Source organism: Brassica napus, chromosome A7 (genome assembly GCF_020379485.1).
Source record: "Brassica napus cultivar Da-Ae chromosome A7, Da-Ae, whole genome shotgun sequence".
Lineage (NCBI taxonomy): Eukaryota > Viridiplantae > Streptophyta > Magnoliopsida > Brassicales > Brassicaceae > Brassica > Brassica napus.
Window position 1 is genome coordinate 15,277,942 of NC_063440.1, and position 130,915 is coordinate 15,408,856.

General features: G+C 33.0%; 16 protein-coding genes, 2 non-coding genes and 1 pseudogene across 18 annotated transcripts in view; 7 read left to right on the forward strand and 12 right to left on the reverse strand.

Annotated features, from left to right (window-relative positions):
* Positions 1 to 9,216: 9,216 nt before the first annotated feature.
* LOC125576858 lies at positions 9,217 to 9,323 on the reverse strand. Its single transcript, XR_007315281.1, has one exon. It is a non-coding gene; the product is annotated as a small nucleolar RNA R71 (small nucleolar RNA).
* Positions 9,324 to 22,342: 13,019 nt separating this feature from the next.
* On the forward strand, positions 22,343 to 25,377 carry LOC106357468 (agamous-like MADS-box protein AGL62). The gene is made up of 2 exons (XM_013797131.3): positions 22,343 to 23,907; positions 24,797 to 25,377. Exons 1-2 carry the CDS (start codon positions 23,602 to 23,604, stop codon positions 25,205 to 25,207), a joined length of 717 nt encoding a protein of 238 aa, XP_013652585.2. The 5' UTR covers positions 22,343 to 23,601; the 3' UTR covers positions 25,208 to 25,377.
* Positions 25,378 to 25,603: 226 nt separating this feature from the next.
* On the reverse strand, positions 25,604 to 30,686 carry LOC106355436 (protein NRT1/ PTR FAMILY 4.2-like). Its single transcript, XM_013795384.3, has 4 exons — positions 30,361 to 30,686; positions 30,065 to 30,282; positions 29,446 to 29,954; positions 25,604 to 29,371 (listed from the first exon to the last, which is right to left on the reverse strand). Exons 1-4 carry the CDS (start codon positions 30,455 to 30,457, stop codon positions 28,639 to 28,641), a joined length of 1,557 nt encoding a protein of 518 aa, XP_013650838.2. The 5' UTR covers positions 30,458 to 30,686; the 3' UTR covers positions 25,604 to 28,638.
* LOC106355435 lies at positions 25,806 to 26,494 on the reverse strand. The gene is made up of 2 exons (XM_013795383.1): positions 26,445 to 26,494; positions 25,806 to 26,349 (listed from the first exon to the last, which is right to left on the reverse strand). Exons 1-2 carry the CDS (start codon positions 26,492 to 26,494, stop codon positions 25,806 to 25,808), a joined length of 594 nt encoding a protein of 197 aa, XP_013650837.1.
* A 1,416-nt stretch (positions 30,687 to 32,102) lies between the features above and the next one.
* LOC125576144 lies at positions 32,103 to 36,193 on the reverse strand. The gene is made up of 5 exons (XM_048735533.1): positions 36,086 to 36,193; positions 35,617 to 36,030; positions 33,503 to 34,810; positions 32,250 to 32,842; positions 32,103 to 32,127 (listed from the first exon to the last, which is right to left on the reverse strand). Exons 1-5 carry the CDS (start codon positions 36,191 to 36,193, stop codon positions 32,103 to 32,105), a joined length of 2,448 nt encoding a protein of 815 aa, XP_048591490.1.
* A 7,053-nt stretch (positions 36,194 to 43,246) lies between these two features.
* On the reverse strand, positions 43,247 to 45,324 carry LOC106352610 (3-ketoacyl-CoA synthase 12-like). The gene has a single exon (XM_048736881.1). The coding sequence runs from the start codon at positions 45,132 to 45,134 to the stop codon at positions 43,686 to 43,688; it is 1,449 nt and encodes a 482-aa protein (XP_048592838.1). The 5' UTR covers positions 45,135 to 45,324; the 3' UTR covers positions 43,247 to 43,685.
* A 6,341-nt stretch (positions 45,325 to 51,665) lies between these two features.
* Positions 51,666 to 53,626, reverse strand: LOC106352611 (exocyst complex component EXO70H1). Its single transcript, XM_013792232.3, has one exon. It carries the CDS (start codon positions 53,563 to 53,565, stop codon positions 51,817 to 51,819), a length of 1,749 nt encoding a protein of 582 aa, XP_013647686.2. The 5' UTR covers positions 53,566 to 53,626; the 3' UTR covers positions 51,666 to 51,816.
* A 14,107-nt stretch (positions 53,627 to 67,733) lies between these two features.
* Positions 67,734 to 68,518, forward strand: LOC125576145 (annotated as a pseudogene).
* Positions 68,519 to 68,946: 428 nt separating this feature from the next.
* On the reverse strand, positions 68,947 to 70,836 carry LOC106356631 (dirigent protein 10). The gene has a single exon (XM_013796361.3). It carries the CDS (start codon positions 70,325 to 70,327, stop codon positions 69,110 to 69,112), a length of 1,218 nt encoding a protein of 405 aa, XP_013651815.1. The 5' UTR covers positions 70,328 to 70,836; the 3' UTR covers positions 68,947 to 69,109.
* A 350-nt stretch (positions 70,837 to 71,186) lies between these two features.
* On the reverse strand, positions 71,187 to 72,720 carry LOC106356632 (glutelin type-D 1). The gene is made up of 3 exons (XM_013796362.3): positions 72,443 to 72,720; positions 71,580 to 72,300; positions 71,187 to 71,490 (listed from the first exon to the last, which is right to left on the reverse strand). Exons 1-3 carry the CDS (start codon positions 72,636 to 72,638, stop codon positions 71,337 to 71,339), a joined length of 1,071 nt encoding a protein of 356 aa, XP_013651816.2. The 5' UTR covers positions 72,639 to 72,720; the 3' UTR covers positions 71,187 to 71,336.
* A 4,515-nt stretch (positions 72,721 to 77,235) lies between these two features.
* LOC106356633 lies at positions 77,236 to 79,235 on the reverse strand. Its single transcript, XM_013796364.3, has 2 exons — positions 78,811 to 79,235; positions 77,236 to 78,092 (listed from the first exon to the last, which is right to left on the reverse strand). The coding sequence occupies exons 1-2, from the start codon at positions 78,844 to 78,846 to the stop codon at positions 77,415 to 77,417; spliced, it is 714 nt and encodes a 237-aa protein (XP_013651818.2). The 5' UTR covers positions 78,847 to 79,235; the 3' UTR covers positions 77,236 to 77,414.
* A 21,006-nt stretch (positions 79,236 to 100,241) lies between these two features.
* LOC106356634 (zinc finger protein ZAT12) lies at positions 100,242 to 101,010 on the forward strand. Its single transcript, XM_013796365.2, has one exon. The coding sequence runs from the start codon at positions 100,392 to 100,394 to the stop codon at positions 100,842 to 100,844; it is 453 nt and encodes a 150-aa protein (XP_013651819.2). The 5' UTR covers positions 100,242 to 100,391; the 3' UTR covers positions 100,845 to 101,010.
* A 7,652-nt stretch (positions 101,011 to 108,662) lies between these two features.
* On the forward strand, positions 108,663 to 109,697 carry LOC106352612 (histone H2B.3). Its single transcript, XM_013792234.3, has one exon. The coding sequence runs from the start codon at positions 109,091 to 109,093 to the stop codon at positions 109,538 to 109,540; it is 450 nt and encodes a 149-aa protein (XP_013647688.1). The 5' UTR covers positions 108,663 to 109,090; the 3' UTR covers positions 109,541 to 109,697.
* A 773-nt stretch (positions 109,698 to 110,470) lies between these two features.
* TRNAC-GCA lies at positions 110,471 to 110,542 on the forward strand. The gene has a single exon. It is a non-coding gene; the product is annotated as a tRNA-Cys (tRNA).
* Positions 110,543 to 112,487: 1,945 nt separating this feature from the next.
* On the reverse strand, positions 112,488 to 113,067 carry LOC106352613 (histone H4). The gene has a single exon (XM_013792235.3). The coding sequence runs from the start codon at positions 112,948 to 112,950 to the stop codon at positions 112,639 to 112,641; it is 312 nt and encodes a 103-aa protein (XP_013647689.1). The 5' UTR covers positions 112,951 to 113,067; the 3' UTR covers positions 112,488 to 112,638.
* An 856-nt stretch (positions 113,068 to 113,923) lies between these two features.
* Positions 113,924 to 116,304, reverse strand: LOC106356635 (UDP-glucuronic acid decarboxylase 6-like). Its single transcript, XM_048736882.1, has 10 exons — positions 116,148 to 116,304; positions 115,983 to 116,056; positions 115,593 to 115,767; positions 115,417 to 115,508; positions 115,155 to 115,308; positions 115,003 to 115,080; positions 114,829 to 114,922; positions 114,662 to 114,728; positions 114,483 to 114,587; positions 113,924 to 114,403 (listed from the first exon to the last, which is right to left on the reverse strand). The coding sequence occupies exons 2-10, from the start codon at positions 116,052 to 116,054 to the stop codon at positions 114,221 to 114,223; spliced, it is 1,020 nt and encodes a 339-aa protein (XP_048592839.1). The 5' UTR covers positions 116,055 to 116,056; positions 116,148 to 116,304; the 3' UTR covers positions 113,924 to 114,220.
* Positions 116,305 to 117,828: 1,524 nt separating this feature from the next.
* Positions 117,829 to 121,684, reverse strand: LOC106352614. Its single transcript, XM_022688905.2, has 3 exons — positions 120,822 to 121,684; positions 119,806 to 119,973; positions 117,829 to 119,706 (listed from the first exon to the last, which is right to left on the reverse strand). The coding sequence occupies exons 1-3, from the start codon at positions 121,356 to 121,358 to the stop codon at positions 118,009 to 118,011; spliced, it is 2,403 nt and encodes an 800-aa protein (XP_022544626.2). The 5' UTR covers positions 121,359 to 121,684; the 3' UTR covers positions 117,829 to 118,008.
* Positions 121,685 to 127,193: 5,509 nt separating this feature from the next.
* Positions 127,194 to 130,742, forward strand: LOC125576551. The gene is made up of 3 exons (XM_048736884.1): positions 127,194 to 129,841; positions 129,923 to 130,202; positions 130,289 to 130,742. The coding sequence occupies exons 1-3, from the start codon at positions 129,653 to 129,655 to the stop codon at positions 130,423 to 130,425; spliced, it is 606 nt and encodes a 201-aa protein (XP_048592841.1). The 5' UTR covers positions 127,194 to 129,652; the 3' UTR covers positions 130,426 to 130,742.
* LOC106428686 overlaps positions 130,735 to 130,915 on the forward strand; it is a 1,716-nt gene continuing 1,535 nt past the window's right edge. The window contains exon 1 of the mRNA XM_048736883.1: positions 130,735 to 130,840. The gene's annotated coding sequence lies outside the window, so the exon portion shown is untranslated. The remainder of the gene's footprint in view (positions 130,841 to 130,915) is intronic.

The window sequence follows — 130,915 nt, forward strand, 5'->3', positions numbered from 1 at the left end:
TTTACAAGCAAGTGTACAATATTTACATATATTATATAATAAAAATAAACACCTTGATATGTTAGAAAATAAATTTAATTAAAGGGTTGAGTGTTCAAAATATTCAAATACGTTATTTATCATATTTAATATCAGAAAATTGTGAAATATATATGTATACACTTTAAATTCATAAACCAATACTTTAACCAACAAAATATTGAATGTCATAATTGAGTGTTTATTTATTGGGGTGCTAATATTTAACTTTCATGAGATTTTAGATTTTCTTGATCCTGCTTTGGATATTTTATTTTGATTTTTAAAGCTTTTATACTATTAGAGAGATATTATCTGATGTTGCCCGCTGTTTTCATTTGAAAGTATGATATTGAAATTCATATATATATATATATATATATATATCAATACTATTAAAAGAGAATGAGTTTTAATAAATCTACTTAAAAAAATTGTTTGGACCCTTTCATTAATTAATAATATTTTGGTCTTACTTTAAATTTCAACTAACAATCAGTTACCTTATATTTCTCTAACAATCATTCAGTCAATATTTTTATGTATTAGACCCTTATCTTTTTTGTTCACTATTTGATTATACCACATATATACTTTATTTATTAGACCGCATCATTTGGTACATGAAAATATTATACCACATGATACACTTCATTTTATTAAAACACACTTCTTATCAATACATCACTTATTAATCCCAACCACGGACTGTAGCAATATTAAAGGTTTAACGTTCAAATATGGGTAATTCATTACAACATTAAATGAAACTAACATGTATTGTAAGTCAATTTCTATAATTTTATTAAAAGAGAAACTGGTTTTTGCTCATTAACAATAGTATAGGCATTGGAAACAATAGAAAATATATTGTAAATGTTTCATTCAAATAAATACTGAAATTTTGGTTGTTAAAATCAATGCTGATATTGCCTAGATTGTAACAATCAATTTGAAAAACAAAAGAGAATATATTATCGATATGCTAATTATATTCATTTACTTGATTAACACTTTTATTGATTTCGAATTCATTTTAAAGAAAGTCGATTGTTAGAATATATTTTCAGAATATATTGTATTTTATTGAGAATATATTATATATACATTTTGTAAATAAATTACTGAAATGATTCTTTTTTTATTTAGAATTTTAACCCACATAGTATTGGTTTTAAAGATATAGAATCTGTTTGCCTATTTATGAAATTTATTTTAATGTTGGTTTCGTTTTTTCAGTTTGGTATGATTTATTTTCCAATAAATGTTATCAGATCAATGCTTTATCTTATTTAGAAATTCATTAAAATTTTATTTAATTTCAAAAAAAAATCCGCGCTTTTAAGCGCGGGTCAAAATCTAGTATATTATTTAAATACTAGGAGTTTCGATGTGTTCTAGATTTTTTTTCATACGCAATGTCTTACAAAATTAAGGCATGATACTTATAGTGTATAATAAATGTTAAGTACCTTGAAATACCAAAATAAAATTTAATTTTAAGAGAGTTGAGTCTATAAAACACCATTTCAAAGTCGTAATCCCAATATTTCTACTAATACAAAATTTTTGAATGTATCTTTACATATCATTAACTGAATATTTGCCATTTCTTTTATTTTATGTAATATGGCATTATTCAGATTTCGCCAAAACGTCTACGAAGTTCTAAGAGTGTCTCCTTTTGCAGAGCTCTGTCCCTACCTGAAAGCATGTGACGTATAAGATTTATGCCACAAATTTAAATTACATTTGAAGGCCACATTTTCTTATGCTTTCTTATTAACAGCGTTGTGTAATGTTTTGATCTCTTAATCTTAAACTTGATTGTCATAATTTTATCTTTAAAAATCTCTTATTTTTGGTAATTCCTAAATGACTTTGTATTTTGTTATGGTGAATCTAGTACAATTTTTTTAATTCATATATTTTGTGGTGTAAAAGCATTTTAAGATGTTTATAGTTTATATGATTGAAAAATTTATTTTTTTTGGCTTTAGGCCACCAAAATTACCGGCACTGCTCCTTTGCTTCATGATTTCTTATGGAATCAAAATTCAAATACTAAGCATAAATCCGAATGAACAAGTATCCCAACGTATGGTGTTAACGCCCAGTAAAATCAAACTCTACTAATAAGAGTTTGGCAAGAAAATTTATATTAGTAAGAGACTACGTTCTTGTCTCTAAAACCAAAACAACCGTGCCGCCATGCGGATTACATATTTGATTGAGTACATTTTCTTGAAAGCTTTAACTGTTTCTTTTAGTTTTAGTCAACCGTGAATACAACTAGCATGTAACTTTTATCTTAAACTCTTTCTATAAGAAAATTGATTTGAATCAGATTAGATATATCTTCTGATGAACCCCCAGCGAACAAGAAAATACTATATCACCTACCATTGACATATTGCCACATAGCAAGGTTGAAGAAGATATCTGACTATCCGACCAGTCGATCGGAATCGAGAAACCAAGGCACATGTTAATAAGATAAATCTACACATGAGATTGTGAGCTCTGTCTTGGACGGGATTGTCCTTTCACATGAAGGTGGGTCAGTGATCTAACGGCTGGGGTAGGTTCAGATCTATTATATAATATTTTAATAACGCTAATCTAAAGAAGAGTAAGAACTGGTTTGATTTCGAATTTACCCCTCCTGCATGTGATTCACGATTTAACTTGATATTTTGTTCAAAAGAAATGATAGTGACCTTAAAACTCAATTCCACGAAACTCTTTATCAAACGACGCTGAGATGCTTTCCCTGCCAAAAAAATGATCTTATAAACCGTAAAATTTGGTAAAACTTTAGAATTTGGTGAAACTTTAGAATTAAGTAAAATTGTAAAATTTGGTAAAATTTCACATCGATTATTTAGATCTAAAAGTTTGAAATTTGAAATTTAATTTGGAGAGGGGAAGGGGTAAAAAAAGGTGAAATTGGAGTTCTATTATTTCATTAAGAATACGAGAGTATGTAGATTCATTAAAATATGAAAGATTATTTTTTCTCCGCTAAGAGTATATGAGACTTTTGTTGAATCAAATGCTGAAATGCTCTCCCTTCCAAAAAAGTGATCTTATATATTTTTGTTCTTTTTTATATGTTTTTATTTATTTTTAATCCGAAAATCTATCTAAAATACCAAAACACCCTAATACATCTATCTATTTTCAAACAATATCATTCATACTTCAAAACCTAGTTTCTTTCCCTTTCTCGCAAATCTAAACTTACACTTCTCTTTTCTCTTCTCTATTATTTCTTTTTTTTCTCAAATCTATTCTTCTTCTACAAAATTTCTTATGTTTTTAATATGAATTATTCATTTTTTTATTCCTCCTCCTCTTCCTCCTCCTTTGTACTACAATCCAGAGACAAAGTTTTACTAAATTGTACAATCGTTCAAATACAACTTCGTAAAACTGTAGAATTTAGTACAACGTTGTACCACTGTCGAGGTACAACTTGGTAAATTTTTGTACATAATTTTACCAAGTTGTACAATTGTTTAAGTACAATTTGGTAAAAATGCAGAACTTGTAAACCATAAAACTTTGTAAAACTGTAAAATTTGATAAAACTTTAGAACTTGGTAAAACTTTAGAATTTGATAAAACTGTAAAAATTAGTAAAACTTTACATTGATCAGTGAAATCTAAAAACATAAAATTTGAATTTTGATATGGGGTTGGGGGGGGGGGACAAAAAGGGTAAAATTAAAATTATGTTATTTTATTGAGAGTATGTAGATTTATTAAGAGAACGAAATATTAATTTTTCTCCATTAAAAATACATGCGACTTTTGTCCATCACAACGTAGATGTTTTCCTTTGACAATTTGCTGTAGAAAGAAAAGACATGATATTTTTATATGGTTGATTTGTTAAACCTCTACTAATGAATTTGTTACTTTGATTATTGTCTCATAATTTTGGCCTTTGTAAGTTATTTCTACTAATGAATTTGTTACTTTGATTATTATCTCTGGTATTTGTGAATTAGATTCATAATTGCTGGGATAATTAATCCACAAAATTATTCCTCCTACTTATAGTAGGACGTTGACTTTCTTCTTTTGTTTAGACGATTTTTAGATCTCAAATCAGGTTTTTCTCAACTATAATAAGGAGAAATCTTCCATATTTAAGGATATTTAAGGATTTAACTTAGATTTCGACTACAAAAACCTATAAATAGAGTTCCTAAACTTTAGCACAAGGGATCGACTATTCAATTATTCATTACTTTGACTATAGAGACAACCGACTAAAACTAGGGTTACTAAACCTATATGTTTTAATTCCTGCTCTAAAAGATCAATAAACACTATATTTGATCTTTGTTCCTTGTTCAATATTCTTTACTTTTTGTGTTATGTAGTATCATGAGAGCCGCCATGCTTTATTTTACTCTAACGGTTTGGTGCTAAAATGAAATGGATAACCAGGATTACGTGACAATGACTGGAAGTGAGCATGATCAACTTTTGGTCACTTCGGCGGAAACCGACTTACGAGCCAGATTCTAAACCATGCAGAGCCAAATTTATTTATTTTAAGTTTTCTTTTATTTTATTTAAAATTATATATTTAAATTATTATTTTTAATTTTAGCTTTAATTTTTTTTTAAAAATAATCACTATTCTATATACATTTTGTTAATTGAAATATATAAAAAATAGTTGAAAATAATTTTTGAGAAATGTCATTTTTAACCTTTATTACATACTTATAAGTTTAGTTTTTTAGTGCAAAAATTTTGAAATAAATAAAAGTGTTAATTTAAGATTTTAATATATCCATATGTTAATTTATGAGGGGAATGTTTACTACAGATTGCAAAAAATATAAATTTATAATTGTTATATTAACAACCGTACTATAACGCAATATCATAATATTTTACAAATATGGTAAATTTAATGTATGCTCTGTTAATTTACATATTTTGTTTGATGAAATAAGATATGTTCATATAACAGTTTATTTGTGTTTTTAATATTAAAGAATCAATTAAAATAAATATATATATATCTATATATATATATAATAGAATAATAGAATATTAAAATATAATCAATTTATTTGCTGTGTCTTGCATTTATTTTAGTTTCTTTTAATAAATTAAAATGAAAACATATTAAATTTAACATGTCTCATTGGTAAATGTTGTTAAAACCATATCATATTTGATTTAACATGTCTCATATTTTAAAATATTTTTTTATCAAATATATATATCTAGCTTTTATTTTATAAAATTTAAAAGATTTTTTATTAATTATAATTATTTATTTATTATTTAATTTTATAAAAAAATTTATAAATTAAATTATATTTTAATTTTTTTAATTTTTTTGTTATGTATGTTTATATATATACTTTAATATACTTAATAATTTAAAAATTAATTAATAGAGTACATTTATTATCCAATTTAATATTTGATAAGGCTATAATATAATATAAATTTATATTCTGTAAGTAAGTCATAATTAAATTAATATTAATGTATTGTAATTATTTAATATTAATTACGAAATTATGTATTATTTAGATATTTATAAAGTTTAATATTTTAAAAAACTGTATATTTATATTTTAAAATGATATTGTAAGATTTTATTAGATTGTAATGTTTAAAAATCTGTATGAATATCTTTTTACTTATTTAAATTTATAATTATTTTAATATTTAGTTGAATAAGTTAAATAATTAGGTTGTTATAAGATATATTAAGATGGATAATTGATATAATGATTCAAATTTGGTAATATCATATGGTCTATCTAAATTGTGTTTTTGTTTTAATAGTATTGATAGACTGTTTAATTGACTGATGTTTTAATAGTATTGATAGAATATTAAAGTTATAAAATGTATGTTAGACAAAAAAAAAGGAGTATGTTAGAGAAAATACATAAACTTTGGACAAGGAGAACACAGTGGCAATACTAGCAAATGGCAATGATATAGCTTAACGTAAGATTCGCACACTCGTTTGTCTGCGCAGACCCAATCGTATGGAAGTATCTGATACATAAATCACATATAGAAATAGTAAATTTACAACAAATTATAAAAATATGAACTTATAGAACTATATAAATAAATCCTCTTCCATAAGTTTTTCATAACTTATTAATAGTATTCGTGTTGGAGGGATAGTCGTGTCTAATTTGCTCATGCTAGTTGTTCGAATCATGTGGAATCATTATATAAGAGACATCTTAAAAGCAGGCAATGTAGACACCTTGCCGACAAGAAAAAAATGCAAGTGGGTAAATAAATGTTCCTTTTTATTTGAACATAATAAATTTGGAGAAGAATATAGTGAATTTTTTTTGGTTGGATACTATGGTTGAAAATAATATTTATGGGGATGTGATTGTGAAAACATATGTTTATGGGTTGTGATTGTGATTTCCATCGCAAACTTTGGTTTTTGGAAGCCGGGGTCATTTTTCGCCATCGTTCACCATTAGATGTTTTGGTTTTGTTCTGTTCTTGTTTATTTTGTCGATTGATTTGTTTAGTTCGATCTAATCTGTTTTGGTTTACCTCTGGATAGTTTTGATTTTTTCTTCAATCATTTCCACTATCATAATTTTTGTTTCTTCGTCGGATCTAAAAAGAATCATACTCCAAAATGATGCGTATATCTCTGTTTTTCTAAACGAACTATTTGATTTTTCTTTTGCATGTGTAAATAAATATATATCTAAACTATTAAAACAGAAGTACAAATTTGAATTGATCCAAGATTTTCCTAAATATTTACAGTCAAATACTACTGATAATTTTCTACATTTTTTATAATTATTAAGGTATCTCTAATTCCACTCTATTTTTCACTCTAAAATAGAGTTTAAAGTAAAAATACTCTAATAATACTCTATTTTCCATCTATAATAGAGTAAAAATAGGTTTATTCTATATATAAAGTAAATTGTTTTATTTGTTCATCGCTCTATTTTTCATTTTAAAATAGAGTACTATTAAAGTATGATATCTTGCATATTTGCATTGTTTTATCCATTCATCCATGAGCATTTTCATCATATAGATTAGGTTTCAGACATGTTTAGGTTGCATTTTGCATACATGAGTCTCTATTAGGTACTGGAATACCACATGAGGCTATTTGGAGCTCAAAAGAGGTGAAAAGGTGACCATTGAACGAACCGAGCATGGGAGCGACCTCCCGGAGCGACATCACGAAGTCGCTGTGTCCCACTTCTCAGAGCGACCTACCAAGGTCGCTCCCGATCCAGAGCGACCCGTTGGAGTGACTGCACAAAGTCGCTCGCGTTTTCACGTCCGGAGACACACAACTCGCTCTCGGAGCGACCTCTCGCAGCGACCCAGCGAGGTCGCTCCCGAAGCTTGGAGCGACCTGTCCAGAGCGACAGGGAGAAGTCGCTCGCCATCTTGGTTCCCGGAGATAAGAAATCGCTCTCGGAGCGACCTCTCGCAGCGACCCAGCGAGGTCGCTCCCGAAGCCTGGAGCGACTTGTCGGAGCGACGAGCCGAGGTCGCTCCGTGTTTTGTTTCTGCTCGAACTTGTGATTTTTCAAGGGCATTTTGGTCATTTCATTATGCACGTTTTTATTTTCTAAACCTATGTTTTATTACTCTGTAAGCCACCAGGAGGCAGATCATCTTTGTTCTTAGAAAAACCACCAAAAACCTTTGGAAAGGGATCTCTTTGAATGAATTGATCAGTTTATTATTGAGAATTCTGTGTTCTTATCTATTTCCTGTGTTTCTCTACATGATTAATCTGAAATCCAATATGGGTTTAAGAGGAATCATGGAGATTAGTGAGTAATCACCTTTTGAATTCATGGGTTAGGGAGATTAAGGGTGATTAGGTTAGTTCTAGGATGTTTTAGTGTAGATCATTCTTGTTCCTTGCTAGTAGAGTATTCATAATGCATCTTCTGAGTTGGCCACTCAAAAGTTGATCAATAGACATTTCCCACCCAAAAGGTGTTCGATGAAATGCCTGAGACAACTCTCCTAGGCTTTTAGTATACTTTGCCAAAGACATTTGTTGTTAAAGGTACTAAGATAGCTAATAGACTTGTTAGTAATGATTGTTTTCATATTATTCAACCAAAGACATTTGATGTTTGAGATATGTTAGCAAATGAGCATTCATCTAGACATAGAGCTTGCTTAGAATTGTGTCTAAGCTTAAGGTTGATAGTTTGATTGATCATTTGCCATCCTTAGTTCGATACTTGATCACCCAAGGTCTAATCCCTATGCCCATGAGTTCTCTTTTCCCTTAGTCAAGAAAGTATCATTCTGTTATTGCTTTTTAGTTTTAGTCATAGCTTAAAACCCATCTAAATCATTGGTTGCACTTAGATTAAGTGAGTACTTGCATTCTCAGTGCTTTGATATCCCTCAGAACTGGTTCGACAATCTTCTATACTACAACATTTGTCTTAGGAGCCTTGAAAACTCCTAACATCAAATTGGCGCCGTTGCCAAATTCTGAGTAGATTTGAACATTGAGATTTAGTCACTTGCTTGAGACTAAGTCATTTTTATTTTCTTTTGTTACTGACTCTTCTTCACCTCCCTTTAATCTACAGGTGTATGAACTTGAGGAGCAGGGGTCCATCAAACCTAGTTCCAAGAGCAGCAGACATCAGGGCTTTAGAGAGAGAGTGTGCTAGAAAGAGAAGAGAAGAAGAACATCAGGCTCAATTGCAGAGACTGAACACTGACATGGGAGACGTCCATCAAGAAGATGCAGGCGTCAATGGCGCTAACAACAATGGCCCACCTAACCAACAGCGAGCAGCTTTCCCCATTGGCACTTACGACCGTCCCAACATTCATGGTCATAGATTGGGAATCCGAGCACCCGCCGTGGCAGCCAACAACTTCGAGATCAAGTCGGGACTCCTCAACGTGATTGAGAACAACAAGTATCATGGCTTGGCTCTAGAGGATCCATTTGATCATTTGGACAGGTTCGACAGCTACTGTGGGTTGTCAAAAACCAATGGTGTGTCCGAAGATGCCTTAAAGCTCAAGCTATTCCCTTTCTCTTTGGGGGATAAGGCACGTCAGTGGGAGAAGTCTCTACCCAGCGACTCCATTACCACTTGGGATGACTGCAAGAAAGCATTCTTGGAGAAGTTCTTCTCTACTTCAAGAACTGCTAAGCTGAGAAACGAGATCTCGAGCTTTCAACAGAAGGGCTTGGAAGGTTTCAGTGAAGCCTGGGAGAGATTCAAGGGCTATCAAGCTCAATGCCCACACCATGGTTTCTCTAAGGAGAGCTTACTGAGCACATTCTACCGTGGTGCTCTCCCTAAGTACAGAGCCAGACTGGATACAGCTAGTAATGGGTTCTTCTTGGGGAGAACTGAGGAGGATGCAGAGGAGCTGGTTGACAACATGGTTAAGAGTGATGCAGTCTACAGTGGAGACCACGACAGAAGCAGTAGAACTGAGGATAAGCAAACGAGGAAGGAGTTGAAAGCTCTACAGGATAAGATAGACATCCTCCTTGCTGATAAAGCTACCCAAGAGCAGCTGCACTTTGTCGGCAACCCAAGCCAAGAGACACCAGCTGTTGTCCATGAAGTTGAGGGGTTGGAAGGTCAGGAAGAGCTGTGTTTCATCAACAACAATGGTAGCTGGTACAAGAAAGAACCCAACTTTCAGTACAACAACTACCAACAGAAGTCCTATTCCAACAACCAGCAGAGTGGCTATCCGCCAAGAAACAACCAGCAAGGCAGCTATCAGCCTCAGCAAAACCCCTCGTCTGGTTCCTCTGCTCCTCAAGAGAGCAGCACTGATACCTTACTGAAGCAAATCTTGGAGTCTCAGACTAGAAGTGAGAAGCAAGTTGGTTATGAGTTGAAGAACCTTCATTCCAAGATTGATGGGAGCTACAATGAGCTCAACAACAAATTCTCACACCTTGCTTCTACAGTCAGGAATTTAGAGAATCAATTTGCTTCCATGAACACTCACCAGAATCGCCAGCAAGGATCTCTACCTGGAAAGTCTGACCAAAATCCCAAGGAGGCCAAAGCTATCACCCTTAGGAGCGGTAAGCAGTTACCTCCTAGAACCCTCACCAAGGATGCTGAGAAATTAGGTGAGGGGGTTGCCATCAACATAGATGATGAAGTGGTGATTGTTGATGAGAAGATCAATGACGAGATCTTGGAGAAGATAGTGGAAGCCAAAGGTAAAGGAAAGGTTGGAGAGGAGAAGAAGACAGTAAAGGATGGTGAAGTTGTTACTCCAGCAAGTGAAAGTTCTTTTGTTCCTCCTCCCTATGAACCCAAACTTCCATTCCCTGGTAGATTCAAGAAGCAGCTGCTAGAGAAATACAAAGCTCTGTTTGAGAAGCAAATGAGTGAAGCTCAGGTTGCAATGCCCATCATCGATGCTTTCATGTTGATTCCTCAATACAACAATTTCCTGAAAGATGTTGTAGCTGCAAAGAAGAAGGAGATGGAAAGCATGATGAATCTTACCCATGAGTGCAATGCCATCATCCAGAGGCTTGATGTTCCAGAGAAATTAGAGGATCCAGGAAGCTTCACACTACCTTGTGCTCTTGGACCTATGGTATTTGAGAAAAGTCTCTGCGATTTGGGAGCTAGTGTCAGCTTGATGCCTTTGTCTGTTGCAAAGAAGCTTGGATTCACTCAGTACAAGAAGTGTAGACTCTCTCTGGTGTTAGCTGATCGTTCAGTGAAGTATCCTGTGGGCATCTTAGAGGACCTCCCTGTGAAGATTGGAAGGTATGAGATACCTACAGATTTTGTGGTGCTTGAGATGGGTGAGGAGGCTCAAGACCCATTGATTCTAGGAAGGCCATTCTTAGCTACAGCAGGAGCTATTGTTAATGTGAAGGAAGGCACGATTGATCTCCATTTGGGTAAAGAGAACATCCTCCACTTTGACATCAAGAGGAAAATGAGGAAACCAACTGTGTTCGGGCAAGCCTTCTACATTGAAGAGATGGACATCCCTGCTGATGAGCACCTTGAAGAGTTACCACCTGAGGACGACGAGGAGGGAGCATCTCCCTCTACTCATTCCCTATAGAAGGTAACCCACCACACTCCCTTGTATATACCATTTCATTTTTGCATATTAGTCTTCTTTTCGGTATCTCTCTCTCTACTTGACGACACAGAGACTGTGTCACTCAAGTTTGGGGGAGGTACCAAGTATTTGATCATGTTTGCTTTGATGTTGTTTCATTGAGTCATGCATGGCATACCTATTTGCATAGAAAAAAAAAAAAAAAAAAAAAAATCAATCATTTAGTTTGCATCATTTGCATTTTTAGGAGAGTCTAGAGCATATAGGTTGCATTCACTTGCATTGGGAGCAATGATTTGAATGCCTTGTAAAGAACACTACGTTGCACTTGACTAGCTTTTGCACCTCTCAAAAAGACTTGTATGTTTCGAGCCTTGAAAACTCTTCCTGAAACTTGTTGATTGCTGAAACTCAGTCTTTGAAGCCAACTACAACCTTATTAGAAATGAATGAACTTAATGCTTCTTGCTTAGGGTCCCTTGTGTACTGAGTCATGGCTATACACACTGGAGTTGTCACATCTTTTATGCCAATCTTTTTGACAAACTCTAGTGGTAGACCACACTCCCAAAACCTTTCCTTCCTTTTAAGCTTTCATTGTTTGATGAGTGAGACCTTCTTCGGAAAGTCTTACATGCGCATAATGTTGAGAGTATCGGGAACGACAATGCTTGATCTTCATTTTTGCTAGATTGGACACTCTTTTGTCTAGCTATAGGTGGGAGGGTGAGTGTTGTGATCATGATTTGGGAGAAATGAAAAATAAAAAGGATAGACTCTTTGTGCTTAAGTGAATTGATTTTCTGGGATAAGTAGAGAACCTCTAGCTCTAGTTTTGAAAAGTCTTGGCCCCCAACCTAAAAAAAAAAATAATATATATATAAAAAAAAAAAAAGAAATCGAAAAAAAAAAAAAAAAAAAAAAAGAAAAGAAAAGGGGGCTAGCAAAGTTGTTAGGAGCTAAGAAATGTTTTGAGGTTGTAGAAAAATCCCTTGTAGATTTCAAAAAGAAAGAGTTAAAGTTCTTAAGATCTTTTGGTGAGAGATGTGAGTTGGGTTTGACATTTGGGAATGATTGTGTAATTGTATGTTTGGGAAAAGGGTAGAACAATGGAGATTAAGCATTGTATGCATGAGTTGGTCCCTTTCTTAGATATATTATGTGCAATGTCAAGGCTACTTGTTTTGAGAGTAAACCACCTTAAAGATCATATGTTTTGAACCTCTTGAATCACTTGAATAAAAGCCTTCCTTTACCCAACCAAATGACTTGGACCAACTGACCATTTGCAAGAATTCACCTGATGTTTTGTGCTTAATGAATGTGAGAGTTGGTTGATTTGAATGTGTGGATGCTTGATGATGAGTGTAAGAACAAAAAGAGTTAAGATAGGCCTAGAGAAGCTAGAGTGTAATAAGAGAGTGTGCTAGTTGTGTTTCTTTTGGCTATGCGCTCCCTCCTTCAACCTCTCTCCCTATGAGTTCTAGAAAGTTCACTTGTGGACAAGTAAAAGAACAAGTTTGGGGGAGTTGATATCTTGCATATTTGCATTGTTTTATCCATTCATCCATGAGCATTTTCATCATATAGATTAGGTTTCAGACATGTTTAGGTTGCATTTTGCATACATGAGTCTCTATTAGGTACTGGAATACCACATGAGGCTATTTGGAGCTCAAAAGAGGTGAAAAGGTGACCATTGAACGAACCGAGCATGGGAGCGACCTCCCGGAGCGACATCACGAAGTCGCTGTGTCCCACTTCTCAGAGCGACCTACCAAGGTCGCTCAAGATCCAGAGCGACCCGTTGGAGTGACTGCACAAAGTCGCTCGCGTTTTCACGTCCGGAGACACACAACTCGCTCTCGGAGCGACCTCTCGCAGCGACCCAGCGAGGTCGCTCCCGAAGCTTGGAGCGACCTGTCCAGAGCGACAGGGAGAAGTCGCTCGCCATCTTGGTTCCCGGAGATAAGAAATCGCTCTCGGAGCGACCTCTCGCAGCGACCCAGCGAGGTCGCTCCCGAAGCCTGGAGCGACTTGTCGGAGCGACGAGCCGAGGTCGCTCCGTGTTTTGTTTCTGCTCGAACTTGTGATTTTTCAAGGGCATTTTGGTCATTTCATTATGCACGTTTTTATTTTCTAAACCTATGTTTTATTACTCTGTAAGCCACCAGGAGGCAGATCATCTTTGTTCTTAGAAAAACCACCAAAAACCTTTGGAAAGGGATCTCTTTGAATGAATTGATCAGTTTATTATTGAGAATTCTGTGTTCTTATCTATTTCCTGTGTTTCTCTACATGATTAATCTGAAATCCAATATGGGTTTAAGAGGAATCATGGAGATTAGTGAGTAATCACCTTTTGAATTCATGGGTTAGGGAGATTAAGGGTGATTAGGTTAGTTCTAGGATGTTTTAGTGTAGATCATTCTTGTTCCTTGCTAGTAGAGTATTCATAATGCATCTTCTGAGTTGGCCACTCAAAAGTTGATCAATAGACATTTCCCACCCAAAAGGTGTTCGATGAAATGCCTGAGACAACTCTCCTAGGCTTTTAGTATACTTTGCCAAAGACATTTGTTGTTAAAGGTACTAAGATAGCTAATAGACTTGTTAGTAATGATTGTTTTCATATTATTCAACCAAAGACATTTGATGTTTGAGATATGTTAACAAATGAGCATTCATCTAGACATAGAGCTTGCTTAGAATTGTGTCTAGGCTTAAGGTTGATAGTTTGATTGATCATTTGCCATCCTTAGTTCGATACTTGATCACCCAAGGTCTAATCCCTATGCCCATGAGTTCTCTTTTCCCTTAGTCAAGAAAGTATCATTCTGTCATTGCTTTTTAGTTTTAGTCATAGCTTAAAACCCATCTAAATCATTGGTTGCACTTAGATTAAGTGAGTACTTGCATTCTCAGTGCTTTGATATCCCTCAGAACTGGTTCGACAATCTTCTATACTACAACATTTGTCTTAGGAGCCTTGAAAACTCCTAACATCAAAGTATATCACAACTCTATTACAAAGTTACTATATTTTAGAATGAAAAATAAAGTGAACTATTGAAGATAGTCTTAGTAAACTTTCACGCCATATTACAATAGGAAATAAATAACAAGCCAATTAATGTTTGGTTATCCACTAATAGCATTTGTATTTTTTAAGACCATAAAACGGATTTCATCTTCATTGCACCACAATCCCAGTCTCTGCATAAAATCGTTTAGTAAACCAAAAGTTTTGAATCAAGTGTCAAAATCTAATTGAATTAACATTAAAATTCATTAGAAAAAAAACTTTAGTAAACGTAATTGATGAGAACATCACTAAACCAGATTATATAGATTATATATGTAACATGAATTAGATACAATTTTAAAAACATTTGGTTTAAGTTTGTATTAATTGTAAATTAATTCAATTTTTTTTCAAACAAAAAATCAATGATTTGATATATTTCCTATGGATTTAGTTGGACATAGAATTCAAATAAGAATTAACAAATTTCCTATAGAAAAGAAATCAACTATGTATTCCTAAAATAATTGAATATCTGACTAACTTAACATAACAAACCCCTAAATTAAACTATCACATTAATAACAATAATATATATATATATATAATTCCAAATCACACTTTACTATATTATACATTGTATATCTTTATTATATTCTTAAAATTTAAAATGCTATAGAATCTAATTAATTAATTTCAAAATACATTAAACAAATATTTAATAGTGGCAATTTAAAATATATATATTCAATCATATTAAAAAGAATTAAATTAGATAAATATTAAATTAAACATCCATGCGGGTGTACGGGTTAAAATCTAGTCTATATTATTAAAAGAGAAGTACACAAATAAAATAACCCTTAGTTTTTCAACTTATTTACAATGGCATGCCACTGAAGTTATTAATTAAGCTACCTTTTATGATTTTTTGTCTTTTCCTCTTTAATTAATACATTTCTAGAATCAAATTCTAACTAAAAATTATGGCAACAATAATTAATAAACCTAGCTATTAGTATTCTTGTCTTTTTCTACTTTATTATACATATGTGTGTTTGAAAATAATTAATTCCATATATACATTTCGTAATTACATACATTATATGGTAATTATTTTACTAATTCTACATATACATAATAAATAGTATACAACAATTTTATTATACATAATCATAAAATTTTGATCCATAAAAACAGTTTATACTACAATTTTATTATATATTATCATAAAATTTTGATCCATAAAAAATAAAAATACATTTATGTGACTTTACAGGTCATATTCTAAATAAATGGATGATATAATTAAGGGTTTACATGATAAAATAAAACTACTCAGTATAAACTATAAAATTATTGTGTTTAGAAATGTCATATTAAAAAAAAATTAACGAGTAAATTTTAAAATATATATTACCACTTATACAAATAAATATTTATTTATAAAAAAAACTAACACCTACGCGGGTGCGCGGATCAAACTCTAGTATAATTTAAATAGGATAAAGCGAAGTAGCCATGCATTCGATCTCTCGAGTGATCGAGACTGATTAGCCCCAAAAATGATGAATCAAAACCTCTTCACTGTGTTCAGGTGGTGGTTTTGATGAGTTTTTGTTGCTGATAGTCGCCATTAATCTTCTCAGATGAAGGAGATGAAAGATTTGATTATTAACTTACGGCGATAAGTAAAAAAAAAAAATCTCACCCAAAATATTAGAAAAACTTGGATTGACATTCGTCTCTGTCAGTCTCAGTGGATTTAGCTCAAACAAATTTTTTTCGGTGATATTTCTTTTGGCTTTTGATACCATGTAATTTGGCAAAACTCTTACCTTCATATATTACATTATGTAAACTATATATACACTGGATTCATTAGGGTATTTGTACAATATATGAAATGTTACATATTTCCTAATCTATCAGAAACTATCGATGCATACATCATCAAATTAAGGATCGATGAAAGACGCATGTACTAAAGTTGATGCTTACTTCTTTATTCTTTGTGTTCGGTTTGTATTTGTATTTGTAATGTTTTGTTATGATTTTTCACTGTTTTGATCATTTTGTAATATTTGGCCAATTTGTGGCTTTAGTATAAAATGTCGACCAAAAAAACAAGTAAACTTCAGAACTTATTTATTTCAACATAACAACACTAAACTTTGGGTGCTATTGGCATTAAATTATGAGTATTGCTTTTTTTGGTATTGTATTAAAAATTTGACCAAAATTTTTTCTTATGCTGGTTACTGAACAGATTCAAACATTACAAAAAAAATTACAACTATACTCTACGAATTTACAATAAAAAAATTAGCAAAGCAAAATACACATATACCAAATATTGGGATAGCAATTAATTAGATAAGTGAAATGATTAAACATTGTCTCAATATACTCTGCACATTTTATATGAATTACTATTGATGATCGATAAATGAAATTCGCGCACTATAATTTTTTTTTAATTTGTTTTATTATGTATTTGTAAAATTAATTTTCTTGTTTCAAATGTTTTAAAATCCATGATAAAAATTTAGAACCCCTATAAATATTTTGGATGAGTCTTAAAAACACATCATTAATTTTAATCACAGCAAACCAAATTTTGAAAAGTTTAAGTAATAATAATTTAGAAAAAATCTTAAGAAATTGAGAAAATGATGTTTTTCTTAATAACTGATCAATGAGAAAAATTAAATTTAGTGAATAAATAATTTTGATATGATATTAATATATATATATATATATATATTTATTTATTTATTTATATTTTCCAAAACAAAGAGAAATTACAATTCGAAAAATATGAGGCAGGTGGTCGAAATCTTTGACTAGTTACTAATGAAATACATGTTTACCAATAAATCTACCACCATATTTATATATATATATATATATATATATATATATATATATATATATATATATATATTGGTTACAAATGCCAAAATGTAGAAACGAATTTGTCCACACATTTCCCCTAAAGATCCTCCCAAATTAGTTGGCTCCCATGATTTTGACATTTCCCTATCACTATCCAATTCACATCCCAACAGTGTTTCTTTCTTTATGTATTTTAATAATTTATAACTATTGTTACACATTACAATTTGTTTTTTTGTAACATATATATTAGAATTTGTATCTTTGGTTTTTCATGCATCAGTTTAACTGGAAATACTTTTTACTTTCTTTCTATAAAGACATATCACAATACCAATTTTCTACTTTTTATTCAATAATACGTAATTTTCTGTAACATATATAATCTAATCCCTATATTTTTAACTTTTAAGCAATTTAATTTGGATACGTAAAACTACAGTTGCTTTTTCTTATAGAATTTCCATTCATTTTTTAATTGTCATGGTTTCACCATTTCTGCCATAATGTCTATTGGCCGACATGAGAAAAAAAAATCCGTTTAAAAATAAAGAAAAAAAGGAAAGAAAAGTTTAATCATCGGTTTGTGTTGGCATAAAGAAAGATCGAAAACTGAAAATGATTAGAAATGAAGAAAAGAAATGGGTTTCTTGCTATCTTAGCCACACAACAAAATATTTTTGTGCCCTTTCCCATCATGGTAAGTGGAAACCAAGTCTTCAACCTTAAAAGATACATAAACATGTGTAGAAACTATAAATCTGGAAAACTTAAACTATTCCAATTTTGGCACTCCCAATAATGGATCTCTTCGCTACCTGCTACGGCCGGTAGGTAAACTAATTGACACATAAAATAATAGTTTTCAAATATTTGTTGATAATGTAAAAAAATCTTGCCTACCCAATTAAGTTATGCCACGTAGTGGATATGCCACATATATGATCCTACGTACGATATTTTACCCTCCCTTACCAATGTCACCATCGTCGATGTGACACCTTTATAGAAAACATAATCATTCATGAAAATAACACGACAGTAAAAGTCAATTTGTCTGTGAATAGCACCATTGAAAGTTGGCTGCTTCCAGTGCCAATTACATATACGGAAGCAATAATCGGTTAAGACCTGAATAGATCAATGAAACATGTATTTAAAATTGAAATCGAGATCGTTACAAACCGTCAGATGTTTAGAAGTTTATGTTTACTGGTGGCTGTAAGAACACCACATTGGTAAATGTTTTCAAAATGGAGTTTAGACAAGAAAATATATGATTTTAATATAACATAATGAATGAATTAAAATTTAACACTAATAAGAAATTGAACCCGTTCAAACAAGACATACCAGATTTTGATTCCCACGACTATGCAAATATTTTTGCACTTTATAAATATTTTTGATATTATTAGAAATGTTTTAAATATATAATTTTCATTTTAGTGTTATATATTATGTAACTCTATATTATTGTTTATATTTCTTAGTCTGTATTATTAATATATAGTAATTTGTTTGATACATTTTACTTTGTTATTAATTTTTATTATTTACAAATATATTTTTGAGTTAGATACAATAAAATAACAATTTAAAATAATCAAATAGAAAACCTCTTTTAAAATATTTTTTTAATTTATACATTTTTCATATAATATATTTTAAAATTTTATTTATTTATATCATAGAAAATATATATGTTTAAGATAATTTATATTTACATGTTGTGTTTTATTTTAGCATATATCATTTTAGTATTTTATGGGTTTTATAACTAAAGATACTGTTTTGTTTAAATAATATAGCTCTATTATTTATAAATTTTATACATAGTAGAATCTATCATATTATTTTAGTAAATTTTATTGATATATAATATTTTTGGATGTTATCATATTTAAGTTTTTTTTAATTAATATTTCAAAATATTAGGTTACTTTAATTTTTACAACATATATAGTTTGTTTTTCGTTGTGCATTTTAAAACGTTATTCTTTATTATCAATCATTTTATCTTTTTAAAAATTTGAAATATTATAATTTTGAGTTTGAATATTTATTTTGAAAAATGTATATTTTGTCAAGAAAACTTCAAAAAAATTACACAGCTATTTTTGAGTTTGGAAGATTACATGAATTTTAAATTTGTTTTTACTAATACATTAATACATTATTTTATAAAAATATTTTAATTTATGGTAATATTTTATTAGTTTTTCTCAACAGATTTTGTTATAATTAAAGTAAAAAATAAATTAAAACTAAAATTTAATTTGTCATTAATATTTTAAATGAATTATTAAAATTTCAAGTTTTCTTATAACACATTTCTTAAATAGTATATGAACTAAAGCTTATTATATACTATTATATTTTTGTATATATATATATATATTTAAACAATATATTGTTGAGAGTTTCAAAATAAACAAAAAGATAATATATAGTTGTAGATATAAAATTTTAACTTGTGTTAATAAATTTACTTTTGTATAAAAATATGATATAGTTTATGAATTTTAGCTCATTTAATGATGAGTGATAATTTATTTAAATGTAACAATTTTAAAAAAAATTTCTTAATTTTCATTTTTAATTCATAAATCACTTATATTTTTTTATAAAATACAGAATATAATTATAAAATTTTTATTTTCTTGTTTTAGAATAAAATTTTAATTAAATTTAATGTATAATAATATTATATTACTAATTATGAAATTAATTAATGTGTTATCTTATAAAAATATTTAATTTTTTGTAAGATTTTATTAGATTGTTTCTCAACAGATTTTGTTATAATTGAAAAAATAAAATTTAATTTATTGTTGATTTATTATTAATGTAAATAATCAAATATATAATATTAACTAATTCTTTAAGTGGTTTTATTATGACTGTTAATCGTAGATAAAAATATGATCCTAAATTAATAGATTAGATGTAATAACCGATTAAGACATGAGTCTGTAAATACTTTGCTGTAAAAAAAAATAAAAAAAAAAACCGATTAAGACTAGCGATCCGAATAGATCAATGAAACATGTATTTAAAATTTAAACCGAGATCGTTACAAACTGTCTGAAAAGATGTTTTAAAGTTTATGTTTGCTGGTGGCTGTAAAAGCACCACATTGGTAAATGTTTTCAAAATGGAGTTTAGACAAGAAAATATATGATTTTAATATAATATAATGAATGAATTAAAATTTAACATTAATAAGAAATTGAACCTGTTGAAACAAGACATATGTATTAAGAGTTTCTCATAAAATTTCATAAATTTTCATATGAGATTCTCTTTTTACTCTCTTTCATAATTTTTGACCATTTTCATTTTATATATTACTCAGATACTTGTTGAGTTCTCTATAACGTAGATACTCAAACCTTTGGACGCGGACTTTGAAAGTTCAAATTCATGAATGATTCATTTTAGGGACTTGTCCATGACTTTGTTTGACGGTATTTCTATAAAAATGGACTACTGCATGTTCAAGAGAATCGTAACTTTGTTCGTCGGTTCTATCGTTAAGCTTTGCACATCTCATTGGTAAAATAAACAAACAAACTAATGTTTTTGGTCTAATAAACTAACTAACAAACTAATGTTTGAGTCACATATCATATTATCAATCATTTTTGAGCATGACAAATTTTATTTCTAAATCACAGAAACAAAGCTTTGTTATTGGAGATAGCTTGCTTTTTTCCCTTGACAAGATCTATTGAGTAAACTAATCTCGGTCCATTAGACTATGTCGACTTAAATATTAAAAAAGAAAAAGAAAAACGCCTATAAGTAGAGAAGACCTAGTTCAAAGAAGACATAATGAAATTCACGCAAAAATCAACACAAGAATTAGAAGGTTCACATCTTAATTGTTTTTGTCGAGTTCTTAACTTAAACGAGTTTTTTATATTTTCTTGTAATCAACCTTTGATATCTCAGTATACGTCTTTCAAATAACTTATCATTGAATTTGTGCCTATTTAATTGTATGTGCCAAATTCAAATTAAGTAATTATCATTATCTATAGAAAACTAAAAAGTAACGCCAAGAAAGATCATAACTGGCTGGAGACGATACTCATATATGCACATGCACTATCCCGTCGGTCACAGATTTCACCACTATGATGACCATGATTCAAAACCTAATATAATGGAACGTCTCAATCAACAAGATAACCAAACAAAGCAATCAATGAGCGCCTAGATGTCCTAGTCGCCGGTTTTACACCACCTGATGATGGAAACTACAAGAAAATAATTCTCCTATACAAAATTGAATCTAACAGTTCAAGGAGCCACAATGACTCAGACCAACCACACAACATCTCAACAAATTGATGTTCTTCGGAGTTTGATATAGGATCAAAGATCCATTTGGTAAAGAGTTTGGCTCCCGGGAAATAGTGTGTCCTTTTTAAAACGCAAAAGACTCCTTCACATAAAGATCACCAACGTCAGAGTCCAATATTGGGTTAAGCTAAAAGTACTATATTTCTCAGGCGAATATGATCCTAGCGATTATATGATTGTGTTCAACATAGCCTTGGAACAAGCACAATTTACCGCTGAGGAGAAAGATGCAGAATATTATGAATTGTTCATGGAAAATTTCAACAGACCGGTTTTGACATGGTTCTCAAGGCTCAAAGAGGATTTTGTTGACAGTTTTTACGGACTGTACCGAATTATTTAAACATTACTCGATGTTCATCTGACAAGGGGATTCAGCGAGAAAGAAGAGCTCATGGTTTTCATGGAAAAATTTAAAGAACTGGTCTCCAAAGTTCACGTTCTAGATGCCACAGCAGTGGAGTCTCTGCGTAATGCACTGTGGACACACTCGCCCTTCAAAAAAGATCTATACACTAACAACAACATCTCGTTGGAGGATGCTCTCCATCGTGTCCACTGCTTTATCACAATGAAAGAAGATAAACATGCCTACATGATTAAGCACAATGCGATCAAGAGCTTCATAGCCGTAAAAGTTGAATATACATATCAAGAACCTCGAAAACACTCATCCTACAACAAGCAAGATAAGAAAAATTCAAACTATTTACTCTGTTGCCGGGAAGAACCTATTGATTCAGCTGTAATCATTATGGTCAAAATCTAGGTTAGATTCTTTCTTATTATACTCAAAAGACTTTTAAAAAACAAATCTGACCTGAAAATGAAATGCGTTTGGCAAAAAAAAAGATCGGCGTCATGCTTTTTTTTTGTCAGCAACAAAACAGACTAATATAGATTCTGTAAACCAAACTGGTAGCTCCGCATCCATATGGACTACAAACGAAGGTTGCTTTCTTGCACTACGTGCTAGACTGTCCGTCCTTGAATTAAGCGTCCTTGATATATGGATGAGCTCTGAGCTGTGAAAACTTCTTTGCAGGATCTTGATATTCATCCAGATAACTTGTAAATGCGGGTCATTCTTCAGGTTCAGAAACCATCTTCAGCAACTAAGAACAATCCGTCGCAAAAGTAACAGTATGTCTTAAATTCCTCATACATTCCATTGCCCAAATGAGCGCTTTTATCTCCGAATGAAGGGGTGATTGATACACTCTAGTATTCCTTGCTCCCATCAAACTATCAAATCCTTCCAAAGTACTACACCATCCTTGTCCCGAATATCTATCATGTTCTTTCCATGATCCATCCGGAAAACACCATCTACCAGGGATAGTGGGTACCGTTGCGTTCACTACCGATCGGGCCTGATCAGATCTCTGTGCATGATTAATTTGCGCCTCAGCCCAGAGTACCGACTCTGTTTCCGCCAACTTGAAAATATCGCGGGGGTCAATATTCAAATTGATAAAAACTTTGTTGTTTTTTCCTTTCCATATATACCATAGAATCCATGCAAAATGGTGATCGGCGTCATGCTTAAAATTGAAGAACTTGGTTATTTCAACTAAATATCTCCAACTAAGTGAAAAATATTTTTTCTCCGCACATGAAAAACATGCATCAGTCTAAAAAGCAATTACTAGTGTTTTCAGTTTTAACTATGTTCTTACATATTGAACAACAATAACTATTTTCATATTAGAAAGATAAGAACTACAGTAAATTTTATTTTCATATATACGAAAGTGTATTTTTCAAAAAACTTATATAATGGTGTAATTTTTAAAATAAAATCTCGAGTAATAGTATTTCTCCAAATTTTCCCTAAACTTTAAGATAATTAAATACTTTTGGGGAATATTGTAAGAAAATCTACTTCTATATTTTCGTGGAAAATAAATGGTACATTTTGACAGATCATGGTGCATAACAGATATCATTCCATTTTAAATATCATAATTGTATCTTACATATTAAGTATGAGGATGACTATTAAAAGTTTGAAGTGGAAATAAAAAAAATCTCTAAAATTGTCATAAAGTCAAAGATATATTTACTTTAAAATGACATAAAAATTAAATACCCATATGTAACAACTCTCTATAAATAACAAATATACTCTTTCATTTCCAACATCATCTTTTATTTATTTGTTAAAAGTATTTTTGAGAATGCCAGAAAACAAAAGAGGTCGTCAAAAAGTACCGATTGCGAAAATGGAGAAGGATGCCAACCTTCAAGTTACCTTTTCAAAGAGACGACAAGGTCTTTTTAAAAAAGCTAGTGAACTTTGCACCTTATGTCGTGTAGGAATGGGAGTAATTGTGTTTTCACCAGGCCAAAAAGTATTTTCTTTTGGCAATCCAGATGTTAAATCTGTACTCGATAATTTCAAAAATCACAACCATAATCCTCTTTTATATACCCAAGACGGTTTGAACCCAACAATCCAAAATCTCAACAGCTTACTTACTCAGGTAAACATCAATTATTTTCTTCTTTGTACGCTTCTATAAGATTATGAAGTATTCTAAATATATATACTCCAAAGCATCGTTTATAATGAGTATTATATATATTAAATGTTTTCTCTAACTGTGCGCAAGATATACGATCATGAAAATTTTTAGTTTTCTGTAATTATATTTTTCCACGATTAAAAAGAGCAAATAGTTTTCTAGACTGTGCCAGGATTAAAAACTGATGTATGTTTTGTAAGAATCTCGCTCATGTTTAGAAACATATATATGTTCTAATTGTAAATTTCCATGGTCAAATTAATTTGAAAGTTCATTGTTAAACTAGGTTTACTTTATATTCATATGAAAAAGTATTGAATACTGTTAGGGATCTTCTGAATTTCTTTCTTGTTTCGGTTTAGTTTTCTAGTAATAAATTTTATTTACTGTATTAAAACAATATATATTTTTATTTGGCTCGGTTTCAATATTTTCATTTTTGATTTATATGTTTATTAATCGAAAACCATTCTTATATTTAGTTTTCATGAATTTTTATTGTATTTATTTTATATAATTATAAACCAAACTTTTTGAAACATTAAAATAATATTTACATTTCTCTAAATTATAAATATACTATTTTCTATAGTTTATTGAATAATTATCGATTACAAAGAAATATTTATTAAAAGTATGTTTATTACATATAGTTCTATTACTATATATTATATTTTAATCAATCGATGCTTATTTTGTTTAATCAGTGTACAATATAAAAAAAAAAAAAATCAGTGTACAATATCAGACTATATCTGTATACTACTGTTTTTAAGAACATCGGTAAAAAACTACATATTCTATTTCAGTTTGGTTTTACTGTTACACATGATAAAATTCATTGCAGGAGATGGCAATCCTTGAAATGGAGAAAAAAAGGAAGAAAGAGTTGGATGAGATAAAAAATAAGAGAGAAGAAACAGAAAAATGGTGGGAAAAACCTCCGAATCAACTTGACTTAAGGCAAAACACTTGTCTAACTAGTGCTCTGGAAAATCTGAAAATGGAGTTGGTAAGTCAACGGTCCCAACACTTGCAAGCAATTGATCCTCCCAATCATTATGGCGAAAGTTACAACAACATTGTTGGTGGTGGCAATGTCGATCTTTTCGACCAAACAAGAATGTTCGATGGGAATGCATCCAACTATAATCCCAATTCGATTATTTCTAATCATGGACCCATGTTCGCAAATAATGATAACACCAATGTCTTTGAAGCACTCGGTCCAAGATCCAATCTGAATTTGCCTGAGTAGAACCATGATCAATACAAGGACCAAGGTCTGAAGGAAGAAGGAAGAGGCAACATAATCCCAATCATGATTTTCATCACCTTCGACGTTGTTATCTTGTTTGTCTATTTTAAATAATTTAATCTGTTGACAAAAAAATCAATAATCTATGTATAAGATATTTGTTTCTTTTCCTTTTGTTGTTTTTCTGTTCTGTCAACATTTTCTTTGATGTTGTTTGTTGTGTGTGTTTAGCATGTGTGCATCTTTTACTTAGTCCATTCGTTAAACCATGTAATTTCATATGGACTGTCCTTACTGTTACATTGTGCGATGCAGACCACGCTGAACAAGGACAGAATAGATAACTGCATAAACTAGTGGATCTTCATTGCTTAGCATAAACATAATTTTTTTTTTGGTATGAGACATTCTTTTATGGTATGAGTAACTTATCATTTCATAATAGTCTTTTTTTTTTGTTGATAAATATGTGAATTTCATTAAAATGAAGCTAATTTGTACAAACAAAAAGTTATGCAATAAAGCCAAACGATGCCATAAAAAGTTAAAAACACCAAAAAAACTTTGAAATTGGTATTATACATCACCAATTAACATTTCAAAAATGCTTTAGCCAAACTTGCATGAGACCTCTGAATTTCCTTCGCTTTTTCCTTGCAAGGATTGAGTTACGTATTAGCCTGTCTAGGTCATTGAGGATCTTTTGAGGCGTAGAAGAGGTTGTGTTGTGAAGATGGTTATTAATGCGTTCTGCCGAGAGCTGGTAGATTGTTGCTTGAGCAGCAAGCCAACGGAGCGTTGTAGGGCATGTGGAGTCTGATGAACTAAGCCAGTCACCAAAGGCTGTCCAAGTATGGAACAGAGTAGGCCGGTAGCTTAGACGTTTGGTCACAAGGTGCCAGACTTGTTCACTGAAGCTGCATCTCAGAAATAAATGGTCTCTTGTCTCAGCACATCCATCACAAAGAAGGCAAGATGCATCAATACATGGGTCCCAAGTAGCAAGCCGTGCGCGAGTAGGCAACCTATCCTGTTGAGTAACCCACATATGAAAGGCGTGCTTTGGAGTATGACCTTTAAACCAGACAAGAGAAACCCAATCAACTTTCTCTCCTCTATGCCTGATAGCTTCCCATGTAAAGCTGGTGTGAAACTTAGACAAGCTGACTTAATTTACGAACCATTTATAAATGTCAGGAGATCCAGATTGAGCTGGTAGCGGCACTGAACAGAGCACCTGAAGATGCTCCGCTTTAGGCGATCTGGCAGGACGGATAAGCCAGCCATTGCTTGGACAGCTCTCTCTCTCTCTCTCTCTGATTGTTGCATTCAGCGGTATACGGAGATACTGAGGCCCATTATAACCAAAGAACCTGATCAGAGGACCTAGTGGCAGCCAATGATCATACCAGAAGCTGGCCGAAATACCATTTCTCACTTCGCATCTTAATTAAAAATTGTTCAGCTAAGGGCCGGATGCGAAGGATGGATTTCCAAATCCAAGACTGGTGCTTCTTCTCACCAAAGCTCCAAAAGCTTGCACCTTTTAGCCTGTTTCTTTTCATCCAAGATACCCACAGAGATTCATTTTCACAGTGAAGCAACCACAACAGTTTGAGGGGAAGAGTTTCATTTCAGAATAATTGATGGCTTGTTTTCAATCTTTCTTTCCTAGCTTTCATGTGACGTATGTTGTTTTTCCTTGCAGGACAAAAGCCTGACTGCTACAATTCATGTGAAGATGTTCGTGACACGTATAGAAACAAATGTTGGGATTTTATGAATCCAGATTTGATTGACCAAGTGGGTGCTAATAAAAAGGTTTCTCACCTTATTGGATTGAAATTTCAAATATATGGTTTATAATTCAGTAAAACAATCAGTTTTGTAAAATATATAGATTGTATTCACATTTATGTACTGCTAAATATCATATATGTAATTGCAATTTATTTTAGCATGTCCTAGCTGGTCACTGAGCTAACGATTATCATCCTTACTTGATTGCTCCATGGGAAGCTTACGGTTGTCTCATTGAGTCTTCTATTGTATCCATCTGAGGTCCTGTTAAGGCATTTGTCGACATTTTGCCATCTCTAACTTGCATGTTTAATATAAAATTTATCTGCAACCTAACAAAAGCATGCAATACCCATCTCTTCTTTTGTGGTGTGGTTTTAATATTTACAGGCTCATGCCATCTTCTTGAAGAATGTGAACAAGTCCGTGATTGATACAGTGGTACGTTCTCCGCTTATATTAGTAATATATTTACTATCTTCAAGGTCTAATTTACTTTGGTCCATTGTGGTAGACTAGACATATTGAACATGTGCATGAATAAAAGCAATACCGAACTCTGAGAGTGGAGCTGGCAAATGCGGCTAAATAGCTGGTCCAGATGTGGAAGGCGGCGGTCAGCTATTTCTATGGCTGTAGGCAATTGGCCGTGGGTCAGACTTCAACGAGAAAGACCAGATCCGGTAGATAGGATTATTATCCTATTTCCAGGGGCTCTATGTGCCAGATCTGGACAACCCGGCGCTCAACTCTTCTTCCGGCGATGGCTCTGTTTTTATGCTCACGTCCACAGGTGTTCTCTCTTCCTCCCCGATGTCACCTACTTTTTTTTTTAAAGGGTTAAACCCTGATCTATTAAAAACACAGACCTAACTCCCGGGTAGAAGGTGCAACCTACGGATGGATCCTCTTCCGGGTACTCAAATGGGCCGTAAGCATGGACCCATATCCGCGTGGCCACATGTAGAGCTAATAATTTCGGACTAGAGGAAAGTCAGATGTCACCTACTTTTTCCCTTCCACTTAGCCACTATTTGTCTTTAATCCCAGCCGGAGGTTACTGTTTTGGTTGCCGTTTAGGGTTCAAAATCAATAAATAAAAAGTTTCACTAAAAAAAAGAAAAAAAAAACTGCAACAATGAAGATGAAGACATAAGTTGGTGTAGCTACGGAATCAGAGCATTTCTCATGTGATTTTATGCGTCACTATAAGACCGTTACTCGTTTCCTTGCACAATTGTTTTTTGTTTCGTTTCACAGAACAGATATATATACACCAAACCAATTCCGCTGTACGTATAATGGTGATTATGCCAATTGCCAACTATGTCAACCCTAAAAGTAAAAGGTTTAAAGAATGTGATGCATAACATGCAACTGATTCCCAGTATACATAATTTATTTTTTGCAGTAAAATAATAATTCAAAGCTTCTTTGTGAAACTCAGTATTTTATGAATAAATATTTTCAAAATTCATTTAATTTGTCAACAATATTTATGATATTCATGTTGAATCTGGATGATGACATATCAAAATAATACAACATACTAGATAATACTAGAACTATATCTCATGGACATTTTTGACATAATTCATACATATTTGATACTTTACTATTTCGTTATTCGCTTAATATCCTTTCATCCAGAAGTTATAGTTAAGGAGATTAAGAGTATTAAGAACAAAAAGGACCACATAAAACAATTCAAGACTTGTCTCGTTGAGATCTTCTCCACCAAGCCATTGATGGCCAAGCCAACCTGTGATGGTATTGGTAACTTCCACAAGAGCTGTGCTAAGGAAGAAACCAAATGCGGTCGAACACCAGCCCAATGCCGTGCTCATACTCTTCATGTTCGATGGAGCTTCTCTATAAAAGAAATCTAGCATCCCTCCAAATGCCAACGTATCAGCCACAGTTAGCAAGAGATACTGAACCATTAGCCATAAAACAGATATTTTGAAGTCGGAATGAACCGCTACATATTTCCTCGTCGTCTCCACAATCGCTGCAATCACCATCGAAAAAGATGAGAGAGCTAGGCCAAGTCTGATGCGATATAAATTAAAGCTTGGTGATATGTCTAATGAGATTCTTTTTTCAAAATAGTCATATAAAGGTGCAGATAAAATCACGAGGAGTAGAGGAATAGCGACTAGAGAAGGCACGGGGATCTCGAAGGAACCAAAGAGTTTTCTGTCCATGATCATGCCTTGTTGTACCGAGAAGGTCGATAGTTGTGCCAAGCAGCAGTTCATAGCAATCGTGCTAAAAAAGATTGGTAGGAGACCCAAAAATGTTCTTGTTTCCGCAACTTCTATTGCTGAGATGTTTTTGTTCAACATTGCTTTATCTAAACACCTAAAAAATAGCTTCAAGTAAATATAAAATATTTTTTTAATACAAACAATAATCAAATGAGTTAGACCACTTACTTCAACTTGTTATGAGAAATGCCCTCGTCTGTAGAGATAAGACTTTGCATCATCTCCTCATCCAAAGCAGACTTATTTCGGTTTCGTGCAGCAGAAACAATCACTTTTGTGATCCTTGTCAATGAACTTCCAGTAGGAGACTTGAATCGATAAAACGGTAACCCTGCCATGAAAATAAAGAGTGCAAGGGCTAGAGTCCCGGCTGAGATAGTAAAGCTCCAAAACCAACCTTTGCTCTCCTCGATTGACACCACGATAGTTACTGCCAAGATGGATCCACAACATATAGAGAAGTAAAACCAATTAAAGAATCTTGAGATCAGTCTTGGATTTCCCCTGTCAAGTTGATCGCCTCCATGGGTGGGCAACGAGGCTTTGATACCGCCAGCACCAAAAGCCATCGCATAAAGTCCTGTAAAAAGAATCGTTGCTTGAAGAGTTGAGGGTGTTTTATCACTCTCAGGCTGGAGCTTCGGGCTATAAGATTGGAATGTCAGCAAGATTAATCCCTATTAAGATGAGTAAGCCGTAGCGTTAAAATGTGATATTCTTTTTGATATTAAATACACTATGTAAATGCCAGGTCCGTTTAGGTGCAGCTTTATGAAGTTTAAATTACCATGAGTTCTAAGCAACAAAAGATGATGAAAGTTGTGAAATTAGTGAGGAAAGAATCGGCAATAAAACCACCAAGAAGAGTGAGCAAAAACGTTGTTCCCATAAAGTTAGTGACCATGTTTGCTGCTGTGGCTGGTGAATAGTGCATCGAACTCATGAAGTATTCAACGAAATTGAATCCATTAGCAACGAACACTATGTTCTCCATCACCTCTACAACTACAGTTACCACAACAAATACATATATAGATATTACTTTCTTACAAATAAAGAACATTTCAGATTACTTATTTTTACCACAAGCAATAGCTGCCGGTCCGATCCCACCATGTTTGCCAGGGATTGCCTCTCTACCTTTCCAATCTTCAAACCTCTCTTCTATTTCATTCTTCATAGCTTGGTTATATGAAATACAAATAGTTTGTGTATGCGTTTATACGTGGATGTATTTTATAAAATGATAACTCTAAATTAGTAGATTATAATAACTATTTATATGTATCTAAACAACTATCAATCAATATTAGATTCTCAAACATGCTAACAAATTCAGATATTTTTACAAAGGAAATATATAAACCTATTTAACTTATTGGTAATATGAAAGAAATCCATAAGATCAATTAATATTTAAAATTTTTAGATAAGCAATTTATACTATATTTATTTAATAAAGGTTCTGCAAATGAAATTGTGCGTTTAAGGTTATTTAAATAAAAGAGCAGATTCTTTTATTTCTTTTTTTTTTTTTTTTTTTTTTTTTTTGACAGCAAGAAAATTTACAGACTCATATAGACTCTGTAAACCAATGTGGTAACTCCGCATCCATGTGTACGACGAAAGACGGTTGTGTCCGAGCACTACGTGCCAAGCGATCCGCCTTTATGTTTTCCGTCCTTGGAACATGAACAATCTCTGAGTTGGTAAAGCTTCTTCTCAAAAACTTAATGTCATCCAGGTAGCTTTCAAATGCCGGCCATTCTTCTGGTTCAGAAACCATCTTCACCAATTGAGAACAATCCGTTGCAAACGTGACCCGGTACTGTCGTAAGTTCTTCATACACTCCATTGCCCAAATTAGAGCCTCCAACTCCGCATGAAGAGGTGAAAGACTTGCCCTTACATTTCTTGCCCCTAACAAACCCTCAAACTCCGGAAGCGTGCTGAACCAGCCTTGTCCTGAGAAATAATCCTTGTCTTTCCAAGAACCGTCAATGAAACACCATCTTCCTGTAGTCTGTGAGTTAACTCTGAACTGCGCTTCAGGGGCCATCCTGGAATCATTAACAATTTGTGCCTCCGCCCAAAGTGTTGATTCCAATTCAGCTAAGTTTAGCGTTTCTCTCGGGTCAACATCAATATTACTAAAAACTTTATTATTCCGACCCTTCCAAATGTACCATAGAATCCATGCAAACTGATGATCCTCCATTTTTGGATTAACTCTCCAAAACAGATGATCCATATTAGCAAATATCGAGCCCAAAGGGAAAATATTTGGGTTCGATGGAATCTTAGATAGTGCCCACACTTGTCGTGCCGGAGGACATTCAAAAAACACATGATTTATTGATTCTTCCGGATCACCACACCTTGCACATCTTGTATCTCCTTGTATTCCACGTGATTTTAAATTTTTGGTCACTGCTATACAACCTGTCAACAACTGCCATAGAAAATGCCTTAACTTTGGAGGACACTTCACTTTCCAGCAGAATGCCTTAAGAATATCCACGTTGGGTCCATAAAATTCTGGTTGTTTCTCCTTATCAGGATATATCCTTTCAATTTGATACCCTGATTGTACCGTGTATCTTCCATTTTCAGTGAAATGCCATCCATTTCTATCATCCAACAGATTTCTACTCAGAGGAAGACTTTCAATCATTTTTGCATCATTGGGTTCCACCAAAGTCCTAATTGCCTGTAAATTCCATGTTCGGGATTCCTGATGAATGAGGGAATCCACTGTGAGGTCCGGGTAGCTATCGTGAAAATTTTTGTTTGCTGGTCTCGGGCGAGTGGATGGGAGCCAGGGATCATTCCATACTGAGATAGATGACCCTGTTCCAACCCTTTTAATTAGTCCTTTACAAACCAGAGATCTAGCAGAGATAATACTCCTCCAGCCATACGACGGGGAATATGAGCGAATCGGTTCCAGGGGTGAAGCATTCCTGTAGTACCGTCCTTTGAAGATTCGCGAGAAAAGAGAATTTGGCTTCTCAATCAGCCTCCACAGCTGCTTTCCCAACATTGCTGTATTAAAATCCGTCAAATCCTTGAAACCTAGCCCACCATGATCCTTATGGGCACATAATTTATCCCATGATTTCCAATGCATACCCCTTGTACTTCCTCCTGGGCTCCACCAAAACTGAGCTACTGCACTCGTTAACTTCTTCACTATAGCTTTCGGTAGTCGATACACCGACATCACATGATTTGGCAGAGCCGTGATAACCGACTTAATAATCACCTCTTTTCCCCCTTTTGTAAAAAATCGAAGAGTCCAGCCATTCACCCTATTATTCAGACGATCTTGTACAAAACCAAACACTTGAACCTTAGATCCCCCTAAACTTTCTGGCAAACCTAAATAAGAACCCATACCTCCTAGGTTCTGAATCCCCAAAATATCTCTCAACTCTTGCCTATTGGATTCCTCAATTTTATGTCCAAATTGAATTGAGGATTTCTGAAAGTTGATTTGTTGTCCTGATACAGTCTCATACTCCTTTAGTATCCTAAGAATAGTCTGACACTCTTCTTTGTTTGCCTTACAGAAGAACAAACTATCATCTGCAAATAGCAAATGAGAAACTGGTGGACACGCTCTTGCTACCTTCATACCAGTTAAATGTTTCTCCCGCTCCGCTTTTTTTATATTCGTGATTAAAGCCTCAGTACACATAATAAATAAATAAGGAGATAATGGATCTCCTTGACGTAATCCCCGCTGAGGTATTATAAGGCCTCTCGGTTGCCCATTAAGAAGAACTCTATATTGAACTGAAGATATACACCCTCGCATTAATTTAACCCAATGAGAATCAAATCCCATTTTTTGAAGAAGAGCCTCGATAAAATCCCACTCTACCCGATCATATGCCTTACTCATATCCGTTTTAATTGCCATAAACTTATTTTGACAGGATTTGTTGGTTCGTAAACCATGGAACATTTCCTGTGCAATAAGAATATTATCCGATATTAACCTTCCTGCCACAAAAGCCGATTGTGTTTCTGAAATTAGATGGGGAAGACAATTCTTCAACCTTTGGCACAACACTTTCGAGATAATCTTATAACCAACGTTACATAGACTTATCGGTCTCAGTTCCGTCATCCTTGTAGGTCTTTCTATTTTTGGTATCATGCAGATATTAGTTATGTTCAACCGTGAATCCATATTTCCTGTAACCAAGAAATTATTTACCAACTCAACCACATCCTTTTTAATGACATTCCAGGAGTGCTGAAAGAAGAGAGCCGTCATTCCATCTGGGCCTGGCGCCTTCTCTGGATGCATCATGAATAAAGCTTGACGGACTTCTTCCTCCGTTGCTACTCGCAGTAGCATAAGATTCATCTGTGGGGAAATTGATGGTCCTATCTCCTCCAAAAAACTATCAAACTCCCCCGGGTTAGTTGAACTAAACAAACCATCAAAATAATCTACCACCACCTTTTCCACACCATTTTCTTCTGTAACCCAATTACCCGCCTCATCATAGAGACCCACTATTTTATTTCGGATCCGACGTTGCTTTGTCAAAGCATGATAAAACTTAGTATTAAGATCCCCAGATGAATGCCACATATTCCTACTCTTCTGATGCCAGTATTCCTCCTCATCCTTATAGGCCTCTTGTAATTTCTTGGAAATGTCAATAATATCCTCTTGTGTTTTATTGTCATCTGTTTGTACTTCTTCCAGTGCCTTTTGGAGATCCTGAATTTTGTCTTTTCCATATGGTTGGTTGTTTTTTCGCCATGAAGATATTTCATGCCGACAATTATTAATCTTAGTAATAAAATCTGCTGATGATCCTTCCTGATTTTCTGTCCAACCCGATACAATTGATTCCATGAGTCCCTCTTGGCCAATCCATCGCTTATCAAACCTGAACTGTCCTCTTCTCCTTCTTGTTAATTTATCTTCTAAAAAAGCTACCACAGGTCGATGATCTGAGCCCACCAGCCTCAAATATTCTGTATAAGAGTATGGGAAAAGTGTATGCCATTCCTCATTAGCCAAGGCTCTATCCAGTCGGCATCTGACTGTAAAAGCTCCTTTCCCTTTACCTCTCCGTCCTTGCCATGACATTTTGTTACCACGAGCTGGGAATTCCAATAAACCACTGTTCCTTATCATATTATTAAAAGGAATAAAAGAGGTTGCACTTCGTAAAGGTCCCCCATCCTTTTCATGATTCCCGGTAATTTCATTTAGATCACCAATTACAAACCAAGGATCAGACCTTGCGAGTCCATACCTAGTCAATCTTTCCCATACATGTTCTCTTAGCTCTTGAACCGGATCTCCATAAACAAAGGTAAGGAAAACTTGTTTTCCATTGCTCACTGCTTCAATATCAATCATTCTATTGCTAGAGTAAAGAATCTTTACTTGATACTCATTGTTATAAAAAAGAGCTAAACCACCACTCCTCCCATTCGGATCCACCGTAACCAGACTATCGTATCCAAAGTGAGATTGAAATTTCTGAACAAATTCAAAATCCTGTTTCGTTTCCGATAAAAACAAAAAGTCTGGTTTATGTTTTTGCCGTATTTCCCGTAAATAACTTATGGTCCAATGACTTCCAAGTCCTCTGCAATTCCAGCTTAGTATTTTCATATAAAAAAATATATTTTTAAGCGGAAAGGCTTAGGTGTGATGCCACCCAGAAACCAACCAATGTTACACCTCCACACACACCTGCCAAACCCTCGCTCACATTGTCGCAATCCCACATGCTGATTCCAATTAGTATACCATTGTATCCATAACCAAACCTCACCACGAATCCATTCCGGCCACATATGTTTATTATTTAAACCAGCCAAGTTCAATTTATATTTCAATAACCATAAACTCCAATACCTCCAGGACTCTCTAATAAGAGAAACCGCTTTCAAACTAAAGCTTAAAGATTTCAAACTAACAACAACAAAATTTCCTGACCAGACAATGATATTAAATTGTATTATCAACTCTCCCACACCAAGCCTCATCTTAGTATACGTATAATGCTTCTCCCTGGAGTTCACTTCAAGATATGAGAATCCAAATAAATCTATCATTTGTTCATACCACTTTGATACCAAGAATATTATATCCTCTACTACCATCTCCAACACCCTAACTGATCTGTTTATTTTTACACTCCATACCAAAATAATATTAAGAAAAAAACAAGCAGTAGTGGTATTGTTGTATCTGTCTCTGATCCATCTTTCCCACGAATTCCAGAATATACCTCCATACAAACCAAGCATCCCTAAATTTCCCAAATAAACCTGCAAAGTAACCGTGAAGAGACTCACCCGATGAGCCAAAAAACAAAACAAAAGCAGTTCCCTTTTGTTCTCTTGCAGAAACAAAAGCAATTCCTTTTCATTCCCCTGATACACTCTTTGCCAATCCACTAGACCCCACCAAACCGTGCCTCCCGCCCCAGAATCCCAACGTCGTGAGATCCTGAAAAGCCAAGATCGCCTCATGTGTCGCCATTTCCCTTGTAAAGCCGATCCTATAATATCCATTCGACGCCCCTTAAACCTTGAACCACTTAGAACTTGCGATCTCGCTTTAATGAGAGCGAGATCTCGTGATTGGAGGATGCGTGAAGGGAACTCCCTTAACCGGAACGATATTGAAGATCCCTTTGATTCTCCTCGCCTTATCGGATGAAACTTTCCTAAACTCCAAAGATTCGTTCGAGAGTCGACCCCTTTTAGCTTCCATCCACCAAAGAAAACGTCATAGGGATGTAGATCTGCCTTCTGATTGTACCTTAAAACCTTCCAATTGCCCCGTAGTAACCATTGATCTCCGGGATCCCAACCTTGCAAATCCATGAAGCCCTAGTAAATCGCTATCGCCATCGCCGTATACATTCATTCTTTTATTTCTCACATTTACATATTAAGAGAAAGAGTAACTCCTTAGCTTTTTGTTGTAATATATAATTCGATTGCAGTAGATCTTGCTCCTGTTATTGAATATTGTATTTTCCAATCTACTTTCTAATTTAGCCTTTCTGATTTTTGTTTATTATCATGCACAGCTTTATCCTCAATGGAGGCTACGTTCATTGCGCGTTTAGCATTAGTTAAAGAGGTTTTATGGCTAAAAATATTCTTACAATATGGCTTACAAGTCGCAACAGATGATTTATGTCATCTGACTATTCATATGAATAGTCAAGTTTGTATATGCATCAGTATAATTATAGTAACTACCATATAGTTATTATTTTATATTTGAATATTTTTAATTGAACTTTATGTCATAGTTGTGTTAAACCAAATCATAATTACATAAGATCCATGTTATTATTCTTAATAGTACATGTCATATTTATTTGTTAGAATGATTGTGGTAAAAACACCTAAACAAATCTTTTTTTCAAATAATGTATAGGAAATATATATATATTTTAAAGATAAACATTCTTCCTTTTGATGTGTATACTAATGCATATAATTTTATAATTATAGTAACTACTATATATTTATTATTTTATATTTCTATAATTGAACTTTATGTCATAATTGTGTTAAGCCGAATCATAATTACATAGGATCTATGTTATCATCTTTAATAGTACATGTCATCATTTATTTGTTAGAATGATTGTGGTGAAAACACCTAAACAAATCACTTCTCAGATAATATATATGATATATATATATATATATTTTTTTTTTTAAAGATATACATTGTTCCTTTTGTTGTGTATACTGATGCATATAATTTTATAATTATAGTAACCACTATATATTTATTATTTTATATTTCTATAATCGAACTTTATGTCATAATTGTGTTAAGCCAAATCATAATTACATAGGATCTATGTTATCATTTTCAATAGTACATGTCATCATTTATTTGTTAGAATGATTGTGGTGAAAACACCTTAATAAATCACTTCTCAGATAATGTATATGAGATATATATATATCTTTAAAGATATACATTGTTCCTTTTGTTGTGTATACTGATGCATATAATTTTATAATTATAGTAAATACCATATATCTATTATTTTTATATTTGAATTTTTATAATTGAATTTTATATGTCATAATTGTGTTAAACCAAATCATAATTACATAGGATCCATGTTATCATTTTTAATAGTACATGTCATCGTTTATTTGTTAGAATGATTGTGGTGAAAACACATAAGTAAATCACTTCTCAAATAATGTCTAGGTATATATATATCTAATTATACATTGTTCATTTTGCTGTGTATGCTGATGCATATTATTAAGAAGTGTCAGTACCAGAGAGGCTATGTTCTATTTTTTTTTCAAAGACAAACAGTTTTCTTATATCTCACAAACATGTATTTATAACGCAAAGGAGCCCAAGCAGGAGCTTTTTCATTGGAGTTTGAATATTTTTAAGTCTGCATACGCTCAAGTGCTCAGCTCTCTATTTCAGTGGCCATCGTCGCTAGATAGATACGCTTAAGGGATCAGCTCTCTGTTCAAATGTCTCTCTCTATCCAATCATCTCTCGCTCTCTCTGTAACGTCGTCTCTCTATTAAGTCGAAGGAAGGAGACGAGGGAGATATAATTCAAAAACGTGAGAAATAAGGTTTAACGTTGACAGGTCATGATCAGGTTTAATGGTTATGGGTAGGTTACCGCAGTTTTTAAAATGCTATTAAGATTACGAAACGTGATTATACTGATTTTATTAGTTTTGTGTAACTAGACAGTCTAGACTGGATTATTTAATTTAGGTGGAGAACTGGTGAAAAAAATAAGTTTGTGGGAGTCGTCGATGAGAGTAAAATTTTGGTTGTGGGGCTCATTTCTTTCTGAAATTAGACACGGTATGTTACATAATGCTTATCAATATCGCCGGTATTATATTCGATCAGATATCAATTATGATTGATCGAGAATCATGAATGCTCTGAAGAGATGAATAATTACATAACCAGGTGCTAAAAAGACCGTGATATGTGTGTGTCATACTAAATGTACGTGATATTATGACAATATAGGAAGTAAGTTATTATTTTTATTTTAACCATATTGTTCGCATAGTTAATTCAGAGTTCCTGTAAACCTTGTTTTGGTTTTAAAATTACTCTTGGATCTTCAACTATGTTCTTGAAGAAACTAGCTAATGTTTGTTGTTTTATAATATTTCTTATGGTGATGGAACAATAAGTTTTATGGGACATTTTAATAAAGTAGTTAGTTTAGACTAGATGAACATGACAATGAAAAAGAAACCTATTTTCAATATTGACATATATGTTTGCAAACCAGCCACTATACTATTCAACTGGAATTTGGATATAGTCAAGAAAAGTCTAAATATATATTATCGATATGAGTGTTAAGAAATGATATAAAAAGCAAAAAGAGTTTGAAGAAAAGTGATACATTCTTAAATGAAAAAAAAAAAGAGGTTGTGTGCTAGTGGCCTCATTTCTTTCTGAAATTAAACACGGTGAGCTTGTGCTAGTGGGAGGTTGTTACATAATGCTTATCAATATTGCCGGTATTATATTCGATCAGATATCAGTTATGATTGATCTAGAATCATGAATGCTCTGAAGAGATGAATAATTACATAACCAGATGCTAAAAAGACCGTGATATGTGTGTGTCATACTAAATGTACGTGATATTATGACAATATAGGAAGTAAGTTATTATTTTCATTTTAACCATATATATTGTTCGCATTGTTAATTCAGAGTTCCTATAAACCGAGTTTTGGTTTTAAAATTACTCTTGGATCTTCAACTATGTTCTTGAAGAAACGAGCTAATGTTTGCTGTTTTATAATATTTCTTATGGTGATGGAACAATAAGTTTTATGGGACATTTTAATAAAGTAATTAGTTTAGACCAGATGAACATGACAATGAAAAAGAAACCTATTTTCAATATTGACATATATTTTTGCAAACGAGCCACTATACTATTCAACTGGAATTTGGATATAGTCAAGAGAAGTCTTAAATATATATTGTCGATATGAGTGTTAAGAAATGATGTAAAAAGCAAAAAAAAAGTTTGAAGAAAAGTGATACATTCTTAAATGAAAAAGAAAATGAGGTTGTATCAGGTACGTATTCGAAACAGATGCAAAATTTATCTCCCAAAATGCATGTGTACTTGCAGGGATGGCACAATTCACTTACTATATGTTTTACGTTGTTATCTTGTGATCCAACTTGAATCTAGAACTGAAGAAGGAAGGTTTACAAGAAGAAAAAAGCTAACATGGTTGATGGTTAGCTTATGAGTGGGTATATCATGATGAAAGCTATGAAGATATCACAGAAAGTTCAAAGCATGATAAGACTACCACAAGGATGTGTGTAATACTGGCTTACCAATGAAGAAAGGACAATGCAATTGTCAAAGTTTCAGGAAGGTTTTTTCGTTATTCACAGCATGATGAATTGACGTATTATGCAAAATTCAAGAGTTTAAGTTTTTGAAGTGGTTGTTGCATAAAGGTTGCTTATGCATGTTATGTGCCAAAGTTAGTGATGTGATTCAAAGGTTTTAAAGGTACAAGCTTCAAAGGTAGCTTCAAGCTTGGATCAAGGTGGAGATTGTTGTCTTGTGATCCAAACTAGAACTAAAGAAGAAACGATTACAAGAACAAGAAAGCTATAGTGAAGTCTGGCGTGGAGTATAGTAAAGTTTGCTTATACGTTTGTGAAGTCTAGCTTCGCAAAACAAAAGGAGAAGGGAAAAGACTCTGAATAGAAGAGAGGTTTCATTGTACCTAATTTGTAGGGTTTCTGTTGAGGTGATATATATAATATACCATATATAGGGCTATAGACTGCTCCAAAGAGAGACATGGTGACTGGTGAGAAAGAGAGAGCTTGGTGTTGAGTTTTTCTAGTTTTCCTCTTGTGTATCTCTTCTTCTCTTGTTCATCTTCTTCTTCCTTTCTCCTTGTAGTTGAGAAGCTCACGTTAGGGTGTTAGCTGACCGTAAGAGTTATGTTGTTACCCATACAAATGTAGCTCTTGGTAATCAATGGAGACGACAAGAGACCTGATTTTTCTCCCCTGAAATGTGGCTCCCCTCACACTAAAGGGTAAACTCAGAGTCAACAAAATATGTGTGTTCGTGCTTGTGACTGTTTATGCATTAGATATTTATTCGTTCTAGGGTTTAAATCAGTTAATTGAAGCAATCGATCCTGACATACATGCTATGATTTTGACAGTAATCTCTAAGATTTTCTAGGAGTATTATGATCTTTTTATGTGCGAGTGGAGGATGTTAGTTTATGATTAGGTGGCCAATCATTCGACAGCCCACTTAGCATGTTTCGTTTTTTAAATTGTAAGAAGTTTCGGGACAAATTTTATGATCTCTTTAGGCCATAGACAAAAACCGGTTGTTTAATCCTTTCTTGGCAGCTGGTAAAACTCGAACCTGGCACCTCTACCCCTCAAAGAGAAGACTCTACCAGTAAAGATATCCATCCTCGGGTAACTTGTTTAGTTAGTTGGAAAAAAAAATTGTATGCCACTTCAAACAAAAAAAGTGTCTCTTCTTTTTTTTTTTAAACACTTGCATTTCATTAGAAATTATAACATCCAAATACAAAGAGGGATCCAAAATAATCCAAATTTACAGCCAGATACAAAGTGGGATCAGAGATAATCCAAATTGGCAACCAGGCTTAAAATATTTTAAACAAAAAAATCCCTGAGCCAAGCAGGAAAACCTGACGCAATATAAGATTGAAACAGATCGTCCTTAACCATAGTATTAGCTATAAGAAAAGCTGCTTAAAGGGTGGCTCTTCTCAATGTATGGTTATGTATATATATGAAAAAACGCATCAACAACTTTTCATGGAAGTCTTTACAAGAATCAACAAAAATGCTTAAACGATGACAAATGTTGGTTTATATTCGTCATCTTTTTTGTTATGCGTTCTTTTCTTGATTCGATCTGATCTATATTCATCGCTAAACTGGACTGGGATGTGTTTGATTAAACATATTCGCTTAGAACTCTAACAAGTATAATTAGTTCATGTTGCATGATCTTGACCTTTAACTAGTTCATGTTAAACGTTTACTAAAGTGGCTTATTTTGCCACAAGCGCAGAATAATCATAATGCTACTATCTTCAGCGCGACTAAGAAAGATAATACAACAAGTATGGCCGGCTTCATATACCCTAAAGCAGTTTATCTGTTTAAACCTTACGGAGTGGTTGTACGACTATATGAGAGACTTATCGCTGGTATGGTTCATAGATCCTAAATTTGAAACACTATATATATAGTACTTTGTAATTGTAATTAGCAAATCCCTAAATAATTAAAATCTTTGCTAAAGAACAACACGCACGACGAAACTGAAAACTCTTTAAGCAGTGCATATGACTGATGTTGCTATAAATAAATAAATCTATTGTATCGCTGATTCTCCCTCTTAATCCACACTCGTTTGAAATCGTCTGAAAAACTCATTTTCTACTGCCACCTTTTATACATTGACGCAAGAATGTATCTAGAAAAAGAAAGGTAGGTGATTCAGTGATAAATTAGATTTGGACATTTCGAAATCAGGAAGTAAGTTTATGTTACATCACGATTGTCTTTGGTTGGATTTATTCAACCAAAGAGAAATAGAATCATGTTGGGTCGCCACAACTCATAATGATACATAATAGAGGATCGACTTGAGTGGGAGTGACTAATAAATGTCCAGCTGTGTTGATTGGCAAAATTAAAAGAAGAATGGGTAGCACAAGTGGTTTATTTCGATCCTGGACCGCTTCCTTTCTACTGTCCACTTACCTGTCCCTATTTATTACCCTTTTAGTTTTTCCTTTTTTTTTATTTTCTCGATTATTATTATACTATAAATCAATACTATCAACGATTTCATCTCCCACCATTTGTTGTAGTAGTTTTAAAGAAACTTAACTTGTCAAAATAAGATATTACAACTATGCTCACATACAGAAGACACTGATTTTAAAATAGCAACATAAAAACATATCCTGATGAAAAATTAATAACAAATTACTTATGTAAAGTAATTAAATTTCCGGGTTTTCATCCGAAGAACAAGGATTTCTCGTTGGAAACAATGGGTTTAAATGCGAGTTATGGTTTCTCTCGTTTTCTTTTTTGTAATAATAGCAAAAAACTGGAACTATATTGAATTCGTTACAGAGAATAGAGATGCCTGCTCCATAATCAAGTTTTTCCTAATAAAGTATATAAACCTGGCAGGTCCTCAGATTTTAAAAATCAAAATTATGTTTTTTGGGGTCATATCCAAAGTAGACTTTGAATATTAGTCTCTAACGAGGAAAAATATCATTATCAATTTTTTTTTCTTTTCTTTTTTCTTGACTATGCTCTTATAACGACAATAGTTTTTTCAGTTAGGTCATCTCCGTTTGAAAATTACTGCATCAAAAAACCTTGGAGAGTCTGAGATAATGATATTTAGTAAAGATTCTTTCTTACTAGATACGTTTAAACTAAATAGGTCCTAATTGAGACATTTGTTTACTTTATTGAATGTTACTCGTGAGGCATGAGTAAACTTTATTATTCGTACCTAATCAAATGCTAGTATTAATTAGGGATCTCTATTAATAATTGCGATTGTTTGTCATTTTTTTGTGGAGAAAATTGGGGCCCGGGATCTGGTGGGTGAAATGAAATGCTCATTGAATGTTTTGCCTACCAAACAAACTCGTTTTCAATTCATTTTCTAATTTTTATATTTGAATATTTTGTAAATACAAGTTCGACACGAAAAATCGTTTCAGGAATAGAAATTATAAAATAAAATATTTTATGTCGCACGTAAATGTTAATGTTATTTTAACAAAGAAAAGTAGATCAAGACATGTTCGGAATTTGAACATCATAACTCAGAACTATACTGAAGTCTCTTTATTTCCTTGTATTAGTTTCAAACCAAACAATTGAAAATTTACAATCACGTAAAAGGAAGAGTAGAATGAATTACATTGACAAAGTTCAGTAAATGCGAAACAATATTACAAATTAAAGTGCAAAATGAACATAATACAAAAATTTATTAAAATGATACGACTTTTGACGCAAGAAAAAGAGGACAACATTCCAATCGGATGACAAATTAGAAAAATTCTCATCGTATTGGAGGTGCATTCCCCCGAAATTCTTTAACAGTGTGAAATTAACAAATTATAAAAAAATTATATCAAGCAATACGTAACCAAAGTTTCTGTTACATGCACTCATATATCCTTTGATTCCTTTCCAAGCTCATTCAAATTAACACAAATTAAAGGGAAAAAAAAAAGAGAGAATATTGTCACCTTTGTGTTGTTTTTGCGTATGCGTTTCTGTGTGGAAACGTTTTACATATACTCGTCAGGGATCTTAAAAGTCTCAGGGATCTTGAAAGTATCAGGATCTTCATCTTGAAGCCAACCATACATCTTTGTAAAAGGATTCGAAATCGATTTAGGTGGATAATCATTAATGCAATGATTCCACACATTCCCTTTTGATTCTCCAGTGGTGAGGTCTCTCAAAACTTCCCAAACGCAACTATTACACTTAAAACCAGCTCCAAAGCTTATCATAAACACCCTATCTCCTCTCTTCAGTCTCTTCTTAGCCTCCATGTAAGCCAACACATACCACAAACTACTAGCCGAGGTATTCCCAAACCTGTAAAGAGTCATCCTCGCCGGTTCAATATCATAGTCGGTTAAATCCAAGCTATGTTGGATCCCATCAATCACAGCTTTTCCTCCGGTATGAATGCAAAAATGTTCAATCCCGGTCTTGAAGTTGATCCCTGCCTTTATAGGAGTCCCCGGTGGGAGATTCGTGGAGCCCTTGCTAGGGTTTTGACGCATCTTGATTTTCTTGATGAAAAGCTTTACCATGAACCTCAAGAGCTCGGTAACAGGAAGAATCTTGGGTGCTATAACCTTCAAATTGTCTACCAAAGCGCGAGTGGCTGCCTTTGGTAGATTCTTCCCCAAGTAAAACCCTACACGACCCTGTTTGTCCTCGGACTGGATACAGCAGTTGTAAGACTCCTCTCTAGCTCCATGGTGAGTCCGTACCAAACACTTGAGCTTAAACATTGCTTTCTCTCTCAAGCTACGTTTGTTAGTCAAGAGAATGGCAGCACCACCGGACCGGAACAAGCAGTTGGCTAGAATCATCGAACGGTTGTTTCCGCTATACCAATTAGGGCTCAAAGACTCGGAGGTAGCAACGAGAGCTAATTTGTTTGGGTAGCTTTTGAATATGTTCTTGACAATGTCTACAGAGATTAGACTCGCGCTACATCCCATCCCGGTTAAGTTGAAGACTTTGATGTCTTCCCTCATCTTGTAATGGTTTATAATTCTTGACGGTAAAGAAGGCATTGAGGTGAGCATGGAGACGTTGACTACGAGGATGTCGACTTCTTTAGGTGAGATTTGCTGTCTCTCCAGGAGTTTTCCGATGGTGTCTACGTAGAACTCTTCCATCTCCGAGATCCCATCTTGCAACGTAGGACGCTCTTCTCTGCCTTCGAAGACGAGTCTCGGAGCGTAGGTTTGTTCACCGATCCCTGAGCTCACGATGGCTTTGAGAAGGAACTTGTATTCCTCTAAACCGAGGTTTTTATTTCGGTGAATGATTTCTCCGCTGAAGTGAGTACTCACCATTCTATCGTCTGATGGTTTATGACATTGATAGTCTAAGATGTAGCAATCTTTGTCTTTTTTTGAGTCTTTGAGTTTCCAGATCTTGAAGAAAAGATAAGAGACAAGGATGCATAATATGAGAAGGAGAAGATCCATATTATTATGTTTTTTGTTTGTGTGTTTATTTTTGGGGTTAAGAAAAAATAATGAAATGAGTAAGATGCTTGAGAATGAAGTGTAGATTGTAAAAGGGGATTATATAAGAGAACATGATGATGGATGAGGAAACGACAGCTATGAATTTTTCAGTGGGTTCTACATCACCGTTGAATTTTGTTTGAGAAGTTTAATACAGTACCTTTTAAATAATTTTTCTACAGCTTAAAAAGCTTAAGGTGAATTTTAAAGACAAGTGGGGATACATTGATGTTTGCGTATACATGATGCAATACGTGTTCCTTTATTAAATGTGATTACTTGAAAGAATTTTGGAAATACCAAAATTACTGAAAGAGTTTTGTCAGAATACTTTTCTTAAAAATGGGTAAGAACTTGTTAACTTTGATAAAAAAACTTACACGTCCGAAAATACCAAACTTAAATACATATAAAATCTTTTAATTGGTAATTTTGCTCATGTAGTTCATGTGTCTTATGGTTGATGTTTAGAACTGTTTTATGGCTATACGTTGGTAACGATGAGGGTAAGTACTGTCTTATTATATAGTTGTGCATGTTTGAGTTTTGAAGAGGCATATATTCGTTATGGTTTTAGAAATTGTTGACATATATTACTAGCTTGGTTTCTCATGTGGTTGGGAGCTGATAAGTGATCGAGGAAACTAAGCTTCATTTTGCTGAAAAATGTGGCATAATTTTTTTTTCAAAAAGACTGGCATAGTCTCAACTTAAGAACGCTTCGTTGGATTTGTTTGACAGTGAAGAAGATAAGAGTAGTGTAAGCTTTTCTTCCACAAGTGGATTTGTTTGACAGTGAAGAAGATAAGAGTAGTGTCTGTATATGTTTTCTTCTTCCTTTTTAATCTGTAAATTTTTCTTTTATCTTTTTAATATGAATTCCTTTTAAAAAATGAATCTATGGAGAAGAAGAATGAGATAACGTAGGAGAGAAGGAGATCAAACAAAGAGTAAAATTAATAGATATAAGTTTATATGGAAGACTAGTATATCTCCCGTGCTATGCACGGCTATTATTTATTTGTATGTATATATACACTAAATATAGTAGATATAAATTTAACAATGTTAATTTGCATTTTTTTAAAAAAAATTGATATTTATAACTTACAATTGCATAATATAAAGAGCCCTAATATAATCCTGAAAGTAAAATATTGATCTTCTTTCAAAACCAAATAAAAATTTATTACATATGAAACACAAATTGAAGAAAAACATGTGTTTTCCATAAGTACTATTAACATATCAACCTTACTTTGTAGATAAATTCTATTAGTGTCTTTTGTCGTGTTTATCTCTTTTTTTTTCCTATGGATGCTTTTGTTATCTTTCACTATAACTTTTACATTTCTTCATTTTCAATGCTATACATGCTTTGACATTTTGTTTCCAAAAAAATCAGACAAATTTTGTTAAGCTTAGAAGAAAAGTAAAAGTGAAAAAGTATATATAGATCAAAAGTAAACAAAATAAACACATAAATAAAAAAATAAGGAAGACCAACCTGATCACTGATCAGATTAGTAGGTGATATATGAGTCTTTTTCATTTTTCCTCTCACCTGAATTTCTCCAGCTCCATTTGTTGTCTTCTAATGATCATCATTTTTTCTTGTGGCACTTCTCAAATTTCTGAAAGATTTTGTACGTGTGCTTTACGGCGAGTCTCTATTATTCTCCTTCTCTTTTTTTTTGTGTGCACATTATTCTCCTTCTCTTTTTTTTGTGTGCACATTACCACACAAAATAAGAACTTCCAACAAATCCAGAATTGGTTTAATCTATTTTGAAAATGATATCGACTTCGTTTACTTGCGTTATCACTTTCACCCAGCATGTAGCAAAATGTTTATAAAAAAAGCTATCAGTAGATTATAAAAGAAAAGGTCGATGAAAAAAAAATTTCAACATGACGCAATTTAGGATTTGAGGAGGAAGAGTTTGAGTGTTTTTAGAGTTAATAACCTGGACACTACTAACGTTCATCAGCCAATTTTGGAGTACGATTGGCCTACCCGTTTGAAGCCTACTGTTGTGCCACCGTGGGTTTGCCAGAGATTTCGTTGATATTGATCCACCATTCGATACTATGGATACGGTTAATAAAATTTTCAATCTATCTGTTTAAAATTGCAATTTCACACTTTAGACAGAGAGTTAGAAGCTGTTACAAAGAATATAGGAATTTAAGCAAGTAGAGATGAATTTGAGTTAAAGCTCTGTGAGTTAATTTTTTATCTAAACAAAAGATTACCGTTTCCAAAGATCGTGAGATGATGGTGTAGTGTGAGGAATATTAGGAACTTTTATTTTTTTTATAGAAAAGATTAGTTGAGATAAGCACACGAAACTGTTTTGTATTTTTTTTTGCATTTATGTTTTTAAAATTTGTAAAACATATGACATGTGTCAGATTTTGATTTGTTAGGCGACTTGCGCTTTAGTATATAAGGGATACAACAATTTTGAATCATGATCAATACTTTTGAACGTGGTGTTTATGGTTTTTCTGAACGGGGTATTGATAATCTGATTTTTTTTAGGGATTTAGTCATTGGATGTTGAGAAAATTTGGAATCAAAATTTTCTTTTGTATTGACATTATTTTTTTTTATACATATCCACATGTCACTCTTTGATTCGCTAAGCAACTTGCGGTTTAGTATATAAGGGATTTTATTCTCTTTTTTAAAAAAGAGGTAAATTTCATTCCAAAGTGTTCTTATAAAATAAAAGATATTTTCTATTATTTGTAGAAGAATGTTATATTTATCCTATTTATAAAATAAGATATAATATTAATTATAAATGAAAAAGTATAAAATTTCTTTATTTAGAAGAATACATTGGAGTGAAATTCACTTATAATCTAACGTTATTCTATGTACAGAAAAAAAAGAGATATAGGTTAGATCCTAAGTTGAGATTTTTTTTTGTGTGGCAACAAGTAAGATTAGGTTTTTTTAAGTTTGTTTAAAGTTTTGATTTTGAATTTTACAAGGCTGACATATTTTTACTCTATAGTTCAGTCCATTAGTTTTCTTTATTTATCTAGAAAACTTAGTGTGCCATGTTTTTGCGCATATTTTGATATCGAGAATCTATGTGCATTTATGATCTGCATGATTAAATATGAAACCAACTGTGTAATGACAGTGGATATGAGGTTCATTGGATGATTATTGGCAGAGAGCTGCTCCCATACTGGCAAGCTCGAGATTATTTTCAATCTATTCACCATTAGCATTTATCACGTTACCAACTTGTCATTCATAACGTAGATGCCATAAAACCTACGAGCGTCAGGATCCATTGCCTGACTTATGAATAATTGTTAGCACAGTTTTAGTCTAACATATAAATATATACATACGCATATGCATAGACAAAAGAGTCTGATGAGACAGCAGTAGCGGAGCTAGAGCAGTGGCATGTGGGTCAAATGACCCATATGAAATTTTGTAAAAAAAAATTTACATGTATTTCTTGCATAAAATCCAAAGAATTAAACTTGTTGACCCATGTAAAATACAATTGTTACCAGTTTGACCCATGTAAAATAATTTTCTCCCTCTGCCACTGTGAAACAGTTGTTCTTTATCACATGCTAAACCTTTTTCCCCAATGTCTAGATCGAATATTGCCTATTGATACATTTTCCCCATTTCCTCATTCCTGTTTTTCATTTCATAGTTTATGGTTCGTTATTATTAAAGAGATTGTTGAAATGTGAGTTTGAGTCTTGGAGTAGAATGTGAGCATAGGAAGGAGGTGAAGAAGAGCCAAAAATAAAATAAATTGTGAGAGTGAAATTGTCTTAAGTCATTTCAACTTCCACCAACCGAATGTGGTTTAAGAGATTACGTTTACGTATTAATCTTTAATTACTAAACGCTTTGGCTCACATCTTATGCGTGCGTATATTCGCTTTAAAACTTTAGTTTTCTTATTCCTTATTTAATTCATCTCTCTCTCTCACAAAGTTAGGTGTACATATTTATTGTGTATTTATACATGTCTCCAGAACATGACATCCTAATTTATGCATTACTCCTTTCTGTAAATAGGATGTACAGGCTAGTTCAAATCTACGTTAATGTATTGCAGTACTGATCCAACCATCTATTTTTAACAAGGGTATTTAGCTAATGACTATAATAGAAAAGGTAAATTAACAAAACAACCATCGCCCTTTACTTTTGACTTTCGGACTGTACTGCTCACATATTTTATAGCATAAAGCTGAGAGTTTCGATCCAGGACTTCTTTAATCTCTTGTTTACCACTAACTACATTTCTAGGAACATCTACAGCAACGCATGAATCATGCCTAGAGGAAATGTGCAAGGGTCTGAGTGTGATTGCAAAAGAAAAGAAAAGGAAATCAAGTGTAGTATTGCGTCAAGCATCAATGCTATAATCTGAGGTACATGGTTCTTGTAATTCAGGAAGAAGACTAAGGTGTTGCAGGAAGGCTACAAAAGGTTCTTATTTTGAGAGAAAACATTTACTAATGGGCTCATAGAAAGAGAAGACTAATTGCAACTGAGGATCAGGCTCTAAGAAAGAAGAGATGAATATACATTATCTCGTGAAGTGGATGATGGAGTGCAATTGTGAACATACTCGTGATAAGTTTCAGTTATAAAGGTTGTTATGCATTTTTTTTCTCCGAGGTCGTTATATAACATGGGATAAAATGAAGATGAGCTCAGATAAACTCACCAAAATTTGCAGTTATTGTTACCACATGTCTTGGACTGATCTGTCTGTTAAAATGGATACCCCCTCTTTGTTCGCACAATCTGCGATGATTTCTGCTGGAGCTTTTCAGTGGTAAGATATGAACATAGACTTACATTGTAACAAATGAGGTCGCAAAAAGTCTACTAATGATGTATCTGATAGAGCATCAAATTTAAGATGGTGAAAATGTCAAGAAGATTTGATGGAAGACGCATGGTGGACTTACTTGGTTCTTCTAGGAAGTTCACGTTGGTCAGCATCGTTGATGAAATAAATAAACTTGAATACAAGAATGCCGGTTGTTGATCAACAAGAGAGATGAAGCTTGAGAACACCAATACCTATCAAAGAAGGTCATGAGCTCCTGCGTCTTGAGTCCATGATTGACTTAGAAAGACAGAGAATCTCCTACATGTTCTAGACCAAAATTTCAGAGCATTTGGTTGACAAGCTGAAGCTCTTAATCAAGTATTTCAGTTATCAAGGAATTACAATCTAGAATCAATCCAGAAAAGTCCTGAATCGATCTAGCCTTCGATGATCAAGAACAAGCTCTTGATGATCGCCCAAGTTGTAGAGAAAATATCTCTCACAACAATAATCCCTCAAAATATCTGAATGAATGTAAATGAAAAGTACTACAACTCTTATATAGTTATTCTCTTATTCAAATGATATTTTTTTGTTTATCTTCACTCTTGAACTTCACGTCTCTGCCACCTCAGCTCCTCTTTTCCTCTTCAAATAATATGCTCGTAAAGGCTTATCAATGGGATTCTCTGAAACAAGTTCAGGACAAGCTGATGAAGAGGAGACTGTAACCGAGTTATCCTCGCACAAGTCTGTTTTGGTGATGCAAAACATACGGGAAGTCACTTTAAGAAGAAACAAGAAGAAGAAAGTGACGTGAGGAGCAAGGTATGGCTTTAGTATCTTTTGACATGTGTCATATCTTAATTAGATAATCTCAAGAAGAAGATTCGTGTCAAAGAGCAACATCTACGAGAACTTTCCCAGTGAAGAGACACTTGATTGAGAAGTTATTCTTGTAACCGAGTTAGGCTGCTAGGTCTGTGCTTGGTTGATCTATTATTAGAGAAGATCTTAAGTGAAAGGTTTTGTTTAATAAGGCTAATAGTACCAAAGGTCTGAGCGGCTAACAAGTATGGTTATCAAGGGCATGGGAGCAAGATAAAGATTGGATAAACCGTGTTTGAACTCCCTGTGATGTTTGTACATACATCAGATCAGTTAACACGTGGAAAGAAAAAGAAAGTCACATTCCACCTGCATAGAACTTTGAAGAAAATAGTGAGTGTTCATGCATCGATGCTACAGTCTGCAGGTGTTTCCGAACTTGAGTTGCGGGAGGTGCAATCATAACTCAACTAAGTTTGTGCGTGTTGTTGGTTTCAGAAACAAAAACGGACCTCTTTGTACTCGAACCAAGACTGCCAAAAAAATAAATGCCAACAAACCACTAGACAATGCTTAATACTCAAAATATTAGAGCAGCATTAACGCAAGGAAGAGAAAACACGGTTCTTATTTTTTATTTTTTATTTTCTGTTTTGTTTTGACCGATTTAGAAAAAAAAATTAAAAATAAACCAATCGCGGGTCGCCACGTTTTAGTGGGGTCCGCAAACAGTACTGAAACTTTACCACACTCGGCTCTTGCAGAATAAGAAGGAGTGGATTTTAACTTTTTGGTGGGCTCCATAACTTTTAAAACTCTTTAAAACCCTGCGTTAATGCTAGTAATATTTAATTTTAAAATGACATAAAATAAATCTTCGGTTAATCTCTAAATATACTTTGATTTTTTCCCAACTCAGTAGATCCAATCTAAACGTACGAATAACGCCTAACGATTTTCGAACATGGCTAATATCAAACATAAGAATGAACTGAAGAAACGCACCCTGATCCACCCGACCCAAAATACAGATCCGAGATATAATTCCCAATATCTTCAGGGGCAACCCCGAGATTCTTCCTTAACCCGACCCGATACTTTTTGTAAAACTCGGTGTAAGCAGGTATAAGCATCATAGCAGCCGAAACTTTAATCTCATCTCTCAATTTCGAATCCGGTACAACCCAACCGGTTTGCCTCTTATACGCTTCCTCAAACCGGTCACTAAACCGTCTAACAAACTCCTCCGCTTCTTCTTCTTCTTCCTCCTCCTCCTCCTCCTCCGCCGTCGCAAGTGACGTCATCAGCTCTCCCCAAACGATCTCCTCGAATTTCGCGACGTGCTTCTTCAGCTTCCCTTCGTGCTTCTCCAGCCAACCCTCGCTCAGAACCTCCTTTAGATTCGACGTACGGACCTTAACCACGACGTAGTGGAGATTGTTGATCAAGAAGAGATACGAGAGAGCTACGTCGCTGTAGAGACGAGACTTGGCGTCGATTTTGCAGAGTAGGAAGAGAATCAGCCACGAGATTCGTTTCGCAAGCGGCGATGATAATGATGATGATGACGTGGATTCATCTTCTTCTGGTGAAGCGAACGACGACGTTTCGGGGATGATGTTAACGAGCACCTCGCTGTAATCGGCGAGGAAGACGATGTAGTTCATCACGTATCTTGTAAGCTGGTGGATTCCGCCGTTGGAGATCATCGATTTCGAAGATTCCTTCGAAATCGAAGACTCGAACTCGTCGATCATCGACACCACCGCTTCCTCGAGGTTCGCTAGGGTTCCGGCGATCTGCGATTTGACGGAAGACGTCGAATCGTAGCTGAAAACTTCTTCGATTCTCGGCATAAGCTCGACGATCGACTGGTAAACGTCGAGAGTGAGGAAGATCTTCTCCGGCGTTTTCCGAGATCTCGCCACGTTTCCGGGGAACGAGAACAGAGCTAACGCGCTTTGCAGAGTGATCTCGGCGAACGAAGATTCTCGCAACGCGGCCGAGGAAGAGAAGACGTGATCGGAGAGGATCCGTTCGCCGCGAAACAGAGTCGTAACGGCTTTTCTCGCGGCTCGTAACCATACTCTGGTCTTCTTCTCCGTACTCTCCCACTCGAGCTTCTGAACCTGCGAGAGGGTTAGACTCTCGAAGCCGAGCTGTTCCAAAGCTTCGACGATGATCGACTTGCGGATCTTTTTGTAGATCCTGAAGCATTCTTTGCCGTATCCTGATGACGTCATGCAGTCGGCGATCATCTTTAAATCCGCCATGGCTTCTGCATCATCGTCTTCTTTGGAGATGTTTCTTGAAGAGTTTCGAGAGCGAGCAGAGACGGATTCTGGATCGAGGTAGCGTCGGTTTGATTTTAGGATTCTGTAGAACTCTTTGGATAGATGGTTCATGGAGGTCTTTAGTAGACTCTCTGCTCGGATAAGCTTCGTTGATGCTGGATTGGCGGAGATGAGCTTGACCATTGCGGAGTGTAAGGTGGTGACAGCTCTGATGAATTGTTTAGCTTCTTCTCTGTTTTTGTTGGAGAAAAGCGAGAAGGTGCAGCAGAAAGAAGATGAAGAAGAAAAAGAGTCTGGCGAAATCCATTGGTGAATGATGGCTTCAGCGTCTTCGATGCTATCTTCCATTAGAGACTCAGAGAAGCTCCGGTGTGAATGTTGTTTCAGCTTTGAAGAAGAAGAAGGTGAAGTTAAAGCAAAGAGGACCATCTTTTTTTTTTTTTTTTTTGTGTTTTGGTTTCTTTTTGTTATGATTTTGAAATGATGAAATGAAGAGCTTGGAACAGTATTTATAGTGGTACGTTTTCTTTTTGACTTCAAATTATTTTTAACTTAAATAAGAACAACAAAAACGTGTGACATACAGGTTCGTGCTTTTTCTTACGTCAGTTTACTTTTGATTCACCGTGTTTTTTCAACTCATGGGATATGTAGTATAGCCGTCCATGCAATGTAATAGAGTCGATAGATAGATATAACTGGACGAGTTTAATTGGTTAAGTTGTATTAATGTGTGTCGTAAGTTGTAACTACGATATCCAGAGCCCAACCGTACCTATTTGTTTATTTATGTTACTAGGCGGCTTTTAGGACTTGGCTATGATCATTCATCATCCATATTTTTCAGAGAAAAAAATTGTTTAATTAGTCTTGTAACAAGAACGATAATACGATAAAGAATAACGAAACAAATGAAACGGAGTAGTTCTCAGAATAAATAATTAAAAACAAATGAAACGGAGTAGTAGTTACATGTACTTTTCTCTTTGTTTCTTCGTGCGAAATTGTTTCACTAAACTCAATTGATAAAAAAGTATTACACCAGTACACCACTTGCTATAATGGTGGGACGGGGGAATTTTCTTGCATTTATGAGTCACAAAAAGTGCTACGTGCTACCAGTTCAATTAGAATAATCCCATCTGAGCATGCACATATAATTCTAAAAAATTATGACAAATTTATGTTATAAACAATAAAGAAAATTTACTAGTTACAGTTTTTAATAATAATCCCTCCGTATCGGATGATTGATGTTTTCGTATTTTGTTATTGTATCCGAAAGATTAATGTTTTGGAGTATAGTTAATATATTTGCCCTTAAAACTAAAACATCAAATAAAATGTAAAAATGAATATTAAAAATTATTGGTATAACCAAAAAATGATAAATAAAATAATCTATTTATTATTTCTAATATGTGTGAAATAGTTCGAACATCAAACATTTGTATCAAATTTTGTGTTTCAAACTCTCACTAGTCACTATTCACATTTGGATATTCTTTTTGAGGTAAACTGTAGGTTGTTTATGATCAGCAACAATTCTAAAATAATAAAGAGGAACCAGATAATTGAAAATATTTAAAATTGAACCGCATATTTTTGTTAATTTTAATTTTAAAATGGCTATAATTTAAAGCCTATAATAAATGCTAGAATTTGATCCGCGCGGCACGGATGTTTGATTTAACTTGTGTTAAACGTAAAGTCATAAATTGCTAGTTTTTAAAAAAAAATCATGTATATTTTTTATGTTTTATAATTTGGCGATTTAGTTAATCCCATGAAAATGTTATCTTTCTTTAACAAATGCAATTTAGTTAATATTTGTATAATATTATAATGGTCAATATATGAATATTGATTTGGTTAGATAAGTTTCAGAATTGTTTGTAATTAATTAATTTAAATTGATTTTAAATGTGGTGACAAAATTTGTAAATAAAAAGAAATATTTAATTTATTGTAAATGTAATGGCTAAATGTGTAAATAAAATAAAGTAATAAAAATTCTGATATATATGTTTACATACAGTTCTCATTTAAAATGTTATCCATGTTTCCAAACAGTACAAAAAATACTTTAGTTTCAATAATATAGATTCACTTGTTAGAATCTATTAAGATTTTGATCTATTCACGGTATATATGCAATAATAGATAACATCAGATCTTGATCACATAAGATTACACTGCTATCAATAAAAAAGAGCAGTCTAATGAAAATGTAATAAATTCATAATACTTCATTTCATTGTTTTGGAAACCAAACCTAGCATTCATATTTACTACTCCCTCCGTTTTTTAATATAAGTCGTTTTAGAGAAACTTTTTTGTTCCAAATTATATGTCGTTTTCGGTTTTTTATGTAACATTTATTAGTAATTAATGTTGTCTGACCAATGATAATATATCTTCTATTTTTCTATTGGTTAAATTGTGGTTAGGTAAATAATTAATGATGTCTTTGTTTCGAAAATATAAGAAATTAATGATTTTCTTAATCTATGTGCATAGCTTCAAAGCGACTTATAATAAAAAACGGAGGGAGTATTAGCCAGTTTTCTTTTTTGATGATTACGGTATATCATTAACATCATCCCTCCTTTTGGTTAACTATAATGATTTCGTTTACACGTACGTGTTATGTGATATAAGATTATGTTACCATAATGGGATCACGGGAAAAACACTAATTATTTTATTTCATTTAGTGTTTTTCCGGTAATCCCTAACAATAAATTTTGTATAAAATCTTGCATACAAAAATCGTCAACCAAAAATAGCCATTTCTTCAGAATCCAACTTTGACTATTTTCCAAATTTTAATATAAAAACAATATATATATGCAGGTTTTATACATAGAATTTATAATCTCGTGGCTTAACTTTAAAGGAAGTTGGTAAGTTTCAACATTTAAAAGTCTAACTAAGGAGACGAATGCATTCTCAAAATATATTACTACATCTATCCGTTCTTCTGGTGCGCCATTGGCTCACTTCTCATTCAAACGAGGAGAAAATACCAACAACCTATAAAAATGACCACCACTTAGTTCTTAAACTATTAGACTAGCCGCGTCACACTAGTAGAAAAATGTTATATAGACACGAAAATTTTCATGACTAAAGCTAATTTTTCGTGACTATACATTGATGTAGACACGAAAAGTCACGAAAAAATTTCGTGTGTATACGATTGTGACCAAAATTTACCGTGACTAAACGTGTATAAAACAGTCACGTTTTTGACACTGTTATTTTTCGTGGTTTATATTTATCACCCTTAGTGTTTGTGACTATTCCTGTGACTATTTATTAAAAAAAAAAAAAAAATAATTAGTAAATTAAGAATTAATGAATTAAAAAACAATACAAATATGTTTTTCGTATATATGGTGTCATATACATATTTATATATCATACATATAACATATATACAAAAGCGTGAGCTTGACCGGAGATTTAACTTCGCCGGCACAGCTCCGCCTCAGCCTCTGGTTTGTAACGTCACTGCCTCAATTCGTCGCGCCTCTGCATTCGGTTAGTCGCGCCTCTGCCTGCGGTTCGTCACACCTCGCCTCCGGTTCGTCACTCCTCCGCCTCGTCACTACATGCGGCATGTCTCCGCTATCTCATCCTTCGCCTCTGGTGTGCCTCCACTACTCCAGCTGTTCTTTACTCCAAATTGTCTCCATGCCAGATCTGTGAGCCGGGATGTTTGTACGATCTAGATCTGATGCCGAACAACTCCGACGATAACTGCATCTCACACCAGTCTCTGGCGCAACAACAACATCGTATCGTAGGAGTAGATTTGGTAGACAGTGAAGGAGATCTGGTGATGGCAGAAGGAAGAGATTCGGTTTGATAAAATACGATAGTGGTTGATGAAAAGATTATGTGAGTGGAGTAGAAGAAAGGAATTAGGTGACCAGAATCGATGAAATCGATTTGTTTGTGTTAAGAGGAAGAGAATCGTTTGTAGAAGAAGATAATACTTGTTTACAGAGGAAAAGGTACATGGGAGAACGAGAGAAAAAGGAAGGAAGTAATATGAGCCATTAGATCAAATTGATCAATGGTTAAGACAGTTATCCTTGTCAAAAGGTATAGACCAATGAGAAAATTTCACTAAAGTATCTTGCTTTTATCTTTCTTTCTTTTTTTTTCTTTTTTTCCCGACTTTGTTTTCTTTTTTCTTTGTAACACATGCATCCTCTACCATTATATGTATTTTGTTATTATCATTAAGTTGTTATTTCTAGGTATTTGGTTCATAATTTTCAGATAATTTAGATTATTAGATATAAAATTTAAAAATGTAATGTAGAAGTTAACTTCAAAATTGAGGAATTTAAAATTTTAAAGGATTCAATCCACATTTAAAATGATTTAGTTCACATTTAAAAGTAGAAAAATTAAAAATTGTTTTTAAACTACAAATTTGACTTCTGAGTATATATAAAATTATATTTTTTATTTACATTTTTAACTAACTAAAATTTTTATATTTGAGTCGTCATTTTATTCTTTAAGTTTTGATGTTTGGATAAGCTTTGTGGTAAGGTTTAAAATAGGGTTTGAAGTAGGGTTTGTGAATATGTTTAAAGTTATGATTTGAAAAAAGAAATTAAAATCTTTTAACTCTGTATAAGAGTTAGATCTTAGTTTAAGCTATAATATAGTAAACTACATTGCATATTTAGAGTTTAGGGTTTCAAAATTTCATTTAGGGTTTAGAGATTTAAATAGTCGTGAACAAAATGTGACAAATTCATGACTACTTAAAAAAAGTAACACCATCTGGTCACGGTTTTTAATTATGTCCGATTAGTCACGAAATTATTGTGGCAAAACGTGTCTATATCTAGTCACATTATCTTTTGTGACAAAAACATGACTATTAATGTCACGGAAATGACACGATTAGTCACGTTTTTTCCTATTTTCATGTTTTGTGACTAATCGAGACTTTTTCGTGACTAATCAAAAAATAGTCACACACATAAGTGACTAAAACGTGACTATAGGAGTAATTTCTACTAGTGTCAATGGCACAATAATAATAAGAGATCCCTAATAATAATAGTTGTCTAAGTTTATTTTAATTTGCCATGAATAAAAATATACTACCTGATGATATAACTTGAGAGACCTTCAAAAGTTGTTCGCTGGCCAGTTATTCTTTTTCCAGCGTGGAGTAGTTTTTTTTATAATAAATGTTAAATTTGTATTCATAAAAAAAAATCTTTTTACATCAAAGTGTAGACCTGAATAAAAAAACGTACTCCTTTTTACTTCTTCACTTCTAATGAAACTCAAGAATATTTACACTCTTGTGTTAAACCAATATTGGAGAGCAACATCCATCCCTTATTCCCTTTTGCTCTTTTCAATTTCATTAGGCTTAACTTGTTTCTGACCCCTTTGTCAATAAGCTTCTTCACTACATTTTGTGCTTAAAGGAAAAAATAATTATGTGCCACACCTACGGCCTACCAATGTACGTAATATGGCTTATTCTTGCAGGTTCGTGCTTTTTCTTCCACCAGTCTATTTTGATTTACCGTGTTTTGTCAACTCATCGGATATATAGTATCGCCGTCCATGCAATGTAACAAAGTTAGTAGATTGATATAACTGGACAAGCTATTGGTTAAATCGTATTAATTGTGTTTCTAACAATGATATCAAGAGCCGTCCTTTTTGTTTATTCAGGTTTTTTTTTTGAAAAAGGGTTTTCATTAATATTTTTTTGTTTTTTTTTTTTTTACAACAGAAATTAAATAAAGCCCAACTACAATCCCAAATGGGCCCAATTAGACAAAACCTAGAAGAGTAACAAGCCCAAAAGAGCCCAGAAGCTTGCGAAAACCCTAGCTCCGAGCCTCACCCTGTCACGATGAAGCCGCCACGCCGGAGATCAGGAGACCGCTGACGCCAAGACCAGAAACCGACCTCCGCCATAAGTGCTACCGCCTGGATAGAGAAGAACTTCACCGGAAGGACTATGCAGGGACTAGGCGAACGCCGGAGAAAAGAACAGAGAACCCAAGAATCCGAGAGCCAAGCAGATCCAGTCCAAAGACCGTTGCCGTAATCAGCCGCCTCCGGTGATCTCTTTCACGCCTCTCCGCTGCCCTCAAAACGGAAAGCTTACTTGAGGCACCGGAAGTTCATGCTACCATATCCCAGTTCCGCCTTGAAAACCATCTCCTCACCGAGAGCCACCACCCCCCTTCACAGATCTGCTCCACTCGACTCCAAGAAGCGAGCTCTGACCAAATCTCCACCGAAAACCCCTGAGGAAGCGATGACCTAACTCCGTCCTCAAGAACTAGGAAACGCAAAGAGCCGCCGCCATCGATCTGACAGAAACCGAACCACTCACAACTTCAAATCTGAATCGCCACCAAGCCCTCTTCTAGATCTGTTAAATCGCGGATACAAACCCAGGCAAAAAGAAAAAGAAACAAAAAGAAAGATGCCTCTCACAATCTCACGGTAGAAATTGGAGAGGGAGGTTGAATCGATGGCTTTGTGGTCAGGAGAGAGAAGAGAGGTTTTTTTCCCTGGAACGATTGTCCCGGTCTTTCGTTTATTCAGGTTTTAAATACGAGTTTTAGGACTTTGCATGTAATGTTCCGACTAAGGTGAACACGGGGCAATGAATAAAGAAGCAATCTAATGAAAAATAAATTCATAATACTTACATTTTGTAGAAATGCCAAGCGACAAACCTAGCATTCAAATTTACTACGCTGTATTTGTAATTGTAACATAGTAATATATTTCATTTTTGATGATCACGGTATATCATTAGCATCATCCCTCTTTTTGTTTAACGTTTTCATTTACACATATGTGATATGGTTATAAAATACAAAAAAAATATATTTTCTGAATTATATTTAGAGTCCAATAAAGTATCAAATCTTGCATACCAAAGTTCGTCAACCAAAAATAGTCATTTCTTTAGAATCCAACTTTGACCTATTTTGTAATATAAAACATTACATTTACGCAGTTTATACAAATAATTTATACTCTCATGGCTTAATATAAGGAAGTTGGTATGTTTCAACTTTTAAAAGGAAGCCTAACTAAGGAGACGAACACATTCCCTAATATATTACTACATGTAGCCGTTTTCTTGTCCGGTTCCGGTATTGGCTCATTTCCACGCAAACGAGGGGGGAGAGGCCAATAATATATAAAGATCATTGCGTAGTTCTTAAAACTATATTCTTACGTTTTCTGCCAAATCCTCAATTCCTAATTAGTCTCAGCCAAACCACTACACACTAGCCGCGTCAATGGGTGCTCCACTAAAATCTGCACAAAAACAGTATTAATTCTCTAATAATAATGCTCTTAGTTTTTTTTATTCACATGCTCTTAGTTTTTTTATTTGCTATGAATCAAAAAATACTACTTGATGATACTAAGTCTATTACTCAAAAACTAAAAGTCTCTAACTCTAGAGACTTAACAAGTTGTTTGCTGAGAAGTTATTATTGGGTCAAACTGGAATAGTTTCCATTTTGTGCTGAAATGAAAAGTAATTATGTGCCACACGTACGGACTTTCAATGCACGTAATATGGCTTAATATCCGTTGGATCCACTCATTTCCCAAAATTGCAGTTTGATTAGATTTAAGTAGATTAATTACAGCTGTCAAAGAAAACCTTGGCTTACAACACCGCGTAAATTAAATTACGTCGCATAACTGTATATTTATGGTTACAAAATATGACAAATGAGTCGACATTACTTGTCTCGTTCTTCAAATACAGCCTTACACATAAAACAACAATTAATCTGTATCACATTTGTTTTATCCTCAATATAGAAAATTATGGGTTTTCAAAATCACCTTTGTTCAACCCTGTCAGAACTCTGAAAACGATATGATAACCTACCTGTTTGTTTTATCATTAAAAAAACTACCTGTTATTTTCCAACTTATGGAGAAGTGAATGATTTTTTTCAAAATATTTTATAACACTATCAAACTCTTAAAATATCAAAGTGAAACATAAACACATTGCAACTAACTTGTTAATAGCTTGATATCTTTCTAATTGGTTTCAACAACACCAAGCTTATGACAATCCAATTTACCTGATAAAAAGCTGTAGAATCGAATAACGAACTTTCAGTTGTTTTTCATTAAGATTCTACAAAGTATCCCAAATATATAAAAATAATTTTAGAAATGTATTTTGTGGGAACCGAAATTTCTCAAATCGAAATTTATAGTGAAAGAAAACGTTAATGATTTTGATTCTCTATATAACCACCTAAACACAAAAAAAATGAAAAAAATATTGAAATGATTTCTATTGATTTTGGATTCAATCTTATTAAATGTTGTCTACATTTCGGATTCAATCTTACGATCAAGTCGAACGTAACTCAATTTATAAATATTTGAAAAGAGATCAAATTATGTTTGCGACGTTCGTTTACTATTCGGATGCAAAATAAAAAACAAAGTATAGTGAAATAAAACCTAAGGTTTCTAAGTGAAAAGAGTTTCTGTAGCGAAAGTTTTGTCCCCTTTCTTCTCTGTCCCGACCTTGTTTATACACCTTCAAAGTCGTCTATTTTGCCATTTTTCCATAGATACAGATCTCTCTTCTTTCCATATTTCCTCTGATATTTTATTTTTGTCAAGATTTGAGTTTATCTCTTACGGAAATCTTCCATTATCATATTTTATTCCTTATTCATCACCAAGTAAAGTAGACCATCATTAAGATTGTGCTGCTTTACGTGCTAAGCCGTAAATGAGATGTTTTGTATCTTGGACGGTTTTACAAGTTATGCGTTTTTACGAATTTTCACGGAAATATTGTCAATTCGCTCGAAGTTGCAGTTTTTGTGCCGTTGATTTGATGAAAGTAACTTTGTTTTGTCGAAAATATATCGGTGTTTAACTTAACCGCTTTACTTGTCGTTTGGCTAAATTTTACGGAAAACAAAGGATTTCTTGTTTTCGAACGAGATTCAAGTGAGAACATGATGAACATGGCGATGCTCAGGGAAGAGAGATGAGGCTTGGGATGATCATTCTTCTTGAGGAGAGATTGGTGATTCTTGTGAGAGAGGAAATAGGCTTGGGTGATGCTAACTCTTCTCAAGGGAGCTTGGGCGATGCTTGTGGAAAAGAGAGGAGGCTTGTGCGATGCTCACTCTTCTCAAGGAGATTTTGGGCGATTCTGAGGAGAGGGAGTAGACCTTGGGCGACGCTCATGCTTCTCGAGGAGAGCTCATATAATGCTTGGGGAAGAGAGATGAGGCTTGGGAGATGCTCATCATTCTCAAAGGGATCTTGGGCGCTGCTCAAGGAGAGAGGGAGAAAGCTTGGTGATGCTCATAGAGCTCGAGGATAGCTTGGCATTTATTAGGGAAGATAAAGGAGGCTTGGGCGATGCTCACTCCACACCTTTGTTACGCCTCTTTCGTTCTCCGTTTTACAAAATATTGTTTTGTAAAACTGTTTTATAGGCTGTTTACACCCTAATTTTGTATCGTGTTAATGTTTTTGAGCATGATGTTGCCGATGGCATTTTATGTCGGACCTTTGTTGCTTTCGAGCACTAGCCTTATAGGCTGTTTTGGATTTTAATAAAATCGCCTTGAGTTAAGATTTTACTCATAGAGCAGCTATTCGTAGAGAGATAGAATATGAGTTGTCATCTGATTTCTGACACTTAGTGAATCAGAGTATTTGTAATTGCATTAGATGAGAGTGTACGAAGGCTCTCCATTTGTATAGCCTCATAAACGTTCAAGTACCAACGAAAAGATATATTTTGGAATTCTGTATCGGTATTTTGATACTATGCTTAGAGATGTTCGAGACCAGAGTTTTGGGTCTAGGACAAGACCTAATCTTACTCTTGATTTACAATAATTTGTTTGACTTAAACCACCCATTGTGATGACTGTTTTGACCACTCCACCAAATTTTGTCTAACTTGGTTCTTAGTAAGAACAGAGTTAGTGATGCAACCTTTCGAAGTTTTTTCCACAAGGTATATATTCTGGTTTATCTTGTTGTCACCTATCAAAGCCAAAGAGACATTTCTTCTTAAGAAGATTATGATCATTGGTCTTTAGATTTCATTTAATCAATGGCCATAAATTGTGATCTTTGATAAAAAAAAATTAACCAATGAGAAAGAAGTGTGAGGATAAAAAAAAATATAACTTTGAACCTTTAGATTAAAATCAATCAATGGTCTTGAATTCAGAGTTGAAGAGATGGTTTTGTTCTGCACAACTACAATACGTCGTGATAAAAATTACACTTGATGACTGACTTATATGAACGTAACGACTAACTTATACCATTCAGATACAGTTTAGGGTTTTGGGTTTAAGGTATATGATTTAGGGTTTATGGCTCTTAAGTGTGTCCACTGGAAAATATAAGAAAGTACACACATTGTAAGTCAAGAAAGTATCTCAAGATCAAGTTAGAGTCTCAACTTGGAAATTCAAGAAAGTATACAAATATAAGGTTTTAAGTAATATATCTCAAGATCAAATTAGAGTCTCAACTTGAAAATTCAAGAAAGTACATATTCAGTTTGTTTATATTCACTTGATATTGATAAGAAGAGTTTCAATATAACTTTTATAAGTAATTCAATTCCATTTTTCGATTTAGTGTATGAGGTATGTCTGAGTTATATAAAAGACACGGTTGAGTTATCTAAACGACACAACTGAGTTATATAAACATTTTCTGATTTTAGAGTATGTTTGAGGTATGGTGAGTTATATAAATTACACGGTTGAGATATATAAATGACAAGGCTGAGTTATATAAAACATAGCATAAGTTAAATACAAAATACACGGCTGGGTTATGTTTCTCACAGAGAAACACACAAAATACGGGTTTGCTGCACCACTCAGGTGATAACTCTTCCATGTCTCCAAGCTTCATTGAACTACTCTGCGTCTTCTCTGTTGAATCTGTCACTTCTCTCTGTCTCTTCCATTCTCTTCTCGTTCAAGCTTCTCTGTCATTCAGATCTGGAAAAAATTGGATTTCCAAATCTGGATATCAAATCACAAACAATACAAAATCTGAAAGAGAGTGAGAGACATACCTAAATCGTCTCTTTTTTCTCTCATGTGGCCCTTCATCAATAACCAATATTCATCATAACCACCACTGACAACATCAAAACAAAATCCAAAAGTCACATTCTTTTTAACGATGCACACAGTGAAACCAAATCTACCACATGAAGAAACAAAGAATCAAGCTTTTAACAATATAATCACATAGCTCTTCGATACGGGTGATATTGAGATGGAGACGTTCATTAATCCAACCGAGAATCTAGTTTCTTTCAATGAATACACCCCAAAATCACCCACTTGGGTGTTTTCGGAATTTATTTGTCTTTTCTCCTCGGAATGCAAACTGCTTATAGTTATGTGTTCGGAGATTGGCATGAGGTAACTTAGCCACAACTGAATATATAAATCAGCTGCAACAGAAAAATAACTCAGCCACAACATAAACAAAACTCAGCCACAAACTCCAAAATTTAAAAGTGAGCGTCAAAACATACCGGAGGAAATGATTTCGGAGAAGAAGCTTGCAGGAAATACGATTTCGACGATGACAATAACGGATAAGACAGGTTCGAACAGACGATTTCGGACAAAAAAACGATAAATAACAATGTAGAACGGTTATGGTGGAACAAAGTTCTAGGTTTGTTTTTCTTTTAACATTGAATGTTTAAATTAAGGGGAACATTGATTGATTGTATTTTCCTTTCTTTTTTTTTCTCACATTTATTAGTGACATGGATTATAGTTTTAATGATGTGAATTTGTTAATTAAAACCAATCTCAACTTTTAAAAAAATAAACAAGGATTTTTAATGTAATTTACTAAGGGTTAAAAATATTATAGTAATTTAAAAATTTTCTATAACACTCTAGTAATATAACAACTTTTCTACGGTTTTCTAGTAAAAATGTCTTTTTATTATCATTTTGTTTGGAATTTTTTTTTTTTTGCTTTAAGCAAGGGACCCTGTTAGTGACTGCATAATTAATTGACGTTCTTATAAAAAAATATTTAAAATCTTTCATTCACATTGGTACCAAAATCAATTTGGCATTTCTTTTGCTATTCGCATCAACATCTAATTTTGACGACTGACATTTGTCAAATTGTGATGTTTAAGTTAGATAACACAAAAGTAGAACAAACAAAATCATAAATGTCACATCTACAAACAAAATATAAAGACACGCGTTACACTAAAGATGTGGAATGTAATCGTTTGCCAAAACTTCAAAGACAAGGGAGAAAATAGAGTCACGAGAAATAAAATGATTTAAATAAATAAATGTATAGGTTGTGATCAGGAATTGAGATAGCATGAGTTTGAGTTTAGTTGGTTGCTTTACGATTAGAAAGCGACTCTTAGACTATGCATCTTTACTTTAATTACTTTGTTAGTAAAGCTTTTCCATTAACTCATTAGTTAACGAATCAAATATGTAACCAACTAATCAAAGCTGGGGGTGTTTATATTATGAAATTGATGATCACTTATAATGTTACACGGAGCCTGCTTTCTCCTTTTCGGTCAAAGAATATCTTTTGTTTTTTTAATCTACATTTCACTAGTAGCAATAGTAAATTGTACTATCGATTCATTGAAGTGTAGAATGTCTTAGTTAACTGGCTTACATATTACGACCAGATTGTCGAGATTGTGATTGATTTTCATCAACTAGCTCAATTTTCTTCGATGTTTATACTAGCTTGTAAGATGATTGCTTTTGTTCATTGTTATCAGGATAACTTGTCTTACATAATTGCGTTGTTTCTAGGATGTTCTAGTGACACATTACACCACTAATTAACGCCTAAATTCGTGAATATAATAACATGTTTGAAGGAAGAAAAAAACTCATGATAAGTAGCAGCAATCACACGACTAGTTTTATCTTTAATATACAGACCGAAAGTGCGAAATAGCCGGTATCCACTTTAGTTTTAAACTTGTTAAATTGTCTTTGTTCACACAAAATCATGCTCTTAGTATTTGAGGGATGTTAACGTGTTGAATTGATAGGCTTGTTGATCAACAAAAAAAAAAATGATGGGCTTTGTGTATGCTTCAGGGCCATATGATCTTTGATTCGTTGTCGCGAACTTCTCTGTTTATTTAAGGAAGTTATGCAAGCCCACAACACCTTTGCATGCAAAGCGAGCGCTCTACCATTTGAGCTACATCCCCATTTTAGAATACCTAATTTATTTTGTATTACTTTAATCCCTCCGAATTTGTGGTATATAACACACCACCAAAAGCAAATTTTCTGTAAAACAAGCAGAAAACGTCACGTGGAAGATATATATAGTAAGGATTTTCGCGAGTCTCTGAGCACTATAGCCCCAAAAACATTATTTTCACGAACAGTAGTGACAATCCATATTTTTTTGTAACTTAGCATGTGTTAGTGCAAAACTGCATGCATGGCAATATTTGTAGTAAGATAAACGGTGAAAAGATGGTCACAATATAACTATGCACAAAAGTGTCAAAAGAACCTATACCCCTTCAAACAAAAGCCAACCATGTAAGTTTCAATAGTTTGTGCTACAAAAGCACGATACTAGCTAAACTTATGTGGAGGAACAAAACTCTGTTGGTTAATGCATTAGAGATAAATGATGATATTTGTGTACATAACCCGTTCTGAAAATTAAAGGATTCCAAGCCAAAAATATCTGAAGCCTAAAGTTGATATATCAAGAGAACTAAAAGCTGTGTAGGAAATGGATTTCAATCTGTGATACCCATGAAGGGAATGAGAGCAAAGAATACTAGCTAAAACAGTCTAATATATATATATATATAGTTGATCCTAAAAGACTTAATAATCTGACTTAAGACCCAAGCCCATTTTTGATATGCTTGTACCCAAATCTCTGTGTGTGTCATTGTCCAATCACTATTTTTGACCGGAACATAACCGTGGAGTGAGTGCGATGTAGCAATGTAGGTTTTGAGCCGGAATCATACCTAACTTTCTTCACTCGTTCGGTTCAGTGATTTGAACCAAAACCAACATATCAAATCAAATATAGAAAAGCCCACAATTCTTGGCTCGTTATTCTATACGAAAATTAATAGGAAACAACAAAATTAAAATTAGTAATCGGTGTATTTATTAGTACCAAAATAAAATAGATATCAATTTCTTCCTTGTGAACCAAGAATAAGATTTCTGATGAAATTAGATAAACTATAAATCATAAACGAACCTGATCAGAAAAGTATTGGGGATTTTAAACGTGATTCTTTCCTTTTCCAGAGTAGAGATGTGTATCATTTTGAAGCGGTTTAGATCATTAGAATGGAAATAAAGTAGAAAGGAAAATAGGATCTGTAAAACATTATAAAAGGAGGGTTAGTGTATTCTATTTCGTTTCATTCACACATTCATCAGCGCTTTTTCATTCAGCTAGTTCAAGATTTGCTTCCAAAACTTTCTCTCATCGATCATTCTTGTGATCTTTCTTGTTTGATAATGGCAACAAGAACGAGAATCCTCAGCTTCGTGTTTGTGATGATGATGATGATCTTCACGGTTCTCTCGGGTTACTGCTCGGCAAGGGTCTACAAAGTTGGAGACTCCGAGGGATGGACAGCCAAGGACGAAGTCTACTATGCTTGGCCGAGACCGACCATAAGGAGTTCCACGTGAGAGATTCTCTCGTCTTCGAATACGATCCCAACATCAACGACGTGACTCATGTTTCTGGCGCTCTAAAATACGAGTTATGCGACTATTCTTCTCCTAAAGTCGTCTACAACACTGGACAGGATATCGTGACTCTCACGGAACCAGGTCTTCACTACTTCATCACCTCGAACCAAGCTCAGTGCGTATTGGGACAGAAACTCGAAGTTCTTGTCATCCATGACCCTTTACGTCCGGTTCCTCTACCAACACCTAGCAAGTTCCTATCTGTCGGAAAAACCTACAAGGTCAGAGTCTCAGAGGGATGGAAAGTCTATGATAATGACTTCTATAACAAGTGGAGTGAGGAGAAACAGTTTCATGTTGGAGATTCTCTAATTTTCGAATACACCAACGAAGTCAACGACTTCTACGAAATCAACGGTGATTTAGAATTCATGACATGCGATCCAACGTCTCCTGTAGCTGTGCACAAGACAAGACACGATCCTGTTAGGCTTACCGAACCAAGAGTTCATTATTTCATAACCTCACAGTCTGGTTATTGTGAAGTTGGGCTTAAACTTTGAGTGATGGTGGAACCAGTACCTAAAGCATGTTACTTACCCTAATTTCCCCAAAAAGGTGGACTTGCCAGCTATGGAGCCTCTCAACAACTGGTTACAGACTTTCAAACCCCAACCCCATCATTAAACCAGCTTGGAGCTATTGTTGTCTCATTCTCTTGTCTCGTTTAGCTTCTTTACTGCTTTGTTACGAGAATAGTTTCATGTTTGATTTAAACGTAACTGAAGCACAAAACTAACATATTATTTTCATAACAAAAGATACCTTTTAAATATCTCGACAAAAACAAAGATAAGAGTTTCTAGCAAATTCAATTTACCAACATTACTGCAATTCCTTTTATTAATACAAAGGGAGACTCTTTTTCTTGCATAAGGGTTTATCTTTAAATTTATTTTATAAAAAAAAACTCTTTAGCATTTTCTCTCGTTTGCATAAAGAAAGTTGTCTTGAAAATGCAAACAGAAAGAACTGAAATCTTCAACTTCACAAACAAAAACAAAAGTTAAACACAAAGTCCAGTTTCATGTATTTTCTTACACAACTCTTTCACATTTAGATTACAACTGATAAAACCACATGCACCAACCAAACATTCTCAAACTCCAACATAAGAAGAGGAAAACAAAGCAAAACTAGTAAGATAGATAAACAGTACACTGGAGAACAGTCTCAAGTCCATCAGTGAACTGATGCGGCTGCTGCTGCTGCGTCCCGCTAGATCCTGTAAACGTCTTCACAATCGCAAATCCTCTAGCGTTCACATACTTCCCGGTACCTCCCATAACTCCTAAATGTGATTCCGAAGCCGCTGTCCTATGAACACCAAAGAAGCTTATACTATCTTCATAACCACCGCTCTCAAACATGGCAGTAAACGCCATCGTCTGGCTAGTTCCATCGACCGCACTCGCCACATAGTACCCCTGCGCTTTCCCGAGCAAACCAGATCCGAGTTCATGCCCTTCGGTTAGTTCATCGTCTATCACAGTCATCGTTCCGAACATAAGCATCTGTAGAGCAGAACCGCTCGGGAGCTGGCCGCCGTTAGCCACTGGCAGACCGTTTAAAAGGTTGTTGTTTCCGTTATTTCCGTTGTTTTGGAGAATGTTGGCTGTGGTTCCGCCGAGTCCAACGAGAAGAGGGACGTTGTTGTTGTTGACGATTCCGTTGTTGTTGTTGTTAGATGGAACTCCGTTGGTTATGGGAAGGTTTGCGCCATTGGGTTTAGCGAATGGGAGTTGACCACTCAAAGCCGGGTTTGCGACGACTCCGGTTACGGCTCTCGCTGTGGGGTTCGAACCGCCGAGTATGTCGTGCATAAAGAACACTAATGTGTGGTCAGGACCTACAATACCACCACCACCGCCAAGAGCTGGACCAGCACCTGCACCACCACCAAGGGCTTGCCCGGTACCTACACCAGGACCGGTGGCTGAACCAGCAGCTGGTAAAGGACCGGGACCAGTGGCAGGCAAGGAGCCTGGACCACCACCAACCGGTAAAGGACCAGGAACAGAGCCAGGGATTGGTAGAGGACCAGAACCAGTAGTAGTCAAAGAACCTGAACCACTTGATGAGACTGGCCCTGTACCTGCACCGAGACTGGTGGCAGTAGGACCTGAACCACTTGATGGTACTGATCCTGTTCCTGCACCGAAACCGGTTCCTGCAGAGCCTGAACCAGTTCCAGCAGAATTTGAGCCAGACGCTGGTAAAGGACCAGGGAAGGGACCTGAGCCTGGGGTGGTTGTGGCTGGGAATGTATCTTCTTCGTCAAGAAACCGAGCAGCAGCTGCGAAAGTAACAAAGAGAGCTATAACCAAGAAAGAGAGTATATTTTGACCTGCCATTGAACAAGAAGGATGATCAGAGAAGACAAGATTGTTGTTTGAATTATGTGATAAGCAAATTCTGGAAGTATATATATATAGACAAGAATGAATATATTAAGTAAAAGAGTTAAAAGAAGAAGATGGAGTTGATGAAATGGAGCAGGTGATATAGCTATTTTCCATTATCTGGTGGTTTGGTTCTGGAGAAGAAACATACAAAAACAATTTGAAAATAATCGATTTAACTTTTTCATAAGATTTGAATATTAATTCGTTAAATTACCCAAAGACTATCTAACTCTATAATATAGTAATTAAATTTAACGATCTCACCATGAAAAGTTCGCGCTGCTTGACTTGCCCCCATAATAATTTTAAAATTTAGTATATTTCTTAACAAATTTGATGTCTACACCTATAATCATATGTAAGTTTACACCTATTTTAGCATTTGTGCACCAACTAAAAATAATCTTTGGATTCGCCCTCACGCATACTTTATTAACTTTAACAAAGGAACCTTTAAATGAGTATAATTATAAATGAATTAGACCGAAATCCTAGTTAAGAGAGTACAGTGCTCTCCGGTTCGATTATCTCGATTCCTGGTATAAGTTAATAACCTTTGTGAAAAAAACTATATATCAGATATAACTGTCATAATGTTTTTTATTTCGTCATCTTTACGGAGTGGACGAGTTATTCAACAAGTATATCGAGATCAGAGAAGTGGAAACAACCTACTTGTTCATGGACCGTAGCTGTTACTCGATGTATACAATAAAAGCACAAGCACGACTACTAGTTTTGGTTGAAACATGATAAGGAATTCTGGAAAGATAAAGACAATATCGATGCAAAAGTATCTGAGAGTCAATTAGAAGAAGTTTTTCATCCTTTCTTATTTATTCAAATCGCAACAAGGAGAAGAGAGCACCATAGTCCATAGAAACCAACAGAAAATAAATAAAACACACTTTCCTTAAACCACAAACGAAACTAAAACCACCAAAGCTTAGTTCATAATCTAGTTGGGAGGAGGGAAGAAAATGGCATCAGAAGTCCTCTTAGATCGGAAAGCCTTCTCCACCTCCGGAGCAACCTTAAATGCCGCCTGCAGAACCTCCGGCGACAATGCCTTCCACACAGATGTCTTCCCCGCCAAGTGAGTGAAAATGGGACTGCCAAAACATTCAGAGAAACTTGTTCAGCAAGCTTCTTTAAATAAACCAAAAAAATATGATAAAAAATAGAAGAAAAAAGATCTTACTCAGGAGTGGTCACAATGGAGAACCAAGACAAGCCATCAGAATCAGCAATCTTGGAAACAACAAAGAACCTAGGAACAATGAACAAAGCACCAGCTTTCACATGAGTCTCAAGAACTCTCTTCCCATCAGCTCCAACCACCTGAACACGACCGCTACCACCAACGATGTAAGTAACTTGAAGAGCAGAGTCACAAGAGAATCCAGGAGAACACATGGAATGCCCATCGATCCTCACAAGATCAGCACCAAAACCAACTTCACCAACCAATGGAAGATTCTTTGTGTTCAACACGACAACTCTTCCTCCATCCTTGATATCAACATCAAGAGGAGCCTCCAAGCAGTTCAACACAAACCCTTCCCTGTCACCTTTTCTAGGTGAAGGCATTTTCAAACTCCCATCAACTTTGACGATCCCGTTTCCTGTCTGAGACCCGACAAGCTTTTTCACTGTGGTCTCATCGAGATCCCATGCTCTGCCAACAAACTCGGTTGAGAAACCGGTGAAGATTCCATTTGAACCAGTTAAGTAAAACTCGGTGAACTGTCCTGCCTTGTGACCCTTGTGAGTCTCACCAAGGAAGAGGATGACTAGCTCAGTGTCTTCATTGTTGAACCACCATGTTACTACACCGAAAGGTATAGCTATGGAATCTCCTTTCTTGATTTCAATCACTTTCTCCTCCTTTTCAGGGAGAACAATTCCAGCTGTTCCAGATCCTGACAAATGTTACACGGAGACAGTACTTTAATATCAGTTTATGGAACCGTTAAATAAAAACATATGAATCACAATAAAAAAAATATTTGCATAAAACAAGAGAGTGACGTAATCAACGGAAAGATCTAAGAAGACACGGACCTTGAAGAACGTAAGCGACCTTGGAGGAATCAGAGTAGCGAGGAAGAGCTAAGCCATACTTCTCGAGAGCGAGCTTAGCGGCTCCAATGTTGCCATCACGTAGCATGGGTAGCTCTTCAGGGCACCATGCAAAGTATGAACCTCCGTCTCCTCCGTACACTTTCTTCGGTAGTCTAGGTGAAAGATCCAACTCCATTGTTAAAACGCTAAAATGAAAACGGTGAAAGAATGATAAAAGGAGAGAGATGACGAAACTTTTGATGTGAGAAGTGATTGATAGAGAGAACGTATTTATAAGGGCTTGAGAATATCTATTCGGTTACTAACTGAGAGTTTCTTGGAAACGTATATTTGACTAAGGATAAATACGCTGATCAACTTGGATAAGTATAGATATAATAATTAATAATTTTAATTTGAGTGTTTTTAGCGATTATTTACCTTATTTTCGACTAATTTCAATATAAATCCATTTAAAATATAATATTTTGTGTATATTATAACTTTTCATTGTAGTGTTAAGTATTAAACAATGTTTCTGTTTACATAAAGAGATCCTGTAATTATTTTTTTGGGCATTCTAAATTTAAAATCTTGTGTTTTCTTAATTGCTATTCAGATTTGGTCAAGAATAACTCAATAATAAAATCCAGTTAATATAAACAAAAAAGGATTAATAGCATCAACTTAGTGATAAGACTACATTTATTGTTTATTGTCAAAGTCTCAAAGATAAAACTCCATTTAATTAATCATTTAATTCATATTAAAACGTATTAGAATAAATTTGGTTGAAATTTTGCAAAGGATTGAAGTTTTTGGCATGTTTGACGTAATCCACTGTGCTATTATTTTGGATAATCAGCTAAATGTTTATCCAGATAATTCTTATCGACTTATCCAGATAATCAGCAAAGGATTGAAGTTTTTAGTATGAGGTTGATTGGTTTGTGCTTTGGTTGCTGTGGACAGCAAAAAATATTTCTACAGCCACAATATTTAACAATCAAGCTTTGCTTTGATTTTTGAAACCTACAGCTTCGTTTCTTTTTTTCCTTTTCTTTTGGCTGTAGACACTAATATTTCCACAGCAAAATAACAGTGCTTTAGAAACTTATTAATAAATCTGTGAGTTTTATAACATACAAAATCACAGCAAAAATCTTACAGCTACAGCAAAAGAATGGAGTAATGAAATCTTCTTCAATTCCACTACATTTGCTAATCCATAATGGAGTAAAATGAGATTACTCTAACAACAATGGAGTAAAAAAAATCAAAAGAAAAAACAATAGAGTAATCCTTTTTTTTTTTTACGAATACTTATATTTCTTACTTTAAAATGTAATAAAATTAAAATAAAACTTCACTTGTGGAGTTTTTTTTTTGGTCAACTAGTAACGCTTTTCATAAATAGCTTATTTTCCAACTATGGAGAAAAAGTTCACAACACATAATAACAAACCGCTGCTATACTAGTAAATCGAATACATAAACTATGGATAAGAGGAACCATTACACAAAAAATCAAAGGCATAAAAAAGTTCTCTGAACTCGACTCCAACATATAACTGCTAAGGGAGATGAGATGATGCCACTGAGAAAAAGCATACACGCTGCTTCAATATATGAGATATCAAACAAAGTTATACACTGGAAATTAGACAAAGAAAAATTTAATAAATAAAAAAATGTTCAACTCTAATTAGTACAAAGCTTTTAAAAAAAAAAACCAAAAATAAACTAATGCGTACCAACTTCTTAAGTCCAAAGTGGACAATATTGTATTAATCGGACAAAATAGAATTGAACATGAGATTTCACAGTCCCAACAATTGGTTTCAAAGCACCAGGTTTGACGAAGATCTGCAAGAAGACCAAAATACCCTTCGAGGAGGAACAGGATCCTTTAAATCGGAAGAAGAGGTCTCTGGCAGAGACGTCAGAAGATCATGGAACTTGTGATGTTGTGAGAAAAGCATTCTCAATGCGATTGGGTGCCAGATGTCAAAGACACGGCAAGATAAGGTGCCAATGAATATCGCAGAAGAAGAAAAAACATTCGATATTAGTGTGATTCTTAGTTTGAAAAAGAGAATGTGAGGTATCAAACAAAGTCCAACATTTTAAACAAATGAAAATCTAATGTATAAAAAGAAATGTTCAACTCTAATTAGTATGAGACCTTTTGGAAAGGAAACCAAAAGTAAATCCATGTTGACCAGCTTCTCATACCCAAAGTGGATAATATCGTACTAATCGGACAAAATAGAGTTAGACACGAGATTTCACAGTTCCAATACAATACTTAAGACTGAAACCACAACTGAGGCGGAAATAATAATCAGGGTTTTGGCTTCATTAGCAAAGCCCACTGCTGAAACATATGACATGTCAAACACCAAAACAAACAAAAGCTTATGCCATAAACTTATGTCTCAAAGCTAAAAAACTATTGATAAACATGGGAAGCCTTCCAAAGAGATCTTTAAAGCACATTCAACCGCTAATAAAAAGCTAAAGGTAGCAACACATAACTATGGAAACTTCAAAGGTGTTTGTACACCAACAACCTAAGTCAGAAAGATGAGTAAAAAAGCTTAACAACCCGAAAGAAAAACTGCTTCCCTATCATATAAACATTCCACCATAAATGATGATTTGACATAACATAGATCTCCACACAGAAGTAACCATGGCAAAGATTTGCCCAAACACATCCATGTCCAGCAAGAAACAGTGACCTTTCACAACCAAAACTTAAGCAACAATTGTTTAGAGGTAGAGCCAAGAAGTGGATAAAGAAAAATAACTTAAGCATTTTGATATTTTGTGAAATTTTAAAATGTAAATATTAAATTATTATATAACTAAGAGTTTATTAATGCTTCTAAACCAAGAAGTATTGGGTTCAAACCTTAGAAAATGCAAATTATGCAAATTATAGAAAAAAATGTTTTAAAAGATCTTCAGCATAGTACATGGTGTATCATCGAACATGGATCTCATTGGCCGGCTTGGAGTAAGTACTAACGCAGTCAGACGTGTATTCTCATAAGATGATATAATTTTTGGTTGTAGAATCTTCTATGTAATATTTTCTCATTGTTGTAATAGCATAATTAATCAGATGTTATAAAAAAATTAGCATATGACTTAAGTTTAGATGCATTGTTGTAACGTTGTGAGATGAATTAAGCAAGTAAATCAAAGCAATAAGTTTTGGTTCGTGATATTTTTAATATATTATAAACTTATATAATTAATTACAGTGTTATAAAAAAATTTACAGTTTAATATAATAAATATACATTATTCAGAGGAGAAATGGTATTAAAATTCAATTTTGTTATAGATAGCCTGTAAAAGCCCACTTAAAATTAAAAGGCTGAGAAAGCTATAATTGAGCGAGCTAACTGTAGCAGAGTCCAAGGCCCACAAAATTGTGGACTATATAAGCTTACGGATTTATGTCTATTGCCCCCACTCTACAAAGTAACATCAAGAAGTTCTGTGCAATTACCAAGGGACAACAAACCTATTTTCTCACTCCTCAAAAGCCAAACATTTTAATTTTCAACTTATGTAACAGTGACTTGACACCGAAGTCACAAAACAATGCACCGTCTTTCAAACTAGTTGAAGGTGAAGGCCGTCCATGGCAGATGCAACTGAGGAAACAGAACATGTCTTGCGCCTAACTTGTATGCATAAACAAGACCAAAAGCCACCTCAATCACTGGTCATAGTCCAACCCATAAAACAGTATTGTCATTACTTAGTTTTTCTTTACCAAAAATCAAGTCTCCTCTGTCATGGCTTGTCTCCCATAGAGCAATGCATCTTCTTTCAAACTAGTGGTTGATGGCCGCTCATGCCAGATGCAACTAAGGAAACAAAACATGTCTTTCGCCTAACTTGTATATATGTCATATGAACAAGACCAAAAGCCACCACAAACACTGGTCACAATCCAACCCATAAACAGTATTGTCTTTACTTAATATTTTTCCAAAAACAAGACCAAGTCTCCTCTATCTCTGATTTGTCTTTTTTTTTTTTTTTTGCTAAAATTTGGTGCAGTCTATCTCTGATTTGTCTCTCCCACGTTTATGATCTTTGATCTTTATACTTAACAACTACTAAGAGTTAGGCACACACTGATCTCCAAGCTAAAAATAGGTACTAATGGGTATATTTCCATCATAAATAAGTTATATACATATTGATGTTTATATTTTGTTATAATAGGTAGTTTAGAGTCTTTAGACAAACGTTTATATTTTATTAATCGAAAATAAACGGAAAGTACTTTACATTTGACGTTTTGTGTTTATATTAAACAAATTATTTAGGAAACAAATGTCATATTTCCAAATTAAAACAAAAGCACTGAAACTACTGTTTATTCATAAAAATATTATTGTAAGTTTGTAACTCTCTGACCGCCTCCACTTCACAAGTCACCTTCTTCTGCCCATTCAATATGTGGTTGATTGACATCAGTACGTTATCCGGCCACGGTCGATATTTAGAGTCTCGGAAGACTTTCTTACATATCATGTAATACTCACATAATTTTAATTTTATTTACGTAATGCAAATCATATTTGATATCCATTATTTCACTATTCTACCTCAGACAGATTTACCCATTTATGTATTTCGAAAACATAGATCGAGTCAATTTAATTTTAAAAAATTCACATCTAATACTATATACAAAATCAGAATGTTACAATTATAGATTGAAGCAAAATTTGTAGAGATTCAAGAATCAGGACAATATATGGTAAATGCTTGAAATAAAGATTCATGAATACATAAATCCATGAATCTCAAAGCGTTTATACTTCAATGTACACACAAACTCTCATAACCCCATTTATAAAATCTTTACAAATAATATAATCCCAGGCGGCTAACTCAATAACCAAAACAAAGCAGAGCAAGAAGAAAAGATAGTAAAATACTAATGAAATCTTTGTCGCTTAGCAAATTCCATTCCAGTAGCAATTCCAGGAACAGAACAGCTTCTGAAGTTGAGCATTGACGTCGTTGTCTTCGTTGAACAACCCTTCATAATATCATACGAGTTCGAAACCGGCGGGACCCTGAAACTCTGTTGAAGCGGCGGAGGATTACGCCACCTTGGAAGAGGACCGGCGACAAGAAGTGTCTGAAGCAACGGTCCTGACTCCATCACAGTCTGAAGAAACTTCCCTTTCTCCGGTAAAGTTTTGCCTTTTATGATCTCATTCATCAATGCTTCAGCTGGATCGATCTTAACCGGTCTCTGCTGAAAATTACTTATCCGGTTAACGGGTCGGTTTCTGAATTTGATTTGGTGAACCGGTTCCGGTAAAATGTTGAAGTTGGAGAATTCGGGAGACGAAACCGGTTCGAGGAACGAGTCAACCGGTGAAGAGCCGTGTGAGTTAGACTCAGTGATGCTCGAGTTAGTTTTAATTGCGAGGAGTTTCTGTAATTGATGTTTAGCTTCGTCTCTTTCTTGACGAGCGAGTTTGAGAAGATGAAGAAGACTGTTCACTTCGTCTTGATGAAGCTTTGATTCTTCATTGGCTTTTGTTTTCACAGCTTCAAGCTCAAAGGAAGTGTATTGAAGCTTTTGTCTTAATTCATCCATACTCTGTAATAAATATCAAAATGTTAAAAGTAGTTATTATATGAAAAGAAAGAACTAAAAGTCAGAAATTAGTTAATAAAAAACGAACCGAATCATTGAAGAAATCAACATCTAGAAAATAGTATACTGAATTTGCTCCAAAAAGAAATAAAATAGTATATTGAAAAAGTTAAACTATAAAATGCATTTGCTTTTTTTTTCCTAATGATGTGAGATAACAACCTTGCGTTCATGGGGTCAAGAATTCACTCAAAACGTTACTAAACGTAAACCAAACATACATTAATCACAAATATATATAAACGTCAGGGCTTGAAAATAATTAAAATTTTAAAATAATAATAATTAAATAAAAAGACAAAAGAAAAATAGTATTTTGAGTTAAATCGCAGAAAAGTACAAGAAGTCACATTTTTGTAGGTGAAATGGATTGTTCTTATAGATTTTCATAGATCTTGAGTTTTTTTAATGTCGGAAATAAAAGTGAAATGTCGGAAAGAAAAAAAAGAAGAAGAAGATACAATACTCAAAAACACCAAATGTGAATTATTATAAACCAAAAACTCCAATTAACTATCTTAATCACATCTTAATTACACAGACACACAATAATTCGGAAGGACGAAGCCAAATTCAAAAGCTATAGAACTCTAGAATTGCTCATACATAAAAATGCGAAGACATGAACATAATCTTCATGCAAATTATTAAGAGAACAAACCTCTTGGTAAAACCAAATAGAACCCAACTCTTCCATATTGTTTTGTCTGTTCTTCTCTAGATTCTTAGAGCGAGAAAAAGGGGAGAGAATAGAGAGAGAGAGAGAGAGAGAGAGAGAGGGCGTTGCAGGGGAAATATTGTGGGTATTCTTATAGCTGAGAAGAAGAACCCACAGCAAGAGAGGACAAGGAGATGGGCATTCATGTCATGTCATACACAAAAAAAATAAAAATAAAATAATAAAAAAGGAAAATGATTAATTTTGTTTGACTCGAAAACTTGGTTAGATTCCATATTTGTCCTTTCTCTCCGAGCAGCACTGAGCTTTCTTTCCTAAAACCTCTCCCACTTTAGCCGGGGACTTTGTCTCTTCCTTGAAATAATTCGTTATTCTTACTTTTACCATTTTTAGTTTCTTAATACTTATTTTTCTTTTTCTTGACTATCATGCATGACATTTATACACAACATGTAAGCATATAACCGTGCATGACAGTTTTTTTACCATTTTTATACCTATATACATGCATGGCATTTTTGTACACAACATGGACATTTATGATGTTTAATAATTTATAGTAATGTTTATTTAAAATTCAAGAAATATACTTAAAAGAACAAATCTATTATCTTTTAAGAGAGACTAATTTTTATATACAGTGTCAACGATTATATATATATATATATATATATATATATATTATATGTCATATTTGTTATTACAGCACTTTGATTGATTGACATGTATGAAATCTTAAGCAGCAACTTCCATTGTTATTATTTTTTATTTTATTATACTGCTACTTTGAACTTAATGCCTCCTCGCTTCGTATGGCTTTAAATTAATTTCCATAAAATGTTTTGTTGTATTTATGTATTTCCATACAATGCAACCATTATTTTGTATTAACGAGTAACACACCAAGTTGGCGATTTACATGACAGAAGACTGAAATGGAATTTCTAACGGCATGATTTGTGTTTTTGTACAATAATAGTATAATACGCTTAACTTACGCGTTTAAAATGCTAACTTTCGAACGCGTTTTAGTGGTCATTATTGCTAAACTTAAGCAAACATTGGTAAGTATTTAAGTTTTAATATCGAAGTTCTATATATACTAGAAAATATATTTACCCATCAAATTGTTACTCTACACCAGTTGGAAGTATAAAATTGTCAAAAGAATTATCTTTGCGTATTTTTAAAAAATTTCAAACACTAACAAAATGAAAATTGACGCAAAAAAAAAATTCTCAACATAGCTAAATCAACTGTTTTAATTGGTCGTATAAGTACCGAAATTTCCAAGCCTAGATCATTTTATTTTAAACGAAAGATTTAGGTCAAGTTGCTAGACTATTTCGCCACTGCATTAAGTTTTTCATTTCAAGTAGTAAATTCATCGAATCAGTAATATCTAAAGTATCAATTTTTAATAACTACATCACTAACTCTTAAAATTCCTTTTTAGTTATAATTAATTAGAGTAAGTTAGGAAAAATAATAGAGTAAGTAGAGGGTTTTGTACTCTGGCTTCTGATAGTTAAACTCAAAAGTTATGTATCCGCATGGATGCTCCCAAAATAAATAAGATAACAAAGTTGGCCCCTACCTTTTAAAATACTTGATCAGCGGAGGTTGCACGATGGTTACAATCATTGGCTCTACGTGAATTCAAGAGTGAACAAAACAAAACAATGGGGTATTATTTTATAAATAGATAAGAAATTGGATTAGTATTTTATACAGTGATAGAAACGTATAATTTTATCAAATATTCTATGAAACCACGAGAGGCTCCTAGATTTCCTTATGAACTGCCCGAGAAACTGAACTACATATACACATATTTTGACTTGTTAAATAAGTAATTAAGTAGAGCTTGACCCCGTAGATATTGATTCTTATATTTTTTATACATTGATATTTGTTTTTCATAACTAGTGTTATATATTTTAGATGAATCATAATATAACCAATTATATTCCAAAGATCTGGATCGAATCGGCTAATATAATTATTTTTGGTACAAATATTCGAACATGTTTCAGATACATTTGTTATTTAGATATTTTTAAGTTTTTATACATCAGAACTAAACTCATCCAGACCCAGAATAACTCAACTCAAAACCCACACATAAATTTATAATACTCAAGTGGGGTCTAATTTCTAAAAAAATGATACCCGGAAAGAACAACACGTATCTAAATGGATAGTCTATGTTCGTGCCTAACTGATTTTATAAACTAATAAAAAGACTATTTCTATGTGTTTGTCTAAATTAAATGAAATAGAAAAAAAATTTATATAATAAACTAATTATACTGAGTGAAAAATTAAGTGACAATAAATGTAATATATCTTTATCATTTTAATTTAATTTATTATTTTATTCACAAAAACATGTTTTTGAATTATGTTTTTGCTACCTAATTTTTCACTGATTGAAACTAAAAAAAATGTTTTAATAAAACAAACTAAAACGAACGTTTAACCATATGCAAAACCCAGTTATTTTACATTTTTGATTTTATAATTGGCACAAAATTAATGTTGATTAACTAATAAATAAAAATATGCATTTTTTATTATGGTAAAATAATTAATGATGTAATGTATTGTTCAGACAATATAATTAATGACATTGCTAAACTGACAGAAATATGGAAAGACAATTAATGTAATTATATTAATAAAATTACTTTTTTGTTCAATATTAATGAAATTACTAAAATGACAATATACTTCTTTTCTTATAATGTTATTCATGTTTCCAAATAATTTTCATTAATACTGTTATCCTTGTTTCTAAATAGTACCAAATGGTACTTCAGTTTTAATAATATATATATTTAGTTATATATGAATATATTATCATTTTCTTATGTATAAAAATAATTAGGAAAAAAATTAAAAATAGGAAAAAAAGGGTGATGGATGACTTATCGGAAAGTAATTCGTGATATCGTGTAAGTAAGGCCAATGCACGGGAAAAGATCATGTGGTAATTGTAGAGTCAGTAAGCAAAACTTTCGTGCCTTGGAAAAATTAAGGCACCGACCGTCAAATGTGATGGGGCCTACGGGCCGAGTGAACGGGAGTGGCTGGCGTATTAGTCGTGGTCGGGCGAGGCGTTACAAGTGGTATCAGAGCTGGTTAGCCATCTCGGTTTTGACCCGAGAAGCATTGTGAGACCTGTCGTGGGTGCAAACGAGGACGTTGCATTCTTTGAGGAGGGGTGAATTGTAACATCCCGAGTTGTGATATATAGAAAAGTTTAGAGGATTGATTTGGCTACCTATGTTACCGATCACACATATGTTTAGAATTCTAGAGTAAATCTGTGCTTGAGTTAAAGTAGTGAAAATATGGATGACCTATCGAAAAGTGATTCGCAGTACCGTGCGAATGAGGTCAAAACACGAAGAAAGGTCATATAGTGATTACATGGTCAGTAAACAAGATTTTCGAGTTTTGAAAAGGTTAATGCAACGACCGTCATATGAGACAGATCTCACAGGCCGAATGAACGAGCGTAGATAGTCCATTAAACGTGAACGGCGAGTCATTACACTTTTGCTGTGTTTCTATATTTAGATTGTATACATGTTTTACTATTTCGTCTTTTACCATCAACCCGATATGGTAATAACAAATCAAACAACACATTTTTCGTATATATGTTATACTTGTTCATAGTTTTTGGTTAACATCTTGACTTGGCTAGCTACTCGGATAATTCATTTAGTATACAAAACACCGAAAACTATATACAAAATTAAAACTATTATAAATGTTTATGATTTTTATTGGAAGAGACAATGGAGAACGTGGGACTGTAAGGAATAAGAATAATGCCAGATACAACCTTTGTTGTCTCGTTGCATTGTATGTAGGAGGTTTCACATATATTATTAACATTTTCAAATATAATTTGTTGGAACATTCGCATTTATATATGAAATAGGAAATATAGAGGACTAAACATTAGCTAAATGCGAAAGTAATGAACAAAGTCCTTAGATTGCCTAATTTCATTATTTATGAACATGCCATTCTTTCACACTCCCAACTATTTCCGCATCTAACTATTTCGTAGAACTCAAGCTTTATCTTTTTTCGACCTCTATGTTTCTTTTTTCTTTTGTCGGCAGCTATCTGATCATATTTATACACTTAATACGACCATTTTGCTCTGTAAACAGATGTTTACTATATTACCTACACTATTTAAGTATTGTTCATTTTTATTGTACAAAAAAAATCTGAAGATAATTGATCGTAGTTTTTTTTCTTGAATTTTAATTGATCGTAGTTTTAGTATCACGTTTCTTTACATGTTTACATGATCCTATAAAAACTCACCTTAATATATATATGTTCTTTATTTTGAACCTCAGACTCAGAGGTATATCATACATTTATCCACATAATATATTTATGTTCTTAATTGCATCCTCATAAGAATATTGTACAACGTAAAATGGCTAGAAAGTTCATTTTATACCTTTTATAAAATCGTGCAGATGACCAAAAAATAAAAAAATCGTGCATACCAAACTTTCGAACATTTGTACGTACAAAAAGCTTTCAACCTGAGTAAAATAACACTTACTTTAACATTATACTGCTTCATGCTTTAAGATTCCACGAGGTGGCATGCTTCATTTGTATAAATTAATAATTAATAAATTTGTAAATTAATATTTGATAAATAAATAAATACGATAAATTAATAAAAAATAATTTAAATTAGATCTGTGTAAAATATAAAATAATTCAATAAAATAACCAAAAAATAATATTTATTTATTTTTAGTTAAGTATATGAATATATGATCTTATTCTAATCAATAACTACTATATAATTTATCATAAATCATAAATTAATAATTTAAAAAATCTTAAAATATGATATAATTATATAGGATAATAAGATATATAATATTCTAATTAAAATAGAAAGCATTTATATTTTATCATACATATTCAGCGCACATAATTTAATTAAATAGATGAAATACAAATTTATATCATTTAAATAATATAATAATGTGAAATAAAATATTTTTCATCTTTTAAATCATTTTAATATAAAACTAAAAAATCTATTTAAATTAACATATCTATAAATTAATAAATTATTATAGTTTAAACATTATTAATTTATAGAATTTTTACTGTATATATCACTAATATCAGAACCAAGTTAATAACATTAGTTGTATGATATGAAAACATACTTAAACCGGTCTCTTAATGTAGCCTTGTGAGATAATTCACACAAGATTAGATAGAAGCTTTAATAAATTTATTCTTCTTTTAGTAGCGGTATATATCCCAACATACGTGATAAAAACAAGAATGAATGGATAAATTAAAATTCAAGTTTGTATTTAATGTATGCATTATGCATACACGCAGCGTAGACATGGATGGGAAACGACAAGCCACTAAATTTGATAAGCATGTGATCTGAGATAAGACCGGCGGATTATAAAAAGAGTTATTGTCTTCTGTCTTCCATTGGATTCAATGTATCGGGTTGCTTCATTTACCTAAACATTTATTTAATTTAGTGACAATTATTATTTAATCAACTTTTCTTAAACGCCCGGCTATGCCTAAGACAAAAACCGTTTTGGCGTTTTTAGCCAACAACAATAACATCTTTCAGACGGCACGAATTAGTTAACTAGTATTAAGTTAGTACCATTCCTCAATATCTAGATAACAATTTATTTGAACATGAAATTCTATTAATACGATATACAAGATCTATACTCGAAATTAGGTAACATCCTCAAGATCTAGATTAGCAGTTCTTTAAACATATTTTATTAACTAGTACATAGTTAACATCAAAACCTTACTTCATATTAAATACAAAATGATACTACGAATTGATGTAAAATGTTTCAGATATGCAAGAGATTAATTAAAATCTTGTATGGTGTCGTATCTAAAAGTCCATTACGTAGAACCATTTTTGTAAATGAATATTTATATAAGATATTATATAAGATGTTGTATAGTTTGAGTATAATTATGTACTAGATGTTGATCCGCGATTGGAAAACGTAGATTTGTTTTTGAAATTAAATAAGTTTTGTAAATGAATATTTATATAAAATATTGTATAGGTTTGAGTATATTTATCTGGAACCGCCAATCAAACCGTATTAATATAAAAAAATGAAATCAAAATTAAATTAAATTTCACTAATAACCAAACATAATATATATATTTATATATATATCTAGAACAAAACAATCAAACTGAACCCGAGAATCATATGAGTATTTGAATTTTCAAAATACGAATTATATATTTACAAATAGTAATTATATTCAAATTCTAAATAACAAAGTAAACTAAAAGTAATATTTATAAACCAAATGATCCAAATAATGAATGATCCAAATAATTTTATTCAAAATACTAAAACATTTCTGAATTAACTGATATTTTTATCCGCACAACCCGAATTACCTGATATTTAAACTGAAAACCTCAAATTATCTGATATTGTATCTATAAATCCCTAATTACCCGAACAAAAAGAATCAAATTGGAACTGATTTGGACCCAATATCTTTGCATATTAGTCAGTTCCCAACTTTTACTGAACCGAACCAAAAAACTGAAATAACCCAAATGAAACCAAACCAAACTTTGTAAATACCTGAACGATTCCTAAATTCTAGAACCAAAGCACCAAAAATCACAATACCTGAACCAAAACCAAATGTTGAGGTCTATTAGTGCATAGACATTTAAATGATGTCAAAAACATTCTAATTTACAAATTATTTAACTCTGTTTAATGGGGTACATGTGTAGCCTATATACGAATTAAGATTAAATCAGTGTTTTCATATCCGATCCAGACCCGCGGTCAAACCTGAAAATCCGTGGCCGTATATAATCCGGACTGGTTTATGTTTTTTATGTAGTATTCTATGAGAGGTTCTACCAACATATATGTTTCCACAAAATTTGGATTTAATGAAAACCTATTAACTAAAAATCCGATAAAACTAAAAAACCCCGCCATTAACCCGTGAACTGGTACCGGTTGATCCCACAATAATCCAGAAAAAAAATCTTATAATATTCTCATATGCTTTAAAATTGAATTAACTATTTGATTTTTCAAATAAAGTAAATGCATTGTATTTATGTTATGCATTTTAATTTATAGGTTTTGTAATCATCGATGTTATTAAAATTTTATTTAGAGTATTTATTTTTTGTTTATAAGCATACAATGAGTTTAGAACTATAGATTTAATTAAATTTATGATTGCGGGAATAACTTTATTAATAGGTTATAGATGCAATGAATTAAATTAGTGGATATGTATAATATTAAGCCAAAAAAAGACAAAATTACTATTAATGATAATTAAATTTTCTTTCTAAAGTTAGGGATACTTTAAGAAAATTAACAATTTCGTTAAAAGGAGAAACCACTAAAATATTTATGTTTTAATAATATAGATTGAAGAAACAGTTTTTTTTTATATTGATGAAAATTTCACATTTACGATAACTATTTACATAAAATTAATAATTACATTTTGTGAATATTTTCAATTGTGAATATTTCCAGTTCCGGTTAAGTCATATATGATACTATGAAGTAGAAACTATTTTAAAAAGATGCATAAACTAAACTAAGCATAATAACAATGTGTTTTTACAAAAAAAAAAAAAAACTAATTACTAATATAAGTTACATAACTTCCGCTTATGAATTTATAATTGGTAAGTTTGAAACCACACATGGAACCGATCGATAAACTGAAGACAACCGGAAGCTGTCTATTTAATCTGGTTAGGTGTTTTTCTAACCCATCTTATGGTTAAGTGGTTACAAATGTTATTTACATAACAAAACAGTGTACAAGCTGTTAGATAACAAATTACACGATCACATCTTTCTTCACAATCATGATTTGTTTGGACTGTACGTGCTCATGGGTGCTTGTTTTGGAATAGTTATGTTGGTGATTCTCTGGTTGAGATCTATAATCGTTCGCATCAAATAAATCGCATCAATTACCAAAAAAAACCGCATCTGTTCTTGTTTCTCTGTTTTGTATCTGTGTCACTGTGTGGCCATTTTGTCCATCAGTTTCCTTAACATTCTTGCGATTGACCATTGTGTTTCTACTGTGGTCGTCTCGCCATCAAATTGAATTGCATGTTCTGTCTATGAGCAATACAGTTAGAATATTTTAGGACGATATCCAGCACTGACATTTGTTTAACATAATTATACCACACGACTTTTACCGTGTAACTTTTGCTTCCTCTTTGTAAAATACTTCGCTCTTTTCACAAATTGTTTTTCTTAATGAGTTCGTACGGAAGAAAATATCATTTGTCGTTATTTAAACTGGGTTTGTTTTAATTCTCTTTTACCTGGTTGTTACACTAATATTACATCAATGTTTGTGATTACGAGATAGAAAAGACGTTTGAGTTGACACTAATATTTGTTTTTCTTTTTTATTAAAAACAAAATTTGATGATGATACTCAAAAGACTCATTGATGTCAGTGGACCTAGAGGAGCTCGAGATTTGGTATCTTCTTGAACGCTTCAGTCGCAAAGACAACAACTTTCGGTTGGCGTTTCCAAACATAATGATCTGAATCACTCCCTTTACTAGTAAGAGCAGTTCCGTGTTTGTGAACCGTTATCTATCAGATAGTCCAGCAGGTCAGGATAATTACTTAGAGAATGACCAAAATTTTTTTGTGTATTTAGTTCAAGTAAGCCGTTCCATGTCGACAACGTTTTTGTTCTATCATTTCCTCATAATATTCCAACATATCCATTTCTGATCTGGTATCCTTTCTATACATTGATATGGATGGAACAGAACCGTTGTCGACATGGAGCGACAAATTTGATACCAATAAGACGAGCGACTTACCAATGATAAATTTGTTCTAGATAAACTCATTTCCATTTGCAGTCCCCACAGAACTCCTGATCACTTGATTTGGCACTTCTCTCTGCCTCTTCTGATTCTTTTTAAACCTTAAATCTTTCAGACTTCTTCTCTTAGTTAATTCTATAACTTTCAGCCTTAGGTACATTTGACTGAAAACACAATTTAATTTTGCAATAAAGTTTTACATTACTATAAATATAAGATGCTAGCGCGCGCACACATATATATATACTCCAAAGTTTTACATTACTACTATATTGCAAAATTAACTAGTTTTTTTAATTCAAGTGTCTCGATGGTTGAAAAACAATTTAATTTTGAATCCACTAAACTGCCGGTTTGTGTTTTCAAGTTTTTTTCTTTAAACCGCTGATTTTTGTCTATTGAGTTGTATTAATCACTAACTTTGTATCAGCAATTGTCAATTAAATTAACCAAGAAAACGAAAGTTTGATAAAAAAAAAATTAAAAAGCTAGAGATTATAGATTAGTATCTAGTGGTGTAATGAAAAAAAATGAATCCTAAAATCTGAACCGATTTGACCTTCAAAGGTGAGTCTAAACCGAATTAAATCGTCATAAACATCTGAATGGTTTTTGTTCTATAGTATTTTAAATTTTGAGTTTTACCCAAACCGAAACTGAACGAATATCTGAAGAATCCTAAAAAAATTTAGAAACCCAAAAACTTCATACCAAATCCAAAATCAGTTCTAAATATTGTAAATACTCAAGTTACTCAAAGTTCCCAATAAATATCTATAACATAATAATTAACTCAAATACTTAGTTTCATGTATATTTTGGCATTTGATCACATTAAAATTGTTATGTTTGGACAATTGCATTTAAAGTTCAAATTGTAAATAATTTTTCCTCTGAGGTTTCAACAATATTGTTTAATTTTTGAAGTTTAAATAATGTATCTACTTTCATAGAACTATTAGTTGCTAGTCTTATTGTTTATGTTTCTTGTCTCTTAACAACCACTTTTTAGTAATACACCAAACTTTGGTTAGTGAAAATTATTTAAAATTTTTAAATCTGTGAATAAAATGTAGATTTTTGAATCATAAACAAGTATTTGAATAACAAAATCCAATTTAGAACCAGGTCCAAATTTAAATGGGCTCAGCCAGATCTGCAATGTATTACTACTATATATTCAAATATGACATTAAAAATTTCAAAATATTATTTAATTCTTTTTTCATAACTATAAAAAATTTATTTCTCAAATTTTCTACAACTTTTTTTAAAAAAATATAACTTTTAATCATAAAATTATTAGTTTTATGTATCTATAAATTTTATAAATACAGTTTGGTTTTAATTTTTGATAATTATAAAAATATTATATTAATTTTTATATTAATTTTATGCAAGTTGATTTAATATATTTAACCAAAAGAAAAAGATAAAAATATGTCTGATATTATAATTTCAAATATATATTCTTAAATATAATTGAAAATAAACAAAAGTATTTTTTTACTTAATTTTATGTTTCATTAAATCAAATTTATATTAAAATGTTGCTAAAAATAATAAAATATAAAAATAAAATTTTAATTTAAAAAAAAAATTAGTATTAGACATGGTGCAGAAAAAACAGTTAATTTATATGGAAATTAAGGGCAATTCAAATCCTTCATGAGTGTATAAAACATTGAAGACCGCACAGCGCACAGGCCACAGGGTATTTGACGGTATGGTTAGTGTTTAGACTACCTAGGGATTTGTACTTAGAAATGATGAGTGAAAGTTAAAAGTTGAGGTAAAAACAATTACAATATCAATCATTCGCACCGCACTATAGAATAGATATGTGCCCACATATAGATACGTCCGTTTAACATTTGTAGGACAAAATCATTGATGATGGTAAGTTTAAACTTAGGATCCTATCTCGCCAACACAACCGCAAGATGTAGCGAACAATTATTCACAGTTTCTTAAGATTTAACAAGAGATATCCATATTTACTGAACAGCTCGACTAATCTCAAGGGTAAATTATTTTTGTGCAAGAACTCTCTCGTAAGTTTTTTTTTTTTAAAGCAAATCTCTCGTATGTTTGTTACACCTTTGCTTCTAAAACCAGGATCGTTGGGTCACAAGACTCACAACGCACTTGTAGGGATGACCAAGTGTCCATATCCCGTGTGTTATAGTTAGTTCAGCACTTGCCAATATTAATTACGAACATACACAATTAATGTTACTGTGACGTCCGACTATCCAAAGCTAATAGATTTTCCATGTCCTCTCACTCGGTCCACGGGCTCTATTATGTGCGACGGACGATGCATTAACTTTTAGAAGCTCATTAGTCATATTTATTTATTATGCAATTATCATATGACCTTTTTCGTGTTTTGTTTTCACTCATACGATATCACAAATCACTTATTGATAGTTCACCAACCATTCTATTACTCCAGCTCAATCACGTTTAATTCTAGAATTTTAAACAGATATGTGTCCGAAAAAATAAACGCATTTTGATAACATAAATAGCCAAAAAAAAATTCTTAAACCTTTACATATATACCAGAAATCATGATATTACAATTACATTGGTCTATATAAAAATGAGTGCAAGTCTTAAATATTTAATACCAGAACTATGCTTTTGGCACAACCATAAATTAATGGCATTTTCTGCAAACATTGATTTAGGTATGAGCTTTATGAGAAAAGGTTAATTTGTTTTTCACTTTTTAAAGTTCAAAAAAGATAAGAGAATGTGTACCTTTAGGCTTTATAAACAGTAAATGATAATCATATGCAGATATGAGGATCGTCCTTTATGGAATTAAAAACATAAAAAGCGGTCAAGTGTTTTATGATTAGTATTTAAAGTATCCATACATTACTGTGAAATAAGGAACTTATTAAAAATCAATAGGTAATAGCTGAGAGCCTGAAATCAATTTTATAGGCTCGTGAATAATAATTAGCTGAATAGCGGTAAAACAATCAATTTGTTTTTATAAAAGAAAAACAATCAAGTTTATTCCAACTACAACTTCTCTTTTGTTTGTTTGTTGGCATTGTTGCATAATTAAAGTACTTCCGATGGGTTACAGCAGTTTGGTCCTCGGATATCATCTCGAACTGGAAGAGTCGGCATTGCTAAATATTTCACATTGGTTAGGACTCGGACAAACTAATGATTTTTAAAGTCACAGGGACATTGTTGGAGGTGGGTAAACCCAGTCTTTGAAACCCAGTCTTTGATAAAAAAAAAGTGGGTCAACCCAGTCCGAGAGTACGACAAAATACCACAAGGGATTAACCAGAAGACAACATGCCTACAAAGAGAATGGGTCTATACCGAGTTACAGAGTAGTCAGCGCCGAGATGATAAGATCAAACCAAAACGTAAAAAAGATTAAGAAAATAAATACAAGTTTAAAGATATATGGTATCTCAGAGATCACGCGGCCGTTATAATCCTTCCTCCCTTCAACACACCTATAGAAGGACAACAAAGGAAAATAACAAAAGGGATCCCATCTTTTAGATATCAAACCTAAAGTTTAAATACTTTGTACTCTCTTACATATTCTTTGGATTACCATAGTTGTATCAGTTCACATTATCAATAAAATACTATTTTCCACATAAAAAAATCATTAGTAAATATTCTATTCATCAGTTACTTATTTGATACATTAACTAATATTAACCTTATTTTTTTAGTGGACTTTGAGATCCACGAAACACCTCTCTTTCACAAAAATTTGGTGGGTTTTACATATGGGTTTTATTTGACCTGGTATATGATACTGCTGTTTAAGATCACCGTATATGCCAAAAGGAATGGGAGTTTTCATGTTTATCACCATTTTTTGTATCATTATTCATGTTTACCACCACTAAAAAGATATTTTCAAAATTACATTCTTCATTAAGAAGCAAAAGACTTTTATACACTTGTTCTCTACATATATATAATAAATAATTATTTAAATAAATAATTAAAAAATTATGTTTTCGAATTATATTTTTTTAAATTCGAACTTTTTTATAACTTTTAAAAAAAGAAAAGAAGAATCAATTTTTTTTTCATAAACTTTTTTTTTGAAAATCAAAAACTATTTTTGAAACTATTTTTTAAAAATTATATATTTTTAAGTATTTATAATAAATTTATTAGAATTATAAATTTCACATCCCAAAAATCTTACCCCACCACTCTCAACTATAGACCTTAAATGTAGATTAGTTAACTTCGGGTTATCAATGTCTTTTTTTTTTAAGTGAAAATAAAAATGGTTAATATAAATATAAAAATAGTATTATGAATGTGATATTTTTAACAATTTTTCCAAAAAGAATCCTATTAGAATATGCATAGGTATGTCATACATAGGTCGGACAAGACAGAAGAAGTTTTTGCCAAGATTTTTTATTTTTCTTTTGGATGACACAATGTACATCTCAGAAAGCAAAAACCTATTACGATGACAAATTGAGAGAGTATAGAATTGGAAGAAGTATTATTGACTCATAAGAATTAAGGTACAATATGTCTGGTTTATATAACGAATGATTTAACCTAATTTCTAAACTAATATGGCATAATATATATATATATAATGATAAGTTTTCTATTCTAATATTTTAATATATATTCTAATATTGATCATTGGATTTGGGTTGATCTTTTAAATCTCCCAATACCCTCCTTCAAGCTCATAAGTGGTAACACATGTGAGATTGGACAATCTTCTAAATATAACAGCAGAAGTAACCCAAGTAGGAGAATTAAAGGCTCGGGATTTGTAACATTGGTTTAAAAAACAACGATGGTTATTCATGTTGCGGAAGCTTCATGAATGCTCCATAATTTTTTTGTGATTCCGTGATAAATGATTTAATTTTGGTTTGATTGTTTGTTTTATCCATCCTACACTGAGATGATTGTTTGATGTCCAATCTTTATGGTATGGTGAATCGATTGTCGGTTTACATAAACTGTCGTCAAAAAATTTGAATTTTTTTTGTGAGCTAATAGCCATAAGAAAACAAGTTTGAGATCATACTTGTGGTAACTTTATCTACATTTATATAATCAAATTAAATAACAAATTATTTAAACTAGATAACTGAACTAAGTAATAATTTATTAAAATTATATACATGATAGCAGCAGCTATTAAGTTTTTGTAGAAGTTTGCTATGACATAATTTTAGAAGAATCAGAAGCCGAAAATTCCGCATTATAACCCTATTTTTATTGGTTTGGAAAGGAAATTCAATAACTTATTTTGAAGACCGCCCATGAGCTGAAGGAAAGAAAATGAATTTACTAGAAAGAGTCTGGCCTAGTGTGAATGTTAAATCGCCTGGTGACCAAAAGCGATAATAATTATTGGTATTGGTTGCCATAATAACGAACTGAAACTGAATAAATTGGGCAAAAGTCATATGTTGTAATGATGTTGGCCAGTGATATTTCAGTTATGCTCATCATTGGTAAGGGTTAAGAGGTTAAAAGACCAAACATATATCAAAAGATTATATAAAGGAATTGATTTTTTAGGAAAAAGGGGGCTTCTATGATTTTGTTTTTTTCAAGTTAGTTATGAGACAGACCTTTATTTATCATTATATAGTGACCTCTTTTTTTCTTTTCTTTTCTTTTCTTTGTTTTGTCAACACCTTTTTTTTTCTTTTTTTTTTGACAAGATACAGTGACTTTTGTTTCACATGCATCATATAAAATCATATATATATATATACATATAGAAATTTGGATTTATTTTGGTTTGTGAAATTAAAATATTGAATATTGTTAAGTTTTATATTTTATAATTTATGGATTAGATTCAGTTTTGATTCCTGTCAAGTTCTATTTTTCTCACAAAAAATTTTCAGGAAATTTTTTATTAAAGATATTAATTTTATTTTTATTTTCAGTTTGATTTAGTTTTGCAGATACATAAATTTTAATAATTTTAGTTACAGTGTAATTTAGTTTTAATTGGTTTAAATTGGTAACAATAGATACTCGCATAATGATAAAATAAATATAAACTCCGTTATAAGCTAAATTCACATATTATAAATCACGAAATAAATTTATTTATGTAAGATGACAATTTTTATTTATTTATATAGTTGTATATGTTTTTGAAACAGGAAATATAGTATAAAACTATCAGTATTTACATATACTTATAATTCATATTTTTTATAAATTTCAATATATTTTAAATATTATGATAAAATATAAAAAATGTTAAACTGTATTAAAAAGTTAGAAAGTTGTGATAATTTTAATAAAATCAAAAGAAAAGAGACATATTTTTAAATGATTTTATGGTAAGCTTTCTTAACTTGACTAGCAATTAAAGATAAATTATCCGCTTATGTAAATTTAATTGGCGATTTACCAAACTTGAATTCTATGTAGAAAACCAACAAGGTTGGGTTAGTGGCACTTGAAGGATAATCTCAATACGGTGAATTTGCAGTTCGGTTAAGAATGCATGGTTGTTGCGAGCATCGTGGGATTAGTCGGTTGACTTCAATCGGCGGATTTTCAAAAAATAAGAATTATGCGTAGAAAAATAGAAAAATCATAAACACTTCTTTTTACATGTATATATTCAGAAGATGGAATATGCTAGAACTGATTTAAAAAAAAAAATATGTATATATATGTTTTGCTTGAGAAATTGTCTCAAACTCTGTGCAGCAATAAGCTACAAGGACCAGGCTCTTTTAGTAAAGAATAAACATGGCTTTTTCAAGCCTCAGTCTACTAAGTGTAAAGAGCAAAACAAGCAACACCATCAACGTTAACTACTACTGGATATGGGCCTGTTTATCCATATTGGCCCTCGAATTGATATGGCTTATCAAGGAAAAGAGGCCCAAAAGAGAAGAAGAAAGAGCTAAGACGCAAGATGTCAAAATGAGTTATAACTCATTAGCTAACTTAGCGTCCAGCTTGATTTTTTTATGAACATAAATTCTATTTTTTAGGTTTATTTAATAAATGAGTTTAATGAACAAGCTTAAATTAGATTACAAATTATATAAATGATTTTTAATAAAAATGACCCAATTCATGAACTTGGTCATTTTTATACTTAAAAATTATATATATCATATGTAAATAAGATAATTTCTATGTTATCATATTTATCTTCTAAAATTAAAATGTAAAACCAATCTTTTTTAGATATATATAGAAAATGTAAAGGAAATTTTTATATACCCATCATCTATCTTTAAATTTAGATGTAAAACAAAATATTCCTAAGAGACAATTTAGAAATTACTCACAATTATCTTACTTAAGATTTTGTTTTACATTTAAATTTTATAAAATATAGATAAGTAATATATAAATCATACTTTTAATATTATAAAGCTTAATAAAACTTATTTTAATATTTTGTTTTATGATAATTAATTTTTTTATATTAAATCACGAAATAACTCGTTTAGCTCATGATCTTGATGATCTGAGTTCGAGTTTACATATTAAAGTTCATCTAATAAATGAGCCAAACTGAGCTAGCTCACGAAAGATCTGAACTCACTATGAGTTGAGCTGAGTTGAGCGAGCTATCTCATTTTGATACCCCTACTAAGACCCACCTGCAGACGATCGTTGCTTCACTACTCGTGTAAAGGGATTCTTACACACGCAATGGAACGACCACCACAATAGGATGCAAGACCTAGTCTTCGCGCCAAACGTAGCTGTCAACTGCATCAACAACGACTATAAATACTTTAAGATGTAATGATGACTACGGAAAACAGTTGAAGCAAGGAAGAGGAGACTGCTTATAAAAGGGGTAGAAGCAAGAAGCAAAAGAGGAGAGTGAGAGAGACCGACTACGAACTTTTAGATTATCGACTACCTGTCCTTATTTCTTAAGAGTTGAAACTTGTATCACTTTTTCCGTACTCGATTATACATTTCAATAAGTGAAATCTTTGGCCTCCATTTATGTAATTGTTGTTTGCTAGTCTCTAAACTCGATTACCGGTTTCAAGCATCAACAATTCACACCCATCGTGAGGCTTATAAAAAATTTTAACACATGAAGTAACATGAGCAAATAGAGCTGGGTTTGCAGGTAACCCCCCCCCCTAATGGACTCGATAACTAGCGGGTCGAGTCATTTTTTCACTCAAAATTTTGATCTTCTGATCTGCATTACCCGCAAAAAATGGGTACCCGCATCCGCCTCGCCCAGATTTGCAGGTGTTGTGAACAAATGCAAATTAACTCAAAGAAAACAAAAGAGAGCAAAAACGTATTGAGGCAAATACTCATTTCGAGTTTTTTATTATTATTATATGAACGAATAAACTTATAAACTCTTAGACCCGTATTTATAGCAGTCTCAAAACCTGATTTCATTTTTCTTATAGGAATACATACTTATCTAGAAAAAGTATTTTTTTCTAAACCGATAAGGCATACTGTATCGACTGGTGTACTGAGATTTAAGAGACACTTCAATATGCAACAGAGGGTAATCTACCAGACCCGCAAATAATATAAATTTTCATATAAAAAATTAAAAATTATTAAAATTATTTATTTATAATTAAAATTATATTTATAATATTATATATAATTGAAATTATATAAATTTTTAATCTTTTATTTATTTTGATATTTTATTTATTTATTATAAACTAAATATTTTTGTGGACTAGTGGGTATCCGCGACTCAAATTTGGCTCGCACGCATCCGCCCCGCTTAAATTTTATTCGACCCACACCCGCATGTTAAACTTTTTGAATCGAATCGACGTGCACCCGCCGCAGGGTGGGACCCGCAGGTAAGCACTTAAATTCCCAGCTTTTTAAGCAATCATGGAACCAGAAAATGGTAATATCCTCTACCGGAGAAAACAACGTATCGACGACGACGTCAACAAGACGTAACCAGTCATTCGCTCAGTCCACCGCCAAATCCAGACATGTTCCCACCGTCAGGATATAACGTCTCAACGGTGCTATGTTTCATGGTAGAGCAACCAGGGGAACTCACACATGAAGCAGCCTATGCATCATGCATAATCGCATTGAGGAACTTGAGTACATCATGGGCCGACTACATGTACAATGCCCATATCAAACATGCCAACCTAGGGAACCGACCAAACAATCAGAATCCATTCTCAGTCCATCGATTTGAACTAGCGACAACCATGACAGAGCAATCTAGGGACTCTCATATGTATTCAAGGCAAACTGTAAATCCTCGACCCGGAGCACCCATGAAGACCGAGAACGGTCATTCACAAACACATGCAATTCGACACAAAAAAATAGAAATTTCACCGCTTATCGTTCTCGCTAAATTCATCATCTTCTTACAAGTTCTTTCTCTCTTTGTAATCAACTTCGATTGATCAGTAAACTCTTTTCAAATAATTTACCATTGAATAGGTGACTTCAAAACGTACGTGTGGAATTCAAATTAAACAAAATTGTATTAAGCAAAACTGAAATATAGTATTTGGCAAAAGAAAATTACAGGTTTGGTTTCATTTTGATTAGTATACTTCTTGTGCTAAATTTGATGGCATACTTCCTTAGCGAAAAAATTGGAATACCAGATTTTACTAACCCGAAAACTATCATTTGAATTGAGACCCACAGCACTACAATTTTTTACTGTCGACGAATTTGGTGTCAAAATAATTAGTTTATTTTAAACACAATCTTAAATCTAGTTTTTCTTGCAACGATCTAAGATCTAGTTATGTGGGGAAAATCATGTTAGAAAGCTGTTGTCATTTTTAGGTCTAGAATCTTGGAATTTGTATTACAAAAAACATGATGTAATTTCAAATATCTAATATTTCAACTTCTTCTGTGAAGGGCGGCGTGGATCATGGACTTTTGGAAGAAGAAAAAAATATTTATTGTTCTGGATTACTGTTTTATTCAAGCTTTTATTTCTTCTACCTTTTTTTTTTTTATCAATTATTTCTTCTACCTTTTTGCAAACATATATGAACACTTCAGTTCACGCGCTCCTACGTACTTGTCTTGTACGGTTTTTAATTTTAATTTTCGCAGTTGCTGTTTTAACCACAATTTTTTTTACTAAGAGCAATTTCACACCTCTATTTTTACGAGAATAGATTATCAAGTTTTTTTTAATCAAAAAAAGGATTATCAAGTTTTAAACAATTAGATGAAAAAACCCCGCCTACATGTGGTACAAGCAAAAAAAGGATTTGTGTCAAATTACAGGACTAAAAAAAACTGAACAAAACACATTAATTCAAATTGAAAACTTAGTGAACTATATTTTGAATTTAATATCTTTTGCTAATGATAATATCTAATCTCCTAAAATAATATTGTGTATTTGTTTTTTTGTCAAAGTTGAACCAGTCTATGACTTAACATCGGTAGAATAAAGGAGACTAAAACTCTTTATCAAAAAAAAAGAGTTAAAGGTGACTAATTTTTTGGTTTAGAAATTTATAAGATATAATATTAAAACAAATGTATTATTGAATTCCATGGAACTTATGGTAGAAGTGAAATGGAACTTAAATTGGATTTGAAGTTTGAACAAAGAAATGAAAAATAGTCAAAACCATATAAGGAAATAATGGATATAGTGAAAATTAAAATTAATACATTGATTTGGAATTATAGTTTGAAAAACTATAACATCATCTTTTACGAAACGAAAGAAGTTCGAGACATGAAAAAATTTTAAATGTCTAAGTCATTTTTAATTATGTAAGAGACTTTTAATTAAAAAAAAATACATGGTGTAAAGAATTAAAGAATATAACGATTCTTTGAATTTTGGTTTCTTTTCAGAAAAAGTAGAAAAATATGTAAAATCATGAATGATTGTAAATTTTTTTTAAGTTTCTATTGAAAAATCCTTATATCATATTAAAGTTATTGAACGATAAACTTAAAGACCGGTTTAACCAGAATATTACGAGTTATGTAAATTATTTAGAATATAAGAAACTGATCCACTGATTCTCATGTAAATAACTTGGTTTCCAATTTCTGAGTAAAGTATTTGGACCATCAAAGCATCCACCACTATAATTAATACATCTTAGATGACATGTAAGAAGAAAATTAATTGATGAAGTATGTTTTATTAAAGTTTCGATTAATAAAATTAGTACGATCTCAGAAAGTAATTGTTTGTAGTCAATTAGGAATTAAATTCCACACCTAGAAATATCCAAGATAATACGTAACCTAATTTTCATCCGTGATGTTGAATGAAAACAATAAATCTTATTTTACCAAAAAAAGAAACAATAAATCTTACACGTCGAAAAACAAAAACAAAAGGTGGAAAATGGGAGTTGAAAGACACGCCCGTGAGCGTGAGAGTGGAATAAACGAGCATGCATGATTAATAGTAAAACACTCTAGAGCGTCTGACTCACGACTATTTTCCGATGATCGTTTGGTTTGGTATGCGATGACATCCCGTGACTCATCCCAACTTGCCGTACCAAAAGTCTTGCCGTACTTTATCTTTATTTACCAAAATACCCATTTCTTAAATTCCGTTTTATATTTTTTTCCATTTAATTAATGATATAAGGGCATCATACAATTTATTATATGTATTAGATTAGATCTAGAGCTTACTTGTTGACGAATAAAACTCTGTAGCTTTATGTTGATAGGTAGATTAAGGATGATAACGATGTTGTGTTGTAATTAACGTAGTTGTATATTACCCCCTAATATTATTACCTAACACACTTGCTGGTATCAAATCAGTATATGTTTAATTTATAAGAGAATATACTATTAAATTTGTAGCATGTTGCACCGTAAATTTACTATGATGTCATATTTTATTTTTAACATCATAAGTATTAGCAGTGAAATTTAGACCAACCAATTGGATATTGGTTTCATAAATTTCCAACTTAAAAAGAGTTGGCATGCATAGCTTGATTTGTTGATTTTTCTTTTATATTAAGTATTTTCTAATTTTATATGTACGTTGACATTCCTAACATCTTACTTTTCAGAATATATAATATTCTATATGCTAATATTAAAATAGTTCATAACAATTTGAATTCCGGTCTGTTAGCTAGTTCTTTGCATGATCGACTGATTTTTTGTTTTAACTACTCGTTTAGGCGTTTAGTTAAAAAAAACACACACACATTCAGCATATAGTTTATGATATAAATGAAGTCGAAAAGAAATTATCCTTAGTAACTGCAGTAAGTCATGGGTTTATAGATTATGTTTACATGTACATGTCGTTCCTAAGCGATTGAACAAACTAGCTAGTACTATCAGGGCTTTTTATATACAAAATACTAACTTATTTTCATTTGCTATTTTAATATATACACAAAAATATTATTGAACGTGGAGGGTCAACAAGATGGTGTTTGTTCAGCAAGAGCAAAGGGTAAAACTAGAATTTTAACTAACTCATATACAAAAAGTCAATGCAAAAAGCCAAGCTAAGTTGTTGCTTATATAAATAAGATCATAAATCCATTATTCAACAAAGTCTTCGTTTCTATTTTTCATTTCTCACCCGTATCAAACACAAAAGGAGATTTGTTTAGAGAATCATCAAAACAAATGGAAAAGGAAAGAGAGATGGAGATAATCAACAAGATGGCAAGCTGCTTGATTTTTCTATCAAAGGCTCACCAACACGACACCAAAGGCCGCGTTTTCGCGTGCAAGACATGCAACAAGGAGTTCTCGTCGTTCCAAGCCTTGGGAGGCCACCGAGCAAGCCACCGCAGATCGGCCGCGCTTGAAGGCCACGCACCACCTTCTCCCAAGAGAGTCAAACCGGTGAAACACGAGTGTCCCATATGCGGTGCCGAGTTCGCCGTAGGGCAGGCCCTGGGTGGGCACATGAGGAAGCATAGAGGAGGAGGATCTAGCCGGAGTTTAGCGCCAGCGCCGGTGACGATGAAAAAAACTGGCGGCGGTAACGCAAAGAGGGTTTTGTGTTTGGATTTGAACTTAACGCCGGTAGAGAATGAAGATTTGAAGCTGGAGCTTGGGAGGTTAATTTTATAAATTTAAAATTTCTTCTTCTTGTGTGCGTATACTTGTGTAGAGTAAGGTTATTTTATTTTATTTTATTTTAGGACTCCAGTAATTTTTGTATGAAGAACTTTATGGTACTGTTATGTATAGTTACATATATACAGGTCTATCTCAGTAATAATCTCTATGTTGAATACTGTTGGCGTCTCATCATTACGTAAATACGAAAACATGTATGGTGTTAAAAATGCATCTAGGTTCAGATTGTTAGTTAATATGAATTAGTTTACTATTTTATTGGTAGTAAGTAATGCTTTCACTATCTATATCAATTGGTATTTGGTTGTGTAAATTATTCTCTTCTTTTCCGAAAATTTGGGGAATCTTGGACTGAAAGCCTAGTGGTCGTCGACTACTATTCGGAGTATGTGAACGCCATCTAATTTTGTCGTTAAGACAACCATAGTAATTAACCAATAATGGAATAACTAGAATCCTAGTCTCTGACCTCAAAATGAGTTTTTCATCACTAAACCATCGTAAATTGGTTGGTTATATAAACTACTGAAAAATAGTTGTCTACAAATAGGAGTGCATTTTTTTTTAATAGGAGTGCATCTTGGTTTTGTTATTTATCTGCAAATATAACATCTTGGTTTTGTCATATGTCTAAATACATGACAAGTTGTTTTGTTTAAACTTGGTACTCGTCATGCAAATCTCACTTACCAAAGTTTTGCTAAAAGTTTTTGGTTTTATAAAGAAATAATTTACAAGAAGTTTCAAGAGTTCTTCGTTGTCGCGTTGATTTTTTGGTTTAAAGAAAATACTGATTAGTATTTCAAAAGTTACGTCATTGTCATGGAGAATCAGCGTATCCACACAAATAAATCTCAACTGAAATGAGTCGATGGTGATAACCACTTACGTAGAACGGAAGATATGATAAATATTAAGCAAGTATTGTTGTAGTTAAGTAGTCATAGTCATGTGGATATGAAAGATTGATTTTTGCTTGATGTATTATCTAACCACTGCATAACCCCTTGAACGGTTGCATTTTTCAGTTGAGGATGGTAATATTTATGTGACGAGATACATGATTGGAGCGACTGCAAAATATTATAGTAGTGTAGCACTTTCTTAGAAACACTCAGGGAAAGACCAAGCTTTAATGTAAAAGATATCAACATAGCAACCATACTAGCTAGCTAGATGTATAGGCGACGGTCCTTGTGACTGGTAATTAAATAAATTGTTTGAAGATATCTTGAACATATAGTAGTGAGATGGAGCGTCAATATGTGCAAGAAAAATGTGGATAAAGTTTTTTGAGACTATAATGTGGATAAAGTTAAATTCAAAAAGCTCTATGTAAGAAAAGGATTCATAATTGGACAACACTCTCTTATAGGTTTGCATGTGTGTTTTATCCCAAATCTAAAAACCCGTTTTTGGTATTAATCAATTTCTATATTTTTATTATAACCGAACCAAAAACTGAGGATAACATATTAAACATACATATATTTTTTTTGTGATAATATCCGATCGGCTCCGGAAAAAACACACTTAGTGTTACATAGTGGATTAGCCCGAAACATAACATATTATCTGGCCTAAATTTGAATACCTTTCGACCAGAGATGGATCCAAGATGAATTTTAGGATGGGGCATAAAGCTATTTTATTATAACTCAAAGTTTAGTGTAGATATTATTGATTAAAATTAATCCTAGTTATTAATAGAAAAAAAGTTAAGATGGGGCACATGCTACACCCTCTCATGCTTTGGGTCTGTCTCTGCTTCCGACTATTGCGAGGGATGAACCGATCCTATACATATCCTAACGGTTTGACTTTCTATACTGAAAATAATTAAAATACCCATGGCAACTCTTCTTTACTTGGTTTGGTCGATAAAATTTATTTACTTCTTTGATATATTGTTAAGTTTAAATAATATATTTCATAATTTTATTTTGATGTTATTGTACATTTATCTAATAATACAAGCTTCAGGCTAGGGCTGGGCAAATAAACCGAACCCAAAAATCCGAACCGAACCCGATCCGATAAAAAATAAATCCGAACCAATCCGAATCCTACATAAATACCAAATAGATCTTGTTTTATGGTATTTCAGATTATGGGTATTATCCGAACCGAACCCGAACCTAGATGGATATCCGATACAACCCGAAACATTCAAAATCCCAAAAATAACTTGTACCAAACATGATCTCAATTCTTAATATATATTCAAAATACACTAAGATATTTATTGAACATCTAATATAATTATCTATTAAACGAAGGTTGATGATTGAAGGTGGCAGTTGAATATTGAAGTTTTTAGATTTTGGTTTTGTTTTCTTTGAATAATGTTTTTTATTTTATGAGAACTTTGTTTTCGTTTTATACCTTCATTATTTGGTTTTCTTTATATTAATAACTATCTTTAACTTTCGTTTGATTTTGGTTGATCATATGTTTGATGTCCTTTCTTATTTTTGAAACAATTTTATTTATGTTTTGGTTACAAAATAGGTACAAATCAAGTATTTTAAAATCGAAGAGCCGATTTTACTTATGTTTTGGTTATAAAGTAGGTATAAATTAGGTATTTTTAAACCGAATAACAGATTGGGACCCGAACCCGAAAGTACATCGGGTTGTACTGATTCTTTGAAGATTTACTAACCCCGACCCGAACCCCATAGAATCCGAACCAGTCCCGAACCGAACTTTCTTATAATCCGAATGAGGCTGATTTGATAAACCCAAAAATCGAGACCCGATTGGACAAAACCAAAACCCGATCGGAACCCGAATGTCCTTCAGGCGTTGTATTTACATAATGTATCTAAACAATGCTTAGTTTATCTTTGGGCTAGTATATACCATGTAGAGTATGTTTAACAGTATATAACAGTTGTAATCTAACTAAAAAAAAATTCAATTTTAATACGCAACAGTGCAAACGAACAAGAAGATTCTTAAAAGGCAAATTGGATAAAGGAGAAATATAAACCGCATCATATGTTAATGTTGTCCATACAATGTAGAGGGGTATTTAATCCTCAAACAGAATCCACAAAGTACAAATTAACAACCATGCAAATTCTTGCTGATGGCCTTATTTCCTAAACTGAATTTCTCTTAACGCCCACAGTAGAAAAAGACTTGTACAGTTTGTCAAGATAAGACCTGTTATCGATAACGAGATATAACTATAACTTGTTGATCAAATCGTACTCCGATATATACTTCTAAACTGAATAGTCTTCAACAGATTTTCAGAACTATCGCTTTCGCCATCTCTATGAAACAATAACGGGGTCTTGTGTCAACTAAATTAATGGTTGGAAACAAGTATCAAGATTTTTTTTTTCAAATTATCTGCACTTTCGCAGTTGCCTCGCTAGTAGAAAAAAAGTACAGAGTACCGATTTTCTGTGGATAAGGCGTTTTAGTCGCGAAAGAATTAACGTGACTATATGTTTATATCAAATTTAAACTGTATCAAAATCATAGAAAATCACAATTTTGCCACAATAATTTTTGTGGCCAAAAGCATTGTTTTGCCATAAAATAATATTTTACACATGAATAAATTGTAGTTAATATGTGACTGTTTCAAAAAAAATATTCTAAAGATAAATAAAAAAATCAGAATTTAAATATATATATATATACTTATTTCATAAATTAAAATAAAATACAATAAATATAATTTTAAACCAAAATTGATTTATAAAACTAGAAGTGGTTTATAAATTAAATTAGTTTACAAAATTTAGTTTAAACTAATTACTGGTATATAAATAAATATCAAAACAAAACCAAATAAACAAAAAACTTAAATTTAAATCAAGTTTTTCTGCCTCCTTTCCGTTTTCAAGCTCAGCTGGCTCATTCGCCATAAAGCTTAGACTGTCTATACCGTCATCAATCTTGACACACCGGGGCTTTTTCTTAGGCGGCTGGCCACACCGGAACTTATTGCTTGTGAATGACTCATGCAACAAATAGAATGGGAGAGAAGTTGTTGTTATCATCATATTAAGCATTGATGTAGTCATCACTGGCATTTTCAGCATCCCACACGTCTGAGACATGGAAACTTGTCCATCTGAGACAGAGAACCTTCTTCGACGTCCAAGTTGTGAATTTCGTCTATGTTTGCGACTAAGGAAACAAAAGAAGGATACTACTGGGGATAATTAATCCAAGAGTAAGAACCTCCAAGTTAAAGTATGATGTCGTCTAGGTTTTTGGTTACGGCTTAAAGGTTATGGGTTCCAGGTCAAGTGATTCATCATGTTCAAAGATACTGAAAATATTCCTTAAGCTTAGGTAGTGAGATTAGATAGTAATGAATCTTTCTAAGTCTATTGGAATAAGGAAATATTATAATATCTATGGCTATCTCCAAGAAAAATGAAAATATTTTATTATCTAAAAAATAGTGAATATTTCATAATTCTAAGAAAGAGCCACAACCTTTATTATAAACTTAGGGTTATAACCCTAGAAAAGAGAGGTTGGTTCGTCAAACTCAATACTTTATCAATTCTACCGCCGCCAAGGCAAGAAGGCATGACTCTGATTGATATTGAGAAGCGACGTCTCATTCCTGCTATTCATAATTCTGCTGAGAAGCGACGTCTCATTCCCCTTATCTTTTGACTTTTGAGAGATAACCTATGCACTTTTGGTCGATCAGAGTCATACCTTCTCAGCAGAATTATGAATAACAGGAATGAGACGTCGGGATAACGAATCCAATAAGTTATGTCTGCAGCAAGAAACCGACCTTCTTTTCATGCCTCGACAATTTCTGGCTCCAAGCCGTTTTTCTCTTGCCTCCAAGTAAAACATAATATTTTATACTAAAGGGAGTTACTTCCATATTTCAGGATATAGAACGGTATAACCGAGCTCTCGACTCTTTAAAACATATAGAAATATGTTTTCTAATTCTCAGTGTCGGCTTGATAGGGAGGGCGGTCAATGCGGCTGCCTCATGACTTGTTCCAAATCCGATAATATCAGAAGTTTTGATTATCTTCAATAGCATATATGAACTAGATTTTGTTATCATTAAACACACAATATCACAAAATTTTCTAGTTAAAATATCAAATTAAGAATGTTTGTGTGAAAGCTTAAAGAATTTTTTCAGTAACGTTAAAATAATTTATTATTCTACTTTTAGCCAGTTAAGCGAAAACCTAATTTTTATCTATTTTTTTCTAATTTATGTTAAAATGGAGTAGAACACATATACAATTTTATTCTAGTTAAAACAAAAGTAAATACATTTATCCTACTTTACTATCTCTTCCACTTTTACTATAGGGATAATTGGTTGAGTTGTATAAACTGATTTAGCTTTAATATTTACTTGCAGTTTTTAAAATCACCGATCATGTTTTATATTAGTTTTTAAATGTACAACTAGAAAAATAAAAAAATTTGTAAAATTTTTATTTTCTAAAGCACAATTTTTGTAGCTGTAGAAAATATATTTTGATGTATCAATAAATTTTAAAACTACATAATTTACAGCTAAATCAAAAATTTATACAAACTAAATTATACAGTAAATTATATAGTTATAACTTATAACCCAACCAATCACCCATTTTTCCATTCATTTTTGCTTTTTATATTTTTTTTTATTCACTCCAACTTTCTCAGTAGCACCCTATAGAGTATAGAACCTTAAAAAAAGTTTTATCCAAGGCCCCGTGTTCATCTTAAGAGCATCTCCAATGTATAACTTTATTTGTTTCTTCAAAATGGAGTAAAAATAAAAATAGAGTAAAATTGCTCCAACCCTACTCAATTTTCCACTCCATAATAGAGTGATGAACAAACAAAAAATAGTTTACTCCATTTATAGAGTAAATTTCATTATGGAGTAAAATATGAAATTGGATTGGAGCATTCCTTATTCAATATTCACTTTTACTTTATTTTAGAAAAAAAAATGGAGTAGGGATGGCGATGCCCTAAACCGGTCGGCCCTGCTAATCATGTGTTATATAGAAGAGTGTTAATACACTTTGAATTAATGAGAAAATTGCATTTTGTACTTTGATTTCCTCATCTTTTTATTTTCTCTCAACGAGCTTTTTCCATTTTTCTTGACTACGAAACTTGATGTTATGTTTTATCACCATTCATAAGCGTTTCCCACAAATTAGAGAAACCGCATTTAACTTTTTGTTGTCAAATTATTAACATACCGAAAGATTAAAAAAAGGGTTAATTTGCCAAATAACCAATCTTGGAAGCATAATTAAGAATATGACAATGATTTTGACATTATTAAGTCAATAACATTTAGCTCAAGTTTAGTCGGTTATACCCTCTTCTGCTACAAGTAACCGGTGAATAAGTCACGTAGATGACGTTGAAGAAAATAAGGTATGGTCAATATTTACTGCGCACTGTTGAAAATGAAGACACCACATCCATCCACGTCATTTACATAACTACTTCATATGTTTCTGTGCTCAGTAAATCTGTTCATGAAAATAAATTATTCTTACAATAAATAGTATATTCCATTTATTTCTCACAATTAAATCGGACTGTTATATTTCATATCATCCAAATAGTATAAAAAATTTAACTATATCATAATCCCTAAATAATAAATTTGATCTCAAATCCACAAAGATCTAAATAATAAATCCTAAACAATAATCACTAAACCCTAATCAGTAAACCCTAAAACCAAATATAATCCATAAACTCATATATAAACTCTAAATCTAAATCTAAATTTTGAATACTAAAATTTAAACTATTATCACTAAATCCAAAACTCAACCCCCACTTTCCAAATACTAAACCCTAAATCATAATCACTAAACCTTAAATCCAATTATAGATCAAAAACCCAAGTATATACCCCAATCCCAAATAGAATGTAACAAAATACATAGTATAGTATATATTGGTGAACAAAATAGAACACTTTTTATTAATCGTCAAATGAAACGATACATGATAGGGTCACTAAACCCAAGCCTTAACCACCACCTTTCAAATACTAAATCCTAAATCCTACTCATTAAACCCTAAATCCAAGTAGATCCCAAACCTAAATAGAATGGAACAAAATATATAGTATAGTACATATCGAGAACGAAATAGTATATTATTTATTAATCGTCAAATGGATACATGATAGAGTCACTAAACCCAAACCTCAACCCCCACCTTCCAAATACTAAACTCTAAATTTTAATCATTAAACCCTAAATCCAAGTATAAACCCTAAACCCAAATAGAATGGTTAGTACAGATTGGAGAACAAAATAATACATTCTTTATGAATGCTCAAATAAAAAGATACATGGTAAAAAAAATAGTAACAGACTAATTCACATTATATAACATGAACATAACACTTATAATATATATTGGTTTATATTTCTATTCCTTATGCATATAAATAGAATAGAACATAATGTTAGAAAAAATGTTTATCTTCTCCGATCAACTAAAGCAGTATAACTACCAGCTCCAAAATCGAAATTTACAAGCGTTTAAGTATGGTCTTCACGAACTGTTGAATCTCGAAGTGAGAAATTACTCACAGAGACGGTACGATTGTTGCGACTTTCGAGTTCAGAAGCCGTGAATCCTTTGTCTCCCATCTCCAACAAAGGCGTCACAATCGGGCTGGTACTCCACAAACGTCGCTGGTAATATACTCGGTGATTTCAGTGGCGGACAAAATGGAGAAGAAAGCATTAAGCTTTCACAATTATTATCATTTACAATTTGTGTCAAAAGAAAAGACACGTTTACTTCTCTAGAATAAATAAAAAATAATTTATATTTATTTTCTTTCAGCAGGTTACACCGGTTGTATACAAGGGTAAAAATGCATTATTACATAATAGACATAAAGTATATTGGTATAATAGGGCAATTGGTCACTGAGTTAATTATAATTTTTTTGGACGTCATACAGTGCAATTTCTCTTAAAAAAAAGCGGGGATCCACGTCACCGATCCGAGAAGAAGAAACACTTATCCAAAACGTCCGTTCACAGCCGTTGATTTAGAAACGATAATATCGTCCATCCAACGGACAACCATGTCTTACATCAGCAATCCCCGTTAGCTATTCTTATCCAATAGAATACGTTTCTTCTTCCTTCTTAACATCTCCACACCCTTGAGAGATCTCCTCATCGCAAAAACCTAAATCTCTTTCTTTCCCCAAAAAAAAAACCAGATCAATCAAGATGGCACCAAAGGCAGGAAAGAAGCCAGCAGAGAAGAAACCCGCCGCCGCCGCCGAGAAGCCAGCCGAGGAGGTAGCCGAGAAAGCCCCGGCGGAGAAGAAACCAAAGGCCGGGAAGAAGCTGCCGAAGGAGGCCGGGGCTATCGACAAGAAGAAGAAGCGGAACAAGAAGAGCATCGAGACGTACAAGATCTACATCTTCAAGGTGCTGAAGCAGGTCCACCCTGACATCGGGATCTCGAGCAAGGCCATGGGGATCATGAACAGCTTCATCAACGACATCTTCGAGAAGCTCGCCCAGGAGGCCTCGAAGCTCGCTAGGTACAACAAGAAGCCCACGATTACTTCGAGGGAGATCCAGACTGCTGTTAGGCTTGTTCTCCCCGGTGAGCTCGCGAAGCACGCTGTGTCTGAAGGAACCAAGGCCGTGACTAAGTTTACTAGCTCTTGAATGGTGTTTTCGTGTTTTAGGGGTTCTAGATCTGGTCGCTTTTGGTTTTATCTACTTTAAAAAATCGTATGGGTTATGCTTATCTAGTTTTAATGAGTTTGGTTTGTAATTGTGGAAGAACATATGTTATCGTTTAATGAATCTCTTTGTTCAATAATTTGTTTGCAAATTACTCGAGTTGTTAGCTTAGTCTATGCTCATACTTCGCTAACGCATCAAGATTATATAAATATGACTGGTAAAATGTGTATGACGTGTGACAAAGAGATCCATACTCTTATTGTCTTTTGCGGGGAATTTTACGAAATGGAATGGTATTTGTGACAACTATTAGTAACCATATTTTATAAATCCTTCGTAATCAAAGAAATAAGAATAACCAGGTTTGTAACTCCCATTAGCATCATTCTATAATCTGGTGACAATTCTCAACCATTGGTTGTCCGCTGCTCTATCAAGATATGATATTACCTCTTCATATTAAAACTAGCGGTGTACATCTCTGTCGTTCGAATAGTAAATTAAAACTTCCTTGTTACAATTGTAATCAAACACCATTATCTAATCATATGTTATATTGGTATTAATTCGTAAACAGATGGTAAATTTGTAATTCTGAACAGTAGTTCGCTAAACGTGCAAGCGTCCTCTCTCAGCACTCTTCTTCGTCACACACGCATACGTCGCTGCATTAGTTTCTCTAATCCTACCGTGTTTTTGGATCAAAAGCTACATAACTCGTTTCAGTGTTGCTATTCTTGATTCATCCAATGTATAAAACTATACGCAGAGCCTCTAGCTTAATAATTAGCATCCAATGCAAAAGTTTTAAGGATTATATAACTACTCTCTTTAAGCTCCTCCCATTATTATCAGTCATGTTTTTAATTATCCATGATATTACTTTATAATTCGTTGTTAAAACAATAAGGGTCCTTAGCTCAGTGGTAGAGCAATTGACTGCAGATCAATAGGTCACCGGTTCGAACCCGGTAGGGCCCTTTCTTTTTCTTTTTCCTTATTTTAATGAAGCTATGCATCTTATTCGGATCTGACGGAAGTTTACAAGTTTTATCCTGGACTGATCACGTGTCATGCGATTAAAATAGCGTCCAGCCTGGTTTCATGCGTGGTTTTATTTCAATACATCTGAAAGTTTTAGACTCCCACCCAGGTCTGGCGCCAAACAAAACATGTGAAAATTTTAGCCTTCCCGCTTCAGTTTTCACAACATTGAAAAACGATAGACATATTGATTTTCCGACATAATTATGAATCATCTTCGCTAAAATCAGAGTTTATTAGTAACAACTCCACAACGATAATGCTTTTGTAAAGAGATGAATTTTTGTTGACTATAAAATTTCATCACAAACTTGTTTCTAGAATCACGCCAATAAGCTCATTCTTCACTTTTTCGTCAACACAAAGAAGCCAAGTTTCAGACCACAATACAGCAGAGCAAATGTTATGACATCATGAACTCATGACTCGCCGATTGACAAAATTTAAGAATCATCAATATCGTATTATTTGAGAAGAATAAAGCATCAATCGCAAATTTGATAATTATATAGAAGGATTTGGCAAAAACTTGAAAATTAGTAATCGAACTTTCATTACACAAAAAGATAAACTTTAATAAAAAACTAGATTTTGACCCGTGCAACCGCACAGGTGTTTGTTTTCATTTTTCTATACATAAATTATTGTTTAGAACATAAGTGGTATATATTTTTAATGTTAATCATATATTTAAATATTTATATAACTATTTCAAATATAATAATTTTATAATTTACATGTTATAATTAATTAATTGTTTAAACTTTATGTATTTACCACTTCTTATTATATATTTATCTTATTGTATTTGCATTTAGTTATTAAGAAAATTAATATATTCATGAGAAAATATATTTAAAAAATATTTTGCATTTAATTTATGCTAAATTCTGACCCGTATTTCAAAACTGGATTTCTTTTTACCAATATTTTTATGCTTAATCATTTTAGATAATTTATTATTGTATATATAAAAGTGTAAGATATATTAATTTTTAGACATGTATTATATAGTTTGTTAATTTTAAGTCGTTCTATCATCATATTATATTTTAAATAAATAGTTTATATTTATGAAAATAAAATTTATAAATTTATCAATTGAATATAATTTTATCATATTTATTTTAGTATAATAATTATATTTTAACATGATCATGATTATAAAAATAGATAATATAGGATATAATTTATTTATTTTCATTTCTAAACGATAACTTAAAATACATTAAGTTATTGTTTAAATATTACACAGATTTATTAGAATTTTTTAAATATAATATATAAATGTATATTATATTTAAAATGAAAATATATTATGATTAAAGTAGTTACAAAGATTTTATATTATTAACTTTAAATAAATACATGTTAATTTTTATACATGTATTATATAGTTTGACAATGTTAACCCATATTACCAACATATTAGATTTTATTTTTGAACATAAATATTTTATAATTACGAAAATAAAATATATAAATATATAAATTTAATACAATTTTATTATATTTAGCTCAATATAATAATTTTAATTTAATATGATTGATTATGATTATATAATAACTAAAATATCATAGATTTTTTTATTTTTCATTTTATATAACTGAATATATTAATGTATAATAATATTTTAAGCTAATTTCGAAATTAGTGAAAATATTTAAATATAATTCCAAAAATGAAGATCTTGTAAAAATCTTTTTAAACAGATTTGTTAGAATTTTAAAATAAATATATCTTATATTTAAAATAAAAAGATATCAAAAAATACTATGATTAAAATATTTTAAAAATTATATTTATTATTAGTCTGAATTAAAGTATAGTATGAATTTTTATGTATATGTCTATTAGGTCCATTTTTAAAAAAATCACACATGAATCAAGGTTGTGACTTCTATTTTAATATATAAGATAGTGCAATTACCCAAACGCTAATAACAAACCAAGAAACGAACCAACAAAAAAGTAAACCGACTTAATCAGCAGCAACAGCACCACCCAGAAACCAAACCGAAAACAACCGATTTTAACCACCGAATCCATAGAGAGTGCGACCTTGCCTCTTCAGAGCATAAACAACATCCATCGCCGTAACCGTCTTCCTCCTCGCGTGCTCAGTGTAAGTCACGGCGTCTCTGATCACATTCTCGAGAAAGATCTTCAAAACTCCTCTCGTCTCTTCGTAGATCAAGCCGCTGATCCGCTTCACGCCTCCTCTGCGAGCCAGTCGCCTAATCGCAGGCTTCGTGATCCCTTGGATGTTGTCTCTGAGAACTTTCCTGTGTCTCTTCGCTCCTCCTTTTCCCAATCCCTTTCCTCCTTTTCCTCTTCCTGACATTTTTTTTGAACTTTCTAGGAAAATTTAGATGATTTGAGGGTTTTAGATTCAGATGGTGAGTTATAAAGAAGACGACTATCTTAGATAATCAATCGTGGCCGTTCGATTTATTTTCTTATTGTACGGCTAAGGATGGCGATCCGAGAGAATGTATAAGAAAGGATATGCATCGTCGATTACTGATGAATCAACGGTTGTGATTTGCTTCTTAGGTAAAATCGATGATTGTGCTTTTCATTTGTTGGACCGTGTAACTCGACCAAGTTAACCGGGACGGTTATGGATGTGTTTGTTATCTGGAGTGAAGCGATGTCGTTTTGATGGTTTCGGTTTTCAAGTCGTTGAGATCAAAACTCTTGTGCATCTTCTTTATATGTTCCGACACTTATTTATTTTATTTTTATTTTTATGTTCCGACACTTAAAAGGCTCCACTGATTGTAAATTGCCGGGCGATGTAAATACTGAGACATACGTGAGATCTATTTATCTTCGAGAACTCGTACAACACACATCAAACGAGTGCCGTGAGTCACTGTGAGTGATACAAAAACATAATACGTTCTTGAATGGTCACACTATTGGGCTTTTACATAAAACATCTTGTATGTTACAAAATATCAACGGCTTCACTTTTACGTCTGTGCATCACCAAGCCACCAATCATTACATTCAAAACTGTATGCTTGATTTATCTGTAACTATTTAAACGGAAATATTCAAGAACAAAAACTCTGGATTTTAACCTGTTTCGAATGACTCGAAGAACTCTTGAGGGTTCAACTGGAATGCATTTTTATAATAGAAACTTTATGAATACTTAATTTCTTCTTATTCCACAAAATGTTCACCTTCTGCAATAAAAAAAAAGAAGAGCATTTCATATTATTTTTTGTCATTCCAAAAAAATAACAACATTTTTTTTTGTAAATACATTTTACATAAAAATAGTTCCGAAACAAATGGAATACTTATTCCGTCCAATTGGATTCCACTAATTATCATTCCTTTAGTTCTATTTATTCATTGAGATCGATCATTCATCTGGACTACAGTACAAGCAAAAATAGTATGAAATATTACAGTTTTCACAAGATCAGTGTCAGTATATGACTAATTTTGCAAAAGAAAAAAAATGCAGAAAGCATCTCATTGATCACCAATAAAACTCCAAAGTAATAACCACACCACTCTTGAAAATGTCTTATTCCCAGTAAACTCAAAAATGACTGATAAAAACACAAAATTTAAATGAAATTTTAAAACACAGTTCATTTCTTGAGAACGCCAAGCCTGAGACGAAAATCTTCTTCCATAAGAGGAAGCCCTTCACGGAGCTTCACCTTTGGTTCCCAACCAAGAACTTCTTTAGCTTTGCTTATATCTGGTTTCCTCTGCCTCGGATCATCCGGTGTATTCTCCACCATCTTTATCTCCACGTCCGGTTTTATAAGCTGCATCAAAATCTCAATTCTCAGTATAATCACATTTACATGAAAAACAAAATAACAACAAAGACAAATGCTAACTAACCTCTTTAACCGTCTCAGCAAGTTCAACCATCGTGAATTCGCCTGGATTACCTATATTGATTGGTCCGGTTTGGTCTCCTTCCATCAGACGCATTAGACCATCAACCTACAATACCAAAGTTGTGAACTATGTAACAATTTTCTATATACATCTTTGCTATATAGAATGGACAAACATACCATGTCTGAAACATAACAGAAACTTCGGGTTTGTGTTCCCGGTTTCTGAACAGTTAGGGCTTCTCCTCTGCAAAACCAAACATTAGTCTAGGATAGTAAGATTCAACTCAATCTTTACCTGGTTAGCAAAAAATAAATAAATACAAATTCAAGAACTTGATTTTCACCTGAGAGCCTGAGCAATGAAGTTGCTCACGACACGACCATCATCAATGTTCATACGAGGACCATATGTGTTGAATATTCTCGCTATGCGTATTTCTACAATAACCCAATAGCAATAATAACTAATTAGCTAACCAAAAGTATTCAAAGAAATAGAATATGATGGTATAATTTACCAATCCCATGTTGCCTATGGTAATCATACATCAGAGTCTCTGCAACACGTTTTCCTTCATCGTAACAGCTTCTAACACCTGCATCATGATCCATTTATGTTAGGTAATTAGTAGCTTAGAGATTATTACGATTGAACACTGTAATCACTTACCGATGGGGTTTACATTTCCCCAATAGCTCTCGGTTTGAGGATGAACAAGAGGATCACCGTACACTTCAGATGTGGAAGTAAGCAAAATTCTTGCTCCAACTCGCTTAGCTAGTCCCAACATGTTAAGTGTGCCAATCACATTTGTTTTTATCGTCTGTCATTAAAACAAAAGAAAACCCTGATTATTATGATCATAAATCATAAACATTAGTCATGTTTTGAGTTAATGATTTTTTTTTTCAGTTAATGAAATTTAACAAACCTTAACAGGATTGTATTTGTAGAAAATTGGAGATGCAGGGCATGCTAAATGGTAGATTTGATCAACCTCGACCATGAGAGGTTCTGTCACATCTGAAAATTAATAAAAGGAGTTAGTTAATTAACGCATTTGTTTTTTTTTTCTCTATAGTAAGGTGATTAAAAAGAAGATAATACCATGACGAATAAGCTCAAATCTTGGATGACCAATCCATTTCTTGAGATTGTCTTTTGTTCCTGTGAAGTAATTATCAGCGACGATTACTTCATTCTTTTCGTTTTGCATCAATCTATCAACCAAATGTGAATCAATGAATCCAGCTCCTCCTGTCACCAAGATCCTCGTATTTGACTGCAATTTTGAAAACCATCCAAGCACATTCAGTTTCAACAATCAAATCCATTTATGTGAGACTGAGATCTAAATACAAATCGAGTATCAACTTATGACTTTTGACTTAATTACACATTATACTAAAATATTACACATTATACTAAAAACTTTACTGCATTTTAAAACTCAATATTGATTCTAGAGATTTGAAAGAATATTTTGAGAGAATAAACCTGCAAAAACTTAGAATTACGCAGAGGAGAAGGCATCGGTGGTGGCTTCGTCGTCGTTCCATTCGTTGCCATCTCTGCAAATTAGAAAAACATAATCACAGATTATCAAATGAACATACACATGCATATTTACATCAATCACAAGCATTAGAGAACTAATTAAACCTGATGATTAGCTAGCAGTTAGGAGCTTGATGAAACGAAAACTGTACACAACTAGTCTTCTAGTCTCGATGATGTACTACAAGAACAATATAAAATCGATATTTATAAGCATATTTACATTTTTTTAAAATCATATGAAACATGAGATGAGTCCCACAAGATTTGTTATCTACGCTAAAAAAACATGGAAAAAAAGAAAATTCCCTACCAGAAAAGTGAGAGGAATAATCCAATCAACAGGATTGCACCAAACCCAAATTTTAGTTTGGTTCACCAAACGTCGCTTACAAATTAAGTTTTAACAAAAAAACCTTATATCAAGAATGAAAAAGATAGATCAAAAAGAAAACAAAGACTCAAAGAGTTTTGACTTTTCACCATTCTAGACTTGTCTAGCTTAAACAAGGAAGACCGCAATAAGTTATATGGGTTTAAGGATTTTTATGGATCTTAAGTTTCGAGATCTGCGAGACGTTTAAACAAAGCATAGATTATTAACTATATATTGACGGAGGTTTACATGAGATATGCGCCATAGGAATCGAACCATTGTTGTTGCGCTAAACGAATTTACCTATGGCACCTTTTTCTAAAAATTATTCGCAATTTATCTAGAATAAATCTTTTGTTTTGCTTTAGTCGATACCATACAGCATTTTAGGGGTTAATTTAATTAGTCGAAACAAGCAGGATGTTAGCAGATTATAGTTTTTTTTTTCTTCTTCAGATTATAGCTTCATTATATATAGGAGACATTCCGAAAATGACTATACGAGCTCGTTACATTTTGCCATGACCCAAAACTATAAGAGAGCAAACAATGAATACAAAAATAAAAATAAAAATTTTAAATTGAAATAATAGAAATACTAAAATATATCTATTATATTTTAATTTATATTATAAAAAATTAAAATTAAAATCTTTTCTATAATTAAAAAAAATATATTTTAAAAATATATTTTTTATATTTATTGTCATATTATGATGTTTAAGATTTTTGTAATTATATAAAATATAATTATTGTTAATTTGTTATTTAACCGCTGTTGTATTTGGTGGTTAATCAGTCAATGTTGGCTATTTGGCATCGTTGGAGTCCACGGATTCAGTGGTTGACTTGACACTGTTGTTAATTAAAAAAAAACAAATATCAGGTTTAAGTATTACTAAATCTTGAAGTAAAAAGAGTGAGAAGGGTAAGTGCTCCTGTAGAAAGAAAAAGGAACATACCAACAAGATTTCCACACATATCGGGTATTTTAATTTGGGTTATGTTTCGGATATCAGGTATAACTGATCGGGATTAGTTATCCAGAATGCTCATAACAAAAGTAGTTCAAGTTTTTTACATTTTGGTTTTGTTTCGGTGCGGTGCGGGTAAAATGCTATGCTTAGTCACTTTGATTTTTTTTATATAAGAGCATGATTAACCCGGAGTTTTTAGGATGGTGTTCTTAGCGGAAGTTAAGAAATTGTTTCTTAATTTTTAACTAAAAAAAATTAAAAACCGATTCTTAAATAAGAATTTTATGAACTGGTTCTTAGTTTTTTTAGTTAAAAGTTAAGAAACTGTTTATTAACTTCCGCTAAGAACCCCACTTTAAGAACTTCAGGTTAATCATGTTCTAAGACGAGAAAAGCTTTACATGCCCACAAATATTGAAATTGGCCCAACATATAAAATAGAAAAATAAACTTTTTGTTTGTTTAGCCTTAGCATAATTGACATTGTTATTGGTATATAACCACACAACCTTATTAACAAGAAGAGGAAAAAAAGGCAACGTTTTTTATTTTTTATTTTTTTGGAACGTTTTCTTCTTGCAGACGCCATTTGTGATATCAATGGGAATTACGTTTATTTGTACAAAGAACGTATTTTGCAAGAGATCTCATGCAAGTTAACGTGGCTCGAAGGATTCTCCGACTGCACAACCTCTTTAACCATCTCCTCAATTTCTATTGCCTCTTGCCCCATTTTCTCCACACAAAACCCTAATGCACTCAAACTCAACACAACCTCACTCTTGTCCACTTCAACCTCTTCTCTTTCTTCTTCCGCACGGAACATACCATCCGCAACTCCTCTGCAATGCTGGAGATACGTATTTAGAATCTTTTCTGGCTCGCTCTCGGGGCTTGAGAAACTAGGGTTTGGTGTCTTCCCCAACTCAATGTCCCATGAGCTATTGTCGTTCTTTACAAGCGCCTTTTCGAGGGCGTCCAGTGATTTGAGAAGAGTAATTTCCTCAAAAGATTTGGCTAAAATACCTATGCTTTGTGTTAGACTCTTGAGATCTTTGTCTACGTCTCTAAGATTCTCCTTGCACTGTGGTGATTTTCCTTTTCCTTGTTCTCCAAGAAACCCTATCGCGTGACTGCTGAACTCCAACAGATCAGCCATTCTACACAATGATTTGAACAGCTTTTCGTAGCGAGAAGCGTTAAAAGGCGAAAACCAGAAACTCGGCTCAGCTTGTGCTTCTTCCGTAGACTTCTTGAGCGCATTCAGATGACTTCTCAGCTTCTTTTGACTCTCCACGATCTCCGCTTTACTCGGTTTAGCTCCAAACAAGCTCGCACACTCGTACAAAGCATGAAAGCTTCTAGAGAGCTCGAGTTTTGCCACATTAGCGGCTCGCGTGGGCTGCAAGACAAGCTCCACCATGATCGAACAAGACAACCCGATAAAAGTCTCGATGATTCTGTCGATCGCAAAGTCGCTTGGCCCTCCAAAATTTTTCCTCCCAAGAATCAAAACGGCTCCTATCGCCGCAGAGATTCCTCCGGCTTGTCCGTACATACGGCTCTTGCTCAAGAAGGCGGAGAAGATAAACCAAGGAAGCAAAGAAAGAAACCTAACCGTCAAAAACCTCTGAAACACAAAACAACCCATCACTCCGTACACGGTCCCTATCACTGTCCCTTGTGCCTTCACGTTCGCCACTTTAAACGTCGCCTCTCTTGCTGCCGCGAAGCTGATCGCTACTGGTAAACCAGCCCAATACCCGTTTGGCTTACTATACAACGACCCTAGAAAAATCGCTAAACCTAACGAAAGCGATAACTTTATCGCCGGCATAACATTCTTGCTGTCCCGACAACTAATCCAAGACCTACTCTTGGATTTGACTGAGCCCTTGTTCTTCTCCTCCGGTTTTGCTTTGTTCTCCTCCGGTTTAGCCGTTGAGATGGTTTCGAGGAGCCTAAGGCAGAACAAGAAGAAGTAAAAGGGCAAATCTTGAGATGTTTCCGGGATTTCTTGAAGTTTTTGGAGGCACTCGTTTGGTTTCTCTAGATCCGTTTCTGGAGTTACTGACGGTTGGGGGATGTTGTTTACTCGTTTGATTGCGAGAATCACACGTTCTTGCATGTTCTTGATACCATCTTTGACTTCTCCCGCAAGTAAACTTGAAGGTATAGGAGTTTTGCTTGCTAATACCATTTCCATTCCTCTCAGAGCGATCTCCATGCTTTGCAGTTTCTCTCCTTTGTTATCATTCACGTTTTGCCATCTCCATATCTTAAATGGAAGCCTCTCCCATCTCATGCTTGGCTATATATATATAAACATTAGAATATTAGATATTATCCATCTACATTTATACTAAAATTAATTATGAGAAAAACGGAAATATGATAATTGGTTAATTACTTGGTAGCGTTTGATGGTTTGATAAAGCTTGGAGGACATACGAGACAATTCTCGAGCTTGTGAGACAGAAGCCATTGCGGAGGTTGCATCCTCGGCGCAAAAAGCTTTCATGTACAACTTCACTCGCGTCGTTACATTTTGACCAATCTCTTTGAAGCTTTGTTTCACCTGCCCATATGTATATTTAAAGTAAATTGATTTTGGTAATATCAGAGAGAATCCTATACCATACACGAGAGGGTTGATTCAGTACTATACACAGCATTTTACTATTAATGATGAGAAAATGTTTTATTATGATTTCATGGTCTATTATATTAGTTAATTAATATTGTAAAAGGGAGCCATATTTGTTTGTGATGCGACACAGCTTGTGCGCAATATCGGGAAGAATTAGGACAAAGTTTTAGGCGGTGGTTTCTGACATAAGAAAGATATAAACTAATGTGGTACGGAATAAAGTTACGAACACACTTTAAAAACCAACGTCAACATGTTTTGTGACTGTATAACCAAAGTCCACTTATTTATCTATTATTATGCTTAATTGCTTATTGATTACTTTCTTCTTTTGTTTTATCAGTTTATTTCGAACACGTATACAGATCTACAAGATACTTAAACTCTTAACAATTTTTTTTCTTTCCTTTGAAGCAATCCGCTACTTATAATATGGGAAAATTTATGTACCATTTTCTCACAGTCGTGAATGATCGAAATATAGTTAGTTTGAAGCAAATTGTGTAAATAAAAAAATGTTATCCTCCACTTTCTTAAGAAAAAGAAGAAGATGTTATTCCCATGCAAGATATTAAATTGTACATTAGATCTCGGTTCTTTATTTACATACGTTTTATTTGTATCTTATATATACTAAACATATTATTAGTGTTTGAAACAATCGAGACCATAGTTTTACTACTACGTATAAAGATAAATCTGTGCATTTAAACGTAAATAAGAACAGTTCAAAGTGTGTTATATATGTATGTATTGAGGGAGAGAGGAGGTGGTACCTCGCAAGTAGCCAAGCGAGGAAATGGAACAAGAAGTGCAAGAACGCATGCTATAACACCAAGCGCGGTGCTAGCTGCGACTCTAAGTGGGTGCATGACTGGCTCAGTCTCAGCTCCATTTATATAACCAATAACATAAATAAGAACAATCTGGCCAAGAGCGATCCGCTTAGCCACCAAATGTGTCAAATTATTTGGTAGCACCACCACGAACGCTGCTAAAGCCGCGGCTAAAGCAGTAGTTCCGGCCGTGAGCCGAGCTGGTCCTATAAGCCTTAGTGTAATGATAGCCGGTGCAACGCTCTGACATGTGGCGTAAAGGGCTAGCCAGCAGCCACGTAGTGTGTCGCCGAGCGTGGCGTCCGTAATGATGAGAATGACCGTGACGTAAGAAAACGCCGGGAATGCCACAAAACGGAGGATCCACTCGGGTCCGTAGAGTGTAGCCGCACCAACGATTGTGCAAGCTAGAGCTGTGCGGAATGCCGAGGCTAGGCACGTGCGCCACATGGCTCGGCCTCTCTCAGTCATTTGCATTCTTTATAGAGAGAAACCCGAGAAAAATTATAAGGAAATAAAAGCTTAGGCTTGGGAGCTAATCGTTTTTGTTTGGTAAGAATCTAATGTGTTGAGGTGTAACAATTAGAAATTAGGAGAATATGGAATAATTGAGAGGGAAGTGTATGCCTGTGTGACGATGAAGGGGCTTATAAAGATGTATCAATTTGATGAGTGGGTCAGTGCTCTCTTAGAGGACGTGGAAGTACACCAAATGGGTTCCACGTGCGTGAAAATTAATGGATTATTATGTAATGAGAAATCAAATTTTATCTTTAATCGATTAATTTCGTTTGAATAGATAGTGGCCATATATTATTAATCATACTTTGTACCTGTTAATGTGTTCTTTGCCTTTACCGGTCTTTACGGCTCGGAAATATTATAGGAACAAGATATAATACTATTTGACACAAATCGGTCTTAAATCACGTTTTCAACAAAAAGTAAAATGAATTTTGTTCTCGTATCTAATGAGGATTTAGAGTTTTAAAAGTTGGAGTTCTGATAATAACTTGGTTTATGGTTGCATGGCCCTTTGGATTCAAAGGTGAGCTAGATGATCTAATCTTTACTTGTGTAAAGAGTTAGTGGTAGAAAAACGAGAAGGTAAGAAATAGCTGCTGTAGAGAATGATGGTGCACTAAAAATAATTATTATAACTGATGATATTTTGGTTTGAGTGATATAACATAATACAATTTTAGGAAAATTTTAGAAGAAACATTTAAATATTTATAAGAATTTTTTTTTTGGGACACAAATATTTATAAGACAGTAATATATAAAAACCTTTTTGATAAAAACCATTTCAATTTTAAATCAAGTAACCATACAGTTATGACAATTAAGTCATAGTTTGTGAGAAACAATAGATATAGAGATAAGCAGGAGCTAAATGTAGAGAAAGAGAAGAAGGCAATATCTTCACGCCTTTTTCTACCACGTCCTCCAACCGTGGTCTATTTATCTTGAATTTTTATGTATGTTTTAGAGGGTTTCTACTAGAGACCTCGGGTCAGTCTTCTACCATCAAAATTTCATTTTTTTTTTAATCTTTGTTAAGATTTCATATTGATAGCAGGTAAATATCTTTTTACATCAACAACTCATACAAATGTCAAAGAATTAGCAAAAAAAAAAACTCATACAAATGTTCTATAGAAATTGCAGCAAAAATGTGATTGGAGACTAAGAGCATGTGCATTGAGAGTTTATAGGAAAAGTTCACACATAAATCAAGAAAAAATAATAATAAAATAAGTAAATCACATGAACTTCTCTCTCCTAAAGCTCTTTGGGCTGAACCCCTCTCTCCTAAAGTTCATCACTGTAGCGCGGGCCCCACGTGTCGTGGCGGCCCGCGATTGGTCTAGTTTTTTTTTTTTTTTTTTTTAAATCGAAAAGAAAAAAAGAAAAAGTTTAATAATAAAAAATTGAAAAGATGAACCCCAAGGGGGGTTCATTGATGTACATGCTCTAATGATCGTACGTAAAGAAGAAAGATCCTCCTACCTACAAATATTTTGTCAAATGACTTAACACTACAATTCTTTACTACCATGAAATATGATCAAACTTCAAGAATAACTGGAAAGATAGAAACTATAGACCTGGCTCTATCTACTACGAAGGACAGATCCGCTGAAAAATGATCGGTCTTGGCCTAACCTAAATAAATGAAACATGTTTTTTTTTTGGTGCAAATAAATGAAACATGTTATGAATTCGATTTCTCGAGAGTTCCCATGCAAACATGAGGAAAACACCAAAATCCTAATGCTTGGGTTCAGAAAAGTGGATTATGTTTCGTCTTTGATAATATCAAACAACTTTTTCTGTAGTACACAGAAAACATTTTAACATATTATAGTTGCATGTATTCAAAATTTGATAACACGTACGCGTGTGTAATAATTTTACTATGAGTATACATTCGTAAGTATGTAACCATTTGACTAAATTACATCATCTGTCGGCTGTCGCACGTGTGTACATATGCAAATGCAAATATACATTTTTCTCCTAAGTTAATGTACTTCCATTTCGTTTAAAACGTTATCTTACGTTAACTGTGCCGAACAAGAGAAAATAATAATTCTTCACGTAAGGTATCCGCCGTTTACACATGTTCTCATTTTTTTTTGTCAGCTACACATGTTCTCATTAAAACTATAAAACCAAACTTCAAGAAATCCAGCAGAAAGGGAGTCACAAAACTATAAATGCCCCAGAAAGATGGTCAATGGCGTAAAAAGCAAATTGAGATTCAATCCGTACCGCTGTTATTTCATACAGTTTTTAACATGTTTTCACACTAAGTTTCAGACACACTTTTAATAAAGGAGTATTTGTACGCTCTATGCAAATTACATGTTTTTTTTAAATCTCTTTGCTGTTAAGCATTTAGTGTACAGCTGTTATCTCTTCACCATATACTAAACTAAACTCTATAGCAACTAGCAACCCAAAGATGATGCCACTCGTTTATGTGACTCTTTGGCTTATAGTCTTTTAGGTACATTAGCCACTTCTTCTCTAACTAGTTCGAAATTTATAACGCTCTCCGACCGTTTACGGCTAATGGGCCACCCATGTCCGATTTTTCGGTTTGTGGATCTCACACCGTCTGACGAGCAGTGCGTTAATTTTTTATGCTTTAGCCCGGAATCACCGCATGACATGACATTTCTCCGTGCTTTAGCCTCACTCACATGGTACCGCAAATCATTTTTCGATAGGTCACTCATCCTTCCACTACTCCAGATCAAGCACGCTTAAGTCTGGAGTTTTAAACAGATGTATGACGAAAAAGGTAAGTCAATTTTGATGATATAAGTAGTCAAATTAATTCTCTTAAGCCTTTTCATATATCACACTTCAGGATGTTACAATTCACCCCTTCTCAAAGAACCGTTGCGTCCCACGAAAGATGTCTCTCGGATCGAAACTGAGATGGCTAACCAGATCTGATACCATTTATAAAGTCCTGATCGTCCATGGCTAATGGGCCATCCACGTCCTTTCTCGGCCCGTGGATCCATCCCGTCTGACGGACGGTGCGCTATTTTTTTCCAAGGCTCCGACCGTCCAAGGCTAATAGGCCACCCACGCCTCTTTCTCGGCTCGTGGGCTCCACCCCGTCTCACGGGGGGTGCGTTAATTTTTTCCAAAGCTTGAAAGTCATGTTCACGGGGGATGCATTAATTTTGGCCTCATTTGCACAGTAATCACTTTCTAATAGATCATTCATTCTTTTACTACTTCAATCCAAATATATTTAACTCTAAAATTTTAAACAGATGTATGTAACCAAATCAATTTTGTTAAACATTTCTATATATCACAACAACACGAGATATATCACAACGAGGTGTTAAAAAAATTTGAACTATATCTATCTTTAACGGATAAACTAGAATAATTATACTCTGTCAGTAGCATAATTTAAAATCAACATTTTGAGTTAATAAGCGGCGAAAATTAACCGCAAATAGAGCCGATTACTCAGTAAACGCGTGCATGTTAGCACATGAGCTTAGCCGCCCACAAATCTCCAACCAAATCTCTCTTTGTCCATTAAAGTTAATTTATGTAGATCTCACCATTATCTTCTACGTTTACTCCTCTAATTTATTAGTATTACTTTTTAATGCTACATATTAATACTACGTCTACACTATATAACCAAGCTTAACTTTTTATCATGCGGCTGAAATCACGTCTAGGAGAAAGCCATCCTAACATTGTTATTAATTAATTAATTAATAATAGGGATTAGTGGATTACAATAGAAGAGTAAGAACATCAAAGTTGGATGGTGTCTGATCGTTTCACCGACATTTTTAACATTTAATTTTATCTACGTATTCGTATCCTCATTCATTCCTATCTAAAAGCATTCATATTCTAATTTATTTTTCGGATAAAACAGAAAACTCGAACAATATATAATAATTAATTAATTAATATATTTATATGTACCTGATGTCATTGATTATAGAATTCCGAAATTCCAAAACCCTTTACTCTGTTTACAAAGTGGATTTCCTCTAGATTTCCACTTACATTCTACTTGGTCCTAATTATATTGAAATTTACTTAAGATATTTTTTTGTTCCTTCAGAAGGAGGAAGGGTCAAGTGGGAAGCTGCTAGTCCTCTTTCGAAATTTGGTCAGTGTATTTAGTTAGTTAAAGCTAACCATCGCCTAATCTTCTTTTCTCTCAATTAAATAATCTACGATAAGAGCATGACTGGTTTCCCTGCTATCATCCACAAACGCAATTTTTGCGGTTGATAGCGATTGTTGACGTTTTCCAACGATCACTCAAACCGTTCTAAATCGTTTTAAACCACTTTAAACCGCTTTAAACTGCTTTCAACTTTTTAAATTCAAAAGTTGGTTACAACTATCCTTTGTGGGAGGATAATTTTTTTTTTTTTTAAACAATATAATACAAAAATAAAAATAAAAACAAAAAAAATTAAATTGAAATAATAGAAATACTAAAATATATCTATTATATTTAATTTATATTATATTTTTAAAATAAGAATATTTTCTATATTTTTTTCAAAAAATAAAAATATAATTTTATAAATATGAATTTTATATTTATTATAACATTATGATGTTTAATATTTTTATAACTATATAAAATGTAAATCTTGCTAATTTATTATTTAACTATTTTTGTATTTGGTGGTTAACCTATCATAAGTATCTCGCAAACGCACTAATTTCTATCGCAGTACCAATCATACAAATCTCTTAAAACCGCTTAAAATCGCAACCATCCGCATGCGCAAACTTCTGCAACCACAACCGTAACCGTTGCAGTTACACAATCAGGCCCTAAATCTCTCTCTCTTAAATTCTTGTTAATGAATATTCTAGTTAAAACTTTTTTTAATGAATATCTCTCTTTTTTTTTTGTTTAAACATAATTGACTTCTAATCTATTAAAACAAAAGTACAAATAAAAAATACCTCTAAAACTTACAAATTATTTAGATTGCAATGCCATTGAAGTATTTAGGGCTGGGCAAATAAACCAAACTCAAAAATCCGAACCGAACCTGATCCGATAAAAATGAATCCGAACCGATCCGTACCCAAAATAAATACCGAATGGATCTTGTTTTTTGGTATTTTGGATTATGAGTATTATCCGAACTGAACCCGAACCAAAATGAATATCCGATAGAACCCGAAACATTTAAAATCACAAAAAGAACTGCTACCAAATATGATCTTAATTCTTAATATGTATCCAAAATACTTTAAGATATTATTGAACTTCTAAAATAATTATTTGTTTTATGAAGGTTGATGGTGCAATGTAGCGGTTGAAGCCTGAAGTTTTTAGATTTTGATTTTGTATTCATTGAACAATGTTTTTCATTTCATGAAAACTTAGTTTTTGTTTTAAGATTTCATTTATCTGGTTGTCTTTCTATCACTAACTATGCTTATCTTTCGCTTGATTTTGAATGATCACGTTTGATGTATTTTCTTATTTTTGAATTGATTTTACTTATGTTTTGGTTATTAAAATATATATAAATCATGTATTTTAAATCCGAAGAATCGATTTTATTTATGTTTTAGTTACAAAATAGGTACAAATCAGGTATTTTAAAACCGAAGAACCGAATGGGACCCGAACCCGAAGTACAATGGGTTATACCAGTTCTTTGAAGATTTACTAACCCCGACCCGGATCCGATAGAACCGAACCGGTCCCGAACCGAAGTTTTATATAACCCGAATGAAACTGATTTTAATAAACCCGAATGGATAAAACCGAAACCCGATTGGAACCCCGGATGCCTATGCCTAAAAGTATTAAAAAATCCTAACTTGAAGCAATCAATGTCTTTTACTATTTTATTAAATCATTTCCTAAATCTCTTTTACTCTCCTTAAAAAAATTGGTGATATTAATTTATGAAAATCAGTTTACCATTGCTTCTATACAAAAATATTTTTCAAAATATAGCAATTAGATGCCTATTATTACGGAAGTATTAATGAATATCTTTTTTTAAAAGGTTATTTGTTACTGTTACGTTTTATTCTAATAATATAGTGATATACATAACTCCAATATATTTATTTCCACATTCAGATACTTTTGAAACATAACATAATTAAACAAAGAAATATTTAATTTACAAGCAAACCCGCACATACGAAAATACAGAATTTTATGTATATTTTTATATAAATAATAGTCCAATGTAAATCAAATATGATGAATGTTGAAAAATATAAAACATTACAACACCAAATTTAAATAATATATATAACAATTTTATTATTCATTAAAATTTTGATCCATATAAAAAATAAAAATATAGTTGTGTTTACGCGTTATTAATATTCTAACATTTTGAAAAACAAAATAAAATTACTCAATATAAAATATAAAAAATTGTTTAAAAATGCCATATTAAATAATTATTTTATACTGAAATTTTAAAATATAAACTACTATTTATACAGTATAAATATTTATTTAAAAATATAAAAAAATATGCACATGGGTGTGTAGATGAAGCTTTAGTTTTTTTTACACACCATTGTACTTACACACCTGATCATGCCGGTTAATATGGGACGGCATAATTATCATCTGTATTCATATCCTTACTCTTTCCTATAAGACTTATATTTACGAGTACATATTATCTATATATCATCTATAGATTATTTTTCTTGGATCAAATATCACCTGTAGATTAAAGTTAGAAATTACGCGCGCACACACAATTAAAAGAAAGACGAACTTTATAAATGTATATATTTCATGTCCTAAATGTGATGGCGTAATCAAAGTTCATGATGCCCATTATGCTCACAATGCGTATGACGATGGTTGTTACGGTGACAACCCCACTCAATACGAAGGTCACTAATTAAGTTGCCAACGACCCACATTAAAACGCTAAAATTTCTAATAGTGGCATCAAAGGTTTAAAAAATTAGGTTTCAGGAGATGCAAACAACTCGCATCAAACTAACTCCCTTTTTTATTCTTGTTAAATTTAGACTGTGATTGGTAACTTAAATAGTAAAATGGAGTAAAACAAAGTGGTGAAAAAGAGCTGAAAATAAGTAGTGGAAAATGAGAGAGAAAAAGAAGGTGAAGTAAATGAAATTACTCTAATCAAGTCTAAAGTAAAAATGAGTTTGAATTTCAATAGTAACTAAAGTAAATATGAAAAAGTAGTATTCCACTTGGTTACTCTATAATGATTAACTAGTAGTAACCTTAATATTTAGAGCAATTAGTGCCGAAAATCCACTATAAGTCCAACAACGGGAAAAAGAGAGACAAAGGTCTCAAATAAGTTTGTTGAAACATCTGGCTTGGTCAGCACTTCAAAAATTAAATGGAATATCGATCACCGAAGATTATATACAAAATATATAAAACGGATCTTCATAATAAACATCTTATTATGTATTTTATGAATTACTAGTTTCTAGGCACATATGTTATTTGGATGTGGTCTTATATATGTAACTGAGATTTTATTTTCTCTTTACATTTTGTTTCTAATACAAATAACGCCTCTAATGAAGATGCGTGTTTAATTGTTAAGTGACATATTTTTCCTTCAGATTGTTATTCTGATTATTATATATTGAGATTGTTATTATTACAATTATTATTTTGTTATACTAACATGAATAGTCACATTACAATTCTTAAAAATTAACATATATTGATTCTTCAAATCGCCTGTCTTGCAGATGGGTTCAACTTCCCCTAAGAACAAAAATTGAATGCACTCTAGGAAGAGGGGATGTGACCGTTTGTATTTCGGGGTGATTATGTTGTCTAGTCAAACAATAATAAAAGGGACTGAGGGAGAGTTTTTAGAGTGTCGACGTTGGACAGAAAAATTAGCCAATCAGAAACTCTTTTTTGACACGTCATTATGTCTTCTTTCGTATGGGCTCTATTGTTTCGTATGGGCTTTATTATTCAGATTATCCTGCGGCCCATCTTATCATACACACAAATATGATATCTCTTCCACCGTAGAAAATCTTTCCTCCGACTCTTCCACCTCTGACTTTTCCACTTCATCTTCTCCAACGCCTGCTTTTTTTCCCACAACATTCTCAATCAATTACACCGTTAAAAATGGTCTTCAATGTTGTGATCCATCTCCCCTTTACTTCTCTTATATATGGCTTTATCCCTAAACCTAATTCTACCCTAAATAAAAAAACCTACTCTGCAAAAAAAAAAACCTATGGTAATGAAATCCGCCGTAAAGTCTCAGCTTACCACCAGAAAAGCTCCCCTCGCCATGTATTTCAATGACATCTCTCCAGGACTATCAGAGTCACAGCTCCGATTTCGAGTAATCCACTTTTGGGAGGCAAAAAATATAGCTAATAGGACCCTCATTGGGATAGAGCTCCTACTCATCGACGAACAGGTATAGGTTCTAATCTTCAACTTTCATTCCATTGTATTATAAACCACCATCCTTAACTTGAATTATTTTCAACTCATGCAGGGGACTGTGATGCAAGGATTCATTTCCTCTTCTCGTGCTCCAACATACCTGCCTCATCTGAAAGCAGGAGCAACTTACACCCTTCAGAATTTTTTGGCTGCCACAAGCAAGGAGATTTACCGCATCGCTGATCAGAATTTAACAATTTCATTCTCGAACGGCTCTATTCTTGCTCCTCTCAACGACATCCCCGTCTCCGTCTCTTTTCCAACCGACAGGTTCAGGTTCCACACACATGAGGATTTCCAAGCTCACCGTGGTCTCAGGGGCGATCTCTACGGTAAAACCTGCTCTCATTTAGTTTTCAAACTGCGTATTGATTCTTATTGGGGCTTCTCTACTAATTTTCATATAAAAATGTTTTAGATGTCGTTGGCCACTTGAGGCTGGTGAATGGTCAGTCTCTCATTGACCGCCCTGTCCTTGACGAAGCCGAAGTAATCAGCACGCGTCGTATTTTGGTTCATTTGCAATCAAAAGAGTATGTGTTTCATTCGTTATAATTTTGGCTCGCTGTCATCTCCAAAAAATTTAGCTCGCTGTGATCTCCAAATACATGTTTAGTATTGTTTCATGTTTTATTTTATATGAGATTAGTAATATGATCGCTTTTTGTTATTGATTTCAATATATCTGATAAATCATACGTTGTGTTTTACAAAATAAATCAGCTAAGTTGTGTTAGTTTGGTGATAAAATAAAGGTTATATATTGGGCTGACGCTCTAATGCACTGCAAAACTTACTCCGTATGACAGCTTATTAAATCTTTCTCTGTTTTATACATTTTACAGTGAACCTGTTATGAAGTTCTACCTTTGGGACTAGGCTGCAAAGGACTTTTACAAGAAACTCACATCCAGTGAGGACACTCCCACCGTTCTTTTGGTCACGACCGTTAACCCAAAAGTTATAGCAGGTAATCAGTTACTCCCTTTTCATCACCAAACAAAACAAACAATTAATCCCTATCATCACTGAACCAGTGATAATA

What these genes read in the sequence shown, in the direction of transcription:
- LOC106356635 (XM_048736882.1), bottom strand. Translation starts at nt 116,054, where the DNA reads ATGGCAACGAATGGAACGACGACGAAGCCACCACCGATGCCTTCTCCT. An exon ending in TTCATTGCTCAGGCTCTCAG is followed by an intron (nt 114,729 to 114,828) that starts GTGAAAATCAAG and finishes TTGGTTTTGCAG; the next exon opens with AGGAGAAGCCCTAACTGTTC. An exon ending in TCTGTTATGTTTCAGACATG is followed by an intron (nt 114,588 to 114,661) that starts GTATGTTTGTCC and finishes TTGGTATTGTAG; the next exon opens with GTTGATGGTCTAATGCGTCT.
- LOC106352614 (XM_022688905.2), bottom strand. Translation starts at nt 121,358, where the DNA reads ATGCAAATGACTGAGAGAGGCCGAGCCATGTGGCGCACGTGCCTAGCC. An exon ending in CTCGCTTGGCTACTTGCGAG is followed by an intron (nt 119,974 to 120,821) that starts GTACCACCTCCT and finishes ACATATGGGCAG; the next exon opens with GTGAAACAAAGCTTCAAAGA. An exon ending in AAACCATCAAACGCTACCAA is followed by an intron (nt 119,707 to 119,805) that starts GTAATTAACCAA and finishes ATATATATATAG; the next exon opens with CCAAGCATGAGATGGGAGAG.
- LOC106356633 (XM_013796364.3), bottom strand. Translation starts at nt 78,846, where the DNA reads ATGGAAGAGTTGGGTTCTATTTGGTTTTACCAAGAG. An exon ending in CTATTTGGTTTTACCAAGAG is followed by an intron (nt 78,093 to 78,810) that starts GTTTGTTCTCTT and finishes TATTTATTACAG; the next exon opens with AGTATGGATGAATTAAGACA.
- LOC106357468 (XM_013797131.3), top strand. Translation starts at nt 23,602, where the DNA reads ATGCCAGAAAACAAAAGAGGTCGTCAAAAAGTACCGATTGCGAAAATG. An exon ending in TCAACAGCTTACTTACTCAG is followed by an intron (nt 23,908 to 24,796) that starts GTAAACATCAAT and finishes AATTCATTGCAG; the next exon opens with GAGATGGCAATCCTTGAAAT.
- LOC106352610 (XM_048736881.1), bottom strand. Translation starts at nt 45,134, where the DNA reads ATGGATCTTCTCCTTCTCATATTATGCATCCTTGTCTCTTATCTTTTC.
- LOC106355436 (XM_013795384.3), bottom strand. Translation starts at nt 30,457, where the DNA reads ATGAAGAATGAAATAGAAGAGAGGTTTGAAGATTGGAAAGGTAGAGAG. An exon ending in ACCGGCAGCTATTGCTTGTG is followed by an intron (nt 30,283 to 30,360) that starts GTAAAAATAAGT and finishes TGGTAACTGTAG; the next exon opens with TTGTAGAGGTGATGGAGAAC. An exon ending in ATTTCTCATAACAAGTTGAA is followed by an intron (nt 29,372 to 29,445) that starts GTAAGTGGTCTA and finishes GCTATTTTTTAG; the next exon opens with GTGTTTAGATAAAGCAATGT.
- LOC106356631 (XM_013796361.3), bottom strand. Translation starts at nt 70,327, where the DNA reads ATGGCAGGTCAAAATATACTCTCTTTCTTGGTTATAGCTCTCTTTGTT.
- LOC106352611 (XM_013792232.3), bottom strand. Translation starts at nt 53,565, where the DNA reads ATGGTCCTCTTTGCTTTAACTTCACCTTCTTCTTCTTCAAAGCTGAAA.
- LOC106352612 (XM_013792234.3), top strand. Translation starts at nt 109,091, where the DNA reads ATGGCACCAAAGGCAGGAAAGAAGCCAGCAGAGAAGAAACCCGCCGCC.
- LOC106355435 (XM_013795383.1), bottom strand. Translation starts at nt 26,494, where the DNA reads ATGGCTGGCTTATCCGTCCTGCCAGATCGCCTAAAGCGGAGCATCTTC. An exon ending in CTAAAGCGGAGCATCTTCAG is followed by an intron (nt 26,350 to 26,444) that starts GTGCTCTGTTCA and finishes GTTTCACACCAG; the next exon opens with CTTTACATGGGAAGCTATCA.
- LOC106352613 (XM_013792235.3), bottom strand. Translation starts at nt 112,950, where the DNA reads ATGTCAGGAAGAGGAAAAGGAGGAAAGGGATTGGGAAAAGGAGGAGCG.
- LOC106356634 (XM_013796365.2), top strand. Translation starts at nt 100,392, where the DNA reads ATGGAAAAGGAAAGAGAGATGGAGATAATCAACAAGATGGCAAGCTGC.
- LOC106356632 (XM_013796362.3), bottom strand. Translation starts at nt 72,638, where the DNA reads ATGGAGTTGGATCTTTCACCTAGACTACCGAAGAAAGTGTACGGAGGA. An exon ending in GGTCGCTTACGTTCTTCAAG is followed by an intron (nt 72,301 to 72,442) that starts GTCCGTGTCTTC and finishes AACATTTGTCAG; the next exon opens with GATCTGGAACAGCTGGAATT. An exon ending in TCCATTGTGACCACTCCTGA is followed by an intron (nt 71,491 to 71,579) that starts GTAAGATCTTTT and finishes ATGTTTTGGCAG; the next exon opens with TCCCATTTTCACTCACTTGG.
- LOC125576144 (XM_048735533.1), bottom strand. Translation starts at nt 36,193, where the DNA reads ATGAATGTATACGGCGATGGCGATAGCGATTTACTAGGGCTTCATGGA. An exon ending in TTTGTTTTTTGGCTCATCGG is followed by an intron (nt 34,811 to 35,616) that starts GTGAGTCTCTTC and finishes GAAACGAAACAG; the next exon opens with GATTTTGAATTTGTTCAGAA. An exon ending in TCGCGAATCTTCAAAGGACG is followed by an intron (nt 32,128 to 32,249) that starts GTACTACAGGAA and finishes GGGTTGGAACAG; the next exon opens with GGTCATCTATCTCAGTATGG.
- LOC125576551 (XM_048736884.1), top strand. Translation starts at nt 129,653, where the DNA reads ATGGTAATGAAATCCGCCGTAAAGTCTCAGCTTACCACCAGAAAAGCT. An exon ending in TCCTACTCATCGACGAACAG is followed by an intron (nt 129,842 to 129,922) that starts GTATAGGTTCTA and finishes CAACTCATGCAG; the next exon opens with GGGACTGTGATGCAAGGATT. An exon ending in TCTCAGGGGCGATCTCTACG is followed by an intron (nt 130,203 to 130,288) that starts GTAAAACCTGCT and finishes AAAATGTTTTAG; the next exon opens with ATGTCGTTGGCCACTTGAGG.